This window comes from Aquarana catesbeiana, linkage group LG02 (genome assembly GCF_042186555.1).
Source record: "Aquarana catesbeiana isolate 2022-GZ linkage group LG02, ASM4218655v1, whole genome shotgun sequence".
NCBI classification, from domain to species: domain Eukaryota; kingdom Metazoa; phylum Chordata; class Amphibia; order Anura; family Ranidae; genus Aquarana; species Aquarana catesbeiana.
In genome coordinates, this window is record NC_133325.1 from 391,292,994 (window position 1) to 391,414,889 (window position 121,896).

General features: G+C 43.2%; 1 protein-coding gene across 1 annotated transcript; it reads right to left on the reverse strand.

Moving 5' to 3' along the window:
* Window positions 1–59,731: 59,731 nt before the first annotated feature.
* LOC141128116 (N-acyl-aromatic-L-amino acid amidohydrolase (carboxylate-forming)-like) lies at window positions 59,732–119,185 on the reverse strand. The gene is made up of 7 exons (XM_073615203.1): window positions 119,022–119,185; window positions 102,329–102,568; window positions 90,481–90,670; window positions 87,879–87,978; window positions 86,716–86,823; window positions 69,022–69,131; window positions 59,732–65,160 (listed from the first exon to the last, which is right to left on the reverse strand). Exons 2-7 carry the CDS (start codon window positions 102,559–102,561, stop codon window positions 64,966–64,968), a joined length of 936 nt encoding a protein of 311 aa, XP_073471304.1. The 5' UTR covers window positions 102,562–102,568; window positions 119,022–119,185; the 3' UTR covers window positions 59,732–64,965.
* Window positions 119,186–121,896: the final 2,711 nt, after the last annotated feature.

A 121,896-nucleotide genomic window follows, 5' to 3' on the forward strand; every position in this document is an offset into this window, starting at 1 on the left:
TTCACCAATGCATGGACTTCCTGAACTACCAGATAAATAAAGCAATACCAATACAATACATAGCAAAACAATTGGGCATCTAACTGTGACTATTTAAGTTCACTTAAAATAATAAGTAATTTAGCTAATGATCATTAGCTGGTTGTACTCTCAGTAGCTACTTGCAACAGTTTCCAATGTAACAAATTCCATTGTTATTCTGCACTAAATATTCAGTCTTAGGACCCATTCAAACTTCACAATAGGGTCATTAGCAATTACATGCAAGAGAGCAACCCAGCTAGCTAACTCTAAATAGATGCCCTTACATAAGTTTTGATTCTCCAGCACATTGAAATCAGCAGCTGCTGCCAGGGGCTAATCTAGCTTGAAATTATAACATTAAGCTCCCCCACCCCCACAATTTTGCTTTTCTAATCTTTTCTGGCTAATGATAGAGCTACTAATGGCTGAAGGTCAGCTCTCAGGTTGGTGGGCATGATGGTGACCATAGTGGACTATACTTGCATAATGTCTTAAATAGTCAGATTGAAAATAGACACAAGTTCCTCTAGTTCAACCAGTAGAAAAAGGAATACATAAAAAGCCTCCATATACTGAACCCTATACCCATAGTTGATCCAGAGAAAGGCAAAAAAAACCCTATAAAGCATGGATAAAAATTTCTTCCTGGAGCCCAAAGGTAATTGGACTTTCCCTGAATCAACTCTCTTTGGTGTTATTAATTATAAATGTTAATATCCAGTAGGGATGAGCTTCGTGTTCGAGTCGAACCCATGTTCGACTCGAACATCGGCTGTTCGCCCGTTCGCCGAATTGCGAACGATATGGGCCGTTCGCGCTAAATTCGTGTGGCGCGTCACGGCCCATAATTCACTGCGGCATCGCAGTGCATTGCTGGCTGATGATTGGCCAAGCATGCACTATGACCCGCATGCTTGGCCAATCACAGCGCCGTCAGTAGAGAGAGCTGTAATTGGCCAAAGCCAGGGTGGCTTTGGCCAATTATGGCTCAGGGGATTTAGTACACACTCCACACTATATAAGGCCGCCTGCACGGCGGCCCTGTGTAGTGTGTGTTCCGGTGTGCTGAGAGATAGAGAGAGAGAGAGACAGTGTCATTTGATTTGAGTTAGATAGATTAGGCAGAACAGTCAGTCAGTTAGCTGCACTTACAGTGTATTGTGTATATATATGCATCCCAGGTGTTGCATATATATATATACACTGTATTCAGTTTAGCTAGATCCGTTCCTGTTATCTTCTATCTAGACTATTTACATTTAATGCAGTGCGTCCTGCTCACAGTGTTCAGCTAGATCCGTTCCTGCTATTTACATTTAGTGCAGTGCGTCCTGCTCACAGTGTTCAGCTAGATCCGTTCCTGTTATCTTCTAGACTATTTACATTTAGTGCAGTGCGTCCTGCTCACAGTGTTCAGCTAGATCCGTTCCTGCAATTTACATTTAGTGCAGTGCGTCCTGCTCACAGTGTTCAGCTAGATCCGTTCCTGCTATTTACATTTAGTGCAGTGCGTCCTGCTCACAGTGTTCAGCTAGATCCGTTCCTGCTATTTACATTTAGTGCAGTGCGTCCTGCTCACAGTGTTCAGCTAGATCCGTTCCTGTTATTTACATTTAGTGCAGTGCGTCCTGCTCACAGTGTTCAGCTAGATCCGTTCCTGCTATTTACATTTAGTGCAGTGCGTCCTGCTCACAGTGTTCAGCTAGATCCGTTCCTGCTATTTACATTTAGTGCAGTGCGTCCTGCTCACAGTGTTCAGCTAGATCCGTTCCTGCTATTTACATTTAGTGCAGTGCGTCCTGCTCACAGTGTTCAGCTAGATACGTTCCTGTTATCTTCTAGACTATTTACATTTAGTGCAGTGCGTCCTGCTCACAGTGTTCAGCTAGATCCGTTCCTGTTATTTACATTTAGTGCAGTGCGTCCTGCTCACAGTGTTCAGCTAGATCCGTTCCTGCTATTTACATTTAGTGCAGTGCGTCCTGCTCACAGTGTTCAGCTAGAGCCGTTCCTGCTATTTACATTTAGTGCAGTGCGTCCTGCTCACAGTGTTCAGCTAGATCCGTTCCTGTTATCTTCTAGACTATTTAAATTTAGTGCAGTGCGTCCTGCTCACAGTGTTCAGCTAGATCTGTTCCTGCTATTTACATTTAGTGCAGTGCGTCCTGCTCACAGTGTTCAGCTAGATCCGTTCCTGTTATCTTCTAGACTATTTACATTTAGTGCAGTGCGTCCTGCTCACAGTGTTCAGCTAGATCCGTTCCTGTTATCTTCTAGAGTATTTACATTTAGTGCAGTGCGTCCTGCTCACAGTGTTCAGCTAGATCCGTTCCTGTTATCTTCTAGACTATTTACATTTAGTGCAGTGCGTCCTGCTCACAGTGTTCAGCTAGATCCGTTCCTGTTATCTTCTAGACTATTTACATTTAGTGCAGTGCGTCCTGCTCACAGTGTTCAGCTAGATCCGTTCCTGTTATCTTCCTACTGACAGGCAGGCTTGTCTGGTTACAGTATATAAAGCTACCTGAAGAAAATTACAGGTGTGAAAAAAGATGTATGGGGGGCAGGAGGCGGAGCCTAACGGAGCAGACATGCATTGTTAGAGCTCCACACCGCTGAGGAGAGAAGAGAAGGACAAAGCGGAGTCTGCAGGCTCAAAAGGTATCCATTTGAACCTTTTTGCCCCAGGGAACAAACTGAGAAAGTTTGGGCAGGAAATATGGTACTGGGAGGAAACCGTGGCAGAAATAAAAATCACCTCACAAAGAGCTCACAGGCACTCACTGCAGCTGAAGCAGCTCCAGTCACCTCACAAGATACAGCATCAGGGCGCTCTCACAGACAGAAAATGTCACAGCAAGACTCTCCATTTGAGTCAGATACAGAACAAATCCTCTCACAAACTTCTCCACAAGCCTCCTCAGTATCCCCAGTAATATTATTACAATTTGAAAAGATGCTTCATAAGGCTTTAAAACAAACCTCAGACCAAATAACAAAAAGCCTAACCAAAGAAATAAGAGAGCTGGGAAACCGCACCGCAGCCTTAGAAATAAAAATAGATGAAATTAAAATTACAACCCAAGAAAATATAACAGAATTGGAACAATTAAAAAAAGAGAATTGAATACTTCAAACTAAGCTCGAAGATTACGAAAATAGAGCCAGACGTTCAAACTTGCGCATAAGGGGAATACCTGAAACTGTGACAGACCTGCAATCTACTATTACTGCTCTATTACAAGAACTAAAGCCAGATATCCCTATTGAACGTTTAGAACTGGACAGAGTACACAGAGCCCTCACAGCCAAAAAGAAAGATGGACCCCCACGTGATATAATCACAAAATTTCATTATTACAGAACGAAAGAACAAATACTAATTGCTGCAAGAGAAAAAAAGGAACTTAATTTTCAAGGACACAATTATCAAATTTTTGCTGACCTATCCCAACTTACTATTACTAAAAGACGATCCATGAAACCCCAACTAATGGAACTGCAACGCCACAACATTATGTATCAATGGGGCTTCCCCTTTTCAGTCAGATTTAACTACCAAGGTACAATTTACAGAAGCAGATCAGCAGATGAACTACAACAAACCCTTTTAAAATTAAATCTGACAGAACCCACAAGCAGCAACTCTCCCACACGCAGAAGAATGGCGTCATCTTCACCTTCAGGCAGTACCCAGAAAATTTCAGAACAAAATGGGAATCATCATTCTCACAAAAGAGGCCGTTATGCCACATCATCCATGGACCAAGAAGATTCAATGGACTGACATCCTAATTCCTGATATCTCTTCATTTATTATACTAAGAGATGGTTCTCTATAAAAAAAATATATTTATAACTGAATGTAACTGCATTCTGATAGTCACACACTGTGTAGGATCATCTTACATTCCAGTTATATTTCTTATTACTTCTGATTCATATAGCCTTAGAATATATAAGTGAAATAAGGAAATTCTTGTTCAGTTATATATTATCAGGTAATAACAATAGATTTATTACTTTTTAGGACAAATATGTTCAATAATCCAGAAGTAATGGAAGCTTTTTCTTTCTTTTCTTAAAACAAATATATTATTACCTAACTAGTTCCTAGAATTATGTTTTTGTTTATTCTAATCTGAAGCAATACAACCTCAATTTTATGAGTTAACATATCTAAACAGTTACATATGAATAAAATATGTAATTGTTTACTCTAAAAGGGTTAAAATCCCAAAATAATTCAAACTATCTTCATCAATACCAAAGTTATTAACAGTACCTTTCTAACTGAATTATTTAGCCTAGGGCAAGACTAACCATATACAACCACCCTGGAATAAATAATTTCAACAAAAACTATATTCTGCACTCCAATTAATGAAACATCATTTTGATGTCTTTTGACATAGCACTTCTCTCCTGTAAGCGGAAGATCCGTGTACCCCCATTAGCCCTCCTCATTCTCCCAACCATATTATGTGGGAGTGTGACGAAGGCACTTATTCCCCTGAGAGAGATATTTATTCTCTTTCACGGGTAAATTGTGATTACTTGCAAAAAATAATTTATACAATGTATCATCTAATCTCATATGTTTTTTGTTTACTCTTTACTCCAGAATTCACTGGTTTCTTTTCTATCTATTCATCTCTTCAGTCCACACAGGTTGATCTGCGCAGTCAGCTCTGCATAACAAAAAGTAAGTCAAAACTATTTGATCTATTGCCATGGCACTACTGAATATACTTTCCCTGAATGTTCAGGGAATAAATGTCCCTCAAAAAAGGACCAAAGCCTTCCGTACTTTCCATAACAAGAAGGCTCACATAGTATGCCTCCAAGAAACACACTTCACCAAAGATTCTACTCCAAAATATATTTCTCCTTTTTATCAACAAATTTACACGGCTTCTGCCTGTACCAAGCAAAGGGGAACTCTAATTGCATTTCACCGATCCACACCATTCACCTTATCATCAGAAATTAAAGACCCAGAAGGTAGATACCTGATACTCATGGGTTATATAATGGATACAGCAATCACGGTGATTTCCTACTACGCTCCTAACAAACAACCTACACCATTCCTCTCACATATATTACAAGTGATTAATACACACAAAATAGGAACAGTAATAATGTGTGGGGATTCGAACCAGGTCCTCCTCCCATTTCTAGATAAATCACCTTTTACACCATCCAAAATAACCTCTAGATTACCTTTTTCTCAACTTCTTTCCAAATACAATCTGGTAGATTCATGGAGAGAAAGTAACCCAATGAAAAAGAAATTCACTTATTTCTTGCACCCTCATCAAACCTTCACCAGAATAGATCATATTTTTCTAACAATAGGAATGATACCAGAAATTATTGCATCAGATATAATTCCGATTCCGTGGTCTGACCATAATGCAGTATACACTACTATAGCCTCAGCCATACCAAAAGCGCATGACCCAACGTGGTACTTACCGGACATAATGCTCAAACACCCACTACATCAGATGGCCATTGAACAAGCTTTAACGGAATACATATCAATTAATAATACAACAGACATTTCCCCAATAACACTGTGGGAAGCTCATAAGCCTGTCTTGCGTGGTACAATACAAAGACAAATGGCACTATTTAAACGGGAACGCAAAAATCTAGCAAAAAAACTAGAACTCAGTTTTAATGCAGCCTACATATCATTTCAAGATAATCCATCTCAGAGTACAAAATCTCATCTGGAAAAATCTAGATTGGAATACGATCTATTTCTCACTGAGTCAGTTGATAAATCCCTCAAACGCTCCAAACACAATTTCTACATGAATACAAACAAACCAGGTACATATTTGGCTCGGGCATTAAATTCAACTAACAAATCTTTCAAACCAATACGTTTGAAATTATCAAAAAATGTTTACACTTGTAATCCAGTTAAAATAGTCCATAAATTTCACTCACATCTCGCAACTTTATACAAGACAAACAATGAATTTAATCCTACAGAGGCTGAATCCTTCTTCTCAAAAATAACCTTACCTGAGTTATCTCAGAATCAAAAAAGCAGTTTGGATGAGCCTATAACTATAGATGAAGTTGCTAACGCCATAAAAGACCTAAAACTTAACAAAAGACCAGGCCCAGACGGCTACTCGGCTTTGTACTATAAAACATTCTCAGAAATACTCTCTCCCATTCTCACTGAAACTTTTAACAAACTTCTAGATGGACATTCTTTTCGGCAAGAAACACTAATGGCAATTGTTTGTATGATCCCAAAACCCCTTTCTGATGATACTTCCTGTGTGAATTATCGGCCTATCTCTCTGTTAAACCTCGATATTAAATTATTAGCAAAAATAATAGCAAAACGCCTCAATAGCATTATAGGAAAATTAATACATAGAGATCAAGTAGGCTTCATGCCAAATAGACAGGCAGGCGATAATATACGCAGGGCAGTGTTATTGGCACATATTGCTAAAAAACGGAAAATCCCTTTATGTTTTCTATCTCTCGATATTAAGAGGGCATTTGACACAGTATCCTGGCAATATATGCAATATTCATTACAAAAATGGGGTTTTGGACCCCACTTTTTAACATGGATCAAAGCATTATATAATAAACCCAAAGCCTATATAAAATATGCTGGATACAAATCTGAAGCCTTTAATATCGAAAGAGGTACCCGACAGGGTTGCCCATTATCTCCCTTATTATTTGCCCTTATACTCGAACCCATGGCCCAATACATCAGAACAAACCAAACTATAACTGGCATTGAAGTAGGAGGTATTACACACAAATTATGTATATTTGCAGACGATATATTACTTTTTCTATCATCACCACAGGTCTCTGGTCCTAACTTAATACCAGCTCTTGATGGATTTGCAGCCCTATCCGGCCTTATGATTAATCCTAAGAAATGCCTAGTGCTTAATATTTCACTCACAAACATGGAATTGATCCCGGCTAGGGCTGCACTCCCATTCACATGGGCAGAAAAATCAATCCCATATCTTGGAATTCATTTAACAGCATCTCATTCTGACTTATTCTCAACCAATTATCCTCCTGTATTAAGACAGATCACAAATCTAATAAAACAATGGTCGCAACTTCCTTTATCCTGGATAGGGAAGATTAATGCAATCAAAATGACTATTCTACCCAAATTGCTTTATCTATTCAGAGTCCTCCCTATTCCAATTCCTTCCTATTTTTTGAGAATAGTACAAAAAAGAGCAACTTTGTTTATATGGGGCTCTTCTAAACCACGTATACCTATACACACACTACATCTTCCCAAAAATAAAGGAGGCCTGGGATACCCTAATTTTACTAACTACTACAGAGCAGCACATTTGGCCAGTCTGTCCAAATACCATGCAAAACAGGAAATCCCATTATGGGTATTTATAGAGGCTTCAGAAAATGACCCTCTATTAATATCAAATTTATTATGGCTTGATCCTAAAGACCGCTTTAAAATTCATAATCCCATAACTAAACACTTCTTATCTCTCTGGGATAAACTAAAAACCAAATATCAGTTACAATCTCCACACAATCCTCTCCTTTCTTTTATCAGAAATCCGGCCTTTTATCCGGCATGGATCTACCCAAATTCTTTTAAAGCTTGGACAACATCAGGCATTCAGACACTAAATGACTTCATAGCATCTAAATCATTCCTTTCATTCCCATCGCTTAGAGAAAAATACGATCTACCAAACTCTGAGATATTTAGATATCTCCAAATCAAAAATTTCTATACACTATTCCTAAAGGGGGATACACCATTATCCCAATTATCCATTTTTGAATCAATCTGTACAAAAGATCCATTTGCTAAAGGTACAATTTCATCACTTTATAATCAATTATATGGAGTAGCAAATCTTAATAGACCCTCTTACGTTCAGAGGTGGGAGGAGGACCTGGGACGAACTTTAGAAGACACGGACTGGTCTAACATATGGCTCACATCTAAGTCATCTTCACCCAACATCTTAGCACTGGAGACAAATTATCAAGTCCTAACTCGCTGGTACCGTGTACCCGCTAGAGTGGCAAAATATTCACCTAATACCTCAGCTCTTTGTTTTCGAGGATGCCCAGAAATAGGCACATATTTACACATATGGTGGACATGCCCAGTAATCCAAACCTTCTGGAAGGAAGTCTTCGTGATTGCATCTAAAATATTTAAAAAAATAATACAACCAGATCCATATTTAACTTTACTTAATCTAAAACCGGAATGGTTAACACTCTCTCAATTCAAACTTATGATCCAACTAATAACGGCTGCAAAACAAACAGTGGCCAAGGCATGGAAATCTCCTACATTGGTACTAGCAGAAACAATTCACAGAATGAATAATACAATGTCCCATGCTAAGATGGTAGCCATCGATCAAAATCAAATTCCAAAATTTGAAAAACTTTGGCATCCTTGGATAAAACAACAGTTCCTGTCAAACTTCAATGATTCTGTCCTGTTGCCATGGTAACAGATTAAATGACTTACAGAGACACCCATTCTAAGGCTTCAAAGAGAACTAAAAAGAATAATAAACTGACGAGCGGGACAACCTTGTGGACCATAACTCTACCTTTCAACCCTTTTTCTTCTTTCTCTTTCCTTTTCTCCACCTTACGATTAAAGCTCATTATCAGAATTTATTTGACCTATATACACTCTACTTGTAAACAATATGTATAGTAGGTATAAATCATTTAAATACCTACAAAAGTAACTAAGGAAATGATATATATCTTTAATTTAGGTTTACGTGAACCCAATGTTTAATATTTGAAATTTCATGATATTTACCTATATAAACCCTACTGTAAAACAATGAGCTTACTTTATAGATCCTTGTAAACTTACTTTATGTATCTTTATAACATTGTATACTCAATAAACTTCTTTTGACAAGGAAAATTACAGGTGTTCTATTTGATCCTATTAGTACCACGGTCAGGCAGCTAGACTATTTACATTTAGTACAGTGCGTCCTGCTCACAGTGTTCAGCTAGATCCGTTCCTGTTATCTTCCTACTGACAGGCAGGCTTGTCTGGTTACAGTATATAAAGCTACCTGAAGAAAATTACAGGTGTTCTATTTGATCCTATTAGTACCACGGTCAAGCAGCTAGACTATTTACATTTAGTACAGTGCGTCCTGCTCAGAGTGTACAGCTAGATCCGTTCCTGTTATCTTCCTACTGACAGGCAGGCTTGTCTGGTTACAGTATATAAAGCTACCTGAAGAAAATTACAGGTGTTCTATTTGATCCTATTAGTACCACGGTCAGGCAGCTAGACTATTTACATTTAGTACAGTGCGTCCTGCTCACAGTGTTCAGCTAGATCCGTTCCTGTTATCTTCCTACTGACAGGCAGGCTTGTCTGGTTACAGTATATAAAGCTACCTGAAGAAAATTACAGGTGTTCTATCCCAGCTTAGTGCAGCTACAGGCCATTAGTATGTCTGGAAGGCCAAGAAGGAGAGGCAGACAGTCACAAGCCAATAAGAGAGGGCAAGCAGGCTCTGTGTCTAGTGCTGGTCGTGGAGACGGTGCATCCTCATCAGCACGTGGCCATGGGACACGCTTGGCCTTTTTTTCGGCAGCTGGCCGTGTTGAGCCGCAACATGCGGAAGACTTGGTCGAGTGGATGACCAAGCCGTCCTCATCCTCCTCATCCTCTCTCACCCATGCCCAGGGTGCTTTGTCTGGCAAAGCAGCGGCCTCTTCCCTCAGCTCAATGTCATCAGTGACTCCTTCCCTAGCTCCACCATGTCCTCATGAGGATTCCCTCGAACTGTTTGACCACAGTGTTGGGTACATGCTCCAGGAGGATGCCCAGCGTTTGGAAGGCTCTGATGACGATACTGAGCTCGATGAAGGCAGTAACATGAGCACGGACAGAGGGGGTGCCCAAGAAGGACAGCAATCTGGCAGTCATGCTCCCCCTGCTGCAGCATACTGCCAGGTTTGCTCCAGTGATGAGGAGGGAGGGGATGATGAGGTCACTGACTCAACGTGGGTGCCTGATAGGAGAGAGGAGGAGGAGGAGGAGGAGGCGGCGGCACATCACCAACGAGGCAGGATGCCCTCCAGGGGCCAGCCTAAGGGCAGCACATTGACTGCATCACACCCCAAAGCTCCACATGTGCAGGGCGCTGCAGTCTCTGCGCGTTATTCAAAAAGTTCTTTGGTGTGGGCCTTTTTTGAGACGAGTGCATCAGATCGCACCGCTGCTATTTGCAACATATGTCTCAAGCGTATCTCGCGTGGCCAAAACATCTCCCGCTTGGGTACCACATGCTTGACCAGACATATGTTGACCTGCCATGCAGTTCGTTGGCAAGCGTATCTAAAAGACCCACACCAAAGAACAAAGAGGATCTCTCCTTGCTCCTCATCAGCTGAGATTTCCAACCCCACTAGACCTTCAGTCCTCTCTGAGACCTGCAGTGAGAGGAATGAAGGTGTAGAATTAGGTGTGTCACAGCCAAGTACTTGTGGGCAATCTGCTTTTGGTACACCGACGTCAGATTGTACCAGGCAAATTTCCCTGCCCCAGCTGCTGCACCGCCGAAAGAAGTTTGCTCCCAGCCATCCACATGCCCAGCGGTTGAATGCTAGCTTGGCAAAATTGCTAGCACTTCCACTGCTGCCTTTTCAGTTGGTAGACTCTGCCCCCTTCCGTGAGTTTGTGGAATGTGCGGTTCCTCAGTGGCAGGTACCCAAACGCCACTTTTTCTCACGGAAGGCGATTCCGGCTCTCTACCGGCATGTGGAAGGCAATGTCCATGCCTCGCTGGACAGGGCGGTCAGCGGTAAGGTGCATATTACCGCTGACTCATGGTCCAGCAGGCATGGACAGGGACGTTACCTAAGTTTCACGGCGCATTGGGTGACTCTGCTGGCAGCTGGGAAGGATGCAGGACAAGGTGCAGTAGTGTTGGAGGTTGTTCCGCCACCACGCCTCCAAAATGCTGATTGTGACACACCTCTCTCCTCCACCCCCTCCTCTTCTTCTTCCTCCATGGCCTCTTCCTCGGAACCAGCGGTGCTCCGTAGGCGTTCAAGGGGCTACGCAAGTACGCAGGCCAAAAGATGCCATGCGGTGCTTGAGCTGGTGTGCTTGGGGGACAGGAGCCACACTGGGGCAGAGGTTCTGTCAGCTCTGCAGGGGCAGGTTCAGAGGTGGTTGACGCCACGCCAACTTAAGGCAGGAATGGTGGTTTGCGACAATGGCACCAACCTCCTCTCTGCCCTCCGACAGGGACAAATGACCCATGTGCCCTGTTTGGCTCACGTCCTTAACTTGGTGGTGCAGCGGTTCTTGGGCAGGTACCCGGGCTTACAGGATGTCCTGAGGCAGGCCAGGAAAGTCTGTGTGCATTTCCGCCGGTCATATAATGCCAGTGCTCGGCTGACGGACCTCCAAAAGGAGTTTAACCTGCCCAAGAACCGCCTAATCTGTGACATGCCCACCAGGTGGAACTCAACGTTGGCCATGCTGCAGCGGCTGCACACGCAGCAGAGGGCCATCAATGAGTACCTGTGCGACTATGGCACCAGGACAGGGTCAGGGGAGCTTGGTTTTTTTTCCCCACGCCAGTGGGCCATGATCAGGGATGCATGCACTGTCCTGTCACCATTCGAGGAGGCCACGAGGATGGTGAGCAGTGACAGTGCATGCATCAGTGACACTGTCCCCCTTGTCCACCTGTTGGAGCACACGCTGCGTGGAATAATGGACAGGGCACTTGAGGCAGAACAGAGGCAGGAAGAGGAGGACTTCCTTAGCTCTCAAGGCCCCCTTTATCCAGACAGTGTTCCTGCGTGCCCGCTGATCACACAGGAAGAGGACGAGGAGGAAGAGGAGGAGGAGGAAGATTGTGTCAGTATGGAGGTGGAGCCTGGCACTCAGCATCAGCAGCAGTCTTTAAGGGATCAGTCCCAAGAAACACATGGACTTATACGTGGCTGGGAGGAGGTGGCTGCGGACCATGTCGTTCTTAGTGACCCAGAGGACTCCGGACCGAATGCCTCAGCAAACCTACGCTGCATGGCCTCCCTGATCCTGCAAAGCCTGCGTAAGGATCCTCGTATTCGTGGTATCAAGGAGAAGGACCAATACTGGCTGGCAACCCTCCTTGATCCACGTTACAAGGGTAAGGTTGCGGACCTTATCTTGCCATCGCAGAGGGAGCAGAGGATGAAACATCTTCGGGAGGCCTTGCAGAAAGGTCTGTGCAACGCGTTCCCAGAGACTGGGAGGTCACAAACTCCTGTTTCTGGACAACGTGTTGCTGAGGCTTCGGTCAGTCAAAGAAGGAGCGGTGGAGAAGGTGGCCGTCTGACCGATGCGTTCAGACAATTTTTTGGTCCGCAGCCCCAAGGTATGATCGGTTCCAGCAACCATCGCCAGCGTCTGTTTTACATGGTGCATACAACAGAAAAAGGGGTGACCAACCAATTTTAGGAGAAAGGGCCGTGCCACGTCCAATAATTTCTAGAAACAAAACAAAGGGGTTCCCCTGGGTGGACTTTCCTGGCACTTGCAAAAGTAAAGACTAATAAGGTGTGTAGAGAATAGAGGGCATTTATAAAAAAGGTATAAATTTTATTCGTATTCACAGGTACATTTTGATAAAAACAAGCAGTAAATATTTAGACTAACATAGTGAAGACTACATGATAGCCATGATAAGCAAACAAACAAAACAATTAGTGATGAAAAAGCTCTTCTCAAGCCCGACGCGTTTCGGGGTACTTAGTTTCTGTACAATCCTTCTTCAGGGGCATAATCTGAGAGAGAGGAGTTCATCTAGGCTGATTGAGAGAGAAGTAAGAGAGAGAAAGAAAATAAGGTAATGGATAAATCTCTAAATAGTATGCAAAAGGGGGGTTGGGGTGATGAATACATCACCTACCTGAAAATATATAATTATTTGCTTATAAAAATTTGTATCCTAAAAGCAAGGAGAGCCATGGAGGAAGGGCAGAGTATGGCAGAAAATATACGTGTTATAGCTGGTGTAAACCAGAATACTTAGACGGTGAGAGATGCAGGTTGGTGGGCTGCAGTCACCATGGGGGGAGTTTTGGCAATACTCCCATCCCGCCCGACCCGGGCGCGTACAAACCAGAGCGGCGTGCTGAGGTCACAGGAAGGCGTCCCTAAAAAATAAAAGAATGTAGAAGGGACCTTAAGATAGGGTCCATAGTAGATAGATAGAAAGAAGTAACTAAATGTATGAAATAATGGTAGAGTAGGAATAAGGTTCATAATGGAGAGCATGTAAAGGATGGTATATATATATTTTATATTTTAAAATGCATCAAAATTGGGTCGCATCAAGGAGAGCAACAACGGGAAAATCCCGCTCATCTTGAACCCTAGTGGCAACATACAAATATGTGTATATATGAATTTAAATTTAAAGTTTAAACAAAATATAAAGTAAATACATAATAGCACGCTCAGCGGGTAAATATGCTAAACATGTATGTTGGGGGTATCCATAATGCATATTCTGTAGCAGATAGATTGAAAATATTAAAAGCAATATCATAATATATGGAGTTTTAAAAGGACAAGTATATTGGTGCACAGCCTATATGAAAATACTTTAAACAACTTGCAGGGACCAGGGTGCGAGCTAGCTCATAACTGGTAGTGTATAGTTGGTATCGCTAAGCAGAGGGGTGTTAAAAGTATCTAGAAACAAAAATGCTGGAGTGAGGGAAGGTAAAGAAAAATGAATGAAAAAGTCATACCTTAGAAAGTATATGGTAACAACCTCACAGCCAAGCGTCCGGTATGTGTAGCGTCTTGGTATGCCGTAAGTGAGGCTGATTTAAATAGCATGGCTGCCACAATCAGCTGGCGTCAGAAATGAGGCACAGCTGTACCGTGAGCAGCGTCAGCTGGGACGCATAATACTGACCCCCCGAGGCGAGCGTGCGCGGCGCCGCCCCAACCGCGCGTGCGCGAACGTCACGGCGTTTGGAGCAGCGTCACGCACACCCGCCCCACCGGCACGGAAGTGACACTCCGGCGAGAGCGCATGCTCGCCTGGAGTGCCAACATGGAGGCAGTGGGCGTGAGTTGGAAAAGCGCCCTAATACCTCACTAGGCGCCGCCCAAGAAATTCCTGTGGAATTCCACAGGAATTTCTTGGGCGGCGCCTAGTGAGGTATTAGGGCGCTTTTCCAACTCACGCCCACTGCCTCCATGTTGGCACTCCAGGCGAGCATGCGCTCTCGCCGGAGTGTCACTTCCGTGCCGGTGGGGCGGGTGTGCGTGACGCTGCTCCAAACGCCGTGACGTTCGCGCACGCGCGGTTGGGGCGGCGCCGCGCACGCTCGCCTCGGGGGGTCAGTATTATGCGTCCCAGCTGACGCTGCTCACGGTACAGCTGTGCCTCATTTCTGACGCCAGCTGATTGTGGCAGCCATGCTATTTAAATCAGCCTCACTTACGGCATACCAAGACGCTACACATACCGGACGCTTGGCTGTGAGGTTGTTACCATATACTTTCTAAGGTATGACTTTTTCATTCATTTTTCTTTACCTTCCCTCACTCCAGCATTTTTGTTTCTAGATACTTTTAACACCCCTCTGCTTAGCGATACCAACTATACACTACCAGTTATGAGCTAGCTCGCACCCTGGTCCCTGCAAGTTGTTTAAAGTATTTTCATATAGGCTGTGCACCAATATACTTGTCCTTTTAAAACTCCATATATTATGATATTGCTTTTAATATTTTCAATCTATCTGCTACAGAATATGCATTATGGATACCCCCAACATACATGTTTAGCATATTTACCCGCTGAGCGTGCTATTATGTATTTACTTTATATTTTGTTTAAACTTTAAATTTAAATTCATATATACACATATTTGTATGTTGCCACTAGGGTTCAAGATGAGCGGGATTTTCCCGTTGTTGCTCTCCTTGATGCGACCCAATTTTGATGCATTTTAAAATATAAAATATATATATACCATCCTTTACATGCTCTCCATTATGAACCTTATTCCTACTCTACCATTATTTCATACATTTAGTTACTTCTTTCTATCTATCTACTATGGACCCTATCTTAAGGTCCCTTCTACATTCTTTTATTTTTTAGGGACGCCTTCCTGTGACCTCAGCACGCCGCTCTGGTTTGTACGCGCCCGGGTCGGGCGGGACGGGAGTATTGCCAAAACTCCCCCCATGGTGACTGCAGCCCACCAACCTGCATCTCTCACCGTCTAAGTATTCTGGTTTACACCAGCTATAACACGTATATTTTCTGCCATACTCTGCCCTTCCTCCATGGCTCTCCTTGCTTTTAGGATACAAATTTTTATAAGCAAATAATTATATATTTTCAGGTAGGTGATGTATTCATCACCCCAACCCCCCTTTTGCATACTATTTAGAGATTTATCCATTACCTTATTTTCTTTCTCTCTCTTACTTCTCTCTCAATCAGCCTAGATGAACTCCTCTCTCTCAGATTATGCCCCTGAAGAAGGATTGTACAGAAACTAAGTACCCCGAAACGCGTCGGGCTTGAGAAGAGCTTTTTCATCACTAATTGTTTTGTTTGTTTGCTTATCATGGCTATCATGTAGTCTTCACTATGTTAGTCTAAATATTTACTGCTTGTTTTTATCAAAATGTACCTGTGAATACGAATAAAATTTATACCTTTTTTATAAATGCCCTCTATTCTCTACACACCTTATTAGTCTTTACTTTTGCAAGTGCCAGGAAAGTCCACCCAGGGGAACCCCTTTGTTTTGTTTTACATGGTGCAGGAATACCTAGGGGCAAGATCAGACTTGGACACCTTTCCCACCGAAAATCCTCTGGGTTACTGGGTCTTGAGGATGGATCACTGGCCAGAGCTTGCACAGTATGCAATTGAGCTACTGGCCTGTCCTGCATCCAGCGTTCTTTCGGAACGCACATTCAGTGCTGCTGGAGGCGTGGTAACCGATCACAGGGTGCGTCTGTCCACCGACTCGGTCGATCGGCTGACCTTCATAAAAATGAATGAGTCTTGGATCACCACCAGCTACCAAGCACCTGATGCTGATGTAACCGAATAATTTTTTTTGAAATCTCAGATCCCTTCAAAGACTGCCTATGCTGATGCTGAGTGACTATCCCTGAGTAATTATCCTCTTCCTCCTCAATCATCACGCTGATAGCTTGTAAGAACATTTTTGGTTCTGGGCGCCACCACCAGTGCCTAAGGCACAATTTTTCAGCCCCTGTTTAACAGGGGCATGTAATTACAATTTTTGATGTAATACTTTGCAGCAGGGCTCGTTCCTGCATTCCAACTAGAGTGTCTGTGAGGGGTTGCAGTGTTGTGGCACCAGCACCAGTGCCTAAGGCCCAATTTTTCTGCCCCTGTCTAACAGGGGCGTGTAATTACAATTTTTGATGCAATACTTTGCAGCAGGGCTCGTTCCTGCGTTCCAACTAGAGTGTCTGTGAGGGGTTGCAGTGTTGTGGCACCAGCACCAGTGCCTAAGGCCCAATTTTTCTGCCCCTGTCTAACAGGGGCGTGTAATTACAATTTTTGATGCAATACTTTGCAGCAGGGCTCGTTCCTGCGTTCCAACTAGAGTGTCTGTGAGGGGTTGCAGTGTTGTGGCACCAGCACCAGTGCCTAAGGCCCAATTTTTCTGCCCCTGTCTAACAGGGGCGTGTAATTACAATTTTTGAAGCAATACTTTGCAGCAGGGCTCGTTCCTGCGTTCCAACTAGAGTGTCTGTGAGGGGTTGCAGTGTTGTGGCACCAGCACCAGTGCCTAAGGCCTAATTTTTCAGCTCCTGTTCAACAGGGGCATGTAATTACAATTTTTGATCTAATATTTCACAGCAGGGCCCTGTGAGGGCTTACAGTGTTGTGGCCACAGCAACACCTAAGGCCCAAATTTCTGCTGAGTATATAGGGCAGGACCCTACTTTCAAACATCTAACTTACAAACGACTCCTACTTGCAAACGGAAGGAGACAACAGGAAGTGAGATGAAATCTACCCCTAGGAAGGGAAATTCTCTCCTGTAAGAGTTAATATGGGAAAACAATTTCTCCTTTCCACTGATGCTTTCCAATCCTTGTTCCACAAAAAAACCCAAATTTTCAAAAAACATTTTTCATTGGGACAAAAAAGTGAGGTGAAATCTTCTGAAGAGGAGGAAAGACAGCAAAACAAATGTCACAGGGGTGATAACCCTTCCCTATGTTTTCCAAAAAGCTTAGAAAAGATTTTTTGGCTGGAGCTAAACACGTTAAAAATGTTCAAAATTACAAACAGATTCTACTTAACAACAAACCTACAGTCCCTGTCTTGTTTGCACCGCCTGTATACTGCTGTTCAGAGTATATAGGGCCTGGTGGCCCCACACCTTTCCTTATTTTAATTTGGGTGCGGGGTTCCCCTTAATATCCATACAAGACCCAAAGGGCCTGGTAATGGACTGGGGGGTACCCATGCCGTTTGTCTCACTGATTTTCATCCATATTGCCATGACCCGACATGACATTAAACCCGCAAGCAGTTTTAAATGAGATTTTTTCCTTTAAAAATGACATTTGGTGCAGGGACTGTTCTAAACATGGGAAACACGCGTCACTTTACAGGCATACTATAGACACCCCCCAGGTACGATATTTAAAGGAATATTTCACTTTTTTTTTTTTACTTTAAGCATCATTAAAATCACTGCTCCCAAAAAAACGGCCGTTTTTAAAAGTTTTTTTTGCATTGATACATGTCCCCTGGGGTAGGACCCGGGTCCCCAAACCCTTTTTAGGACAATACCATGCAAATTAGCCTTTAAAATGAGCACTTTTGATTTCGAACGTTCGAGTCCCATAGACGTCAATGGGGTTCTAACGTTCGTGCGAACTTTCGGTCCGTTCGCGGGTTCTGGTGCGAACCGAACCGGGGGGTGTTCGGCTCATCCCTAATATCCAGTTATATTTTGTACATTTAGGAATGCATCCATCCCTTTTTTAAAGAATCAACTGAGCTGGCCAGAGCTAGTTCCTGAAGGAATCTAGAACAGATTTTCACAGCTCTTACTCTGAAGAAGCTTTTCTGTATGTGGAGGCTTTTTTATTCTAGAAAAACAGTGAATAACTGCACCACTTTTACTATATGGACCCTTCTTGTATTTATTAAGACAATCACTGGTAGACTCCATCGGAAGCTTAAGGTAACCATGCAGAAGCGCAACTCGGAAACAGAGACTGACCACTTTCATCCTATCACAAGAAGTGCCTGAAAACAAACCTTCACGGCACAACCACAAGTTGTTATTTTAATGAAATCTGCAAACCCAGTGATAGCAGAAGTCATCTGGGTCCAGTGCTGAGTGGCGGCTCTTCTGCATAGTAACACTCGGAACTGCCACCATTTACAGAACACCTTGTATTTTTTCAATTATTAAAAGACATTCACTGATTGAAGAAGGTAGAAATGTGAGACTCTGATGTCACTGTCGCCACCTTGTCCACACAGAAATTGCCTTGTATTCATTGAAAAAGATACAAGGCCTTTTATAAATGGCAGCAGTCCTGAGCAAATGAACCCCTCTGCTTACAGTGCAGCTAGGTAGCCACTCGGCGCTGTACCCCAAAAGATCGCTGCTCTCTAAATTAGCCCTAGTATGTATAAATATGAATGTGAGTTAGGGACCTTAAACTGTAAGCACCTTAGATATATATCTATATATATATGTAAATCGCTGCATAAATTGATTGCGCTATATAAGTACCTAAAATAAAAATAAATTATATTACCCCATCCATTTCTCAGCTTTAGTCCCTGAGACCAGAAAATACCTAGTTCATATAACCTCAACTCATTCCAGACCATTGTTCCCTAGCTCTTACTTCATTATCGGTATTCACCTTAGCAAGAGCTCCTTGCTGTCACGGCAGATCTCTAACATTTCCTTTAAGTTCACTCGATAGTAGGTCCACTAAGGAACTTGCCATTTATAATGTCTCACATCTAGAAGAACTAGGGTTTGCACACCATGTCTCATAGTATTTTTACACTAAGCCAGACACAAAAGCTGAAAACACGAACATGCCAAAATAGAAAGAAGTCAGCTGAAAAAAAAAATGATAGATTGGACTAGGAACAAGAAAATTTGTTGACTTAATGTTTTGCTATTGCTTCATGCCATATTGTATATATCTTTATATTTGCATATATATTTACTGTTTATTGATCAAGTCTTAGATAGTATGTGACACAAAATGCTTTTTCACCATATTCATTACAGCGGAGTATACATGCTGTGAGTTATTGTGCAGATATTTTAAATATGATTACTGAACCATGGATTTACAATGTGCAAAATGTCATAATCTTACAAATTTCATGACAACATTTGTAATGATGGTTTATTAAATTATAATTTACCACATAAGGACCAAAGATTTAATAGATACTTAAAGCCTAAATGAAGCCAAAAGAAAAAAGAAAAATCAGTACAAGAGATATTTCCTATAGTCGGTAAGACATATCCCTTGTGCTGATGCCTCTTCTCTTAGTAGAAATCCTCCTCTGTCCATGGGGGTTTATAGAAATAAGGGGTTAGGGGATGTCACAGGATTTTATCAAGAGAGCCTGATTAATAAATCAGGCTTTTTTTATGCCCACCCATTCTGCAGAGCTTTTCCATTCATAGAAGCTGTAACTACATCTTCTATGCATGAAATGTGATCTATGAATGGAGAACAGATAGCTGATTGATAGCTCTGTCCCTCTATTCATAGATCCTGTTTTATTCATTGAAGCTGTAGTATAGCTTCTATGAATGGAGCAGCTGGGTAGAAAGGAAAAGCATAGTCGGGCTCACTTGATGAGAGTATGTGACAGTCCTTAAATTTTATAAAGAAGGATGATGATGTCAAAGACATCACAAAGTCAGACAGATTTACTGATAGACAGCACACACTGTGTCCTTCCACCAGGGGCAGATCCAGAGTCTAGTCTCGGGAAGGGCACTGCCAGAAAATATCTTTTTTTTTTTTGCGGGCAATTTATAAGGGAAATGGCTGGTGTTTGGCACCATGGTTGTTATGGTGTCAGGATGATTGAAGCACATCATTTATATTATTACATTGTAATATAACATGAAATGGTTCAACTCACCATAATGCAGAATCAGTGGGAGCCTGAGTGTGTCACTTGCCACCGTTGCCTGCCACCAGATGTGGATTGTCACTTGCCACGTCACCTGCCACAAGTTGTGGATTGTCACTTGCCACGTCACCTGCCATAAGTTGGGGATTGTCACTTGCCATATCACCTGCCACACGATGCAGGTTGTCGCTTACCACGTCACCTGCCACACGTTGCGGATTGTCACTTGCCACATCACCTGCCACACATTGCGGATTGTCACTTGCCTGCCACCAGATGCGGATTTTGGGCAGTGAGAGATGGTGTCATCTCTCTGCTCCACCGCCCGCCGGCTCACTGATTGGCAGCCGCCCGCTCACACACCGAGCCGCTCAGCTGCCCGCCTGCTCTCTCACCCACCACTGAGCCGCTCGCCCGTTCACACACCAAGCCACCCGGCAGCCCGGCCCGTCTGCTCTCTCACCTGCCCACTCACACACGAGCAACCCAGCCCGCCCACTGAGCTGCCTGCTCTCTCACCCACCCAGCTGCCTGCCTGCAACTAATTTCTCGGGGGCAATTGCCCTGTTGCCCCCCCGGATCTACCCCTGCCTTCCACACTAAGTCTGCCTAGGGTGGACCTAGGGGGGAAAGTATGCAGTGTGTGCTGTCTATCAATAAATCTGTGTGAGTTTTGTGATGGCATTCTGTGGCCTCTTTCTTTACAGTGGCGTGTCTTAGACAGGGTGGTAATGGACACCTTGGGTTCTGCACCCAGCTGACTGCTAAGCGAAAGAACAAACTGGGCAGGTTTGATGCAATGAGGTTTTAGGAGCCCCTCAGTTGTATTACCCCCTGCCACACCAAAAGATTAGGGTGGCAGGGGAGGGGGGCATGGATTATTTCTACAAACAAAAGAGGCATTAGGACAACCTCAGCTGTAGGATACTGATTTTTCTATTTTCTTTTTTGTTTTGGCTACACTTTTTATTGGGCCTCCACCCCTACTGGGTGGCCTCCCATGAGTGTACCTGCCAAGAGGTTGTGATCTTCATGCAGGAGATACTGATGCTGGCTGAACTATGGCTTTTGAGTGATCAATATAGCAGCTGGTTACACAGCCCATTTAAAGTGATAATACAACAATTTTGTTACATTGTATTTAGTTGCTGCTGTTAGTAGTTAAGATGATATTAAACCCCATGGTTCATTAATCACCTGTTGAGTATGTAGCTTCTTTATCTTTTAATTCTTGCCTATGTTCCTGTTTAAGCTAGTGCCATAATTGCTGCTCCAGATTTCAAGGTTTCAAGGTGGCCCCTTTCTTTTGCAGTGTACTATGGAGCCACCTTTGCATTTAGGGATTAGGGTTGTGTTTCCCTACACTATGTGCATCAATATGTAGCATCCTGGTGTTTAGGTAGGGTTGCTAACAAATTTAGTCTGCCAGGTAGTAAGTGGCTAATTTTTAGAAGATCCACTGATTTTTCCCTCCCTAAATTTGTGTTTGCTGCCCTTCTCTTTTCTGTCACTGGGTAGCACTGTTGCCGGTGATATTGGATTGACAAGAGCCTAGCAAAGTCAGACCAGTGGATGGGTTGTCTCGGCCAATTGGCAGGGGTTTCTTTAGCCCCTTGGCCTGCAATGAGAGGTTATTTATTTGGGCGGGGTCAGTTGATCGCTGTTCTGTGCCACCTAGATGGCTGTCTGGGTGGACGTGTGTTGAAATACTCCGGGTTGCTAGGCCAGAATCCTGAGGCCTATCCCGAGAGTATCTGACTGCTAGGCTGCCTGAGGCCTATTCAGGAGTAGGACAAGCTAGCCAGAGACGGTGAAGAAGTGGGAAAGCTTCAGCACGTGCCAGGCCAGGGACCCAGCGGGTTAGCGGGGGTGACGCTTGAGGAGTATACAGCGGGTTTTCTGTGGAAGAGCTTAGAGGATCAAGTGACGACTGGGATCTTGAAGTCTAGTGAGAGACTGGGAGCTCAATGAGTGAAGATTTACAGTGGGATACTGTGAGATGTAAGAAAAGACCTATACCAAGTTACTGTGAGTTACATGTAAGGATTACTATTGACTGTTGCAAGTTCATTTGCCTTAGGAAACAGCAGTTCTACAAATACAGTGACCATATCTGGCTGAAAAGCCCTTAACCTGTATAGCTGTCTGCCTATTTTGTCTCTGAGTCTGCCAATTACCATTGTACCTGCCTAAGGGTGTCCTGGCCCTAACCCTCTCTCTAAATGGACTAAGACAAACTCGTGCTAAGGTTATGAAATTGTGAAAAGTGTAAGAAAAACTGCAGCAGCTGTTGCAAGGGTGCTACAACCTCAAATAATAAAATACATGTAAAAAAACAGCGCTTGCAAAAAATCTCAAATATAAATCAATATCTTAACATCTTATACTGTGATAATCAAAAAATACATCAATATATGAACATACAGTAAGTGGACACAGTCTATAAATGTGCTGAGCGTTCATAACAATACATATAATAAAGTGCAGCCATGCTCCTAATTTGTTACAGTATCGTGTGCCACTAGGGATGAGCCGAACACCCCCTGGTTTGGTTCGCACCAGAACCTGCGAACAGACCGAAAATTTGTGCGAACTTTAGAACCCCGTTGAAGTCTATGGGACTCGAACGTTCGAAATCACAAGTGCTAATTTTAAAGGCTAATTTGCATGGTATTGTCCTAAAAAGGGTTTGGGGACCCGGGTCCTGCCCCAGGGGACATGTATCAATGCAAAAAAAGTTTTAAAAACGTCCATTTTTTTTCGGGAGCAGTGATTTTAATGATGCTTAAAGTGAAAAAAAAAGTGAAATATTCCTTTAAATATCATACCTGGGGGGTGTCTATAGTATGCCTGTAAAGTGGCACGTGTTTCCTGTGCTTAGAACAGTCCCTGCTCAAAATGACATTTTTAAAGGAATAAAAGTCATTTAAAACTGCTTGCGGCTTTAATGTAATGTTGGGTCCCGGCAATATTGATGAAAATCAGTGAGACAAATGGCATGGGTACCCCCCAACCCCCAGTCCATTAGCAGGCCCTTTGTATGGATATTAAGGGGAACCCCTCACCCAAATTAAAAAAAGGAAAGGTCCCAGGCCCAGGCCCTATATACTCTGAACAGCAGTATACAGGCAGTGCAAACAAGACAGGGACTGTAGGTTTGTTCTTAAGTAGAATCTGTTCGTAATTTTAAACTGGTACATTTTTAAAGTGTAGCTCCAGCCAAAAAATCTATTTTAAGCTTTTTGGAAAACATAGGGAAGGGTTATCACCCCTGTGACATTTGTTTTGCTGTCTGTGCACCTCTTCAGAAGACTTCACCTCACTTTCTATCCCAATGACAAATGTTTTTTGACAATTTGGGGTTTTTAGTGAAACAAGGATTGGTGATAAAGCATCAGTGGAGAGGAGACACGTTTTTCCCATATTAACTCTTACAGGAGAGAATTTCCCTTCCTAGGGGTAGATTTTATCTCATTTCCTGTTGTCTCCTTCCGTTTGCAAGTGGGAGTCGTTTGTAAGTTGGATGTTTGAAAGTAGAGGCCTGCCTTATATACTCTGCAGAAATTGGGGCCTTAGGTGTTGGTGTTACCACAACACTGTAAGCCCTCACAGTTACTCTTGGTGAGCGCAGGAACGGGCCCTGCTGTGAAATATTAGATCAAGAATTGTAATTACATGTCCCTGTTGAACAGGGTCAGAAAAATTGGGCTTTTGGTGGTGGTGGTGGTGGTGCTGGTGCCACAACAATGTAAGTCCTCACAGTTACTCTTGGTGGGCGCAGAAACGGGCCCTGCTGTGAAATATTAAATCAAGAATTGTAATTACACGCCCCTGTTAAACAGGGACTGAAAAATTGGGCCTTAGGCACTGGTGCTGGTGCCACAACACTGCAACCTCTCACAGATACTCTAGTTGGAGCGCAGGAACGAGCCCTGCTGCAAAGTATTGCTTCAAAAATTGTAATTACACACCCATGTTAAACGGGCTGAAAAATTGGGCCTTAGGCACTGGTGCTGGTACCACAACACTGCAACCCCTCACAGATACTCTAGTTGGAGCACAGGAATGAGCCCTGCTGCAAAGTATTGCATAAAAAATTGTAATTACACGACCCTTGAAATCTGACATTTCAAAAAAAATTCTTCGGTTACATCAGCATCAGGTACTTGGTATCTGGTGGTGATCCAAGACTGATTCATTTTTATGAAGGTCAGTCGATCGACCGAGTCGGTGAACAGGCGCACCCTGTGATCGGTTAAAAAGCCTCCAGCAGCACTGAATGTGCGTTCCGAAAGAACGCTGGATGCAGGACAGGTCAGTAGCTCAACTGCATACTGTGCAAGCTCTGGCCAGTGATCCATCCTCAAGACCCAGTAACCCAGAGGATTTTCGGTGGGAAAGGTGTCCAAGTCAGATCTTGCCCCTAGGTATTCCTGCACCATGTAAAACAGACGCTGGCGGTGGTTGCTGGAACTGATCATACCTTGGGGCTGCAGACTAAAAAATTGTCTGAACGCATCGGTCAGACGGCCACCTTCTCCACCGCTCCTTCCTTGACTGACCGAAGTCTCAGCAACACGTTGTCCAGGAACAGGAGTTTGTAATCCCCCAGTCGCTGGGAACACGTTGCATAGACCTTTCTGCAAGGCCCCCTGAAGATGTTTCATCCTCTGCTCCCTCTGCGACAGCAAGATAAGGTCCGCAATCTTACCCTTGTGACATGGATCAAGGAGGGTTGCCAGCCAATAACGATCCCTCTCCTTGATACCACAAATACGAGGATCCTTCCGCAGGCTTTGCAGGATCAAGGAGGCCATGCAGCGTAGGTTTGCTGAGGCATTTGGGTCACTAAGGACGACATGATCCACAGCCACCTCCTCCCAGCCATGTACAAGTCCATGGGTTTCTTGGGACTGTAAATGATCCCTTAGAGACTGCTGCTGATGCTGAGTGCCAGGCTCCACCTCCATGCTGACACAATCCTCCTCCTCCTCTTCCTGTGTGATCGGCGGGCACGCAGGAACACTGTCTGGATAAAGGGGGCCTTGAGAGCTAAGGAAGTCCTCCTCTTCCTGCCTCTGTTCTGCCTCAAGTGCCCTGTCCATTATTCCACGCAGTGTGTGCTCCAACAGGTGGACAAGGGGGACAGTGTCACTGATGCATGCACTGTTACTGCTCACCATCCTCGTCGCCTCCTCAAATGGTGACAGGACCGTGCATGCATCCCTGATCATGGCCCACTGGCGTGGGGAAAAAAAAATCAAGCTCCCCTGACCCTGTCCTGGTGCCATAGTCGCACAGGTACTCATTGATGGCCCTCTGCTGCGTGTGCAGCCACTGCAGCATAGTCAACGTTAAGTTCCACCTGGTGGGCAGGCGATTAGGCGATTCTTGGGCAGGTTAAATTCCTTTTGGAGGTCAGCCAGCCGAGCACTGGCATTATACGACCGGCGGAAATGCACACAGACTTTCCTGGCCTGCCTCAGGACATCCTGCAAGCCCGGGTACCTGCCCAAGAACCACTGCACCGCCAAGTTAAGGACATGAGCCAAACAGGGCACATGGGTCAGTTGTCCCTGTCAGAGGGCGAAGAGGAGGTTGGTGCCATTGTCGCAAACCACCATTCCTGACTTAAGCTGGCGTGGCGTCAACCACCTCTGAACCTGCCCCTGCAGAGCTGACAGAATCTCTGGCCCAGTGTGGCTCCTGTCCCCCAAGTACACCAGCTCAAGCACCGCATGGTATCTTTTGGCCTGCGTACTTGCATAGCCCCTTGAACGCCTATGGAGCACCGCTGGTTCCGAGGACAAAGCAAAGGAAGAGGCCACAGAGGAAGAAGAAGAGGAGGGGGTGGAGGAGAGAGGTGTATCAGAATCACCAGTAGTAGCATTTTGGAGGCGTGGTGGCGGAACAACCTCCAACACTACTGCACTTTGTCCTGCATCCTTCCCAGCTACCAGCAGAGTCACCCAATGCGCTGTGAAACTTAGGTAACGTTAGTCTTGGAAGAATTCTGCCATCGTCTTACCAAACTTTATTCCCCCCCAAATCACTCCTCAATACAGGGCCTGAACGCTTTCTTAAAAGAGTTATCTCTACCTACCCTATCCAAATCCCACATCTCCCTAATGGACCGAGATATACAGGTCTCTGAGGTTCTTCAATGCATTAAGGAACTGAAAGTGGGCAAAAGACCAGGCCCAGATGGTTTCACCGTTTTGTATTATCGAAAATTTGCTGAGGTTCTGGCCCCACACCTAGTGGCTATGTATAACTCGGTCAAAGGAGGTTACACATTTACACCAGATTTGCTCACTGCCAACATAGTAATGATCCCTAAGCCAGATAAAGACCATTCTTCCTGGGCAAATTTTCGGCCAATCTCTTTAATAAATATTGATATGAAGATATTGACGAAAATTCTGGCCAATCGCCTGAACTCCTTTCTACCTCGCCTGATAAAAAAGGACCAGGTGGGATTCGTCCCTAGTAGGCAAGCGGGAGACGCCATTAGACGACTCCTCCAAATCCAACATATAGCCCACGAAAGATCCATAGAGACAATGTTTCTTTCTTTAGATATCAATAAAGCCTTCGATACTTTATCATGGCCCTATTTGACACAGGTCCTCACTCATTTCGGTTTTGGCACCTCCTTTTTGAGTTGGGTCTCAGCCATATATCGCTCCCCCCAGGCTAAAGTGCGTTATTATGGATATGAATCGCCTATTCTCCCTATTAAGAGGGGAACACATCAGGGATGCCCGCTCTCCCCACTTTTATTCATACTAGCACTTGAACCCCTAGCAGAAGCCATACGCTCTCATCCAGATATATCAGGAGTAGAAGTAGCAGGCACCGCGCACAAATTGTCAATGTTCGCGGACAACATTTTATTAACCATTACTAAACCTAGAATCTCCCTCCCCAATTTATTCTCCCTCTTAGACTCCTTTGCCTCATTCTCAGGCCTTTCGGCAAAATCTAGAGCGATGTCTATCAACCTTCGGACCCTGGAATTAGAATCCCTACAATCGGCATTCTCATTCCAGTGGTTAACCTCACTACCCTATTTAGGTATTAAACTTACTCCGAGATACTCGGGATTGTATCAAGCCAATTTTCCCCCACTTTTCCGAAAGCTGGAGGCTATGCTTGCCTCTTGGTCCACACTCCCGATTTCTTGGTTCGGCAGAATAGCGACAGTACGCATGACATACCTCCCTAAACTACTCTATTATTTTAGAGTTCTGCCAATCCATGTGCCCCCCCATATCATTCGAATACATCAACGTAAAATTATGCAGTTTATATGGGGCCCTAAGAAACCCGGGATCAAGAGGCAAGTACTCTACGCGCGCAAAATCAATGGTGGCCTTTCAGTTCCTAATTTACGAGCATATTACACGGCTGCGGGTATTGCCCCAATATCTCACCTCCATGAGAAGCAACAAATGCCACTATGGGCCACCATGGATTTAGTCGACGCACACCCAACACCTCTAGCTTCTCTTCCGTGGCTTCCTAAAGCACATCGCCCCTCTACCATAGGTCCCTGTCTAGCTCACTCTCTTAAACTGTGGGATGAGGTTAAGTACTCAGCAGGCCTAATTTCTCCTCATCTCCCATTACTTTGCCTCCTCCATTGCCCTTTATTTCAACCAGGTTGTGATAATCCACTGCAGTTTAAATGGTGGTCTGATAACGGCTTTACAGATATCCATTCGTTATTCACCCCAACCAAGATCATCCCTTTCCCTGCTTTACGCTCCTCACATGATACCCCCCTTAAGGAACATTATAGCTACCTGCAAATTAGGCATTTTCTCCAACAGCTTACAAAATCCCAATCGGCCCCCTTTACCATGACCCCTTTTGAAAGTCTTTGTAGATCGCGCCCCCAATCCTCGGGTCTGATCTCCCTCATATATATTGCTATAATTAATTCCAAGATGCCACCACTGAGACCTTATCATCTTCAGTGGGAGGCCGAACTCGGAAAACAATTAGACCCAGAGGATTGGCAAGGTATGACTATTATGTTATCCAAATGCTCTAAGAATGTTCTCTTCTTGGCAATGGCGACCCTAGGGGGGGGCCAGAGGGGGCCCTGAGCCCCCCAACATTATGCTGTGCCCCACCATGTGCCGCCCCCAAAAAAAAAAAATTTTTTTTTTTTTTACAAAAAATCAATGTCTAAGAGGGAGATAGTCCCCAGTCAGCTCCTGCGGGTGATTCCTCCCCCCTCCCCTGCTCGCTGACACTGCATAATGCGAGCGTTCACACAACCACGGCCGCCTGATCTGCTCCTTCACCTGCATCCTCATTGGCAGGGAGAAGAGCGAGTTGCAGGAAGGACTCCACCAGGACTTTCAGTTACTGAAAAAACAGACTGATTTCTCCCGTCCTTAGGACAGGAGGACCAGCCTGTAAATTCCAAGAGATGCCAGACCAGCGCTGTCAATAGCAGGGGCAGGACAGCAAGAGGAGGCTGGGGAACCCCACAGTGGCAGAACACCAGGGCCCGGAGGCAAGACAACCTTTGCAACCCTGATAGTTCTCCCACTGCTTTGGATACTTATATTTTCTTGATATGCTGGTGACATATATCTCTTGTTTTCTGCCACCCTGGGGGACCCCAATACAGTAGGAAGGGAGCTCACTGCAGAACATGTGAAAGGGCCCGTTGTGGGGTCGTAGTAAAGGGCCCCAGGATATATATATATATATATATATATATAGAAAAAAAAGACGTGGACCGATGCTTGATGCAAAAAAAGTCATTTACTGAAGATATTTCAATTAGTACATGCAAGCCACTGTACAGTTCCGAGCGCACATCGCTCTTCGTCAGGCTATTCTGGCTGTGTGTGAAAAGCCAAAACACAGATTTCCTCTTATCCACACCCAGTCTACCTCACACATGTGTATCAACTTAATTACTAAAAGACAAATAAACAACCACCTATAAAGAGAATTAACCCTGATTGTTTCAACAAAACAAGTGAAAAAATCTCCTAACCTTCAAATATACATTCTACTATATACATTAGTCATACTAATATACACATTTCTCTCTCATTTTAAGTGGCAAGTAAGCTCTTTTAAAAATACATCTCATACAATATATTAGTAATGACACCACTGCTTCTTGGAGAACGCCTATAAAGTCTTTTATAGATGGCACTATACCCCGGCTAGATTAGCAAGCTTCGTCCCATCTTATTCCCCCCTTTGTTTTCGTGGGTGTTCACAGGAGGGCACGATGGCCCATATCTGGTGGACCTGCCCCAGGGTTTGCAGATTATGGGTCAGAGTTTACGCACTACTACGCAATCTTTTTAATACCACTATAGAGCGGGACCCTTTCGAGGCCCTCTTATGGAAACCAATTGCAGAACTTCTTCGTCCTGAACGCCAACTAGCAGCACATATTTTTACCGCAACCAAATTGACCATAGCTAGGGCCTGGAAAACTCCGAACCTAAGTTTTGAGGCAGTTAAAAACTGTGTGAATAATATCATGGTAAACGAGAAACTTACGGCCATATTATTGGACACGCATGATAAATTCCTCAGGATATGGCAACCCTGGGTGACCCATAATCACCCATCAAGATTTGACCTAACGCTTCTCTCTCTATAATGAGGCTCCGTCCCCCACCCCACCCCAGGGTCCCCCCCCCCCCTTTTTCCCACCCCCCTCTCTCCCACTTTCAATTCTTCTTTCCTTTTTCTTATTTAGGCCCTTGGGCTTAAATCTTCAGAGAATGGATACTTAAGGTAGCGAAGAGGAGGAAAAAAAGGGAAAAAAAAAACCAAAAAAAAACACTACTTTATACAAAGCTACGTTAGCTTTTTTGAGGTTAACCAATTTAACTTGAATTTGTTTCTGTTTTTTTTTTATCTTTTCCTTTATTACCTATGCAATGTTATGTCTTCCAAATATCATCTCACAAGACATCCTTTAAATGTTCAAGAGTGTTTGCTAACATAATACTCTATGTTTACAGTTTACCACTAGGCTAGTAAGCCGAGATGAAGACTCTCCTTAATATGTCGCCAGGCCTCGGCTTTGAGTGGCCTGAGACATGGCTTAAATCTTTGAATGTCAGTATTACCCAGCCGGATACCGGCATTTTATACCTGTTAATTCTAGTTGTATCCATTACTATTTTGTACTATTTTGTTGATATACATTTTCAATAAAACTCTTTGTACAAGAAACTTAGGTAACGTCCCTGTCCATGCCTGCTGGACCATGAGTCAGCGGTAATATGCACCTTACCGCTGACCGCCCTGTCCAGCAAGGCCAAGACATTGCCTTCCACATGCCGGTAGAGAGCCGGAATCGCATTCCATGAGAAAAAGTGGCATTTGGGAACCTGCCACTAAGAAACCGTACATTCCACAAACTCACGGAAGGGGGCAAAGTCTACCAATTGAAAAGGTAGCAGTTGAAGTGCTAGCAATTTTGCCAAGCTAGCATACAACCGCTGGGCATGTGGATGGCTGGGAGCAAACTTCTTTCTGCGGTGCAGTAGCTGGGGCAGGGAAATTTGCCTGGTAAAATCTGACGTCAGTGTACCAATAGCAGATTGCCCGCAAGTACTTGGCTGTGACACACCTAATTCTACACCTTCATTCCTCTCAGTGCAGGTCTTAGAGAGGACTGAAGGTATAGTGGGGTTAGAGATTCCTGCTGACGAGGAGCAAGGAGAGGTCCTCTTCATTCTTTGGTGTGGGTCTTTTAGGTACGCTTGCCAACAAACTGCATGGCAGGTCAACATATGTCTGGTCAAGCATGTGGTGCCCAAGTGGGAGATGTTTTGGTCACGCGAGATACGCTTGAGACATATGATACAAATAGCAGCGGTGCGATCTGATGCACTCATCTCAAAAAAGGTCCACATCAAAGAACTTTTGAAATAGCGCGCAGAGACAGCAGCGCCCTGCACATGGGGAGCTCTGCGGTGTGATGCAGTCAGTGTGCTGCCCTTAAGCTGGCCCCTGGAGGGCATCCTGCCTCGTTGTTGATGTGCTCCTCCTCCTCCTCTCTCCTATCAGGCACCCACGTGGAGTCAGTGACCTCATCATCCCCTCCCTCCTCATCACTGGAGCAAACCTAGCAATATGCTGCAGCAGGGGGAACATGACTACCAGATTGCCTTCAAAACGCTGGGCATCCTCCTGGAGCATCTACCTAACACTGTGGTCAAACAGTTCGGGGGACTTTTTAGGAGAACATGGTGGGGCTAGGGAAGGAGTGACTGATGCCGTTGAGCCGAGGGAAGAGGCTGCGTTGGCAGCTGCTTTGCCAGACACCTGAGCCTGGGTGAGAGAGGATGAGGAGGATGAGAACGGCTTGGTCATCCACTCGACCAAATCTTCCGCATGTTGCGGCTCAACACAGCCAGCTGCCAAAAAAAAGGCCAAGCGTGTCCCACGGCCACATGCTGATGAGGATGCACCATGTCCATGACCAGTACTGTTGCCTCTAGACACAGAGCCTGCTTGCCCTCTTTTATTGGCTTGTGACTATCTGCCTCTCCTTGTTGGCCTTCCAGACATACTAATGGCCTGCAGTGAGATGTAGCTACACAAAACTGGGATGTATATATATATATATATATATATATATATATATATATATATATATATATATATATATACCAATTATACTGCAGCTAGCAGAATCAACTGCCTGCCTGTAGTATTATTAGTATGAGAACACCTGCACTTGTCTTCAGGTACCTATACTGTAGGTGCAACTGTGCAGGGTACACAGTACACTAACTCACTAACTGGAAATACTTCAAGAGCCTGCCTGTGCTGTTAATAGGATCAGAAGAAGCACACAATTACTTGGCTTCAGGTAGCTATACTGTAGGTGCAACTGTGCAGGGTACACAGTACACTAACTGGAAATACTTCAAGAGCCTGCCTGTGCTATTAATAGGATCAGAAGAAGCACACAAGCACTTGGCTTCAGGTAGCTATACTGTAGGTGCAACTGTGCAGGGTTACACGGTACACTAACTGTAAATACTTCAAGAGCCTGCCTGTGCTATTACTAGGATCAGAAGAAGCACACGAACACTTGGCTTCAGGTAGCTATACTGTAGGTGCAACTGTGCAGGGTACCCAGTACACTAACTGGAAATACTTCAAGAGCCTGCCTGTGCTATTAATAGGATCAGAAGAAGCACACAAGCACCTGGCTTCAGGTAGCTATACTGTAAGTGCAAATGTGCAGGGTACACAGTACACTAACTGGAAATACTTCAAAAGCCTGCCTGTGCTATTAATAGGATCAGAAGAAGCACACAAGCACCTGGCTTCAGGTAGCTATACAGTAGGTGCAACTGTGTAGGGTTACACAGTACACTAACTGGAAATACTGTAAAAACACCTGCCTGCCTGTCAGTATATTAGGAAGAGAATAACAGGAATGGATCTAGCTAAACTGAATACAGTGTATATATATATATATATATATATATATACATACACACAACACCTGGGATATATATATATATATATATATATATATATATATATATATATATATATACACACAATACACTGTAAGTGCAGCTAACTGACTTGACCTGCCTACTCTATCTAACTTAAATCAAATGACACTGTCTCTCTGTCTATCTAACTCTCTCTGCCGCAACACACTACACAAGGCCGCCACGCAGACGGCCTTATATAGTGTGGGCGTGTTCTAAACCCCCTGAGCCATAATTGGCCAAAGCCTCCCTGGCTTTGGCCAATTACAGCTCTCTGTGCAGACGGTGTTGTGATTGGCCAAGCATGCGGGTCATAGTTTATGCTTGGCCAATCATCAGCCAGCAATGCACTGCAATGCCGCAGTGAATTATGGGTCGTGGCGTGCTACTCGAATTTGGCGCGAATGGCCCATAACGTTCGTAATTCGACGAACGACCGAACACACGATGTTCGAGTCGAACATGCGTTCGACTTGAACACGAAGCTCACCCCTACTCATCTGTCCATAGGATGTTGTTCCAGAACTGTGAAGGCTTTTTTAGATGTTGTTTGGCAAATGCTAATCTAGCCTTTCTGTTTTTGGGGCTCACCAATGGTTTACATCTTGTGGTGAACCCTCTGTATTCACTCTGGTGAAGTCTTCTCTTGATTGTTGACTTTGACCCACATACACCTACCTCCTGGAAAGTGTTTTTGATCTGGCCAACTGTTGTGAAGGGTGTTTTCTTCACCAGGGAAAGAATTCTTCGGTCATGCACCACAGTTGTTTTTCATGGTCTTCCGGGTCTTTTGGTGTTGCTGAGCTCACTGGTGCGTTCTTTCTTTTTAAGGATGTTCCAAACAGTTGATTTGGCCACACCTAATGTTTTTGCTATCTGTCTGATGGGTTTGTTTTGTTTTTCAGCCTGATTTGGAAATAACCTCAAATAAAAGCTGAAAGTCTGCATTAAAGCACATCTTGTTTGTTTCATTTCAAATCCATTGTGGTGGTGTATAGAGCCAAAAAGATTAGAATTGCGTTGCTGTCCCAATATTTATGGACCTGACTGTATATACACAATACACTGTAAGTGCAGCTAACTGACTTGCCTGCCTACTCTATCTAACTTAAATCAAATGACACTGTCTCTCTCTCTGTCTAATTCTCTCCACCGCTACAACACACTACACAAGGCCGCCACGCAGGTGGCCATATATAGTGTGGGGCGTGTACTAAACCCCCTGAGCCATAATTGGCCAAAGCCACCCTGGCTTTGGCCAATTACGGCTCTCTGTGCAGATGGCGCTGTGATTGGCCAAGCATGCGGGTCATAGTGCATGCTTGGCCAATCATCAGCCAGCAATGCACTGCGATGCCGCAGTGAATTATAGGCCGTGACGTGCCACACTAATTTGGCGCAAACGGCCCACAACGCTTGCAATTCGGCAAACGGTCGAACATACGATGTTCGAGTCGAACATGGGTTCGACTCGAACTCGAAGCTCATCCCTATGTGCCATGCTCCCATTTGGTGACCCCACTCACCAAAGTACTGGACCCTCAGCTTTGCAGTCTGGGGTCAGAAAAAGCTGTGATCTAATGATCTGGAGTGTGAGGAATCGATTCTCAGAGACTTCTCCAGAAAGGTATTCTTATATCAGAGTGGATCGACCATGCTTGATACATGGGAAACCAAAGAAGGAACTCATAGTAAAATATCATTAAACTAGGTGAAATGCGCAAACTAGGTGCCACTTACGAGATAGCTGAATAAAACAGGCATCAGTGTATGAACATCCGAGTCCGCCGCTAGTCGACGTTCGTTAAAACCATTGACGCAACGTCCGTCTTCCGTGGAATGCACGCCGACCAGCGGTGGACTCGGATGTTCATACACTGATCCCTGTTTTGTTCAGCTATCTCATAAGTGGCGCCTAGTTTGCACAATTCACCTAGTTTAATAGTATTTCACTATGAGTTCCTTCTTTGTTCTCCCATTTATCGAGCATGGTCGATCCACTCTGATATAAGAATACCTTTCTGGAGAAGTCCTTGAGAATCGATTCCTCACACACCAGATCATTAGATCACAGCTTTTTCTGACCCCAGACTGCAAAGCTGAGCGTCCAGTACTTTTGGTGAGTGAGATCACCAAAGCGGAGTGTGGCACACGACACTATAACAAGTTTGGAGCACCACGGCACTTTAATATATATTTTTATGAGCACTCAGCACTTTAATAGACTGCGTCCACTTATATGTTCATGTATTGAGGTATTATTTGATTATTACAGTATAAGATGTTAAGATATTGATTTATAGTTGTGATTTTCTGCAAGCACTGTTTTTCACATGCATTTTAATAAATCTCTTCTGTTTGCATCCAAAAAGTGACTGGCGCCCGATTATTCCATCTTGCATTACACCCACAATGCCTAGTAACCCACTCTACAAGGAAGGATGTCAGCTCTCCCTGAATCTGGAGGTCACTATTAGGCTTCTAGAGGTCAAAGCCAGCGCTACAAATAGAAAAACACAGCTCTGTAGCCTAGGATGGCAAGGCAGTCCCCTGCTCCTCCCTCTTCCCCAAGCTAACAGACTGTCTAGGAACTGCACTGTCCACTATAAACACTTTCCCGCGAAGACTGAAAGTTGAGGGAGTGAGCAGTAGCCAGGAGAAAGTGTAAAAAAGAAGGTTGTAAACTGCGAGTGCTGGAATAAAATTTCATAGTTTACAAACAATAGTTTACTAGAGAATATTTATTTTATTTTCCTCAGGGTGATACACTAAAAACTCCTGAGGGTTTAATATCACTTTAATGATGGGCTTGCCCTGTAATCTGCTGTTTCTTTCAGCTGCAGCAGACCTGTTAAGTGGAAAAAGTTCTTTTTTGTTACATAAAATCTCTTTTTAATCTCTTTTCTCTATTTACGCTCACAATTTTTTTTTTTTACATTCTAGTTTGTTTATTTCTAGGCTAGCCAAACTGTTAAAATTGCTTTAGTCTATAAGGGGAAAAGAGGTACAAGAGTTGGCATGGTTAAATGTTGGGCTTGCAGAAGCAATTCTATGATAGAAAATGTAAGCCTTATCAACAGACTGAGCTGTGTATTTGTACTAATTCATCATTCTAAAATTATTTTATTTCTACACGTTACAGAAAATAAATAGAATATACAAGGAAGTTCATGAAAAATGAAGTCCCTCTGTAAGGATATATGCTGTACTTCTATTTTACCCACAACAGCACCTCTGTGTAATCTACTGAATAACATCTTGACTATTCTGAGCACAAGCCCCTAGGCTTTTGATAAACTCTTGCTTTTGTGCTTGCTGCACATTTGTATTACATGCCCAATCTCGGGAGTTCCCATTGCACACAGAAAATGGGAGCTTCAACAAAAACACTGGAAGAATGATGTATTTGCTGCAGTCAATAAGCCATTCAGAGCACTACACATCATTGCATACCTAGCATGGAGAGTGCTTCGAAGAAGTCACTTTCTATCATACCTACTCAAACTGCGTAAACCCAAGAATTGAAGATGCTTAAATAGGTGATGGAGTGGCTGGGAGTACAAGAGAACATTCTGATCAGACAAGGTACCAGACAGCAGGCATGATGAGAAGTCACCAAACTAGAAGAGCCATCACCGATAGGCTGGTGGGGCTTGTGGAACCAGATCAGTAGCAAGACTGGCCTAAATTCATCAGCACCGGTCAGCAGGAAATAGCACCAAGTGAGTAGGTAAGGATTGACAGGATCAAGCTAAAGATCAGCAGGAGTTGGTTAAAGCTGAAAGCAGAACTCCAGCCTCACCATTTTTCATGTCCCATCTGTTTCTATTGTTGGTGCTCACTAAAAAACTAAGTTACATGTGTTTGCAGCATTTACCACACTGTGCAGTAAAACACAGTATTATGAGCAACACGTCAACTGCTGTAGAGAAATTCCTGAGTCTCAGGATTCAGTATGCACAGGGAAGAGGTGGGCTCAACAAAAAGTATGAGGCACACAGTGGGGAGATGAGGGGGAGAAACTGATCTTAAAATTTAAAACCAAGCTAAAATAAAGGGAACACCAAAGAACATGGTCATATAACCATAAAAACCCCTTAGATTTATTTTTAAATGCAAGCAGTGTGAGAACCTACATTTGAGTTGGTATTAGGCTCTTGTAATCCCCTATACAGTAGATCTCTAACTGGAAGACGATGGGGCAGCACCAGGAGTCGATCAGATATGCTGCAGTGCACATCTAATGACAAAATGCATACTGATTAAAGGGGAAAGGAGTATGGGCTGACAATCGCGGTAAAAATGCGCTAATACAATCGAGGGATGCCTGTCACCCAAAAGAAGCTCCTGTATTTCTTTTGATCGACAGGCGTCCCACGATTCTGTTCGCACGTTTTCACCGCGATTGTCGCCCGATGAATCATGGGAAAATCACGATACATCTGGGGTGATATTAAAATCAACGGGCAACGCACCGTCAACGCACGGGTGTCCAGCGATTTGCCACTATTGGGAATCGCGGGCAGAATCGTGGCGACAATTGCGGTAAAAACGCCCAAACTGAATCGCGGGACATCTGCCGCTCCCAAAAGAAGTACATGAGCTTCTTTTAGGCGAGGGGCGTCTCGTGATTCTATTTGCACGATTTGACCGCGATTGTTGCCCCCATACGCCTAGATGTGAACGGAGCCTTAATCACGGATTGGGGGTCAACTGTATTTCATTAGTGCAGTAGGAAAAAATCTATTTACAAGCCTAGCTCCACTGTCTGGAAGGGCTGTGTAAATGTAGGAATTGGTAAGACGGCTCCCATATATGCATTTTAACTGTGTATTTAACTGTTTACCAGGTGTTGAGTTGTTAAAAAAAGTGTGGCATACACACAAATTACAGTAAACAACTGATCAGGTAACAGTTATGTGCCTTTGCTGCATAGTCACGAGAATGATCTTTCTTTGTCTCCTTCTTTTTGCAGAACAAAGGGAGAGGAGCAGGGGTTGCTGCAGTCTCACTTAAGCCTGTTAACCACTGGGTTTGAACAAAAAAAACTGACAGATCACTATGCCAATACAAGCAATGTTGGTGCGGCATGCTCCACCACTGTGCTATTATATTCTGACAGGGGGACTGACCACCCCACTTCTCCCGCCACCAGAATACACTGATCAGCACTTGCAGCCATTCGCTGCGAGCTCTGATTGGATTGCTGGTATTCCAGCATAGCATATCCCTTCGACAAAAAACGTTCGTTAGACCAGCTTTTGTCGGACAGACTGCTGTACACACTGATTGACAGTTGGCTGGTTCCTGCTGAACCGACTGATTTTTGGGCAGTGTGTGCCCAGCATAAGTCCCCTATCCCCCTGTTCTTGATGAGCATGCAAGATATCCTATTCGGATTCCCCTTGTTCAGTGGTATTTATACAAAAAAATTTTGATACAAGTAGAAATGGTACATCCTCAAACAGTCATATTGTAAATGTGCAACATAGATTTTCGTAACAAGATCCATTAAGAATACAGACAGAGCACCTATGCCCATAAACCATAAATTGACTCAATTTTCTGTATGAGTTCTGGCAAGATAGTAAGCAAACTAAATACAGACCTTTAGGCTATATACAGTATGTAATAAGTATTGCATGGAAAGACCGATGCATATATATTCCCATATGGTATATATAAATTAAAGCAAAACAGGAATTCATAAGACCAAAGGCGAGTACCAGAATTATCATATCTTGGAGCAGTCCAGAAAATTTGTAAAAGAGAACTATGAATAAATGGGGAAAAAAAAGAGAGAATAAAGTTGAAGAGGAAAAGAAAACCAGGAAAAGGAAACAGAGAAACAAAGTGAGGGATCGATTAGGAGCTGATTGAGAGATGTAATAATTTGGGCTAACATGATGTGTCTGATCTGAGAGATACAGTACATCCAAGTAGAAGTCCTTCCTTACCAGAACAAAGGGGATTAGTAAAGATCTATCCATAAATGAGACACCTGAGTGATTGGGTTTCCCTATGTGATGTTTAATCACCCCTGCCGGTGTGACTCATTGCCGTAAGTTATTTGGGTCCACAATCTCTGGTAAGCGCACTATCATCATCCACGGAGGGATTGTCACGTTGGTGGTCGTTTTCATATATGGATTATCACTCCAAGCACTGTTGTGGATTTTGATTCTACATGGACACATTATTGATGGCCCTTTGTGGACTTTTTTTTTTTTTGCACTTAGTGTTGTGATTCCTATATATCTTATCACTTTTATTGTGACATATGCTTTTACGTATTTACTTCATGTACTTTTTAGTGCTGCACTTCTGAGTTTTTAAAATTAGTATTAAACCCTCAGGTTTTTTTTTACACATATTGCACTAAAAAATAAATATTCTCTGTTAAACTGTTAAAATTCTTACCCCAGAACTTGAAGTTTACAACTTTCAATACTGCTGGATACTGCTCTCTTAATGCTGTTTCCCTGAACTTCCAGTCTTTACAGAAAATAATTAACAGAGGACAGTGCAGTCTTCAGTCTGTTAGGTTGGAGAAGGAGGAGGGAGGAGCAAGGAAGTGTCCTGCCATTCTAGTCTATGTGTTTCTATTGATTCATACGGTGAAGGAAAACACCACTCTAGTCTGTGCATGCAAGGGTGGCTCCATAGGATGCTAGAAGATAAAGGAGCCACCCTGAAACATGAAACATTACAAGTAATTAGAACATAACAGGACCTTCTTCTTTTAGGGCTCTTTCACACACACTTTGAAAAGCGATCCACTGCACACAGGATAGGTGGTGAGGAAGCAATATGTCACTTCTTGACCGCCTGTTTTAAACCTGAAAATGCAGCAGCACCACATTGCAACCATGTGCATTGCAGGCAGTTGCACAGCAGCCCTATTCACTTGGATGGGTCATGTTCAGCAGCACCACCGCTGGCCATTTAGTTTTTGTTGCAGCTGTGGCATGTGTTCATGTGTACAGCCCTGAGTGGCTGCATGCCCTTGTTCAGGTGGGTGGTCAGGAGGGGTAGTAAAACTGCTTCTCAACCATCTGATTTTATTTCCCCCTGACAAATTGTGTAAACAAGTCCTTGCTACATTATGTCTTCAAGGGGGGGCATGGTTGTATCCTGACATAATTTTGCCCTAGGCATGGTGGAATGAAGATGTCCTTTTTTTACAAGCTCCACAATTGTGCTACATGATTAGTAAAAACTCATGTTAGAATGCACCGTCAGAAAGCTGCTGCTTTAAATGCTACCTTACAACTGTACTGACAACAGAATTGATGCTGCCTCTTCTAAATACTGCCCTAGGCACTGGCACATGACTATCTTAAGACCCATTCACACCATATGCATAGGCTTGCACAGGGCAGACTTGCCCAACAGTCCCAATGTATAGACAAGGTAATTCATTCTTATGTCCTATTGGCTGTTGAAAGCTGGAAAAAGTAGGACTTGCTGCATTTTTACGTAGTGCAGCATGTTGCGATGCACTACGCCACATCCCAACATGCAGCAGTTCATAAACATTAATGAAATGTCATTTTGTGACATTTCAATAAAGAAAAAAAAGAGGTAAACAGTGTGATGTATTGTAACCGCACCGCCCCATCACAGCGCACATCAGCTGGCACGCTATATTTAGTACATAGTGCGCACTCGCTGGTATAAATGGGCCATATAGCAAATAGAGCCCTGGACTGGGGCACTGCAATTCTTTCAGCCTGTAGAGAAGACTATCATTTCTATTAAACTGTTCCAAATCCTTCCACTTTCAGCACTGCAGAACTGTTCCAGATCCAGAACTATTCCACTATAAGTATTCTTCTTCAGCAAAACCTGTATATTTTCCACAGTAGTGTTATTTTTCTACAAAGTAGACCCCCCTACGTTATTCTCGCACAAATTTGTCTGTATTTCCTCTTTTGGCAGACTTTAACTGCAGCAATAAAAGTAATTTATTTTTTGGTGTTTTCAAAAAATGCTCAAAGCAGCAAAACTAAAAGGGTCCCTAAATAAACAGTTTTAGTTCTTCAAAGCATAAAAAGACTAATCATAAAATACTGAGTTCTAATATGTATACAGAACATGCAGAGACTGTTCTCTGTGAAATACTTTCTAAAAGACAATTATGCCCCCTAGTGGTTGCTGCATAAAACTGCAAATCCTGATAGTTTTTGGGCAACTATATAATTGCAAAAGTAAGAAAAAGATCTAGTGAACATCCAAGGCCCTATGTTTTACCTTAATTTGCAAAAGCTAACAGCAGTTTTAGCAAGAAAGCTGTTAACAAGTTTTTTTGAATCTCTTGAAAGACTGCAATGTGTAAAAATGTTATATTCTGATAACCGTGCGGTTGGTATTTGTCATGAGAGAATTCAGTATGCTAGTTTGCATTGCTTTATTTGTATTTTTATCCACATTTTCATGATAATATTGGTACCAGCTAAAGTCTGTGACTGCTGAATAAATATCTTAAAATGTAACAAAAAAAAATATTGCTGGCAAATAATCTTTTACTGTACAATGCATAAGAAGACTGCACTTAAGTTGATGAAAACTTCAAGTAGATTTATTTATTGATAACCCATTAAAACCCAAACATCATAAATATCATAGCTCCACAGGCAGGAAACAGAGTTGATGCGTTTCACACAGACATGAGTTGTTCATATTAAGTCTTTACTGCTGTAAAAGCATCTGCCTTACCTGGCAGCATGCACAGCTCACTGTACATTCTTGGCATACCTTTGATGGTGGCATGAAGTAAACTGCTTGTGTATGTATTGGATTTATGTGATCCTGGCCTTAATCAAGGTGCCCAAAAATGTGAAGATGTCAGCAGGGGTGACAGATTTTATATATATATATATATATATATATATATATATATATATATATATATATATATACAGTCAGGTCCATAAATATTGGGACATCGACACAATTCTAATCTGTTTGGCTCTATACACCACCACAATTGATTTGAAATGAAACAAACAAGAGGGTATTTACATCCAAATCAGCTGAACGGTGTAGGAATTACAACAGTTTGTATATGTGCCTCCCACCTTTTAAGGGACCAAAAGTAATGGGACAGGTTAACAATCATCCATCAAACTCTTTAATACTTGGTTGCAAATCCTTTGCAGTCAATTACAGCCTGAAGTATGGAACGCATAGACATCACCAGACGCTGGGTTTCATCCTTGGTGATGCTCTGCCAGGTCTCTACTGCAACTGTCTTCAGTTCCTGCTTATTCTTGGGGCATTTTCCCTTCAGTTTTGTCTTCAGCAAGTGAAATGCATGCTCAATCAGATTCAGGTCAGGTGATTGACTTGGCCATTGCATAACAACTTCTTTCCCTTAAAAAACTCATTGGTTGCTTTCGCAGTATGCTTCGGGTCATTGTCCATCTGCACTGTGAAGCGCCGTCTAATGAGTTCTGAAGCATTTTGATGAATATGAGCAGATAATATTGCCCGAAACACTTCAGAATTCATCCTGCTGCTTTTGTCAGCAGTCACATCATCAATAAATACAAGAGAACCAGTTCCATTGGCAGCCAAACATGCCCACGCCATGACACTACCACCACCATGCTTCACTGATGAGGTGGTATGCTTTGGATCATGAGCAGTTCCTTTCCTTCTCCATACTCTTCTCTTCCCATCACTCTGGTACAAGTTGATCTTGGTCTCATCTGTCTATAGGATGTTGTTCCAGAACTGTGAAGGCTTTTTTAGATGTTGTTTGGCAAACTCTAATCTGGCCTTCCTGTTTTTGAGGCTCACCAATGTTTTACATCTTGTGGTGAACTCTCTGTATTCACTCTGGTGAAGTCTTCTCTTGATTGTTGACTTTGACACACATACACCTACCTCCTGGAGAGTGTTCTTGATCTGGTTGTGAAGGGTGCTTTCTTCACCGGGGAAAGAATTCTTCGGTCATCCACCACAGTTGTTTTCCGTGGTCTTCCGGGTCTTTTGGTGTTGCTGAGCTCACCGGTACATTCTTTCTTTTTAAGGATGTTCCAAACAGTTGATTTGGCCACACCTAATGTTTTTGCTATCTCTCTGACAGGTTTGTTTTGTTTTTTCAGCTTAATGATGGCTTGCTTCACTGATAGTGACAGCTCTTTGGATCTCTATTGAGAGTTGACAGCAACAGATTCCAAATGCAAATAACACACTTGAAATGAACTCTGGACCTTTTATCTGCTCCTTGTAAATGGGATAATGAGGGAATAACACACACCCGGCCATGGAACAGCTGAGCAGCCAAATGTCCCATTACTTTTGTTCCCTTAAAAAGTGGGAGGCACATATACAAACTGTTGTAATTCCTACACCGTTCACCTGGTTTGGATGTAAATACTCTTAAATTAAAGCTGAAAGTCTGCAGTTAAAGCACATCTTGTTTGTTTCATTTCAAATCCATTGTGGTGGTGTATAGAGCCAAAAAGATTAGAATTGTGTCGATGTCCCAATATTTATGGACCTGACTGTATAGTACTGTATCTCATAAAAGTGAGTATACCCTTCACATTTTCGTAAATATTTTATTATATCTTTTCATGTGGCAATACTGACAACACTGAAAAAATGACACTTTTCTACAATATAAAGTAGTGAGTGTACAGCTTGTATAACAGTGTAAATTTGCTGTACCCTCAAAATAACTCAACACATAGCCATTAATGTCTAAACTGCTGGCAACAAAAGTGAGTACACCCCTAAGTGAAAATGTCCAAATTGGCCCCAATTAGCCATTTTTCCTCCCCGATGTCATGTGACTCCTTAGTTGAGTTGAGTTGAGTGCACGTGCTCAACATCATATCCAGAGGTTGTCTTTGGAAAATAGTATGTGAAGTGCTGCCAGCATTGCTGCAGAGGTTGAAGGGGGGGGGGGGGGGTCAGCCTGTCAGTGCTCAGATCATACGCTGCACACTGCATCAAATTGGTCTGCATGGCTGTCGTCCCAGAAGGAAGCCTCTTCTAAAGATGATGCACAAGAAAGCCCGCAAACAGTTTGCTGAAGACAAGCAGACTAAGGACATGGATTACTGGAACCATGTCCTGTGGTCTGATGAGACCAAGATAAACTTATTTGGTTCAGATGGTGTCAAGCGTGTGTGGCGGCAACCAGATGAGAAGTACAAAGACAAGTGTGTCTTGCCTACAGTCAAGCATGGTGGTGAGAGTGTCATGGTCAGGGGCTGCATGAGTGCTGGGGAGCTACAGTTCATTGAGGGAACTCACTTTTGTTTCCAGCGGTTTAGACATTAATGGCTGTGTGTTGAGTTATTTTGAGGGGACAACAAATTTACACTGTTATACAAGCTGTACACTCACTACTTTACATTGTAGCAAAGTGTCATTTCTTCAGTGTTGTCACATGAAAAGATATAATAAAATATTTACAAAAATGTGAGGGGTGTACTCACTTTTGTGAGATACTGTATATGTATATCATAAATCCATCTTCAAATTGTGCAACTAGTGTCCGAAAAATGAAAAAATCCCAGATACAGGATATTTAGATACAGGATACTTTATTAATCCCAAAGGGAGTTTATTAATTCCAACGCTCTGAGCTAAATCTCCACTATCATTTTTGTATATTTATGCACTATTTTTATGTTATAATGTGCAACGTTGTGCATACTTGCACATTATAGCAAAACTCCTGCATAACGTCAATGCAGTTTCATTCCACTTTATTGGTGATGATTATAACTTTACAAAGTTTTTAGCAAGCAGACGTTTCAACCAAGGCTGAATCTTGCTAAAGCTTGCTGATGCCTGGTTAAAGCTTGTATTGCAGAATGGAACCTCCCACTTTCTGCTTTCTCCCTATGAAGCAAGCCCTTAGGTCCACTATCCTATCCGCCTGGCTGTATGCTGCTTCCAGGCGACTGACTATCTTGTCCAGGAAATCTTGATCCTCTGCCAGAAGGTGCAGCATGAACCTCCTTGCTTCCCCTGTAAGAGAAATTATAACCAGTTCTGCCTGCTGAGTATAAGGAATCCCATTACATTGGGTCAGGCCCCGCAATCTCCTGATCCAGTCATCCAAGTCCTAAACTGGTTCTGCATACTTGGGTAGCTCCTGTGGCAAGAATCCTACCATGAACAAGGTATTTGTAGTGGCATATATAGTTGTCAGGAACGTGTGCACCCCTGCTCCATCATAGCTGCTGGTTCCAGCATCCTGGGTTTAGTTGTGGCATTTTCCTTGACTGTCTGTCAACCTGCAAGGTGATTAATGTGGCCAGTGTCTGGGTGGAGACCAAACCTGTTATAAGGTAGCCAAGCCTTTAGTCTCATGCTTGTGATAGAGTGTGATTGTGTGTGTAATACCTGACCAAGTTGCCTGTTTGTCTGTCCTGCTCTGCTAGATTGGATTTTCCTGTGTATGACCTTGGATATTCACTATTCTCTGAAATCTGCCTGCCTTTTACCTGGACTGTCATTAAACCACTTTGCCTGTCTGCCAACCTGTTTGCTTTGCTCAGTTCACGCATGCCCTGGCGTGGTATATACGTTGGCAGAATGGTGCTAGTAGGCACAAAAGGGCATACAGATAAGTCCCCTTTAAGAAGCGGTGTGGTGGGCGCGCCGCGATCCCTGTGACTGTGACCGCGGGTCCCGCAAGCTCGATGCCTGCCAGGTGCATGCAATCGTGTCACGGTAGAAAGAACGGGGAAATGTAAACAAAGCATTTCCCCGTTCTGCCTAGTGACAGGACAGAGATCACAGCTCTCTGTCATCAAGAGCAGTGATCACTGTCCTGTGTGTTAAAACTCAGACCCCTAACAGTTAGAATCACTCCCTAGGAGACACACTTAACCCCTTCACTGCCCCCTAGTGGTTAACCCCTTCACTTCCAGTGTCATTTACACTGTAATCAATGCATTTTTATAGCATCGATCTCTGTATAAATGACAATGGTCCCAAAATAGTGTAAAAAATGTCCGATGTGTCCGCCATAATGTCGCAGTCCCAGTAAAAATCGCAGATGGCTGCCATTACTAATAAAATAAAAAAAATTAAAAATTAAAATGCCATAAAAGTATCCCCTATTTTGTAGACACTATAAATTTTGCACAGACCAATCAATATATGCTTATTGTGATTTTTTTTACCAAAAATATGTAGAATACATATCGGCCAAAACTGAGGAAAACATTTTTTTTTTAATATTTTTTTGGGGGGATATTTATTATAGCAAAAAGTAAAAAATATTGTCTTTTTTTCCAAAATTGGCCCTCTTTTTTTGTTTATAGAGCAAAAAATAAAAACCGCAGAGGCGATCAAATACCACCAAAAGGAAGCTCTATTTGTGGGAAAAAAAGGACGTCAATTTTGTTTGGGTACAACGTCGCACGACTGCGCAATTGTCAGTTAAAGCGACGCAGTGCCGAATCGCAAAAAGTGCTCTGGTCAGGAAGGGGGCAAAATCCTCCGGGGATGAAGTGATTAATTCTTCACAAAGCACAATTTACTGTTATTTGTTGTTTTTTAGAAATTGTCCAGTAAAAACTCCAGAAATCTTTATAGCAATCATCTAACACAATAAATGTGTATCAGCCAGCAAACCCATTAAATTAAGAATCCCTTATTAATACACAAATGTAAATACCCAGCTAAATCACACAGCATTTTGTTACGGAACACAGAGTCCGCTTTAGAATAATACTGTGAAGGACAAAATCTAATGGGCCCACAGCAAATGTAATTTACAATATCTGCACTGAGTTTAAATCATTTTTTCATGTGGCGCACGCTAATAATTATATTGGTGGTAATATTTCAATTGAGCTATGGAGTGCTAATGCTTTTAAATGAATGTTTGTAGTTGTTTTTATAGGCAGCTTATATCATACTGCGTTATGTTATGGAGTCCAGAGTCTGCTTTAGATTTAAATTGCGATGGACAAAGTGCACATCCTTTAGTGTTTTTTTTTTTTTTTTTAAACCAAATGTTTATAATATCCAGAGTGAGTTCCATCAGTTGTTTAGTGTGATGCATGCTGGTAAATTATATTTCAATGATGATAACTTGGCTGAGCTATGTACCGTTTAATGCTTTTAAATAAAAGCTTGCCGTTTTTGTAATAGACCAAGTATAAATACAGAATTCATTTTTAATAAACTGTGGCAAATTAAATTGAATATTGCATATATTATTATATTAATTTTAATAGCCACATGTGAGGAGTCTGTACAGGTCTCTTGAGACATTACAAGAAAAGGTAAAACAAAGTGCACAAGGTAGTGCAGATATAACACCATTTGATGAATAAAAGGATAAAACTGAACTTACAATAAAGTGACTTGATCAAGACATATTCTCCTGTTCAGCTAAGTGGACCTCAGATGTACAGAGCTTGCAGGCATGGGCAGCCTCCTTGCCTAGCTGCCAGTGAACAGTAGTGCGTTTGGGGACTTTATCTTGTGACATGCCCGCAGGCTCCAACAGTCTATTATAACAGACTTGGGAATATTAGAGGATTTCCTAGCAGTATCTTGAAACGGTCAAATATCCCATTACTAGAAAACAAGGGGAAAAAAACTATGGGAATTACAAATGCACAGTCTGTATTTATCATACTCAATGAAAATAAGCCACACCATTATTATATGCCTATTTAACCATTTCTGATAAGCTACACCCACTTTTTACTGCACTTTTATCTTATTGGTCAACTGAACATAGTTTCTTACCTTTATTTTTTCTAGTGGGTACTGTCACAAACACAGCATGAATTTCTAAACCAGCGATCTGCTGCATGTGTAGGATTTTAGAGAAGCTACAAATGAAGCAGCTTTGCAGTCATCATGCAACTAAAAATTGTTTGTGGGTTCTTTCATGAGCTGCAATTTTTAATGCTATACATATAGCTGTCACTTACAGTATCAGAGTGCATAGTTGCAAACATTGTCCAAAAATTTCTAGGGACATTTTTTTGTCTGTAGGTGGAGTCTTATTATAATTAGGGGGTGGGGCATTAGTTGTAGGCGTGACATAGCGGAGGGAAATGGGCGTAGTTTAAACTAAATAGTGGGCGTGGCTTAAAGGAGTGTGGTTAGGGCCTGAGATGAAAGAGGGATGGAGGGAAGAAGAGAGGGAGAGAGAAAGAAAAATGCAGTTTGCTACTTGTCACCAGAGATGCAGCGCTCACTTGTCACCAGAGATGCAGCACTCACTTGCCACCAGATGCAGCTTGTTACTTGTCACCAGTGATGAAGCGCTCACTTGTCACCAGAGATGCAGCAGTCACTTGTCATCAGATGCAGCTTACTTGTCACCAGAGATGCAGCTCACTTGCCACCAGAGAGGCAGCTTACTTGTCTCCAAAAATGCAGCTTACTTGTCTCCAGAGATGCAGCTTACTTGTCACCAGAGATACAGCTTACTTGTCTCCAGAGATGCAGCTTACTTGCCACCAGAGATGCAGCTTACCTGTCACCAGGGATGCAGCTTACTTGTCACCAAGATGCAGCTTGCCACTGGATTCTGAGACCTCCATGCTGCCGTATCGCCAGAGCCGCTGCTAGAGGTCCGGGGTCAGCACTGGTGATATTGTCTCTGCCACCATTTTTGCAAAGAGCAGCTCTCGTGGAGCCCAGGTGGCAATAAAAGCGGCTGCCAATAGTAATGGAGCTGCCGCCAACCCCCCTGTTCCACAGACTGGCCCACAACCCAGTCTCCGCCTCTTGTTTCTTCCATGCGTCGGCCTCAAGCAGAACTGCAAAAATGTGGGCCACCCCGGATCCCTAGCAGCGGCGACAAGCAATTCATCATGGACACCGGGACAAAGCCAATTTCCCATGAATTTTCCCAGGACACGTTAAGACCGGGATTTAGGTCTGAATACGGTGGATGTTCTGGGAAAATTGTGACTGTTGGCAAGTATGAGAGTGTTCCCAAACTTAATGTAACTTTAAGAGAAGCTTCCGTTATTTCTGTAAAAATTAAAAGTCAGCTGATACAAAAACTGTAGCTGGTGACTTTTAACATACACTCACCTGTCCAGGGATCCAGCGATGTCCTCACCCGAACTAGGTTTCTCTACCGGTCTGTGGGTCCTGGCATTGGTATGTTAACTGTGGGAAGCCACAGCCGGCTGCCCCATGCACATGAGTGAGCCGCGCTGCGCTGTGTAAATGGTCCTGCAGCCTTCTGAGACCTGTGACTTCCAAATTTTCATAAGGAATATCCAAGAAAGAAAGATCAGTGAAAAGTATATAAAGTATGAGTATTAGAAATTTTGAATGATGATATTACAGTGTATAGAGGCAATCTTTACCATTTGGATGTAGCCTCTGTTTACGGAATTAGTTTAGCCTGGCCTGTGTGGCAATGTACATAAAATAGGTTTTTCATATACAGACATCCCAAGTCTCCCTGACACTTGCAAGTGAAGGGCGATATCCCAGCTGCAGGGCCGATCCCGGGCGGGAGTGGCGTATCATCCATGTGTGCAGGGTGTTCACTGAGACCCACACTGCACACATGGCTGGTCCACTGGCTCACAGCCGAGAATGATCGGTGCTGCAGGAGGGACAGCTGTGAGCACCAATCTCCCTGCATAGCTTTTCAGCTGACAGCTGCATCTCCTCCTCTCTCTCCCACGGCTGTCGGCTAAAAAGCTATACAGGGAGATCGGTGCTCACGGCTATCCCTCACGCTGCACCAGTCATTCCCGGCTGTTTGCTGTGGGAGGAAACAGCTCCTCTGGCCCCCTGTGTGCTCCTCCGGCCCCTTTCCTCCTTCTCCAACCCGCTGTGTGCTCCTACAGCCGCTCCTCCGGCCCCCCTCCGTGTCCTCCTCTGCTCCAGCCCCCTGCCCTCCTCCTCTGCCCCCCCCTCGCCCCCCCACAGCTGGCTTCCCTCCTCTCCTCTTGCTGGGGGGTTGTTTCAGGATGGAGAGCGGAGGAAGGGACTGGCAAATATGTCATTTACCGGGCCCTTCCTTTTTTAAATTGGACACAGTAAGCTAATGCTCGCTCCTGTGTCCTGTGAAAACTGAGCAGAGTAAACTAGGTTTACTCTGCTTCAGTTTATTATTGGACAGGAGCCTCTGTCTTCTGTCCATTCATCTTCAATGCTGAGAAAGGGACTAGGGAATCTCTGTCCTCAGTCCCTTTCTCTGTCTCAGGGGGCAGATGTCAGGGGCATGGGTGTCTGCAGAATTTTTTCGGGGGGGGGGGGCATCATTTTAAGGTCACCCATGCTCCACCCCTTTTTGACAATGTCATGAAGGGGAGGGCTTAGTCATCATATAAAGCGCAAGCATGGAAAGGTTTGAGAAACCTGATGCAAAACCTTAATAGAAGGATCAAGCTGCCATTGTCTGATTAGCAATTTCTAATCTGTTTTTGACCTCTACCCTGCCCCGCCCCTAAGTCCGCCCCTAAACACCCCCTCGCAAATTATCTCATGAAATTACACTGTTAAATGTTTTATGCAGAATTAAGTTCTCAAAATAAATATTAACATATTTTTAACAGAGGACGGAATATTGGTTAACAGAGGACGGAATTAAAATTAGACTTGAGAAACTTAACATTAATAAATCACCGGGACCAGATGGCTTGCATCCGAGGGTACTTAGGGAACTCAGTCAAGTGATTGCCAGACCGTTGTTCCTAATTTTTCCAGATAGTCTACTGACTGGAATGGTACCAGCTGATTGGAGAAAAGCCAATGTAGCACCTATATTTAAAAAGGGCCCAAAATACATCCCTGGGAATTACAGACCAGTTAGCCTAACATCGATAGTATGTAAACTCTTGGAGGGGATGATAAGGGACTATATACAGGATTTTAGTAATACGAACTATATCATTAGCAGTAATCAGCATGGATTCATGAAGAATCGTTCTTGCCAAACCAATCTATTAACCTTCTATGAGGAGGTGAGTTGCCATCTAGATAAAGGAAGGCCTGTAGACGTGGTGTATCTGGATTTTGCAAAAGCATTTGACACCGTTCCCCATAAACGTTTACTGTACAAAATAAGGTCCGTTGGCATGGACCATAGGGTGAGTACATGGATTAAAATCTGGCTACAAGGGCGAGTTCAGAGGGTGGGGATAAATGGGGAGTACTCAGAATGGTCAGGGGTGGGTAGTGGGGTTCCCCAGGGTTCTGTGCTGGGACCAATCCTATTTAATTTGTTCATACACGATCTGGAGGATGGGATAAACAGTTCAATCTCTGTATTTGCAGACGATACTAAGCTAAGCAGGGCAATAACTTCTCCGCAGGACGTGGAAACCTTGCAAAAAGACCTGAACAAATTAATGGGGTGGGCGACTACATGGCAAATGAGGTTCAATGTAGAAAAATGTAAAATAATGCATTTGGGTGGCAAAAATATGAATGCAATCTATACACTGGGGGGAGAACCTCTGGGGGAATCTAGGATGGAAAAGGACCTGGGGGTCCTAGTAGATGATAGGCTCAGCAATGGCAGGCAATGCCAAGCTGCTGCTAACAAAGCAAACAGAATATTGGCATGCATTAAAAGGGGGATCAACTCCAGAGAGAAAACGATAATTCTCCCGCTCTACAAGACTCTGGTCCGGCCGCACCTAGAGTATGCAGTCCAGTTCTGGGCACCAGTCCTCAGGAAGGATGTACTGGAAATGGAGCGAGTACAAAGAAGGGCAACAAAGCTAATAAAGGGTCTGGAGGATCTTAGTTATGAGGAAAGGTTGCGAGCACTGAACTTATTCTCTCTGGAGAAGAGACGCTTGAGAGGGGATATGATTTCAATTTACAAATACTGGACTGGTGACCCCACAATAGGGATAAAACTTTTTCGCAGAAGAGAGTTTCACGAGTCTTGGTAAACTCTCTTCTGCGAAAATTAGAAGAAAAGAGGTTTAACCTTAAACTACGTAGAGGGTTCTTTACTGTAAGAGCGGCAAGGATGTGGAATTCCCTTCCACAGGCGGTGGTCTCAGCGGGGAGCATTGATAGCTTCAAGAAACTATTAGATAAGCACCTGAATGACCACAACATACAGGGATATACAATGCAATACTGACACATAATCACACACATTGGTTGGACTTGATGGACTTGTGTCTTTTTTCAACCTCACCTACTATGTAACTATGTAACTATGTAACAATATTAACATAAAGCATATCAGTTCCCATCAGTGCAGCCTATTAGTGCCCATCAGTGCAGCCTCATCAGTGCAGCCGATCAGTGCCCATCAGTACAGTCCCACCAGTGCAGCCTATCAGTGACCATCAGTGCAGCCTCATCGGTCCCCATCAGCGCAGCTTATCAGTGCAGCCTCATCAGTGGCCATTAATGCAGCCTACCATTGCCCATCAGTGCAGCGTATCATTACCCATCAGTGCAGCGTATCAGTGCCCATCAGTACAGCGTATTATTGCCCATCAGTGCAGCGTATCATTGCCCATCAGTGCAGTCTATCAGTGCCCACCAGTGCAGCATATCAATGCCCATCAGTGCACCATATCATTGCCCATCAGTTCAGGGTATCATTGACCATCAGTGCAGCGTATCATTGCCCATCAATGCAGCACATCAGTGCCGCGTATCATTGCCCATCAGTACCACATATCATTGCCCATATGTGCAGCCTATCATTGCCCATATGTGCAGCCTATCATTGCCCATACGTGCAGCCTATCATTGCCCATACGTGCAGCCTATCATTGCCAGGAGGATCTGCCGGCTGGATGACACAGAGTGGGGATCTCCTGCTGAGACGTGGCTTGTATATGAATAGCCGCTACTATCAAAAGAAGTCCCGCCTCCTAGACCGGCTACTTTATTAGACAGCACGCTGGTCCAATGCCAGTCCAGTAGGCGGGACTTTGTTTGACAGCGGACGGCTATTCATATACAAACCACGTTTCAGCGGAAGATCCCCGCTCTGTGTAATCCGGTTGCTCGATCCATCTGACAGTTTCCTGGCTGACTGCTTCTGGCAGAAGCGGTGTGGCCTTCTGTACAGGACATCAGAGTGGCCCGGGGGAGGGAAGCCCCCCTCCGACCCGCTCTGATGGCCACACCGCTTCTACCAGAAGCGATCAGCCAGGAAACTATCGGAAGGATCGAGCAACTGGATTACACAGAGCGGGGATCTCCCGCTGAGACGTGGCTTGTATATGAATAGCTGGCTGCTGTCAAACAAAGTCCCGCCTACTGGACCGGCATTGGACCAGTGTGCTCTTGCCCCCCCATGCAGACACCCATGGTCAGGGGTCTGTTTAGACCCCTGATATCTCACCAAAGCCCACCAACAGGGCTGATAAAAAAAATGCAATAAATATTAAAAAGATTTAATTGTAAAAAAAATTATAAAAAAAAATAAATTGTAAAAAAATATGTAGCGCTGGTAGATTTTTTTATCTACCGCTGATAGGTAAATTTAGTGGGTCGCTTATTAGAGGAAGTTAGATTTGCCTCTGTTCCAGTTTGGCTGACGTTGCGTGTAGTTCCACATTGAGCCGGTGGGTGTCATTGTCACCTTCGGCCGGTGTTGGAAAAGCAACGTGTTGAAGCGGATGAGTGCTCCTCTGTCCCGGAGACAACTCGGTGGAGGTGGCCCTCCGAGTTGCATTCTGGGAGAGGGTATTTATGGGTCAGACGCCATATTTTGGGGTTCGTTTTCAGCCACCTGGTGGCCCTCCTGGCCGACAGGTATTCACTAGGAATACCACCTTGTGGTCCTCCGTCCTGGAGGCCCGTGTCGCTGCGGTGTGTGGGTGGGCCCAGAAGCCTGTCTGGGGCCTACCACAGCAGCAGAGGAATGGTCCTGAGTTGTCTATCCTGAGTGAACAAGCTGGACAACCGAGAAGATCCCAGGGGGAGGACCCGTCATGGAAGGATCATGCAGAGTGCTGGTCTGGAGAGGGGCCTGGTGACTCAGTTGGAGGACGCATTCCGAAGTAATCTTACAGTATAGTACTGCCGGGCTGGCTTAAAGGTTTAAGTACTATATCTGACGTTCACCACAAACCAATACGTCCTGTGGCAGAGGATCGTACGGGTTTTATTCCAAACAAGTCTGTGACAGAGACTTTTGTTCGTGCTACGTGCTGGCTGCTAGGCAAGTGAGAGATGTCTATCCAGGCGGGCAAAGATTAAATCCTACAAAAAGGGGAGACTATTCAATTACAAGTGTTCAATTGCAAAGAATGTTCTGAAGAATACTACAGAAAGGTATTTGAGCTTCCCTGCAGCTTTCCTTCTACCTCTTTCCTGCTATTTCCCTTGTTTGTTTATTAAAGCATTGGAAAACCTACTCAAGTATTTGGTGCTTATATCGTCCAGAGGTAAACTCAACGGAACCCTAGACCCGGTGCCGGTGAAACAGAGGTATCGAGAGTGAAGGTAACAGCCCGCTTTAAACCAGCATCTCCACCGAGAGTTATTGCTACAAATATATAAAATAAAAAACTACTGACACTCCCCCCTGCCCTACCAACACTGCCCACTGCCCCAAATGTCTCCTTCCAAAAAGCATTGTGAAAAAAATACTTAAACATAAAAAAATACTGACTTCATCCACTGCCTTACTGACATTGTCCACTGCCACATACCACCCACCGCAGTTTTTTTGGTAAGAGACTTTCCTTTACTCAGGTGTATCCTGTTTTAGGCAGGACTATCTAAAGAAACCCATAGACATGGGATCTACCCCCAGTGTGGCTGAAATACAGAAATCATCATCCAACATTTATGGATACAGTAATTGCTGGCTGTGATGTGAGAAGAAGGTTTGTTGTTCTGTGTCAAATGTTGCTTAATGCAAAAGAGATACCTTCTGAAATCCAGTCTGTATGTACAGTATGTCAACTTGCTGATTTGACAAGCTTCATAGGCAGTGTCAACTCACAGTAAGACCAAATGTAGTTTTTCCAGGCTAGTAGATTATAAACACACATTATAAAACACAGATGTGGGTTTATTTAGATAGCACTCACAATTTATACAGCAGTTTACACATTGTACATTCACATCAATCCCTGCCCTCAAGGAGCTTACAATAAGGTCCCTACCTCTCATGCATACATACTAGGGCTATTTTTTTTAGACAGAAGCCACTTAACCTACCAGCATGTCTTTTGAGAGGAAGAGAAACCTGTAGTACCCGGAGGAAACCAACACAAGCACAGGGAGATTATGCAAACTCCATGAAGGTAATGTTCTGGTGGGGATTCACCTAGTGCTGCAAGGCAGGATTGCTACCCACTAAGTCACTTTACTGTCCTCTCTTGTCTTTCTAGAGGTGATGAAGTATTTCAGGATAAAGATTTCTGCCTCTCTAAAGCAACCCCCCAACCATTTTGGTGTGTGGTGGCCCACTTACGAACAGTACACGGACCGGAACTGGTCCGCGGCCCAGGGGTTTGGGACCCCTGCACCAAAGACCCTCATAACACAGAGAAAAAAAAAACGAAATATAAGCATTAAAAGACTGGGAGTGTCCAACTAGGAAGTGTACTAACAGCAAACAAAAGGAGCATACCATGTAAAATAGATGGCAAATAATGAAAAAGACTGCTGTGGCAGCACACTTGTCTTGGCTTTATTACTTAGAAATTCATTGACTTGAAACAAATGTGTATATCAAAAGTGACAGGACACCTTCAGAAACTGGAGAGTAGTGGCAGCTCCTAATGTGTTATTTTTCAAGGTAAACTCCTAGCAAGCAGCTAAATACACAGCTGGAATACACAGACGTGAACTGCTTAGTTGGCAAAAGATTTGCAATTCGCTTAAACCAGTATTGTGATCCGGGCTCCTCTACCCTGCTACATAATCAAGTTGCACTATAACCACCCTTCTGATTGGACAATGAATGTGCATCACCACACTGATGAAGATATCATCTTGCTCTTACTGTGCTCTCTTCTTCTATCAGCAATCTGACGGTGTTAGACTGATACTGCAATACAGTAAAGCCTGCTGTGTCAAGGATTTCATTAAGCTATATATAGAGACTTTTGAAATCCGCACTAGCTAAAATAAATTTAAATGAATTGTGAGTATTTAACTGGAGCAAATAGTTGTGTTTCTATATCTGTCTAGAGTTCAGCTTTAGAGCCTGTCACCAAATTAAAAAAATGCAGGTAAAAGTATAGAAAAGGAAGTATTTTAAATTCTTACGTGCATAATTTTTCCTTTCCTTAAATTATTATTTTTTTTCAACTTGTAATGTGCTTCTGAACTTGCTAGCAAATTTGAATATTGCAGTAAGACTCAATTCTCTAGCACTAGTCTTCCTTCTTCAACATCATAGCCCTGTCTTTATCTGTGTCTCTAATAAGAGCCCTTTCACACTGGGGCATTGGAGGCGGCGGCGGTAAAGCGCCACTATTTTTAGTCGCACTTTTTGGTCGCTAGCAGGGAGCTTTTAACCCCCGCTAGTGGCCGAAAAAGGGTTAAAAGCGCCCGCAAAGTGCCTTTGATTTCAATGGGCAGGAGCGCTTTAGGAGCGGTGTACTGCTCCTAAAGCGCCACAAAAATGCAGCTTGCAGTACTTTTTTTAGCATCCTGCCAGTGCACCGCTCCAGTGTGAAAGCACTCGGGCTTTCACATTGGAGTGACAGGAGTGGTGCTTTACAGGTGCTATTTTTAGCGCTATAGCACCGGTAAAGCACCTCAGTGTGAAAGGGGTCTAAATGTCTGTGTTGGCCAAACTTCTACACCCCTCATCTCCCTAAATTTTTTTTATGTACCAGCCCAGGCTGAAGTAACAGTAAATTCTATAGATGGTCACTTGAGTGACAGCTCTGAATCTGCTGTGGATGCTGACCTCACATTGAAGATGGTGGCACCCACCAGTAATCTCAGGACTTTTAGCAAGAACCCAACATGCACGCAGCAGTAAGCCTGCACAATAGAATGATTTCAGATTAAATATTCAGACTACTGCAGGCCATAGATGGTGCAAAGATTTGCAAAATTCCCCCATCAACGCAGACAGTACTGACAGGGGAATCCCTCCTGCTCAGCAATTATCTTCTCCTGGCAGGGGGTGGGGGAAGTCGACCCCGCTGGGAGAAGACAGCAATTATTGCTAGCAGCTATAGCAGCTGCTAGCAATAATCGCAAGTGAATCCGGCAGGCTGGTTGTACCTAAGTTGCTCATTCGATCAACTTGGTACATTCAGCCTGCCCGCACACAGTTCGAATCCCAGCCGGTTCCTGCTAAACTGTCTATGGCTGGCCTAACTCGGGGTAAAGCAAGAGGTTCAGCATGACAACCAGGTGGCTAGCATTTTCCAAAAAATGCCAGCTTTCTCGTTTCTCTAATGGTAGGTTTACTTCAAATTGGATATAAACCCAAAATATATATTTTAGTATGTTCGTCATTATACATCACTGTGCAGTTTCATTTTTTTGTAAATCTGTTGAAAACTTTATTACCCGGAGACCCTGCTAATAACAGCACTCCCTTTTTCAGGTTGATAATACCACTGCTTCTCAATTAGCAGCAGTGTTGTCAGCCTGCCATGTAAGATCTTTCAGTTGGCAGTTGGGCTTTCAAACTGACGCTGCTGCAGGGAATGCTGAAATTCATGTGTGAGTATTGAGACAGTTTTGGGTTGGCTGCAGTCCAGAGTCTCCTGTGAGTTGCTCTGTTTCATTCTCTGCCATTTCTCCTTTTCTATGTTGATGATTTTGTTATAATGTACCAATTTCTTTCTGTAGGTGAATACTGGACCTGCTGGGACTCCAGCTGGGCCCTAGGCTTTTGGAAATCAAAGGAGTTAATTTGAGTCAACCCTAAAGGATGAAACCCAAAATTGGTATGTTGGGCTGGTGTGAAGTAAATTTCAGGATAACATAATGGCTTACATTTTCCAAAAATACCTGCAATAATAAATATCCGTATTTACCCCACAGCAGCCAGATTTACACAGTTAAAGAAGAATTCCAGGCATTGTATATTTTTACACAATTACAATGGTCCAATTTGGACCAATGTAACTAGGTATATACCATACCTGGCCATTGTCCCTGGCAGCTGGAAGTCACTGAAGTAGACAATGCTGCTTCAGTGATCTCCACTTGTTTCTGGTCCCATGCTGAGCTGCTTCTCTTCTGAATACAGGTCAGCCACTCTACGTGGGTGCCATTGACAGAATGCTTTGCATCTTCTGAATGAATGCTGATTGGACAAGGTGAAGAAGCAGGGCGGTGACATCAGATAATTGAGTCATGTAGTGTTCTACATTTCTCCTAAATAAAGGACATATTTTGATGCCTTTGTGCAGTCTCATGAGTTGGGAGAAAGTCTATAATATCTGGCAGTTGACAGCACTTCAACTTTCATGTTTAAGGGGATCCCAGACCCTTAAAGTATGAGGTTTAAATAACTAAGGGCTTGTGTAGGCTGTGAATCTGAACCACACATCAAATGCAGGCCATAGCTTTCTATTCGTTTTAATGATGTAGTGTGGATGACAATTCTCAGGCTGCATTGACCTGCTTCGTGTTACTTTGTTTAAACACATGAGGTCCTATTGAGATGTATTTTCTTTGCAGGCAAAGCAGGTTAAATACAGCCTTTTTCTGGGTTTCATGTTTGCATGCATGCATGCTTTTCAGCAGTACTGTTTGAATGCATAGGCAGAATTTGACAATGCCTGTCTACACAAGCCCTAAAGCAGGTAAATTTATATAAAGAGGGAAAATAAATGTGCTCCCACCACAGTTGCTGTCACCTAACCAAACGCTCCCAATCACTCCTTGCGATCAGGAGTTTGTGGATCAGGTGACCGCCTTGACAGCCAATCATGGCTGTCAAGTGATATTAAGCCCCGCCTCCTGGTGTCATAAACCTCTTAAAGGGCCGGGAGGTGCAGGCACTAAGAGGTTAAGTAAACTTTTTGGCACATATACAAATAGCTATATTGGCAAATATAAAAAAAAAATGAATGCAGTATCTTGAAACAGTTTTGCAACTCTGGGCATAATATGCACGTCTCAGACATTTAGAGCTGACTGACCCTGCCCAACTTCTGCAATTCCATATTGGCCATTGGGGCTGCATCTTTCTAATCAGAAGCTGGAAGCTCCAGGTAGGGACCAGTCAGATGTCAGCTTTTTTAGGAGGCAGAAAAGCTATGCAAGAGTATGCAAAGCTAACTCTGGAACCTACATTTCACTTATAATGCCAATTAGCTATCTTATGTACCACATTCACGTACTGAATGATTTACATTTTACAAATGTATTGTCTTAAGTTAATTGGAGACCTATTTTAAAAACCAAAAAGTATTCATATTCAATTTTTTAATACTGCCATTATTATACATAGTAATTACTGCTTTTCTGAAACAGCATGTTGCATTCTTAGGAATTATTTTAAAGTGTTGGCTATAAGACAAGAAATAGTAATACCGCAGGGGTCAATTCAATAAAGTGAAATGCATGCAGTGTTTTCATTACCATGCTTTATTTACTAATTTTCACTATTCAGTTCATTATATTTTCAATAAATTAAAAATGTTATCTTCAGTGAAATAGTTTAATCTACCAGATTACTTTTTTTTATCATTATAGATTTTTTTCAAATAAATGTTTTATTTCTTAGATGAGCAGAGGGATAAACAACTGTGTTGTGAACATATTTCTCTAGATTATTGATTTTTATATGTAAGTCAATTCACTGCTAAAAATACTGTTTCCTTCTGGCTGGCATTACCTGAAGTTATGTACAATGTACTAATGAGAAAAGCATAAAATCGAGACATTTAAGTTGGAAGTAAAATCCTAACCCATTAGAAGAAAAAGGCCTTTAATGTTTAAATAGCTGTTATTTCATGTGAAATTGATAATGCCACACCGTGCAATAAGTATAAGTTTTAAAGAGAGAATTATATTAACACAACATAAAGAAAACAGTTAAAATAACTCATGCTGCTTAGTGAATCGACCCTAATTAAGTAAGTTTAACAATTTGTTTTGTATTTATTTTATACTATTAATGAAATGCCTTTAATTTGATCTTATACATTGCCTTATATTCGTTTTTTCACACGCAGACCAGTTATTGTTCCTTTAATTTTATTCCATAACAGGGGATCCTTTAGGGATCAGTTACTCCAGCATCTATGAATTTCCTTACTATGCATGTCCCTGCTGCCTAGTTAAAAACTCTGTATGTAGAAATGGGTACTTTTACACAACATGCTCGACAACTCAACAGAATTTCTGCCAATGTTATTATTATATGCCACTGCAAGTTTCTCCCTGCCAGTACCAAACATCACAAGGTCAAGTGAACCCCAATGAGCTTTGCCATTTTGCTAGTGTGCAACAAACACAAGCAACAATGTCACCATGCAACGCCGAGCAATCTTCTGGTTTTCAAGATTCACATGCTGTCATTGATACAAAAAGCTTTTTTAATTGGGTTATCAGTGGTGAGGAAAGCAGTTCTTATGGAATTCGTTCTAAAGATATCATCAGGACGCAATGTTCTACTTTCAATGGTAACTTACTGGAGCACCTGGTGGATCCCAACAGACTTGAATCTTCAGAAAATGCATTAACACAACAGAGAGTGTTACAGTACAAAAGTATTTGTGACTTTTCCCCTGGTAACACAGAAGAAAATTTGGCAAAGTGTCATGAACAGGACTTAAGTTTTTCACTACAGTCTCTTCCATCAGATCTATTCTCATGTGACTATGAGAACACTGAAGTGGCTTCATTGGTTTCTAGCATGGACTATTTCTATAATACAAGCACATATGGAGTCATGCCTCTGGAGTGAAAACAGAATAAGAACACACCCAAAAGATTCCATCCACTCAGGAAACTAACAAATCTTCCCCTGGCATGATAGCAAGCACAGATGGACACATACCATAATCCATACATCACAAACGTTTTTGTGCATAAAGAGTCATTTTTTTTAATTCTTGTTAAATAAATTATTTATACATTTTTCCGTATCTTGTTTTAGCTATCAAAACATGTTTCTAATTTGTTTAATGTGACACTATACTCAATATATTTTTAACCTCCAGAGTCCAGACAGATATAAAAACATTGATTACAGTTATGTGATCTTTAAAAGTTTTTTCATATGCAGCCAATGAAAGTACCAAAATTTGTCCTGATATTAGCTTCTCTTTATCCCCTGTACAGAAAAAGACTGGGAAGGGTAGGTATCTTTAAGAGCCAATCAGGCATTCTGCATGCACATGTGTTGGTGGGAGGGAAGATCAAAGTAGATAAATGCATTAGTCTGCTGCCGCTCCTCCACTGTTCAAACACAAGCGGGGGGGGGGGGGGGGACCAGGCTGTCTTGCATAACTGCAGCAGAGAAAAGTTAGGTCACCAACTTGGCTTGACTTTCTGGCAGGGCAGTATAAATCTCAGGACTGGATGGACAGAAATGTACATTTTCTGGCAGATAAGACAGCTATTAAAATATGTATTTTAACGGTATACTTGTTTGCCTGGCGCTCAGCTTTAAATAACAATGGAAAGACAAAGAATAGAAAAACTGCTAGAAACTCATTACCACCTTAGTGGCATTATAATTCTTCCCACCAGAACCTCTTGTGTGTTTTTCACCTGCATAACCATTTGCTGACTACATACGTATATATACGTTGTGGTTTGCAAGTGGTTTACCAGGGTAATGACTGATGCTATTGGCCATAACTCAGGTTTTTTTTTTTTTTTTTTTTCAGCTGGTTACTGGCTTTCTCATGAAAGCAGTGCGAGTGGCTGATTAGCTGCTGGATGGCTTTTAGTAGCAACGGGAGGGGACGTTCCTCCCCCTCCATTACCATTTTTACCAGCATGCCCGAGAAATGAGCTGACGGTACAGGCGGCTGGTCACAGAGGCGAACAGAGAACCAGATCATCTCTAATCGCCTCTATGGCCTTGTAGGATCAGAGCGACATTGTGACGTTACTTCTAGTCTAGGGCGGAAGTACATTTTTTTTTATCTTTTGCTTTTTACAGATAAAGGAGGGATATAGGGCCATTTTGAGCCCAGGTCTCTCTATAAAGAGGACCTGTGATCCTTATTTCTAATACAATGGATGTTTACATTCCTTGTAATTGGAATAAAAGTGATAAAAACATTTTTTTTTAAACATTAAAGGACCAGTGTGAAAATAAAAAAAATAAAATGTAAAGCGCCCCCATCTATCCGTGCTCGTGCGCAGAAGCATACATAAGTCACATGTGCATATGTAAACATACCACACATGTTAGGTATCGCCATAAACATGAGAGTGAGAGCAATTCTAGTGCTAGACTTCCTCTGTTACTCTAAACAGGTAATCTGTAAAAAAATTTAAAGCGTTGCCTATGGAAATTTTAAATACCATAGTTTGTCGCCATTCCATCACCGTGCGCAGTTTTAAAGTGTGACACGTTAGGTATCTATTTACTTTGCATAACATCATATTTCATTAAAAAAAAAAAAAAAAAAGGGGGTACATATTATGTTTTTTTTTATGTTTTAATTCATTAAAAAAAAAAAAGTTTTTATTGCGTTAAAAAAAACGCTGCGCAAATACTGCGTGACAAAAAATTGCAATGATTATTATTATTATAATGATAATTTTCTAGCAAAAAATACAGATTTAGACATGTAAACAAAAAGTGCCAGAAAAGGCTTGGTCTTTAAGTGGATAAGATATGCATTGATCATGTAGTTTCATGGGTTTTTTTTCCCTGTATGCACAAACTATAGTAGAGTATATCTTCACATTCCGTTGTCACAAATTTATGCTTATTTAAAACATGAGGCCGGTGGCATGACACTGCACAGGTTAATACATTATCTCTGTCCGTAGTCTGAGAACTGACATTTTCTGGAAAAAAACTACACATCCCACAATCCCTGGGTCTCTCTGACTAGTGCACTGCAGGTGGGAGCTATTTACAGAGCTTACCATCCTGGATGTGATGTGTTTGTTTTCTGCTACCAAAAATGTTGGTGAATACAGATTATTACATACATGAACTACTCAGACAAGTACATATATGTCTTCATTATTTCTGTTGCTGGTTCCATGATTTTATCTAATTAGCCTGTTTATTTTTGTCTAGTGTATATAGTTAAAAGTGAACAGACAGAGGAATGGAGTTCCCCCTAATACAACGTGAGTGAGTGTAATATGCGTTTGGGTACAAATGGAGGAGTAACGCAGAGAAGGAAAAATAGAGAAAGAAACAAGGAAACTAGTGTAAAGGGTACTTATGCCTCGTTTCCACTGAGCGAATCGGTTTGGTTTGGTACGGTACGCTATTTTGAGTGTTTCCATTATGAAAGCGGCCCATACAACCGAACTGCACCATTCTGGGTCCTGCTTCAGATATGGGGCCATAGAAAATGGTACGGTATGGTTAGGGCGGAGCTACGATAAATTCCACTGATTGGTGGACGTGTGACACCATGCTAGGCATTTTTTTCTAAACCCACGTATGGCCCCTGGCGGTCCGACTTGCAGTGGAAACGCTCACCTTAATAGGCCGGACCATTCTAGGCCTTCCAAACTGTACCGACCCGAACCGATCCACTCAGTGGAAACGAGGCATATGTTTCAAAGTATCTGTCCAAAAAGTCAAATTGCAGGGGATGTCTAACTTGCATTTGTAGTCTGGGAAAAGAAGTGAGCCAAATACACAAGGCAGAATACCTCTAGTTGTTATGTGTATAAATAGTGTATAGGATGCATCCAGTTGCCATGCTTACAAAGAAGTGACACTTTTTCGTAGTTTATGTATATCTGGCTGCAAATTGAAAAACAAAGGTTATTTGTAAACAAAATTTCCAAAAAATAGCATGTACGTGTAGTATTTTTATGTGTTATATAAAATTTTAAGAAATGTGAAATTTACCAGTCCTAATAAGGATATGGACGATATATAGCTACCTTCTCCCCATTCAGAACTACAATCACAGGGGCTGATTTACTTAAGGCAAATAGACTGTTTGCTTTACAAATGATGCTGCACTGTGCAAGTGAATTTGCTCCAGAGCTTACTGAATGTGGTGCAATTACACTTTGCAAAGAGTACCCTATCATGTGCAAGGAAAATTTTTTAAAAAAGTATGTTGCTTGTACCTCTTTGAATAATGGTCCTCAGCAGGGCCTCACTAAGCTCTGGAGATAATCTCCTTGCAATTTGTAATGCTTTTAGTAAATCAACCCCACAGTGCCTAGAAGAGAGAAATCTTCCAGGACGAATTACTGTAGTGGTTCTGGGATGTCATGTGACTAAGTACCAAGGACTGCAAAGAAATATGATGCTGGACGATGTGAATCTGTAACCATTACGCAAAGGCTATTTGTCCACTTGTTTTTGCCCTCCAGGCCAAAGGTTCCCAGTGCTCCCTTGGCTAGAGTATACTACCCTGTTTTTGATCACAATAAAATCTATCCAAGTAGCTAGAAATAGCTGGACCATGCCGCATTACAAATTCCATCAAAAACAGAATTTCATCTCATGAATGGATGGGCAAAAGGGTTTGAAAATTGACTGCCATCTGAATCAAATTATTCTCTGGATAGATTAAGTAAAATTCTGTATACTACCTGGCTCTTAATAGTCTTCAGGAATATGGCTAGGAAATCTGCCCAAAAAAAAGTAAAACCATGACATATCCTACTGTAATCAGTGTTACCAAAGGGAATACATTGCCTTATATGGAATCCATTACATGGTGCTCTAATGGGTTATGGCCACTCACTGCATGAAGTGATCACTAATGGACAGGGCACAAACTGACTTGGCCTAAACATTTCAAACAATGCTGAAGTGCAGGCACCTTATAGTACCTGCCCTTTTTAGTCTTCAAATCAATCCCTATGTCTTTGGAGAGCTTTCTTGAATCCAATGCCCATGATGTACTTCCAAGCTAACGAATGTTTGGAAGTAATTAAAGATTAATCAAATACATTTTCATAATTAACATCAGCTATATCAGATATTTTATTGTTTATTACCTGTAAAGTAGCAAAAAATGCTAATATTTGTTTACTCTGAGAACTGTAACCTGGTTGATGCACATATTTTCTTACAGTTTTAGATCTTTTCCTTTAAGAGAAAAAAATTAATTAGTTTTATTTTAAACAACTTTGGTGCTGAAGCTCAGGCACAAAATGAATACTGGCAGTTGACATCAAGTCCACAGACATGCAGGTTACTGTTCTACTTTCAAAGCAGGGACTTTCCAGTTGACTTTTTCAGCTAATATGAAGGCCACTTTTTTCTCATAATATGCTGCCTCATTGATAAATGTAGGGTACAAGATTTTCTCATCCTCATAATACACATCTCTTCCACTCAAAGTCTTAAAGATCGGATCTCCAGGCTTCAAAGGAACATAGTCTTTGTCCTAAAAAGAAAATAGCATCAAGTTACCTACAAACACATTGAATTATATTAATAAACATCAGACAAACCAAGACATATTTAGCATCATTAGTTGGCCCTTTGCCTGTATCTACACTGAGGAGTCACGTTAGTTACAATTTGAAACTTATAGATGGAGAGACCGAGCGCCAAATATTGTAAATATGGGTTTTAGACTGAAATCTTCATTTGAAGGATATCGAACAATGAATGTTTATCATTAACAGCATATAAATATGTCCCTAGATTCTAACTTAAATTAGAATTTAACTTTACAATTAAAGGTTTGTGAGCTGACAGATTATTTTACATAGCAGAAGATACATATTAAGCTTCTTTTACAACATTAAGCCTCTTTTTATAACATTTGTACCTGCTTGTGTGAAAGCTTCTGTGGAATGTACACTGAGCTGGGCATGTGCAACTCAATGTACAATGTAAGCGTGCCTTGGTGGCAGTATTAAAGTGGAACTACACTCTCTCAATTAACATGGACTATTTTTAATCATTATGATGCTAGCATTAGTAAACAGATAGGAAAATATATTATTTTTACTTGTTTAAAACTTTTTTTTACATTTTTTTAGTTACTTCCTGGTTTCCAAGTATAGGCAAATGATGTCATATATCCCAGGAGTCTTCAGAAGGGGAGGGGGGTTTTCTTAGCTAAGCACACCCTGCTGCCTGCGTGTCTAAGCTAAGGGCAGTTGGATTCCAGGAAGTAAATGTTACATGAATCATTTGCCCTTACTCAAGATGTTCTCAGCCAGAAAAAGCAGGGGGGCGATTCCTCAGAAAAATAATGGGAGAGCTTGCTTTGAATATTAAAAATGAATTAAATAGCATTTTTGGTTTGTAGTGCTCAGATGCAGTGTAGTTTTGCTTTAATGAACTCCCACACACATGCACTTTATGCCATTCTGACCAATCAAAATGGTTAAAGATTCCTAACCCATAAAAAACAGAGAAGATGTCAGTGCCACCAAGAGAGAATTCAAATGTTGCATTGCTCGTGTGTAAGAATTCTTCTTTAAGGCTAATACTCCACATAAAAATAAGTTAAGGCAAAAGTTATTTTTTTACGGTTTACTTAACCCTAAATACATAACAGTAACAGTATAGTATATATTATTTTCATTAATGTAATTTAGTTTAGGAAATTACAAGCATAATGGCACTGCATTTTGTCTTCTGTCACATTTACAGTGTATTGTTATGCCCTGTACACACGGTCGGACATTGATCGGACATTCCGACAACAAAATCCTAGGATTTTTTCCAACGGATGTTGGCTCAAACTTGTCTTGCATACACACGGTCACACAAAGTTGTCGGAAAATCCGATCATTCTGAACGCGTTGACGTAAAACACGTACGTCGGGACTATAAACAGGGCAGTAGCCAGTAGCTTTCATCTCTTTGTTTATTCTGAGCATGCGTGGCACTTTGTGCGTCGGATTTGTGTACACACGATCGGAAATTCCGACAACGGATTTTGTTGTCGGAAAATTTTATAGCCTGCTCTCAAACTTTGTGTGTCGGAAAATCTGATGGAAAATGTGTGATGGAGCCCACACACGGTCGGAATTTCCGACAACAAGGTCCTATCACACATTTTCCGTGGGAAAATCCGACCGTGTGTATGGGGCATTAGAATAGAGAATGGTTAAAAAACCCTGTATTTTTTTCATCTATGTCCTGTTGGAGAGATTTCTATCCTTTCAAAATATTGGATTTTCCACCAATTTCTGCCTTAGTGACAAATAGTGGGGACACTGAAAGAAAAAAAAAAAAAAAAAAGTGAAAGATGTTACGATGGCAGCCTCCATATTCTCCCAGGACAGGTTTCTATTAGCATTGTAAAGTTTGCTACCTGTAAAGAAAAGCAGCTTCACTCCTGCACATTAAAAATACATTTAACACCCAGGCTGCACACTCGTTTACGCCCAGCAATGCTGAATAGTAGCTAGTACGGGTTGAGAATTTAAATAATGGGCAACAAGTTCAAAGCTGGCAGAATGGCTAAAAATTGGAAAGTGTAAGCAAATCCCCTGCATGTTTTTCTGAGATATTGAATTGTCACTGTATTTCAAAGAAAGATGGACATGGTTTAAAGCAATGATATATAAACTTTGAGAATGGCTCTTTCGTTCATGAGAAGATTCTTTTAATGGTAAACCATAATGTACTTTAAATGTAGCACCCCTAACCCCCAGAATCATGGTGGTATCTCCAGAGACAAGGGCGGGACAGCATTTCATCCCAGAGCTGAGTCCATGGCATAATCTGGGAACTAAAAGAACACTGGGTGCCAGTCACTTTCTGTATTTTTAGTAGTTATAATGGTCATCACACACAGGGAGTTGAGGGTTAGGGATCCCAGATACCAAGATCATTTACAGACCCCTCCAGATCCATGTCCAGCTCCAAAGTGTCAGGACCTTTAGGCCAACCCAGGAACATTTTAGGCAGCTGGTTCACAGGCTTTCCTCTCTCTTGCTGGTTCCAGAGCCCTCTGTACTGTTTCCTAGGCTTCATTGCATCCTCTCAAAGAGAATCACCAGGCTTTGCGAGAAACCTTCAAGAAGTCTTCAGCTTGGCTTTCTCCAGCTAAGTCCTTCCCTTTGGTCTTGATCTTGGTTAGCCTCCTTCGACAGACAAGACAGTTCGAGGGCCATTTGAGGCCTATCTCTACATCCAGAGCACATGGCAGGCCCCACTTAGGCTATGGGCCTAATAGACAGGTTAGTCCAGTAGCAGCTTCCAGGGCCGCAGCCTGGGGGAATTGAGAGATATCAAAAGGCCTGCCCCAAATTTTTAAAGCCTCCCCCAGTATGCACCAGTAGCCATGAACCCCCTACTGAGTTGGCTTGAGGAAATATAAATATTCATAACCCAGTCTTGTTGTGGAATCTCATACTATTGTCAGTGGTAACAGTGACACCTACTGGCAGCAGTGAGAAATCACAGCTCCACTGAGTTTAGGGAAAGACCAAGTGAAGAACTAAACTACAAATCAGTCTGGGTTGACTACCACCCAGCACAGGTAAATGTAAGTAGCAGTCCCTGTTTAAGACAGGGTGCTACATAAAGAAGACATATAATGTGAAACCCGTGCTCCAAAAAAGACAAGTGAACTTCTCAGGAGGAATTAGGCCAAAAGCTAGGCTTTCATATGTGTATGATTGTTTTTCATTTACAATAGAGTAGTTTTCCCTATAGTTTCTATCTTTATATTAGACAGAGCAGTAATTAACACAGCAACACACATACTTACACAAATATATAGTAAGATTTCATTTAAACGGAGTCCTTTCTCCTAAAAAATGTACTGGAAATAACCACCTAACAATTTACCCTTTACAATAAAAATCCTTTATCCTTTACTATACTTTGATAATATTACAGGATTCAACTCTTATGTATGCTCCTCCTCTTGTACCTTCCCCACCCAAATTATATCCAGAATTTTTTTTTTTAAACTGAGCAGGGGACTTTTGCAAACCAACACATAACTTTTTTTTTACAAGAAACCCCAACACATAACTTAATCAAAGAAATAGCTTCAAATCCCAACCCAGCAGAAGCTCAAGAGAAGCAATTGCTATAGACTAAGTATCCCACACCGTACATTAGGTACAGTATTTGCTACATTGTTTCCATCATCAGACACATACACCAAACAGGGAAAGATTATCTCCAAAACTTTTTTCAGCTGTTATTTTTTGAAATTTGATGATTATTATAAATATTGCTATTCTAGCAAAATACAGTGGTTCAACCGTTGGAGGAAAGATGAATATGGAAGAAAATTCTACTAAACTACTAAAATGTGTAAGTCTACCTGCAGCTCAGCATGGATGACAGCTGTGATTTCTCCTGTAGAGTCTCGAGGAAAATCCACCCTGGATACAAACTTGTATATATCAGTTTCAAAACTTGGAAACTCCTTACCTGCAAAAGAGACAGAAAACAGGATTATGATTTGCAAGAAAACAATGGGTAATTGTTGCTACAGCTTTAGATGCAAAAATATGTTATAATGCAAAAAGACACATACTTGTTTCTCTATATTGCAGTGGTTAGATGAAGCTAAATGGTGGCCCTTTATTAGTTATAATTTTGTAGGTACTTTTACCCATGCCAGTTGAGTACACATCGAAAAGCTATGTAGATATTTAACATCCCTATCCTTCACCAGTCTTTATTTCAAAGGGCAGGTAGTTGTAAACCTCACTGCAAATACATTTATTATAGAAATTATAAAATAAACACTCGCACTAGGCCTCCATAGAGCTGGGGGCTGCTGCACCAAATCGTGCCTAAATACAAGACCTCAAAAAAAAAATTATTATAAAAACAGGTCCACTTTAAGTAAGAACAGGTCACTTTAAGTAAAGAACCAAGTGATTCAATACAAATAATAATAAAAAATATAAAAAACGATTTAAGGCTCCATGCGCATTTTTTTAAGCTCCTAGAAGCTGTTATTAGCATTTTTTTGTCTGCTCCTAGAAGTTTTAGTTTTATTCTATGTGTCCATGCACACTACTTCAGGCTATTAGCATTTTTGAGCATCAGTGTCTAGGAGCAGAAAACAAATTGTTTTTGTAGTTTCCTGGAGCTTTTCCAGCAGAAACACTCCTAAACGCTACCAATAGCGTTTTTTGAGCTTTTTTTTCCTTTTACTGCAAAAATGCCAATAAAATGCAAATGCTCCTAAACACACTTAAATGCTCCCAAAATTGCTGTTAAAATGCTACTACAAAAAATTAACAGCATTTTTTATCCAGCGACTTTTCCAGCGTTTTTGTAACTTAAAAGAAAACACTAGTGTGCATGGAGCCTAAAAAAAATACAGCTAATATGACATTTCTCTACATGACCCTTTTTATCCATGTGACCCAATGGTATCCACATAGCAGCCATGATATCTTAAACTAAATCAATACTCACAATTGTGCACATACATATAAAATAATAAAGATTTAATACACGAAAAATAAATATCTAAAATAAGCAAAAATTCTGGTGGATGCATATGGAACTTTTTGTACTGTAAGCATCATACGAACTGTGGACTGGTATATATTTGTGCCACTAGCAATTATTTTTGCTTATTCACAATCGGGAGTATTGATTTAGAAGCTGTTGAGTTGTATGTGTCATGTGATGAAACAAGATGTACCGAAGATGGTCACTCCAAATGCTACAGAATACTTTTTCAAAGTTAAAGCGGAAGTAAAGACTGTTTTAGATTTAAAAAGTGCTTTTTGTTTAAGCCTCTCTTGTATAGATACTCCTACCTGCCTGTGGGGACCCTCTTCTGTTTGTGTACACTAAGATGCCCATGTACAGCTCAGTGTACAGTCTTGGCATGAAGTTATTCTTGTGCTCAGGTGTTGTAGATATGTGTATGCCAAGAGTGGTGATCAGGTCAGACATTAGAAGTGCACCACCAGCGATTTTTCTGGCTTGATTAAATTGTGCACATGCTCAGTGCACTCCCTCCTCTTTATCAGCAGTGGCTGAGCCACTGATGCTAGAAGGAGAGACAACACACTGTGCATGCACACAGTTTAAATGACCTAGAGCAGCCGCTAGATGCGCACTGCAAACATTTGTCCTGTTCTGCCGTTTAGGCAGGATGGAGGGGATTGCGCACTGAGGAATTTTTGCAGGCAATCCATGCACGACCTGCAACTTATGGATGAGAATCCACCATTTTTAGCAGCTGGGTAGAGGTATGTAATGTGCTGAGGATCCTAGAATGCAACCAATAACAATAATAATATCAGTATTCAAACTACCACCTTACAAGCTCTTAAAGGAATGTTACAGACCTTGCAACTGCAGAGAGAGATGAAGGAGAGGTCTTTACAACCTGAAGCCCTACACTCTATGGGAACCACCACTCATTTTTCTTAGATGAGAGGAATTATGTTTCATCTCTATTAAAATACAAAATTTTAGGAGCTTGGGAAATAAAAATTCTTATAGTACGCATTAGGAGGTACAAGACGACCATCCATCACAACCATCAGAAGCAACTTCTCCATATAACCTACGGCCACTTATGGAGGCAAGAACTCACAGCAGGTGAGATAACACTTCAAGAGATGATTGGCCAAGGGCTTGAGTACATCCAACATCCATACCTCTATTTATTGAGTAGCATGAAAAATTAACAAGGTATTTGTGTATTAAAAATACGGCATAAACAGCATTTACAAAATTTCGAGCATTCTCCCACCAACAGGATAAACCAATACTGCCTGAACTGGGAAACTCCAAAGTATGTAGGAATTGCCTAGCTACTTTACAACCCCGAGAGTGCATCAGTATGTATGTTCAGCTATCTAGATTTGGGTGAGTGGCCCTCCAGTGGTACCCATTGGTATTGCAGGCTGTAATAACTGTTTCACAACCTCAGTACCTCCCCAAAGGATGCTCTCTCCTCATTTATCCTCCACCAAACAAGGATCTTGCTTTGGTCAGTAAGTCACTATGGGTGGCTTCCCTGACACAGTGACTTTCAGTTTTACATGGCAAGAATGGCATTCAGCTTGACAAAGAACATGATTGTAAGAAACTGTTGTTTTACTAATAAAATGCGATGTGTAAATTTGCACAAAACAAATACGTTCGGAAATTAACTTATGTGTAATAAAATGGAATGACACAGGGAAAAAGTATTGAACACATGAAGAAATGGAGGTGCAAAAAAGGCATTGAAAGCCAAGACACCAGCTGAAATCTATCAGTAATTAGAAAGCAATCCTGAGTGAAAAGAATTATCAGAAGAGTTGTCCAAGAGCCAAGGACCACTTGTGGAGAGCTTTAGAGCTTTCTAAAGACCTAGAATTAGCGGGTATAATTGTTTCAAAGAACACTGTAGGTAGTGCACTCAACTGCCATGGTCTGTGTGCACGCTTACTACGCAAGACATTGCTGAAGAAAAAGCATGTTAAAGCTTGTTTAAAGTTTGCTGGCTAAACTAAAAGCCTGGGAGAACCTTCCTCTATCCTTATTAGGCTGCATTAACTTAATTAAAATGAAAATCATACCTAAATTTGCATACCTATTCCGTAATTTCCCACAATGGATACCTTGCTCATTTTTTACGAAATTGAACCGAATGTTCTCCTCCTTCCTCTGGGGCTCAAACCCTCCTAGATTTAAACTGTCCACACTGATGTGTCCAGTGTCTCGGGGGGGGGGGTTGGCGTTTCCGGACTGCCAGAAATATTTTCTGGCAGCTCAGCTGGTCACGGCAGTTTGGTGGCTAGTGCCGGACGCGTCCAACCCCGCGGCAGTCCTGGGGGCTGCGGTGCTCCATTCTGTGGAGGCCCTAACACATTTACCCCTTCGAGGTCCCAAGGCTCCATATGACTTGACCACCTCCATGCACACGACTCTAAAGGCCTGGAAGGCAGGACTGGGACTTGAAAAGTTCCCACGGAATGCAGTATCCCCACACGCCCCCCTATGGAACAACCCGACCTTACCCCAGCTTTACTCACTACCAGACCCCAAAATATGGGCCAAATGTGGCATTAAACTGATATCTGACCTCACCACCGGAACGGCAATACACCCCTTCAATCATCTAGTATGTCACAATAATGCTCCCCCCTCGCATTTATTTCGCTATATGCAACTGTCTCATGCGTTTAAAGCCCAAATATTACCCAATGACACGCAAATAGTGCAATTCGATCTGGAGAGGGTCACAAGATATGAATGCACCAGGAAACCGACTTCGGTCCTCTATGCACATCTCCTTAGAGTTTCCTCTCCAGATCTGTCAAAGCTCTGTCAGCGATGGACACAAGACATCCTGGGACTGGACTCCGAGGATTGGGAGGACATGTGGGACTTCCCCTTCAAAACCCTGGTCTCACTTAGTGACCGCCTCATACAATACAAAATACTACACCGGGCATATATTACCCCGTATAGAATGCATAAAATGAGAACCTCCCTGTCCTCGGAGTGTTGGAGGTGTACTGGGGATCCGGGCGACTTTATACACATCTTCTGGTCCTGCCCAGCAATTCAAAACTACTGGTCACAAGTAATATCTGTAATACAAGAAGTGGTGGGAATAGATATAGCCCCAACCCTGCAGATATGCCTTCTAGGCTTAGTAGAAGAATTAGCCCCCAGGATAGCGGAGAGGACTCTGATAGGACTCCTGTTTTTCTATGCCAGAAAAATGATCACTCTCTGCTGGAAAAAACATGCCCCGCCGTCAATATTGCTATGGAAAACACATGTCAATAAAGTACTACCACTCGGATACCTACCAAAATAGAGGATGCCCCAAAAAATACGGTAGAGTGTGGGCCAAATGGCTGGCGGAGGCCTCCACGGCAACCGCAGACTGATTGAGCATGTGCATAATACCACTCTACGGGTGGATGTGATTTTGATACTTTGGGTGACTTTTTTGTATTGTAATCTCGGATATGGGTTTATTTGATATCTATTATTGTCCCTTGGGTCTCGAATGATTAATCTGATCCTTAGATATTTCAACTGAGCAGGAGCCAATACAGCACTAGGTTGTTTGTTGTTCTTCTCTTGTAGACGTGCTACAGCTGTATGTCACTAATGATGGAAACAGCCCAATTGCTGGCTGGCACTGGCCCCTGCGTGGGTCTGGTCCCAATGCTGTAGCGGGTTTACTGTTGTTTTTCTGTTTGTATGTCTTATACTCAATAAAAAGATTTTCAAAAAAAAAAAAAAAAGTTTGCAGGCTGTTTTTCAGCATACGGTACTGGAAAACTTCCTTTCATTGGAAGGATGAATGTAAAAATGTACCAAGACATTCTTGATAAAAATCTGCTGCCATTTACCAGGATGATGAAGATGAAATGAGGGTGGACATTTCAGCAAGACAATAATCCCAAACACAAAGCCAAGGAAACTTTCAATTGGTTTCAAAGAAAGAAAATAAAGCTGCTAGAATGGTCCAGCCAATCATCTAAATCCAATAGAAAATCTATGGAAAGAACTTAAGATCAGAGTTCATAGAAGAGGACCAACGGAACCTTCAAGATTTGAAGACTGTTTGTGTGGAAGAATGGGCCAAAATCACACCTGAGCAATACATGTGACTAGTTGAGCTGTCATTACCAACAGAGGATTTTGTATGAAGTATTAAATACATTTCAGTTAGCGTGTTCAATACTTTTTCCCTGTGTCATTCCATTTTATTACACATAACTTCATTTCTGAACTTATTTGTTTTGGTTTCTTTGTGTGTGTGGACTGCATGGGTTGTTATCGACATGTGGTGAAAATTTCATGTCAATAGCACCTTAAGAAATATATTTACCTAGAAAAATGGTCACGTGCTCAATACTTATTTTACCTGCTGTATATACTGTGTATATAACATATTAAAGAATGCGTTGTCCATAAATCCATCAAAATGCTTGTTTACTTGTAAATCTAAATGCAAATTTACACATCGCACATTAGTAAAACAATGGTTTCTTACAATCAGGTTCTTTGTCAAGCTGAATGTCATTCTTGCCATGTGAAACTGAAAGTCCCTGTGTCAGGGAGGCCACCCATAGTGAGTTGCTGACCAAAGCAAGATCCTTGTTTGGTGGAGGAGAAATGAGGAGAGAGCATCCTTTGGGGAGGTAAAAAGGTTGTGAAACAGTTATTACAGCCTGCAATACCAATGGCCACCATGGGAGGACAACTCACCCAAATCTAGATAGCTGAACATAAAAACTGATGCACTCTAGGGGTTGTGAAGTAGCTAGGCAATTCCTACATACTTTGAAGTTTCGCTGTTCAGTCAGTATTGGTTTATCCTGTTGGTGGGAGAATGCTGGAAATTTCATAAATGCTGTTTATGCCATATTTTTAATACACAAATACCCTATTTTATATATACACATACATACACATATATACACACACGCACTATATACACTATATTGCCAAAAGTAATGGGATGCCTGCTTTTACACGCACATGAACTTTAATGGTATCCCAGTCTTATTCCTCTTTCACACGGGGCAGATCAGTCATGATCCGCCCCGTGAACACACGCTGGCTCAGCGGGGATCGCTCCGCCGATCCCCGCTGAGCAGGAAGATGACAGGTGCATCGCTGCACGCTGTGCAGCGACGGACCTGTCAGAGCGCCGCTCTCCCCTATGGGGGGATCGGATGATGACGGTCCGTAGTGTCCGTCGTCATCCGATCCGATCCGAAAACGGAGGGAAAAGTAGGTTTTTCCTCCGTTACACTTTTCGGATCGGAGCGGGGTCGGATGTCAGCGGACATGTCACCGCTGACATCCGACGCTCCATAGGGATGACTGTATGTCCGTTTTTCATCCGAAAACGGATGGATGAAAAACGGACATACGGATCATCCGTGTGAAAGAGGCCTCTGTAGGGTTTAATATTGAGTTGGCCCACCCTTTGCAGCTATAACAGCTTCAACTCTACTGGGAAGGCTGACCACAAGTTTTAGGAGTGTGTCTATGGGAATGTTTGACCATTCTTCCAGAAGCGCATTTGTGAGGTCAGGCACTGATGTTGGACAAGAAGGGAACTCTTAAGGCGTCAGCTACACCTACAAATATTAAACGCCAGATAGTGGACTCTTTATCTCACCTCTATCCACAATAAGTCCAATAGCGAGAATTCGGGTATAGTCTTAGATGTAGTTAAATACCTATAATACATTTATATGTAAGACTGACCTCCGTGCTACTATACTGAATACATCTGTGGAAGGTTGAATATTGCAAAACTGTAAAAGCTTACTGGTGGTCTATCATTTAGTAAGCTATATCCTGAATGTCATATCTCTTCTTATGTTCAATGTTTATTTGAGCACCCTTTGCTCATTCAAATAATGTTATGGTTGCACACACTATGTTTTAAGGTTTGATTTCCCCTGGGTGAATTTGCTCTCACAACCAACCAACTTGAGGTGTGATCTAAACTCTCCCCTCACACTGAGATTGTTGTTCCCATCCCACCTCACTTAGCCACTCCCACAAGGCTGTCGCCTTTCAGTTGTTGGCGGAACTGGCTGAGTGGGGGAGTTGCACCCTGGTAACAGTGAACACCCAGATATCCTGAAATAAGTATTTTATTGTATGTCAATTATGTGCCATGTGTCTCACCAGGTAAGCTGAAGCAAACTAGCGGACATACCTGCTACACAAACAAAACTTTCCTTAAAAAAAAACAAAAAAAAAACATGAGGGCCTACTAGATTGCTTTATCTACTACCTGTGCCAGGTCATTGTTTCCTAGGCCATCTCAAGCTTACCTGATGAGATATTGGACTCTTATAGGCAACTCTGTTCGAGCAGTGCAGCCAGCTCTGCCTATCCACCATAAGACAAACACCAGGGCAAAGTCTTGCCATAGCCTGCCACACCTACAAGAATGGTAATTTTAAGCCATAAAAGCTTACCATGATGGTAACGTCGCCTCTTTCTTTTCTTCGTATACTCCGTACACACGATAGGATTTTCCGATGGAAAATGTTCTATGGGAGCTTGTTGTCAGAAATTCCGACCATGTGTAGGCTCCATTGGACATTTTCCATTGGAATTTCGGACACACAAAATTTGAGATCCGGATCTCAAATTTTCCGACAACAAAATCCGTTGTAGTAAATTCCGACGCACAAAGTTCCACGCATGCTCGGAATCAAGCAGAAGAGCCGCACTGGCTATTGAACTTCATTTTTCTCGGCTCGTCGTACGTGTTGTACATCACCGCGTTCTTGACGTTCAGAATTTCCGACAAGATTTGTGTGACCGTGTGTATGCAAGACAAGTTTGAGCCAACATCCGTCGGAAAAAAAACATGGATTTTGTTGTCGGAAAATCCTATCGTGTGTACAGGGCATCAGTGAAAATATTTACATACCTGCATGTGCAATGGCTTAGATATGTATGACTCTTCTAACTTAAGCAAGAGTCACATTCTCTACACACCTCATGGATCCCATCAGTTCTATTTAGGTCCTACACCACCATACTCCATCAGACGCTTCTGACCTCACTAGTGTCAAGGATCCCCGAAACCCTTACATCAACCCTACATCATCTAGTTCAGAGCCACTCTATGCTACCACTAGGAGCACTCTGTCGAATCACGCCGACCCTTCCTGGAATTTTACCCAATCAGAGTAGGTAGCTGGTCTATCTCACTGCCGGGAATACTACAATTCTACACTATCTCCTAGAACTCAAACTCACCCCTCCCTTCCCCCCATTTCTTCCACCCCCTTTTTTTTTGTTCTAGCTGACACAGACAAAGCTTGCTTTTAAATAATGTCTTCCAACATAATAAAAAGTGCTGACGTCAAACTAAAAAATTGTCTCCATCAACGCGAAGGATTAAATCTCCCAGGGAAACGCTCACAGCTACTAGCACATGCACAAAGCCTAGGAGCGGATAGGAAAACAAAGAAAAAACTGTGCAGTTTTTTCTTTGTTTCCCTTAGCGCAGTTTTTTCTTTGTTTTCCCGTAGTGCAGTTTTTTCTTTGTTTTCCTATTAGCGCAGTTTTTTCTTTGTTTTCCTGTATTGTTGTGTATGTTGCACAGTGGAACTGCTGCTTTTTAGGGGGTTTCTTTGATAGCGCTGTGTTTTCCTGTTTTTCTCCTAGGAGCTGATATACTGTTTATACAAGAGACACATTTTTGTTCAGACTGCATTGCAAAACTATCAAACCTGAACTACCCAAATGCCCTACATGCAACTAACAAACACTCTAAGACTAAAGGAGTATCCATTTTCATTTCCAGGCGTCTGCCTTTGCAAATTTCCCTCATAGATGAGGATGTCCGAGGATGTCCGATATCTGTTTGTCAAAGGCTCCCTGTGGGGGAGAACCATCACTTTTGCCAATATCTATAGCCTTAATACAGTGCAGGTAGGGTTCTTTTGGGAAACCACACAAGCACTGGCTGCCTTCCAGTAGGGCATATTGATTTTGGGAGGTGACTTAAATGTCGCACTCAAGCCTTAAGAAGACATCTCGAGAGGAACCTCTTCGATACCTTTCCCAGCACTCAAACAAATTAAGCTACAATTACATGACCTCCTGCTGCACAATGCCTGGAGAACAGAATTTTTTTCCCCACCTCACAACAGATATTTCAGGATATACAACCTCCTTCTATCTCAAAGAGACCTTCCTTCCCTGCTCAATGCGTCAATTGAGCTGATGGTGGTGTCGGACCACCATCGAATAACACTGATCCTCCGATTCCCTGACCAAGTTCCCTTTACAAAGGCCCCGAAACTTGATCCATCTCTACTCACAGACGCTATGATTACTTTCCACATACGAGAATCCCTACAAAGCTTTTTTAAAGAGAATGACACCCCTGAAGTGACTCCGCTCACTCAATGGGAGACACACAAAACCACCAAGCTGGCCAGACTGGATACAGAAATTAGAACTATCAAAGATAAACTTAGCCCTAATAAAGAAAGTGACGAATATAGAAAAAGATCCCTTAATTTACTTAAAGTCCTTGAAAAAGAGGATAAGGAACAAAGGATAAAGAAAAAGAAAAAATACAATCGTGACTTGGCTGATTACCAGAACAGTGTTGTTTTTGAGTGGCAAAGAAAGTTACTAAATGATGCGATTGCCAATCAGAGCAACAATGCGATGGAAACATCCACCCAATCAGTTTTGGGCCCAGAGTCACATACATCTCAACCACCCAAACCCAATACTTTTAAAAAAGGTCCTCCTGTCTCCAAACCCTAAGGGGGGGTGGATCCCTTCCTTTCCAGTCCCCTTGTAGGGGCCCGGGGGCTAACCGACCACACCTTGCACCATATGGCCAGTCCCAATCCATGGGACCTCCAAGACCCAATTATCCAGCCGGTAGTGGGGCATACCGTCCAAAACCTCCCCCTTGGGCTAGAGGTCCCCCTCCTTTCCAAACAGTGAGGGGTTGCGGGTATCCTAATAATAGGGGCCGCATAAACAGCTCTGAATGGTGGAAATATAACCAGAGTGAAGTCCCTTATGAGCAATCATATCATGACTCTCGGGATAGTGGATGGGAGTATAATATACCCACCCACAATAATTTCTTTCCCCTGATTGATATGAATCCTTTTGGGGAGGATTATAGTCAAGATAGAACCCAGGATTATCAACAAAGGAATTTTCCTAGCATAGTACCTAATCAATCTTCAAGTAGGGGTACTTCGAACCAGAAATGTTTGGACCCCAATGGTCAGGGGAGCTGGGGTTTTACCAGACCCAATCAGGGTCTAAAAAGGCCCGTAGAAACAAACGAGGAGTTAGAGGGGGGGAGGCGCCTGCGAGCAATTAAAGAGACGAAAAATGTGACAGGGAGGGGTATTTTCAATCTGAGTGCTCAAACCCTTACAGAATCATAAAAATTAGTGTTGGATAAAGGTCTAAAATTCACCCTTCCGAGGCGTCTTGATAAATTTCAAACGTATATGGATGTGCATAAATTTGTACGCAGGTTAAGCATAAAAAGGTATATGTCCACCAGGACTATTGGGAATAATGGTTTAGCGCCCACTGATATCCTTCACTCTGGGTTGGCGAATGCATCCCTCTTTAACCCTCCTGGTATATTAGCACCAACATTGAAGGTTTTTAGGGATGTTATCTTAAGGGACCTCGAGACATTGGAAGTAAAGAAAGCAAGGAATTCAAAGATTTTACAGGAAGGCCTTGATTCATTATGCAAGAATAAGGATCTGGTCATCAGGCCCGCTGATAAGGGGGGTGGGATTGTGGTTCTTGACCGTAAGGATTACATATCCGAAATGGAGAGGATCCTTAGTGATGCCGACACCTACAATCCACTCCCCTCTGATCCCTTAAAAGGTTATCGGAAAGACCTAGAGAAAATCGTATCTAGGTGCTTTTCAGAGGGCATTCTCAACGAAAAAAGAAAAACTGTATTTGATACCTAGGGCACCTAGAACACCAACAATATATTACTTGCCAAAAATACATAAGAATCTTACCTGCCCCCGGGACGCCCCATCGTGAGTGGCATTGATTCAATCACATCCCGGGTGGGCAGGTATATTGATTTTTATCTACAGCCTTTGGTTCGAAAAATGCCGTCATTTTTAAAGGGACTCATGGCAGGTACTGAACCTCCTCTCAGGAATCCGTCTGAAACCAGGTATGTGGATGGTGGCGGCGGACGTCACCTCTCTTTACACCATAATTCCACATACACTGGGTCTGGATGCTGTGAGGAGTTACCTTGACAGCGACTCTGGACTTCTGACCCGACAAGTTTCTTTCATAATGGAGCTTCTAGAATATGCGGCCTCACACAACTACTTTTGGTTTTCTGGCCAATTTTATCGCCAAAGTCGTGGAGTAGCTATGGGGGCTAAGTATGCCCCCAGCTTGGCCAATTTATTTATGGCCAAGTGGGAGGAGGATGTCATCTATGCCCAAAGGAAACCCCAGGTGGTCCTTTGGGCTAGGTATATAGATGACATCCTCCTCCTATGGGATGGCGAGGGTCCTGAATTGCAGGAATTTATGTCCTCCTTGAATTGCAATGATCGGGGTATACATTTGAATTTTGAGGCGAGTCAGTCGCAAATTCACTTTTTGGACCTGACTTTGACAATTCAAGATGGTGTTTTGGTCACATCCATTTTTTTTTAAGACCACAGATCGCAACTCCTATATTTCTATGGACAGTTGCCATCACCGTCCTTGGCTGAGTTCAATACCAAAAAGCCAATTTATGCGACTGCGTAGGAACTGCTCTGATCCACACGTATTTCGTGCCCAGGCCAAAATTTTAACCGATAGATTTCTTGAGAAAGGATATTCTATAGAGAGTCTTCTATCTGTACTTAACGAGGTTGAGAATATGAACAGGGACTCATTGCTCCAAGACAAATTGCCTCAGGCTAATCCCAATTCCCACCCTTCCTCCAACATAGGGGTACCTTTCGTTACCACCTACTCGCTTCAGCATAGGAGTATCAAAAAGATAATCTCCAAACATTGGCATATTATTAATAGTGACAATGTTTTAAAGGATATTCTACCTAATAGGCCTCAAGTGGTCTTCAGAGGTGCTCCTTCACTCAGGAATAGAATTATTCCCAATATTCTCGATCCCCCGGTTAAAAAATTAACATTTTTCGATCAGTTAAAGGGGTTCTATCAGTGTAAAAAATGTCGGGTTTGTTCCTATAACACCTGTACCCATAGAGGAACTCGAAGTTTTGTATCTACGAGTACCCAGATCTAACACTCAATCGCTCCATTCATTACCTGTACCACCACTGGCGTTGTCTATTTGTTGCAGTGCCCGTGTGGCCTGCAATATATAGGACGCACGAAACGCCCCCTACAGGTCCGGCTCAATGAGCATATTACTAACATCATGTCTGGGTTTAAAAAACACTCAGTATCAAAACATTACCTTGTGGTACATTATAGGGACCCTTCATATACCTTATTTTTGGGGATTGATAGATTTAGTCCCAATTGGCGGGGGAGTTCCTTAGTGCGCGAAATATCAAAGCTGGAAATGTCATGGATCCATAGGGTTAAAACTTATGTGCCATATGGATTAAATGTAGATGTTGACATTAAAGGGGTTGTAAAGGTAAAAATTTTTTCACCTTAATGCATTCTATGCATTAAGGTGAAAAAACTTCTGACAGAACCGCCGCCCCCAGCCCCCCCGTTTTACTTACCTGACGCCTCGAAAGTCAGCTTCGCGTTCCCGACATCTGTTCCTCCGCTCACCCTGGCCGCTGATTGGCTGCAGTGGATGGATTGAAAGCAGCGCAGCCATTGGCTCGCGCTGCTGTCAATCACATCCGATGACGCGGCGCGCCGGGGGGCGGGGCCGAGTGATACAGCGAGCGGCTATAGCCGCCGGCTGTATCACGGGAGCGCGCCCGCAAGCACTCACCACCGTGCGAGGGAGCTTGCATTAAGGTGGTGAATGCTTGCGGGGAGGAGCTGAAACAGCCGCCGAGGGACCCCAGAAGACGAGGTTCGGGGCCACTCTGTGCAGAACGAGCTGCACAGTGAAGGTAAGTATAACATGTTTGTTATTTTAAAAAAAAAAAAAAAACACCTTTACAAACGCTTTAATGCTTTTATTGATAATTCTTAATTGTTTAATTGATTTTTTTAAATTTTTTTATTTAAGTTCAATCTGAGTCACGCGGATGAGTACATTGGCCTAATAACATTAAGGGTGTTATATAATTCAATTTCTAATTATATATAATTTTTAGTACAAACACTCACATTTGGACGCAATGCTTTGTGTCCTATAAGTATATCACGAATAATACTTTACAACACTTATTTTTCATTAATTTTTACACAGTTTCTTATTGCCATTTAATCCATCATATTTTTATTTTTAAAAGAATTTTTTAAATATAATTTTTGTATATATTTTTAAATATTTTTGTAATAATATTTTTTATATTATTTTTAGTATTAGTAAAATAATTTTTTTTTTCAGATTTTTTGGATGTTTAATGGTGATTTAATTTTACACATTACGGACACTTCACATTTATGCTTAATTAATATTGGTTTGTTTAGATGTTAGATTGACATCAACCTAATTGGCTGATTTTGATGTTAGATTTTCACTATACTGGATAAGTATGATTCAGTTAGTACATATTCTTATATTTAATATTTTTGTTTTTTTAAACAAATTTTTGATAATGTTTCTCCTTTTTTTGCTTTAATGATTATGTCTATTATCACTTATATTTCATAATAAGTCACTTATGTGGTCAATTTTATAAGCCGTTATGGCTTTCCAATACATGGGTATAGTTACTTGAGGTGTTTTCCCACACCTAAGATGGTGTTTTGTGGCTCCTTCCGCGGGTCTCAGAACGAGGCTTGGGTTATTTATATGGTGGTGGTTCAGCACGCACCCGATCCCCATTGACAACGTCGACCTGTGACGAAACGTGTCTGGAGGAGGATACGTGCTGACGTCACCACGCTGTTGTCCTACAAGGATGGGTATTTCTATTGTAGCCAGCCGGCTCTGTTTTTAACGCAATTACTCTGCAATTGGATGTAAGTGCAATACTCTTTATATATTAAACCTTGTGAAAGCAAGTTTACGCTATAGTTGCCTTTCTTTCATACTCTGAATACCCTGCCAATTACTGAGGTCTATGGGTCACCCACGCTGTGGAAGAAATTGGAGCACAGATCCAACCAGTGACTGCCCCTGTCCGGACGCTTCTGTTGGGGTATTAAAGGCCTTGGATGGGTTTTAGCCATCCGCTCCCTCTTGCTTACTATCTGGTAAGCAAATTTTTTATTAGGTGGTGGCACGGTTAAGGATTAGCTCACTTGGGTGTCATATGTTTTCAACTGTACTTCAGTGATCCGGAAGCACAACGCACCGCTGATCTGCATTTTTTATATAGCGCAGCTTTTCTCTTCCATCTACTATGTGCATCCTTTACTGTGTGCTGCTGCTTTTGTTTTTGGGACTTTTTACTTATTTGTGAATAATATCACCTAATTTCAATAAGACTGCTATTTACACTTGAGCGCAGTTTTTTTCCCCTTTTTATACACAAATGTGTAGCTTCCTTATTACAGACATTTAGCTATTCTATTTAGCTTCCTTATTACAGACATTGCAGAAAATAGAGGAGACTCGTAAACGTACGCTAACCCAACAGGTGTATGCGGAGTTACTTCAGGCTCTTGTCAGACTAGCAGAGGAACTGAACCGGAAAACTAAACATAAATTTGTGCTTTCTCAAAAACAAGAAAGCAAACAAAAGTGGCAAAATCCTATCCAGAGCATTGCAAGCTAGAAAGGCAGCTTCTATGATCCACCGCATACACACCCCTCAAGGCCAAACTGTGGTGACTTCCGCAGATATCGCAACAATTTGAGGTGTATTATTCTGGCTTATACAACCTACTTCCAGCCCAACGCCCAACCGATGACCCCAGACCCTGATCGGTAATCATCCAAGATTTCCTTGTGCAATATAGTCCCACGCCAATTCCCAGTGAGAAAGCTACCCAATTAAATGGTCTATTATACTATGAGGAACTCAAAACGTTAGTTAAACAACTGAAGTCAGGGAAAAGCCCAGACCTAGATGGATATACAGCAATTTATTCTAAAAACGTTCTTAGATGCCCTCGCCCATCCCTTTCTCTGGGCATTCAATTCTCTATCGAACCCAGGCATTAACATGTGCAACCTCTCTGATGCACTTATCTCAGTGATCCCAAAAGCAAGGAAAGACCCAAATCTAGTGACTAGCCACCGTCCAATTTCCTTGCTCAATGTAGACGTGAAAATATTTGCCAAAATCCTGGCTGATCGCTTCACGCCAATTATCAACACTCTGGTTACAAAAGATCAGGTAGGTTTCATCCCAGGTAGGGAGGCAAGGGATAATACCATCAAGGCAATTAATATAATCACTGGCTCACCACCTCCAAAAAAACAGGCTTCTTTCTTTCCCTTGATGCGGAGAAGGCATTCGACAGGCTGGCCTGGGACTCTCACAGCGGTTTTACAGAGGTTAGGCGTACAGACACACATGCTACATTTCATTATGGCTCTCTATGCAGCGCCTTCAGTTAAGGTCCGGGTCAATGGCCTCCTGTTGAACGCCTTCTCCATCCACAATGGAACAAGACACGGGTGCCCTCTCTCCCCATTATTATTCGTGCTTACACTTGAACCCTTTCTTAGACGCCTACTGGAGAATGAAAACATAAAATGGATAACAATTGCAAACCGTCAATTCAAAGTTGCAGCCTTAGCGGATGATGTCCTACTATTCCTCTCCGAGCCACATGTCACCCTGCCCAACCTCATACAAGATTTTCGCCTCTTTCAATTTGTTTCTAATTTAAAAATCAACTTTAGCAAATCCCATGCTAAATGTTACTTTACCAGCGCCACTAGAAGAACAGTGCATAAACCATTTCCCTTTCCATTGGCAATCAGAGGCAATCACATATTTAGGGATCCAATCACCAGCATGTTTAGCAGAGCTCTATGCTAGAAACCAGTGGCGGTGTGTCCATAAGGGTACACGGGCGCCGCCCCCTCTCTCCTGCCACCCCCTCTATCACCAATAGATAGAATCTATCTATCTATGGCCGGCGCTGCCACCCCCTATTCAGGCGCCCGGCCCCTTTTTGGGTGCAGGGTGCCTGAATTACAGCGCCGGGGGGTGTTTTTGAAGCACCTGATTAGAGCCATAGGCTCTAAGTTTGACCCTACACGTCCCAACCGATGTTGGAGATTTTAAACGGGAGGTAGGCACGCTTTTGCATACATGGTGTGAATGCCCACTCCTGCAACCCTTCTGGAATGCAGTACATTTAACCACCCTTCAGGTTACCACTGACATACTAGGGTACTCACCAGCACAGTACCTGCTGCATTACACCTCACTCCCTATTAAGATTTATCATGAATCACTAGCAATGCACATGATAAACGCGGCCAAGTCATGCATACTAGTACATTGGAACTCGCCATGTGTACCCTCTTTAAAGGAATGGTTCACACGCATGTTTCACTGTAATGTATGTATATATTACAGTGAAATTTGTTATGATAAAACAGGCTTAGCTGAATTGAACAGTCCTTTGAAGATAACACAAGCCTATAATTTTAAGTGCATCAGCCATTTTGACATATCTGAAATCCATTACATTTTTTTTCAGCAGAAAGCGCATGATTGATTAAAGAAGACATGCACTTTACTCTTTTACAAACAAAAGAACCTATTCACTTTAGAGAGGGGAAGGAGCATATATTTACCTTCATCTGTCTTCCAATTCACTTGTAGAATCAAAGTGTATCCTTCCCCCATCCCCACAATATAAATCATAGGCTTAGTAATTAACTGCTCAGGCATTCAATGCTGCATTGTTTGGGCCAGAGGAAGCCACATGTCCCTTCATACTTGGAAGTGCTGTGTTTTCTATAGCTCTGCCAGGTAAACAGTGAATACTTACCTGCTCTGTGCAATTGTTTTACACAGAACAGCCCTGAGCCTCCTCTTTTTAGGTCCCCTGTCCGTATTCCTGCCCCCCCCCCCTACTAGGTGCCCCCATAGCAAGCTGCTTCCTAAAGGGGCACTCCTGCGAGTTTGCTCCCGAGCTGTGTTCTGTGTGTCCATTGACACAAACAGTGAGGCTCGGCCCCGGCCCCACTCTATCCACACTGGGTGTGAATGACCATTGGCTCCTGCTGCTGCTTCTGAACCAGTAAGGAGAGAGTGAGAGAAGCAATGCTGATCTTGTGCACAGCGCTGGATCGACTTTGGACTCAGGTAAGTATAGGGGTGTCTGGGAGGAAGGGGTTCATGCAGAAGGTGTTTTTTTATGTTAATGCAAAGAATACATTAGGGTGATAAGCCTCCTGCCTTTAGAACCACTTAAAGTAGGCATTGTGTTAAATAAAAATTGGGGGAATATGCATTCAATGTCAAAATGGGGATTGACTTACCCCTATTGAAAAGATCGATGAAGTCCAAAGCTTGGTTTACAAGCTCTCTCATTCTGGAAAGCATGTCTGATCTGATCACTCCTTGAGGCTGTGGCCCAAGTTCTAAACCTAAAAGAAATTGCATTTAAACATCTCTATGACTTATATTACTTTAGAGAACAGATAAATGAAAATAAAGGATCTCCAGCTTACAAAAAATAATTACTTCTTCTGACCTCCACTAAGTAGCACAGATGGTCTCTTTCCCCATACTTCTTTTAAGCAACCCAATCTGCAGGTTAAATTTGGTGTTGTGACTTCTCAGATATTATCCAAAAGTAAAAGACCTCAGTCTGCCCAGCAGAACAAAAGTACATATATATACACAACTCTTCTGTCTGTGTTTTTACTCAGAGGTCAGAAACTGATATTACATATTCAATTTTTACTAGCCAGTAAATCATCTCTAAAAGGAAAGTCTAAAAGAAAACCACACTGAAAGTTTAAGTTTAACAAAATGCTACAAAAAAAGGACAACATTAAAGAAGTTCAATTAAAAAAAAAAAAAAAAAAAACTCTGAAAATCATTACCTACTTCTAATATGTTTTAGCAAATATCCGGCCAATGAGGATTGCTTGCCGTGTGTTAAACAGCTTCAGCTAATCGGTTGTAAAGCAAGACACACTGAAAGCAAAAGGAACCCGCAGTGTGCAAACCCAACCTACCCCTGTCTTTTACCACCACTCATACTTTATAAATATTTATGGAAGATAGCTGCGTTTAGAGCAGTCAATCTGAACCCGGGTTCCGTGGAACGCTAGGGTTTCTCCGGAGGTTACTAAGGGTTCCTTGAGCTGTGACTAATTGAATTCCTGTTCAATAGTGCCTGCTTCATTCCAGTGCCAAACTAGTGCCAAGACACCAATATTTTTTTTTCCCTTAAAGGGTACAATTTTGATCACCACTGTAATGGGTCAAGGGGCATATTTTTCACTTACTTCTAATAAAATGATTTTAGCAGGAGTTTCCCAAAGCGTAAAAATTTTAAGGGTTCCTCTGGGGTAAAAAAGTTTTAGAAAGGCTGGTTTAGCAAATAGACCATCCATCATTAGCAGCCTAATTTCAATAACCTAATGAGCTCGGATTTCTGATTGGATGTAAGGTGTAGTTGAAGAAGGCTTACACAGTGCATGCTTTGTTATATGTTGCAGGTATGCATTATCCTTCTCTGGTATGTCGATGAGGAAGTTGTAGCATGGCATGACCTGATCCTCACTGCTGCTCTAAAACAGACAATTGAACACACTTTGTATGCATTTTGCACAGAAGCACAGAATTTACTGTACAAGTTCAGTATTACATTAGTATTTTATTCATATAACTAGCTGTACAAAAGTGGCTGTTCCATAATGTAGACAGCTTCATAATTCCCTTCAAAAGTCCTGCATTTTTTAAAACTGTACTGGAGGGGGACTAAACAATAACCCCTCCCCAATTTGATCTCAGTATAAATACAGCTGCTCTGTAAAGCCAGAAGCTTAACCACTTCCAGCCCAAGCCAATTCTGGCACTCCTCTCCTAATTCTAAAAATCATAATTTTTTGCTAGATTACTCCATAACCCCCCTAATCATTATATATGGTTTTTTTTAGCAGAGACCCTAGGGAATAAAATGTCGATTGCTGCAACTTTTGTCACACGGTGTTTTGCGCAGCAATTTTTCAAACGTGATTTTTTTTTGGAATAAAAACATTTACAGGAATTAAACAAAACAGTAAAGTTAGCCCATTTTTTGTACAATGTGAAAAATGATGTTACACCAAGTAAATAGATACCCAACATGTCATGCTTTAAAATTACTCACATTTGTGGAATAGTGCCAAACTTCGGTAATTAAAAATCTCCAAAGGCGACACTTTAACTCTAAACAGGTAACCTGTAAAACTTTTGAAAGAGGATGTCTTGTGCTAGAATTATTGCTCTAGCTCTAACGTTCGCGGCGATACCTCACATGTGTGGTTTGAAAGGCGTTTACAAATGCAGACGCAACGTAAGTATGCTTCGCTTCTGCGTGCGAGTACGGGAACGCTTTAAATTATTATTATTTTTTATTGTTTATTTTATTTAGATTTTTACACTTTCCCTTTAATTTTTTTTTTTTTTTTTTTTTATTACTTTTATTCCTATTACAAGAAATGTAAACATCTCTTGTAATAGGAATAGGGCATGACAGGTCCTCTTTACAGGGAGATCTGGGGTCTTTAAGTCCCCAGATCTCTCCTCTAGGCTTGAAATCCTGAGAAAAAAAAAAAAGAAGCAATCTCAGCCTTTCCAGATAAAAATGATTTAATCTGCCGGCGCCAGATGTGACGTCATAACGTCACGCCCAGACTCTGAAGGTCATAGAGATGGCCATGGACCATTTGCTCCTCAGTCAGCTCTATGGTAAACAGCCGCTATGATTGTTTTTACATTGCAGGGAATCGCCTGCAGAAAAGAATATCTGGATGATGCCTGTAGCTGCAGGCATTATTCAGCTATCACCACTCAAAGCCACAGTTATACCTCAAAAAATATTTTTGCCAGAAGTTGTGTGAATTCAGTCCTATATATTCATTGTTGTAACAGTGGGTATTATTTATAGTAATGCCCCAGATGAAAATTAATTATTTTGCCCTTTAGCAACATAAATTGTTCAATGACAGCTTCAGAACACATTTGAATGTGATTGTCAGCTTATCGGCAATAATGGATAGACCGAAACACAAACAATGGCGACCATTCAATCTAAAATTGACAGGAGGATGGACACTAAAGCCTCATACACACTATCGGACTTTGACGTGGATTTTTGTACAAAGGGCGTTGGCCGTAAACTAATTAAGCATACACACAGCAGGACTTTTTCAGCCAACTTTCACCAAATCACTTCTGTATTGTTGTCTGATCTTTTGCATTGGTTCTGAGCATGCGTGTTTGGACTTTGGACTAAAGTTCTATGGACTTGTGTACACACGATAGGATTTTGCACCATAGGACTTTTGTTGCCGGAAAGTTTGTCTGTTTGCACAGCCAACATTTGTCCGATGAAAACCGAAAAAGTTTGTCCGATGGAGCATACACATGGTCAGATGTTGCCTTAAAACAGCTAATTTGCATGTTTGTTGTCAAAAAGTCCTATTGTGTGTATGAGTCTTTAGAGGTCCAACCCATTAAAAAGCCACACACAACAAAAAATTCCCCAACACTTAGCTGTACCTTTACCAAAGAAAACCTGTCTATTTGGCTATAGTTGCATAAATTTGCAAACATCTATGTGAACTGGACACCCTGTATAGTTACCGTAAAAAAACTGGGATATACAGTATATTACAAAAATACATACTGTAGATTGAGATCATGTTTACATGGGGAAAAAAACCCAAATCAACTGCAAGTTCATAGACAAGGAAAACCCAAAATGTGTAAAATGGAGCTGGAAGCCTCTAATGCATGTGCACCACCAAATACAGTAATAGAAAATGGCCAAATGTGACAGCTGAATAATTTGTACAAATAATCAGTTATTATTGAATAATAATAATAATATATGTATGTGCAGTTCTAAAGCTGTACCTGTTTCTTAAATGACTGTTATTTTCAGACACTATGCATGCTGGTAAAAATGTATGTTTTCTTTTTATGTTAACACCTAGTGATCAGGTACTGGTATTTCTGTCTACTTATACAAAAAAAAAAAAAAAAATTTTTAATTTTAATCAAACTTTACCATGTGTTGTACTCACCTGCAAATAGTTTGCCAAGTGCAGTGAGAAAAGATCATCCTTTGAGCAGCGAAGCAATGTGGCTCCCATGTTTGAAGTGGTGTTGTGTAGATCAAAAGCAAAATCAAATGCTGACACTCCAGATCCATATTGCTGATTAATTTCTCTTGCTCGTTTGACTTCATATGGATCACCTTCAGATTCCGGAGAGCTGAAACAAGAATAAACAAATTATTGACTGGGTAACGTCAGACAAGTGTGCGATGAGGAAGACTTCAGACGAAACGCGCTAACATTTCACAATGTTGCAACTGCTGTTGTGCTTTAATAAAATTGAATAACGAGCAGCATTTGTGTTGCCTACTCCTTAAGTTTAGGAATGTCAGACAAGTGGCCTTTGTTTAAGGTTACAGCCACCCCTAGAGCAGTCACAATTTTTTGGGGAAAACAGGTTTGTTTCCAATTTATGCACAATTTATTTTTGCAGTTCACTTATTTTGTGACCATTCATTTTTGTCCATACATCTACTACAGTAGTGGAACATTCAGGAACAAAGGCAGACAGACAAGAAGTGTCCTTTACTTTATCTCTGCACAAGACAAATCTGAGTTCCCAGGGTCAACACAGCGGGAAATAAAAGCTGGCATTTCACATTGTTGTACATTTTGACAATATTTTTCAATTTGATATTAGGCTGGGGATAGCTGTGTAACAAAAAGCTAGAAGAAGCTATGTAACACTCGTTATTTTTCCCCGTGTGGGAATATTATTGACAAAGTGTGTTGTGTAAAAATAAGAATTTGAGTCACACTGGTTGGATGAAATTTTACCTATTGTATGTCTCGGGAGATTAATAGGTATTTTTCTGTTTTTACAACCTTTTAAAAGAAATAAAAGTATGTATTGCAGTGATGTACTGCATATGTTTTTTTTTTTGTCCTACCATACACTTTAAGTATAATCATGAAAGTTAAATTTTAATGGTTCATGAATGTTACTATGCAGTTTATATTTGCCTGTTAAACAATGCTTGATTAGTTATGTCTGTGATGAACTTTAAGCTATTTTTTTAATTGCAGCCTTCATTGGCAAAATGAACATACACTACATTGTCAAAAGTATTGGTACGCCTGCCTTTACACGCACATGAATTTTTTTTTTTTTTTTAAACAAAGTTTATTTAGTAATTTCAAACAAACAGAATACAAAGCAAGTTACATTATCTCAAGACAGATATTGTACAATGACCGTTTATACCATAGCAAATCAACAAGTACAGTGCAGATAATATAGTTCAACCGCACAAATAATGGCAAAAATAGATTTGTAAAACTTCAAATCCAAGTTGCTATAAAAGCCCCCATGGGGGGGGAAGAGAATAGGGGGGGGGGGGGAGGCCCGGGTAGGAAGGCCCAGCAGGGGTCCTTCAAGCTTAGCTATACATCAACCGTGTATCGGGAAGGCCTTGCCCGGGGCCAAATTACTTAAATCATGGATGAGTGGACAGTCAAGAGTGTAACTCTTAGTACTTAGTTTATCTATGGAATAGTCAGGTGTTTGGCCTCCACCCAACCCGCCCAGACTCTATCAAATTTTTTTGGGCAGTTCCTTCCCATATATGTTAGTTTATACAGGGGCAGGGCTGCATTGATGAGAGAGAGCCATAGTTGTTTAGTAGGTGGTTGAGGCTGATTCCAGTTAAGAAGAATCGCCTTTCTGGCATACATCGCAGTGTAAAAAACAAATAATTTTTTCCTTTTGGGGGCCTCAAGAAAGTCACATATGCCCAGCAGGAGGGGGAGAGGACTATAGGGGACCCTGATTTTGCCCACCGAGTTAATATCGTCCAGGACTGTCTTCCAAAAAACCACTATCCGTGGACATGTCCACACAGTATGATAAAAATCTGCATCATCTGAGCCACATCTGGGACAGGTGGCTGTTCTATTTGTATAAATTTTTGCAAGGCGCGATGGGGAGTAATAAGCCCAGTGTAGAAATTTTAATTGGGTAAATCTATCCCTAGAGGAGATGGTCAAAGTTAGGTATTGCTGCACCCCCTCCTCCCAGTCATCATCAGTCAGGTCAGGGATGTCACGTTGCCAGGTTGTCAGCAGTTGTGAGACTCTAGACGTGTCCAACAGGGTAAGTTTGTTATAGATAGACGAGAGTAGTCTAGTGCCTTCAGGTGCACGAAGTTCAGTTTCCAAATCCGACATCCGTAAAATTATCGGGCTGGGAAACTGGGAGCGAAATGCATGTCGCACCTGGAGAAATCTAAAAAACATCTGGTTAGGGAGGCCCTTTCTACTTTTCAGATCATCAAACGTTATCAGTTGTCCCTGCGATACAATATCACCAAGGGCAACTATTCCGTGTCTAGCCCATATGACAGGATCTGGGATCGACTGAAAATGACTCAACCGCGGGTTACCACAGAGTGGTGTCACAGGGGACCACACATTTTGTTTCTCTAGTTTCGCATTCACCATATCCCACACCTTAATGGTGGTTTTTATGGGCACAGATATTTTGGGATTGGAGCGGGGCCCTCTATGTATGAGATTTCGTAGTTCCGAGTAGGAACCAAGCAGCGCGGCCTCCACATCAGATGCCAGATTGGATGGCTCCTCCGCGAGCCACCACTTCAGCGTCACCAGGACTGCTGCCCAATAATATTTTAAGAAACATGGGAGTGCCAGGCCTCCCAGCGTCACCGGTAATTGTAATGTTGTTTTTGCGATTCTAGGGGCCTTTCCATTCCATACAAAGGAGATGACCAAACTGTCCAACTTGGCAAAGAAGGAAAGAGGTATGGGTACAGGAGTTTGTCTGAACAAATAGGTAAATTTGGGCAGGATGGACATCTTGACCAAATTTACTCGGCCCACTGGACTAAGGGGAAGAGATTTCCATGATGAAAATTGGAGGGTCACCCGAGACATCACCGGGGTCAGATTCAGGCCAATAAACTGACGGAGGTCTCTGTATCTCTACGCCAAGGTATCTGAACTGTGATACCCGGCAGAGCTGTGTGTCCAAATGTGAAGGAGCTACCCCAGAGTGCAATGGAAACGATATTGATTTTCCCCAGTTAATACATATTCCTGAATATCGCCCACACCTATCTATGACCTGAAGCGCTTGTGTCAATGATTGTCCGTCATCTTTAAGATATAACAAGGTGTCATCTGCATACAATGACACCTTTTCGTGTAGTGGACCTATAGTAATACCCTGTATTTGTGGGGTGGACCTAATAAGGATAGCCATGGGCTCTATCGCCAGCGCAAAGAGCCCCGGGGATAATGGGCATCCCTGTCTCATTCCCCTACGTAGGGGAAAAGACGGAGAGAGGACCGCTCCAGTACGTACCCTGGCCGTCGGGGATCTGTACACTGCCTCAACCCAGGAGATGAAGACGGGACCAAATCCAAATCTGCGGAAGACCTCCCACAGATATTTCCATTCCACGGAATCGAAAGCTTTTTCTGCATCTAGGGAGGCCACTACCGCTTGGTCAACGTCTCCAATCCCCGAGGCCAAGACCACATACAGTCTCCGGAGGTTAATGTCTGTGCCCTTGCCCGGCATGAACCCCGATTGATCTTCGTGCACTAATGACAGTATTACCTCATTGAGACGTCTGGCAAGTATTTTAGTTAAAATTTTTGCATCAGAATTCAACAGGGAAATGGGCCTATAAGATGAACATAGTTGGGGATCCTTCCCTGGTTTGGGCACTACGACTATTATTGCTTGTGCCATAGAAGGGGGGAGGACTCCCCCCTTTAGCGTCCTTACAAGCATGCTGTGTATTCTTGGAGCCATTTCTTCAGCATATTGCTGATAAAACTCAGGAGGGAATCCATCCGCCCCAGGAGTTTTACCCGGTTGTAGAGAGCCCAAGGCTATTTGGACCTCTTCTAATGTGACTGGACTATCCAGGGACTGCCTTGCCTCCGGATTTAGAGTAGGAAATTCCACTTCATCCAAGAACCCAGATAGCTCTTCTTCAGAGTATCCCGCTCTTGATGAATACAGAGTAGAATTCCATAAAGCTTGTGTTTATATCTGATGGGTCTGTCTTTATCGTTCCGTCAGTCGCCTCAATTCTCGCTATAGTGGGGGTCGTGGATTGTTCTTTAGCAAGCCAGGCTAACAGTCTCCCCGTCTTTTCCCCCTGTTCAAATATTTTTTGTGATTGAACTAACTGTCTTACTGACTTTGGCCACCCTAAGAAGCAGAACCTCCCTATACGCTGCTTTCATGTCCTGCCCTGTGATGGGGTTAGCCGTGAGGGCAAAGTCAGATTCAAGAGTCTGAGCCTTGGCCTCCGCCTCCTCAAGTAGCAGCTGATTATTTTTGCGTTCTGTGGCTATAGAAGACATATAGCATCCTCTGATATAGGCCTTAAATGCATCCCAGTCATTACCCGGTGATGTTGAGTTAGCATTTATCAACCAGTATTGTCTAATCAAGGTGGCCATCTCAAACTCTATAGTCGGGTGGTTTATCCAAAATCTAGAAAGACGCCAGATTCTGTCAGCAGGGGGTGTCGCCGCTTGTGTAACACAGAGCATCGGTGAATGATCCGATATTCCTCTGGGGAGGATCTTGATCTCTCTAATCTTAGGCAAAAGGCTGCCACTTGCATAGATGAGATCAATACGGGAAAGCGTATTGTGTGAAAGGGAGCAGCATGTGTATGAGCGTTCCTTAGGGTATTTCCATCTCCACACGTCCTCAAAACCAAATATGCCTGCCCATCTGGATAGGGAAGAGTCTGTGGCTGGGTCGGGTGTGAGTCTATCCTGGGACGGATCTGTCGCTATATTGAAATCCCCTGCCAGAAGGACATTATCTGTGGGATATTGAGCTAGAAGGGGGATAAGGTTATGGATTAGGGAAATGTCAGCCGGGGGTGGTAAGTAGATGCCCACCACTATCATCTCAACCGTATCAATAATGGCATGAAGTAGTACGTACCTACCCCCAGGGTCCAGCTTAACATCCAGCAACTCAAATTGAAGGGACTTATGAGTCAAAATACTGACTCCACGTGAGTAGCCAGAGTGGGTGGCATGAATATGCCGCCCCACCCAGGGGCGTTTGAGACTCATTATCTTACTCCCCACTAGGTGTGTTTCTTGCAATATGCAGATGTGGGCAGGGCCGTCTTTACTATTGATTGGGCCCTGGGCAAAAAAAATTCTTGGGCCCCCCCCTCCCATGCAAATTGTCTCTCCACCCCAACATTCTAAAAAACAAAACACACACGTAAACTTATGTATTGTATTGTAACTGTACTGTCTGCCCTCATGTTGTAAAGTGCTGCACAAACTGTTGACACCATATAAATCCTGTATAATAATAATAATAATAATGATGGGGGGAAGAGATAGAGAAGTCCAGGATTATGGGTGGGGGGGGGAGATACGGGAGTCCAGGATGATTGGGGGGGAGAGATGGGGGAGTTCAAGATGATGGCGGGAAGGGGGAGATAGGAGTCCAGGATGACACACGGGGATTGGGGGTGTGTACTTTGAGGTGTTTGTATCATGCAGGGCACAGAAAAAAATCAGCACAAGGGGCAGTACTTGCATATCCTCCTCCCTCCCGCAAAGTTACCATCTATTGGTCACCTCTGTACCCCCTCATGTCCACCTCTGTACCCCCTCATGTCCACCTCTGTTCCCCCGTCCACCTGTGTTCACCTCTGTACCCCCCATGTTCACCTTTGTACCCCTTCCACCTCTGTACCCCCATGTTCATCTCTGTACCCCCCCCATGTCCACCTCTGTACCCCTTCCACCTCTGTACCCCCCATGTCCATCTCTGTACCCCTTCCACCTCTGTACCCCTTCCATCTCTGTACCCCCCCATGTCCACCTCTGTACCCCTTCCACCTCTGTACCCCCCATGTCCATCTCTGTACCCCTTCCACCTCTGTACCCCCCCCCCCCGTCCACCTCTGTACATCCCCATGTCCACCTTTGTACTCCCGTCCACCTCTGGGTTCATCTCTGTATCCCCCCCATGTCCACCTCTGTACCCCCCATGTCCACCTCTGTACCCCCCATGTCCATCTTAGTACCCCCGTCCACCTATGTTCACCTCTGTACCCCCTCATGTCCACCTCTGTACCCCCCCACCACCTCTGTTCCCCCATCCACCTGTGTTCACCTCTGTACCCCCCATGTCCACCTCTGTACCCCTTCCACCTCTGTACCCCTTCCACCTCTGTACCCCCCATGTCCATCTCTGTACCCCTTCCACCTCTGTACTCCCCATGTCCATCTCTGTACCCCTTCCATCTCTGTACCCCCCCCATGTCCACCTCTGTACCCCTTCCACCTCTGTACCCCCCATGTCCATCTCTGTACCCCTTCCACCTCTGTACCCCCCATGTCCATCTCTGTACCCCTTCCATCTCTGTACCCCCCATGTCCACCTCTGTACCCCCCATTACCATCTATGTACCCCCCATGTCCACCCCTCACTTCTGTACCCCCCCCCCCCATGTCCACCTCTGTGCCAGCAATTCTCTGCAGTCTGCACATATGGATCCCCTGCCCCTTCTCTCCACGTTGTTCTTTCTTACCTGGTCACACGGCGGTGCAACACAGTCTCCACCTATCAGACCCAGCACACAGCCAGAAAACTTCACTCGGCTGTGTGCTACACAGGTCTGCCAGGCGGGAGTGGGGGCGGGAGGAACACAGAGTGCCGCTCTCGCTCTGTCATTGACTCTGGTGCGCAGCTCCTGACAGAGGGAGAAGCGGGACGAGCGGGCTCAAACACATGAAGCCCGCAGCTGTCCCGCTCTCCTGTATAATTAATTTAGCCGCTTGGGAGAGCAGGGGGGATCGGCTCCCCCGCTACTCCGCAAAAACTGCGGGCAGCGCAGGGCTTAAGTGGCAGCTGCTTTGGGCCCCACAGCAATGACAGGGCCCAGGGCAACTGCCCCTTTTGCCCTGCGTTAAAGACGGCCCTGGATGTGGGGGTTGTATTTCCTATTATAATCAAACACTAGGGAGCGCTTTATTTTATCGCCCAGTCCCCGGACATTCCAGGAAAGAATTCTCAGGGGGGCCATAGCATGGGAGGATATAAATATGCAAGGATTAAGTTACGGTCAGCTGGACCCTGGGAGGCCGGCACAATCATCAACACACTGTGCCCATGGGTCTGCCATGGATCCGGGCAGAGCATTGGCAGGGCCCAAATCCATAGCACCCCTGCATAATATACATTGTTACTCATCTGTCTTATATAGTAAAGATTAGCACTATAAAACAAAAAAACAAAAAATCCAAGGCCCTCCCACCCCGCACAACCGTTGTGGAACTCGGCGTGCCTAGACCCAAAACAGAACCCATCAAGTTCTAGGAAAGTTTCTCACAAGGCAGAGAGACAACCCCCAGAACGACACCAAACACAGGGGCGGTCAGAGTTCGGTGCAGTCCAGAGAGATATCTGTCCGTATCCTAAGGATAAAAGAAGTGTAATAGGAATCCAAATAACTGGTAAACTAGAAGAGTAAACGTGATAATAAAAAATTTTGAAAAGAGAAACACCTAGCCTCAGCTAGGGGCACACACTTTTGGTCAGACCTGTAACTTAAAACCCTCATAGACCTTTCAATGAGGCCTTCAGGAATAATGCTCTCCTCCATCGGTCTCCGTTCCCCTCAGGCAGCAGAATATGGTGTGTCTGTGCTGCCATAGTGTCCACTTATATGTAGATAATTGAGGATAAAGCCGTCATGTAGAGCACCATGGTGGAGTAAGCGGGAAAAACAGCAAGGGAGCCATCCACCACCCCAGCCCCTCCCTCCCCAACAGGCACCTTTCGGTGAATCAGAACCAATAACAAAGGGGGGGAGAGGGGCGGCAATAAAGCTGTGTGAGCAACGGTAGGCACAAAAACCGTTATCCAGGTAAATGTTTAAGGTGACCGGCATAATTTACCAAGAAAGTTACTTCTATGGCACTAGGGCACAACACTGGAGATTTACACAAGCATTTCTGTACGGGCTACTCTTGTCCTCTTCGATCTTGGGGTAGGGTGTCCAACCAACGGGAAGCCTCCTCCGGCGAGGTGAAGTATCTAGAGGATTCTCCATCAATCACTCTAAGGCGAGCCGGGAACAACATGTGATACTTTAGCCCTTTCAGGCGTAGCTGTGCCTTGACGTGGTCGAAGGTTCTGCTGAGCCACTGGGTGTCGACAGAGTAGTCTGGGAACATCATAATCTTGGTGTTTTCGAAGCAAAGCTCCGGAATCTTCCGGGCCTCCCGAAGAGCCAAGTCTCTGTCACGAAAATTCAGCAACCGAAAGATGAAGGTACGCGGTGGGGCCCCAGGTGGGCCCCGCACAGGAGGCATCCTGTGCGCTCGCTCTACCACGAAATGCGGGGAGAATGGGGCTTGTGGGAGTAGGGTGCGGAGCAAGGTCTCTGTGAAAGCCATAGGATCCCGACCTTCAGCGCCCTCCGGAAGGCCCACCAGCCGCAAATTGTTTCTGCGACTACGGTTCTCACTGTCCTCTGCCCGCGATTCCAGGAACTTAACCTTGGCTTGTAGGGTATGGATAGAGGTCCGGTTGTCTCGAACGGCATCCTCCGAGTCACCGATACGTCGCTCTGCTTCAGTCATGCGGTCCCGCATCTTGTCCATATCTCTGTGCATGAGCCCAAATTCCATTTGCAGAGTGTCAATTTTGGCCGTTAAGGTGTTCTGGCAGCCAGAAATGGCCAGCATAAGAGCCTGGAAGCGGTCCTCCTCCGAACCCGGATCCGCAGGGACGTCTGGGACGCCATGTTCGTGTATCTGGTCAAGTCCACTGGGGCCTGTGACTTCCGCTGTGAGGAAGCTTTAGGGGTATGCCCACCTGTCTTCGCGGAGCTAGACCTGCCTCTTCTCATGCCCAGGTGCCCTCCACTGCTGGATGGGATAAACTATAGTGTTGGGCAGCACACAGCAGGGGTTCAGGCCGGTGAATCTGCAGCTATACAACCCCCCCACAGTCCAATACCTTATTGCATATATAGTAGGCTGTGCTTTAGGCCGCAGGCAGGTTGTAGACCTCCGCTGCGACTCCTTCAATGATCTTCAGGTGTAGTCCCTTCTTAGACTCTCCCCCTCTGCAGACTATGGCCCCTGAGCCCAGGGATAGATACTTTAGTTAAAGGCCTCAAGATGGCGGCCGACGGCATATATGTAGAGCCAGCCTAGCTTCTCTATAGGGTATTTTGTGTCTCTACTGGTCTCCCCCGCGGCACCTGAGGCCGGGGATCGCGGAGGCTCCGCAGGCCGCAAGATGGCGGATCCCCTCCGAGGTGTGGAGCCAGCCAGAGGCCTCCTATGTGCCGTTGACGTCTCCGCCTGTCTCCTTCGGATCGCTCCCCGTCCTACAGCCGGACGGCTTCACTACTTGGCTGATCGCGGCCCTCCTTCCGCCGATCGCGGCACCCGAGGCCGGGGATCGCGAGGGCTGCGTAGGCCGCAAGATGGCGGATCGCCTCTAGAATGTGGAGCCAGCCGAGGGCCTGTAGCAGCTCCATCAGGCGGTCGGTCTTCACAATAATCCCTGGCTCTGCTGCTGATGGTGCCTGTTTAGAGAAAGCAGGGAGTTTTGAGGCCGGATTCCTACAGATTTAATTAGGACCGGCAGAGCTCCTCTGAAACACGTCTGCTTCTCTCTACATCCGGACACGCCCCCCCACGCACATGAATTTGAATGGCATCCCAGTCTTAGTCCGTAGGATTCAATATTGAGTTGGCCCACCCTTTGCAGCTTTATAAGCTTCAACTCTTCTGGGAAGGCTGTCCACAAGGTTTAGGAGTGTGTCGTTGGGAATGTTTGACCATTCTTCCCGAAGTAAATTTGTGAGGTCAGGCACTGATGTTGGATGAAAAGGCCGGGCTCGCAGTCTCCGTTCTAATTTATCCCAAAGGTGTTCTATCGGGTTGAGGTCAGGTCATTCAAGTTACCCCACCCCAAACTTGCTCATCCATGTCTTTATGGACCTTGCTTTGTGCACTGGTCCAAATCATTTGGTGGAGGGGGATTATGTTGTGGGGTTGTTTTTTTCAGGGGTTGGGCTTGGCCCCTTCGTTTCATTGAAGGGAGCTCTTAAGGCGTCAGCATACCAAGACATTTTGGACAATTTCATGCTCCCAACTTTGTGGGAACAGTTTGGGGATGGCCCCTTTCTGTTCAACCATGACTGTGCACCAGTGCACAAAGCAAGGTCCATAAAGATATGGATGAGCGAGTTTTGGGTGGAGGAACTTGACTGGCCTGCAAAGAGTCCTGACCTAAACCCAATAGAACACCTTTGGGATGAATTAGAGCGGAGACTGCAAGCCAGGCCTTCTCGTCCACATCAGTGCCTGACCGCTGCAAAGGGTGGGCCAACTCAATATTGAACCCTATGGACTAAGACTGGGATACCATTAAAGTTCATGTGCATGTAAAGGCAGGAGTCCCAATACTTTTGGCAATATATTGTATCTCAATGCAAGTTAGTGTCATAAAATTGCTCATGTGCACAGTACCAAATTGCTCATGTGCACAGTACCATAGGATAGTAGAGCAGCAGCTCATTAGTCTGCCCCAATTAAATACATGACCACTCAGAAAAGCTACTCCTTTGCAAGTATCAAACACATGTGGATTTTTAGGTTTTATTTAAATCCAACTCCAGCTCAAACTTTTTGGTTTTGGATAGAGCAGGGAACAATTACAGCCTCGGACAGGATTTTTTTTTTTTTGCTGCCTACTGCCTGTGAAATGTCTGTATTTGAAGATTTCCTCCAATCTTCTGGAAGTGATGAGTAATCTGCTTAATGGGGACAAGGACAAAACATGTTTTAGTAGATCAGGAACAAGTTAGAGCATCATGACTACAAAAATGTGAGATCATTTAACTAATAACCAGAGAGAAGCAGAGTAAATGGGCTAAATTGTTAATTTTCGATCACTAAACTGTTTAGGTGAAATTTGCTTTGAAAATAATATTCTATTCTTTTCTTCTTTATTAGAGGGTGTATATAGAGTAGTTTCTTTTTTTCTTTCTGTAAAAAATAAAATAAATTATGGGTAATCAAGGCCATTTTATGAACAAGTCCAGAATAGTTAAATGGAGCTTCCGCAATGTTCAGAAGCCTTATAAAGCACATTTCACCCTTAAAAATACCAATAAGCATCTTGATTTCACCTTACACATAGACTCAAGTTCATGCTTCCAAAATTGTGAAAGTTAACAGAAACTTTACAATTTAAAGCGGTGTTCCACCCAAAAAAAAAAAAAAAATTAAAAGCCAGCAGCTACACATACTGCAGCTGCTGGCTTTTAACAATAGGACACTTACCAGTGCTGGAGTCCGGCGATGTTGGCAATGCAGCTGATGTTTCCATCAGCTGTCGGGTGCTGCCGCCGCCATTGTGTGTAAGGTTACCTGGCAGTGTAGCCTTACGGCTTCATGCTGGGAACCTTACTGCACATGCGCGAGGCCCCGCTACTGGCCCGGCGACAGGGAGGAGGAGGGAGCCCCATGGTGATGTCACGGGCCGCAGCCCGGACTCCCAGAAGTGGAAACAGGATACCTGTCAAAGACACGTATCCTGTCCCCCCCCCCCCCCCAAACCCCCAAAAGGTGCCAATTGTGGCACCGGAGGGGAAGAGGAGACAAATGAGCAGAAGTTCCAATTTTGGGTGGAACTCCGCTTAAGTAAATTATTTCACTCACAGAACTCAGGAACTGATTACAGCCATTATATTACCCAGCAGGAGTACAGCTGAAATGTTCAGTAAATAATACCCTATTCATGTAAAAAAAAGGTAATGAAATACATTACCTTAGTATTTCATTTGAAAAACAGCGATTGAGGTCTTGGTCTAAGTATCGGACACATTTCTCCACAGCTAGTGGATTGGCTATGCAGGACTGCGCTGTAAATGTCTGTCTCTGTATCTCTGAAGGGTCTTTTAGCCAGTGTTTAGCAAGTGTGACTCCAGACATCTCATTTCCATGAGTACCTCCAAAAACCACCACTCTTGAAATAGGTGCATTGTGGACAAATGAGCTCATGATTTCACTGAAATTCACAAACATGAAAATGCACGTTATAATGCAGCATGCATGATAATTTCTTTCATTATACACAGAACATTGTAAAAGTAAATGAATTTAATGGGATTATAACATGTGGTCAGCTTTAGGATGGATCTAGTGAACTAAGATTTCCTAAATTATTTAGGATATTACATAATAAGCCTATTATTTAAAAAAAAAAAAATCCTGTATGTAATAGTTATAGATAATTGCCTATAATCAGAACTTGAAAAGATTCACAGCATACCTGAAAATCATCACAAAATATGTTGTAAACTATAGTAGATATACTGGAAAAGCAAGAGACCTGTCATATTTATGAAAGCAGGCACAACTTTTCTGGTCGACCCAGATACTACAAATGATGAATCGGTTCCAGTGGCAATTTATGAAGGTTCATGGTCCATTCAAACTGTTGTATTGTGTGGACATACAAAGTCATATTGTACAACAGATCTAATGCTAACTGTCCCTTTAACAAGAGGTCATCTAAGCATTCCTCAATGGGAATGTCACATGAGTGCAGTAGGGGTAATACTAGGGATGGAGAGGTGCAAATGAGAGGTAAAAGGGTAGAGCCACAATTGGCAATGTAGGGAAAGTACAGGAAATGCTGATACACTGGAAAAATGAGGACATGTAGGTATGTGTCCTTAATGTCGACAAAAACAAAGTCTCCCTGGCGCAGGGAGGCGAAGACAGACCTGGTGTATCCTCTTTAGTAATTTTTGAACTCAAAAGAGGACATTCACTCTTTTGAGATTTAATATGGGGTGGTTGCCCCTTTTTAATATTGGAATGAGAAATAGATTAGAAAAGAGATTGCCCAAATAAGATCTGCTAAAATGTATGCTGACAAAGACAGGATGGAAGAACTGAGAAGGCAGGAGCATAACTCCAGTCAGTAGCCCTTGGAACCCATTTCCTGAACATAAGCTGCAATATGTGCATGCAACCATAAAAGGTTAATAAACTCCCTCGACCCTGGAAAGTGGGGGCACACCTTCATGCAGAGGAAAGCTGGTTTGAAATTTTTTTCCAGAGTAAGCACCAAGGCCTGCAGGTGGACAGGGAACCAGCCAAGGAGGATCACAATGAGAATGCAGAGGGAGTGAACAAAAAGGAACATTTCTTAACAATCAGAGAATTGGATTAGTGATGAGTCAACTGAACAAACAATGTTTGTCAAACCCAGTAGGAAATCAGAAAGCCCTGAACATAGCAGTGAACCCCACTGAAGTCCATAGAAGCCGAAAGTTGTTATTTTTTCCTTGACTTTAAGGCCAATTTTCAAGCTTTTGTTAAAAAACACATGGGTAACTGGGCCCTTCCATAAGGGACATGTATGAATGCAAAATGTAAAAAAAAAAAAAAAAAAAAAAAAAAAAAAACACAGAGTTAGGTACCTGGTAACTCTTTTTCTAGGAAGTCTTCCAGGGCAGCATCCGAGAGATAGGCTCCTCCTTCCTAAAACAGGAAACACATTAGTCCACCATTATAAATTTCACAGTCTTACCTGCGTATCTCAGTTGTATTAAACCATCAAAGGAATTCCCAATAAGTTCAAAAGCTCCCCAGCTGTACCTGGTATTTGTCATTTCAAGGGTGGGGAACAAGTGCTGTCCTGGAAGACTTCTTAGAAAAAGAGTTACCAGGTACCTAACTCTGTTTTTTCGAATCGTCTTCCAGGGCAGCATCCGAGAGGATGTATCAAGCAATACTTACTAGGGTGGGGATAGAGACTGGAGCACCTTGCGACCAAATGCCTGGTCTTGGTCAGACAGCTGGTTTATACGGTAGTGCTTTGCGAAGGTACTGAAGCTCGACCATGTCGCTGCCCTGCAGATCTACTCCGGAGTTGCCCCTGCTTTCTCTGCGACCGAGGTTGCCCAGGCTCTGGTTGCGTCTGCTCTGATTCCGCTTGGTGGAGTGAGGTCCTGTGCCTCATAGGTCGTTTGTATGGCCATTCTTATCCATCTGCTGATGGTATTCTTGGAAGCCTGTTTCCCTTTGTTGACTCCTGCATAAAAGGACCCAAAGGGAGGTAGTTCTTCGCCAATCCTTTGTTCTTTCGAGATATGTTATGAGCGTGTTTCTTACATCTAGTTTGTTGTAAGTGTCTCCTTTTCTGCTATTCATAGTTTTTGGAAGTGAAGGTATGATGATATTTTGGGTTCTATGGAACATTGAAGAGACCTTGGGTAGAAATTATTTTGTCTAAATGTATTAGGTAGTATGGTTCCATTATAGACAGAGCTTGGATTTCACTCACTCTTCTGGCGGATATCAGGGCCAGAAGGAGTGTAGTCTTTAAAGTGAGGTTTTTGTCTGAGCTTTTTTCCATCGGTTCAAATGGAGGGGAAAGAAAGCCCTTAAGTACTGTGGACATGTCCTAAGTTGGAGTTCTATACATTTTGGCTGGTCTAGCTCTTTTAAGCAATATTAGGAATCGCTTTATCAGCGGATCCTCTGTTAGGGCCGGTTCACACAGGGGCGACTTGTCAGGCGACCTAGTCGCCTGACAAGTCGCCTCACGTTCTGTGCTACGGAACCGTTCTAATAGGAGCGACGCAAGTCGCTCCGACTTAGAAAAAGGTTCCTGTACTACTTTGGGGGCGACTTGCATAGACTTCTATGCAGAAGTCGTTTTGCAAGTCGCCTCGGAAGTCGTTTGCAGGTCGCCTCGCTGAGGCGACCTGCAAGTCGTGCCGCCCCTGTGTGAACCGGGGCTTAGTCTGGTGTCCATGACCGAGGAGAGTGCTGCAACTTGTACCTTCAATGTGCCTGGAGAGATATTTTTGTCTGCACCATCTTGTAGGGAATCCAAAATTGTTGGGATTATCCCTCTGTTGGAGATCGGTTTGTTTCTGTTCCAGGAGACAAACTTTTTCCTTACTTTCTCATAGATAGCCCTAGTTATAGGCTTCCTGCTGTTTAAGATGGTATTGATCACTTTGTCTGACAGCCCTTTGTTCTGAAGTCTTACCCTTTCAGTAACCAAGCCGAAAGCTTCAGGATTCTGTGATTCGGGTGGTTGACTGGGCCCTGTGACAGGAGATCCGGCCGGTCCGTCAGTGTCAGCTGAGGTTGTATGCTGAGGTTTTTCAAGTGGCTGAAGCATGCTCTCTGGGGCCAGTGTGGTGCTATTAGTATCACTGTTGTTTTCTCTGCCTTTATTTCTTTAATCACCTTTGGAATTATGGCAGTTGGAGGGAATGCATAACACAGTTGCCATCCCCAGCTTTGGTTGAAAGCATCTACTCCACTGTTGCCATCTGTGGGGTCCAGGGAGAAGAATATTGGTGATTTTGCATTTGCTTTGGAAGCAAATAGATCTACCTCGGGTACGCCCCATTTTTGAGTGATTTGTGCGAAGGTTGTTCGGTTCAGTAACCATTCTGTCTGTCTTATGGTCTTCCGGCTCAGGAAGTCTGTCAGCGTATTGTCTGTACCTTTCAGATGAATGCCTGATATTGACTTTATGTTCGATTCTGCCCATAGTAGGATTGTCTCCGTCAGCCTCATCAAGTTTCGGGACTTTGTACCACCTTGCCTGTTTAGATATGCCACAGTCGTGGCGTTGTCTGATTGCACCTTTACGTTTCTCCCCTGTAATGCTGGTTTGAACGCTTTTAATGCTTCCGCCACAGCTTTTAGCTCTCTCAAGTTTGAGGAGGCTTGGGACCATTTGGATGTCCATTTCCCTTGTGAGCAGAGCCCCTCCATGTGGGTCCCCCAGCCTAGGGCGCTGGCATCGGTGGTGATCCTGATTGGATCGGATTGAGTCAATCTGCGCCCTTCGATGTATCGAAGTGGATTGAGCCACCATTGGAGTGTTTGCTTGACTGTGGTTGGGGCAGGAATGGACTTGTCTAGGGATAAGTGCTTGCCATCCCACTGAGACAGAATGTAGTTCTGTAGAGGTCTCATGTGAATCTGTGCCCAGGTGATGGCTGGAATGGAAGACGTCATCAGTCCTAGTATGGTTATTCCTTGTCTTATTGTTATGGTATTGGTCCCTATAAGGGAGGTTATTGCCTGTGTGATTTTTTCATTCTTTTCTTCTGTTAGAAAAGTTTTTGATAGTCTGGGGTCCAGCACATATCCCAAATATACCACACTCTGGCTTGGGGTCATTTGAGATTTTTCTGCATTCACTATCCATCCCAGGTTTTGCAGGTAGGACATACTTGTGCTCAGATTGTTCTCTAGGATTTCTGCCGAGTCCACAAAGAAAAGTAGGTCGTCTAAGTATGGTATTATTCCAATACCTTGCTGTCTTAGACCTTTTAATGCATCCACCATTATCTTTGAGCAGATTCTTGGTGCCGAAGAGATGCCACAAGGGAGAGCTGCGTATTTTAGGTGTAAAGTAGTTGCTGGCCCTTGTATTGCGAACTTCAGGAATTTTTGATGATCTTCCCTTATGGGGACATGTAGGTAGGCATCCTGTAGAGGTCTAGTGTCGCCAAGAATGTCTCCTGTGGTAGGATGTTCCTGATCGAGTAAATAGACTTCATTCTGAATTTCTTGTATTTTATCCCTCGGTTGAGTGGTTTGAGGTTCAGTATAAGTCTTAGCTTGCCTGACGTTTTCCTTTTTGCGAAGATATGGGAGTAGAAGCCTCTTTGTACCTCTTCTTGAGGTACATGGCATATCACCTTCTGATCCAGTAGGTTCTGCAGGGATTCTAAAAAGGCCTTTACTCGATCGTTGTCCATTGGCAGCATGATTGCTAGGTACTTGGTTGGGGGGCGGGTGGAGAATTCTATTGCGTAGCCGTCCGCTATGGTGCGCAAGATGAACTTGTTTTTTGTTGCCTTCTCCCATTGGCGGGAAAAGGCCGCAAGTCTGCCCCCCACCTGCTGACAGTCATTGTTTTTTGTTCTTTTGGTTAGGAGGCTTGAGGATGAATTCACCCTTGCTTTTTTGTTTTGCTGTCCCCAGCGCTTTTTTGCCCCTGGCTTGTTGAATTTTTTGAATTGCCGAAAGGGCGCCTTCCCTTGCTTCTTTTTGGTTTGGGGAAAACCCTTATTCTTTGCTGCGGTCCTGTCTAGGACTGTTTCTAGTTCAGGCCCGAAAAGTAGGTCTCCAGTGAATGGAATCCCGCATAATCTGTTCTTGGAAGAGATGTCCCCTCCCCAAGACTTCAACCACAGGGCTCTTCGGGCTGAGTTGAGTAGTGCTGTGGCCCTTGAAGATATCCTGACAGTTTCAGCTGAGGCATCAGCTAGAAAAGCTGCCGCTCTGGTTAGTGTAGGGATGGTTTTTATTAATTCTTCCCTGGGTGTGTCATTCTCCAGCAGTTCTTGAAGCTGGGTTAACCAGATTAGTAAAGTCTGGGCTGTGCAGGTGGAAGCTATTGCCGGATTCAGGTTTGCGGCCCCTGCTTCCCAGGCCCTCTTTAGGAGGGCTTCTATTATTTTTTTATCCAGGGGGTTGCTTAGGGTACCTGCGTCGTCAAAGGCAAAGTCAGATTTATTTGTGACTTTTGCCAGAGAGGCATCCAGCCCAGGTTTTGGTGCCTGTCTCTGCAAACAGGTATCTGCGTTTGACTGTGGCTGGTAAGTTTTTTCTCTGGGTCTTCCCATTCTTTTTTGACTAGGTCTTTGAGGGTTTGGTGTACAGGGAATGTTCTGGGTTTTCTGGGTTGTAGCCCTTTGTACATCTTGTCATGTATTGTGAGCGATTTTATGTTCTTTGATGCCTAGCGTTCTTTGATGCCTAGCGTGTCAGCTATGGCTTTAAGAAGACTATCCGTATCCTCTGAGGTAAATAGGTTGCCCTCTGCAGTGTCATCTTCCTCATCAGAGTCTGAGCAAATTCTATCCTCTGATTCAGATTGTTCAGATTCATCTGAATCCTCTTCTTGCTCTGCCTGTTCCCTGTTACCTGCAGGAACGCATGTTCCACTGGTAGATGGGATATTGGTCTGACCGATACTTGATGGTGCTTCCAATTTTTAAATAACTGAGCGTAGTGGCGCCATGGTGCTCTGAATTTCTTTCTTGAAAGAGTTGAGCAGATCTTTCAAATACCCCTGCGATTCTTTGGCCACCATTTTGTCTATACATTTCTGACATAGGGGTTTTTTCTATTCGGGGAAAGCCGGTGGCTGCATGAAGCACATGTTTTGCCTTTCGCTTTCATTTCCTCCGGGGGCTTTGCCTAAAATCAAGCATAGTAAAAAAGGTATGCGTGAGGTAGGCAGTCAAAAACTGCCTGTAAGTAGGCAGTTTTATAGTAAGGTTAAGACAGAAATGCCTTTTTAACGGCTTCCTGCTTAAGCTCCGGCCCCGCCCCTAACTGACCCCATGCAGGTTGGTGGATATACCTGCACATGCCGTTGCTATTCTCCTTCCCAGGTGTACAAGACTAATAGGGGGGGGGAGACACTCTGAATGTAAATAATATTATAACATTTTTTTTTTCTTTTTAAATACATATACATTTTTTTTTTAAATTCCCGCCCCCGGAAGTCCCAAGTGTCCCGCTCTGCATCTTCCCAGAGATAGGCTTCGGGAAAATGGCCACCACCCGGAACCGGAAATGCATCACTCGGCGCCATCTTGGTACACCCCGCAGAGCCTTCATGAGGAGAGGCTGAGGTGTGCTGAGGACGCCATCTGCGGCGAGTACAGCGGAAAGCGGGCGGGCGCGGACACACCCAAAAGGGGAAGAAAAAATGAAAGTAAAGATGACCTACCCGACTGGCGCGGCGGCGGACTGTGGCGGGGGGGTAAGGTACCATCCCCCTCCCTACACTTAGAGGCTGGAGGAGATTCCCAGACTTGACAAAAAAAAAAAGTGCGGCAGGCCCTAGTGCAGCGGCATGGGGGAGATGACAGTGCCTTCTTGCAGCCTGTGGGGACGATTGCACCTCAGTAGGGGTAAAATCTCAGGCAGAGCAATAGTGCTCCTCCTGCTCGCCCTCCCAAGGCCCGTCGGGCTGTATGGGATGCTGGCAGGGGGTCTCCTGCAATAAGCACAGAGACAGAAGTAAAAATAACAAACGTTTCTTGCAGCTCCTGTGGGTCCAGAGGAAACACAAACAACTGAGACACGCAGGTAAGACTGTGAAATTTATAATGGTGGACTAATGTGTTTCCTGTTTTAGGGAGGAGGAGCCTCTCTCTCAGATGCTGCCCTGGAAGACGATTCGAGAAAAATACTGTTTAGTGGGAGCGAGCATTTAAAGGATACAGAAAACTTTAAATAGCATGCCTGGGGTGGCTTAAAGTTGTTGTAAACCCCCTACATATACCCAGGGAATTGAATAGCCTGAGGTGATACACAGAGGTGAAACAAATCCTCCTACATAGGTTGTACCTGTTGCAGCCCTCTCTTCTCTACAGCCTTCTAAAACACACATTTTACACAGCATCTCTCAGCATTAGAAAGCATGGGGTGGGGATGTGATGTCACATACACTGCAGAGTTTGAGTACCCTGATATCTGATAGCTGAGTGGAGTGAAGGGACACACCCCCTGTAAACATACAGAGCTAGGGATATGAATTATGAATCACCTGCTGTGTGCTGGAGGAGGGTGGACGTCTCCTGGGAGGCTGTTGTGTCCGCTTTTCAGCAACACATGCAGATAGCAGAGTGGTCAGGGAAGAATCACACTTTGGATTCAGGGTAGTAAACACTATAGAAGGATGTGCTTAGTTAATTTTTAATCTATGGGGTTTACAACTACTTTAAACCTGTGCATGAAGTTGTGCACCAATAGGATGTACTCCTGCAAAAGGGACATTTAGCAAAAAAATAAATAAAACTGCTAAATGATAGTTCTCAACCTGTTTCAATCTATTTGCAAACAAAGGGGCCGGGGGGGATCCTGGGTGACATTGGCTAAATATGGTTACGGACACATTTGGCCAATGGCCTCCCCCAAGATCCCCAGCTGCTCCGTGTACATTACCTCAGATGCTGACAAGCTGTTATTTAGCAATGAGAATCAGTGTTTTAATAAACGTGTCTTTTTTTTTACCATTTGCATTTTTTTGGTGAATGAGTAACAAGGGGTACTCGGGTCTCCTTTATCCACTTTCCAACCAGCGACATACCCATACGTCTCTGGAATTTTGGTGGTTATATCGAGATGATGCCAGCAGCTGCAGGCATCACCCCAGTACTGTTTTTTTAGAACCGACGGTCATCTCTCTTGTAAAAGCAATCCCTCCTGCTTCCTTTCGCAGCTTGATCAGGCTTTCCCATCCCACCGGGACAGCCAAACAAAGCCGGGATCGGCTCTGATCAGCTGTTTGCTATAATAACCTAAAAACAATGACATCACATCCAGTTTACCTGGAAGTCAACACCGCCATTTAAAAAAAAAAAAAATATCAGAAGTACTGAAAAACATCAATCTTGGTGTTTTGAATGCTTTTAAGCAGAGGAGGGTTTGGGGAGTTATAGACTCCAGGTCTTTCCATAAAGAGTACTTGTCACAAGCCTATTGCTGTCAAAAGGATGTTTGTATTCCTTATAACAGTGTAAAAAATTAAAAAATAAACTAAATGAATAACAATTTAAAAAAAAGTGAAAGCGCCCCTCGTCCCTGCACACAAAGGAGAACATGAACACCGGTCCCATATGCACGCAGAGATCGTCCCATACATGTGAGGTATCACCGCAAATGTCAGATCATGGACTGTAATTCTAGCACTAGACCTCCTCTGTAAATCTAAAGTGGTAACCTGTAAAGGCTTTTAAAGAGTTGCCCATGGATAGTAAAATGTATGTGGTTTGTCGCCGTTGCACAGGCGTGCACAATTTTAAAGCTGACATGTTTGGTATCTATTTACTCAGCGTAACATTATCTTTTATATTTTATAAAAAATTGGGTTATGTATTCTGTTTTTATGCATTAAAATTCTAAAAAGTGTAAAAAAAAAAAAGTGAAAAAAAAAAAAGTGAAATATTTTTTGCAATTTATTATCTAGGGCCTCTGCTTTAAAAAAATATACAGTCAAGTCCATAAATATTGGGACATCGACACAATTCTAATCTTTTTGGTTCTATACACCACCACAATGGATTTGAAATGAAACGAACAAGATGTGCTTTAATTGCAGACTTTCAGCTTTAATTTGAGGGTATTTACATCCAAATCAGGTGAACGGTGTAGGAATTACAACAGTTTGTATATGTGCTTCCCACTTTTTAAGGGACCAAAAGTAATGGGACAATTGGCTGCTCAGCTGTTCCATGGCCAAGTGTGTATTATTCCCTCATGATCCCATTTACAAGGAGCAGATAAAAGGTCCAGAGTTCATTTCAAGTGTGCTATTTGCATTTGGAATCTGTTGCTGTCAACTCTCAATATGAGATCCAAAAGAACTGTCACTATCAGTGAAGCAAGCCATCATTAGGCTTAAAAAAAACAAAACAAACCCATCAGAGAGATAGCAAAAACATTAGGTGTGGCCAAATCAACTGTTTGGAACATCCTTAAAAAGAAAGAATGCACCGGTGAAGTCAGCAACACCAAAAGACCCGGAAGACCATGGAAAACAACTGTGGTGGACGAAGAATTATTTCCCTGGAGAAGAAATCACCCTTCACAACAGTTGGCCAGATCAAGAACACTCTCCATGAGGTAGGTGTATGTGTGTCAAAGTCAACAATCAAGAGAAGACTTCACCAGAGTGAATACAGAGGGTTCACCACAAGATGTAAACCATTGGTGAGCCTCAAAAACAGGAAGGCCAGATTAGAGTTTGCCAAACAACATCTAAAAAAGCCTTCACAGTTCTGGAACAACATCCTATGGACAGATGAAACCAAGATCAACTTGTACCAGAGTGATGGGAAGAGAAGAGTATGGAGAAGGAAAGGAGCTGCTCCTGATCCAAAGCATACCAAAGAGTGTCATGGCGTGGGCATGCATGTATGGCTGCCAATGGAACTGGTTCTCTTGTATTTATTGATGATGTGACTGCTGACAAAAGTAGCAGGATGAATTCTGAATGTTTCGGGCATTATCTGCTCATATTCAGCAAAATGCTTCAGAACTCATTGGACGGCGCTTCACAGTGCAGATGGACAATAACCCGAAGCATACTGCGAAAGCAGCCAAAGAGTTTAAGTGAAAGAGTTTTGTAAGGGAAAGAAGTGGAATGTTATGCAATGGCCAAGTCAATCACCTGACCTGAATCCGATTGAGCATGCATTTCACTTGCTGAAGATAAAATTGAAGGGAAAATGCCCCAAAAACAAGCAGGAACTGAAGACAGTTGCAGTAGAGGCCTGGCAGAGCATCACCAGGGATGAAACCCAGCGTTTGATGATGTCTATGCGTTCCAGACTTCAGGCTGTAATTGACTGCAAAGGATTTGCAACAAAGTATTAAAAAGTGAAAGTTTGATGGATGATTGTTAATCTGTCCCATTAATTTTGGTCCCTTAAAAAGTGGGAGGCACATATACAAACTGTTGTAATTCCTACACCGTTCACCCGATTTGGATGTAAATACCCTCAAATTAAAGCTGCAAGTCTGCAGTTAAAGCACCTCTTGTTCGTTTCATTTCAAATTCACTGTGGTGGTGTATAGAGCCAAAAAGATTAGAATTGTGTCGATGTCCCAATATTTATGGACCTGACTGTATATAATGTTTGAGCGTTCTAAGTAATTTTCTACCAAAAAATTGATTGTTACAAAAGGTGCCAGAAAAGGCCCGATCTGGAAGTGGTTATTTATTCATGTTGGGGGGGAGTGACAAATATCTGGGAGGCCCTGTATTTTAATGGGGACTATACTTGGTCAATAATGTCACCCTGGATCTCTGCCGGTTTGTTTGAAGCAAGCCAATGAGAATCTGTTAATTAGTGGCAATTAGTGAAATCCCTGGTGTAACTGTCAGTCCCTCTGATTTCCTATTAAAACCTGACTACGCTAAGCAGGAGAGCACATTGTGGTCAGTTCTCTAGCTGTGCTGAAAACTCCTCCAGTGATCAGACGTGTCCTGACAAGCCACCGCTGCACAGCCATTCACTGGGAAGCTCAGTGTGCTGCTGCTTTACTCCCCCCTAGCTCTTATGCAGCTGAGAACAGAGGGGATGTGATCACTTATAAAAGGGGGGGGGAGATATTTATAATTTATTTTTTTATCTATACAAAAATGTTTTGCCTTTCATTTCTATTTTAAACTGAACGGGTTGTTTTACAAGTTTTAGTTTAATGAAGTCCAGCTGCATCAGCCAGATTTTCGGGCCGGCAAACTGGCCAAGTTGTTTGTCTGTTTACAGAAATACAGGCATATGGGTGGAAGTCATGGCCGACCTAAACCCGTAGCATATCCCTAAATCGGTGACTGTCATAGTCTACATTATAAGCAACTTCCCCTGGGAAAAAAGTGCTTTTACCACTAGTAGCATCCTAGTTAAATATCTAGAAATGATCCAAAGAGATATTGTCCCTCAAGGATCATGCAGAATAATATACAATAATTCATCAGCCAAGCACCTTAAAAACAATGGTGTCTACACATGTGCAACTGACACAAAAGACACGCATGATCTAATTTTGAATGCCTTTAAACAGACCATCACAGCTGAAATGGAAATCTGTAGCCATTGCTGCAATAAGGAATAATTAACGAAAATCACTGTAATCGAGGATAAAACAACTTCTCTGAATTGGGAGTAATAATCGCTGAAATAAATCTGAAATTGATCAGATTAATGTTCCCTTCAGAGAGGGTGTAAAAACCACATCTGAACTGCTGAGGGCACCTGACTTAATCAGAGTACTGTAGCATGTCAATGGAAGGGTTTCAGAGAACAGAAGAGCAGAAGAAAACATGTCTGGAGGACACAAGCAAAAAAAAGTTTGTGGGTGAAGTTATTTCTGCTGGCTAATAGTTCTTTTGTTTTCAATGTCCATTTCCAAAAAAAACCCACCACATCTAAGGAATCGTAAGTTGCAATATTTAACTTTTCTGTTCTTGGTTTTTGAGCTTAACACCTGTTAAAAAATAAATTGTCCAGCTTGTAGGCAGGTGCAGTGCAGCCTCCCTGCAAGGGTGGTGCTATGTGGCAGGTGCCGTGCAGAGGACAAGCCTGAACCAGGTTCCTCTGAGGCCTCTGGAGGTCTCTTCAGGGAAGTAGCTTTCCAATTGGATGTTGCTGCCCCGATTGACCTGGTAGCCATCTTTAAGGTGGGCATTGCTTATAAAAAGCACTGTCCCCTTGTGGTTGGGACAGATTGAGCGTGTGGGCAGGTTAGGGACAGATCTCCCGCTAGTTAGGGACAGTCGGAGTAGCACAGGGTCAGGTTTCTGTGGAGGGGGACAGAAGTCAATCCTGTGTTGGGCCCAGTTTTCGGTCTCCCTTCCAGCCACCTCCCATGTCAGATGCTGTCAGCTGTCTCTAGTACACTCTGTCTAGTTCATTGTAAGTGTTCTGGTCTGGTCTGGCCTGGCCATTTCTGCAGGGTTCACTGTCCTTGCTCGACATTAATCTTCGTGCGAGTTTCCTTCCCCTGTGGGCAGTGAGCCTGAGCCACACCTACAAGCTCTCACCGGAATACTTCTCTCCAGTGCTGTCCTCACAGGTCTAGCACTGGTCCTCTTATAGGATGAATGATGCTCACCTTTAAACCACTTAGGGCTCATTCATGTGCAGTGACCTGAGTTTTTCTGCACTGGATCAACACAGGTCACTGAGAAGGCATATAAAAAAAATGGTTTTCTTTGTGCCTCATTCACACCTCAATGTTCTATACATATGCGGTGCAGTGATTTGCAGGAACCTGTCACTTCACAATGGTTAACAAGAAAATGCAGTGTATACAAACGTAATATAATGCAATAAGCACAATAGTGCATCTTAAATGTGCATCAAGGTACATTCAGTTTTTATGTGTTTCAGTGAGTTTATATGTGCACTATGGTGTGGTATGGTGCCCAGTTCCTCCCTATACCTTTAAGGAGGGGTGGACTCCCTCCAGGCATCCCTGCCCTTAATCTATCCAATATTATATATATATATATATATATATATATATATATATATATATATATATATATATATATATATATATATATATACTCCAACTTTGGAGCCTCTCAAAATTATAGATTTAGGACTGCAATACACTGGAGTGATGTGGCCGCTGCAGCTTACATATATATGCAACAGTGTGCAAACTAAACCCCGTTTTTAAAACGAACTGTTAGACAGTGTCAATTCAATTGGTTGCAGGCTGGCAAGTGAGCTGGGAATTTGTTTGTTTTTTGACATACGTCGCTCTTCCATGTGCTCCATGCTAGTTATAGGTCGGGGTGGTTGCCATTTGTTTGTACGGTTATGGTGTGAAAGGATCCCCACTGTGAGTCCAGGACATTATGGACCGTCCCAAACCCCCTGCTTCATATACATAACACTGCATTATCCTTAGCTGTAAATGCAGGTTGCACGCACAGGGAAATGTGTGCCTTCATATAAATAGAAGCTCCTGCAGTGCTGAGCAGGGATAAGTACAGTGCCTTGCAAAAGTATTCACCCCCCTTGGCATTTTTCGTGTTTTGTTGCCTCACAACCTGGAATTAACATGGATTGTTTGAGGATTTGCATCATTTAATTTTGCAGTATTGATAATGGAACTGGTTTTAGGGACTTTAAATGAAGGCATGACCTGGTAAGGTCAGTTCTTCCATCCCTTGGGACTTTAATTGAAATTGTGGCCTATTAAGGTCACACATTTCCATCCCTGTAATGATCATTTAAAGTCCCACCTCCTTGCTCTCTCCCCTTCTTGATTTAATTTTGCAGAACATGCCCACAACTTTTTTTTTTTTTTTATTGTGAAGCAAACAACAAATAGGACAAAATAACAGAAAAAGTCAATGTGCATAACTATTCACCCCCCCTAAAGTTATTACTTTGTAGAGCCACCTTTTGCGGCTATCACAGCTCCAAGTCGCTTTGGATAAGTCTCTATGAGCTTGCCACGTCTTACCATTGGGATTTTTGCCCATTCCTCCTTGCAAAACTGCTCCAGCTCCTTCAAGTTGGATGGTTTGCACTTGTGAACAGCAATCTTTAATTCTGACCACAGATTTTCTATTGGATTGAGGTCTGGGCTTTGACTAGGCCATTTCAACACATTTACATGTTTCCCCTTAAACCACTCAAGTGTTGCTTTAGCAGTGTGTTTGGGGTCATGCCGGTGGTAAGCAATTGTTCGCGGCCACTGGCTGGTGTTGGTGCTCAAATCATCATGGCACCATGGTTGATATGGTGTCAGGGTGATTGAAGCGCACTGTTTTTTATATTGTTGCCTTCTAATTTAGAATGAAGTGGTTCAATTCACCATAATGCAGAATCAGTGGGAGCCCTGGGCATGTCACTTGCCACATCTCCTGCCACCAGATGCAGCTTGTTACTTGCCACCAGATGTGGATTGTCACTTGCCACTGTCACCAGATGTGGATTGTCACTTGCCACATCACCTGACACTATTTGCAGATTGCCAGGTCATCTGCCACCATTTGCAGAATGTCACTTGCCATGTCACCTGCCACCTGATGTGGATTTTCACTTGCCACGTTACCTGCCACCTGATGCGGCTTGTCACTTGCCACGTCACCTGCCACCAGATGTGGATTATCACTTGCCATTCCAGCCAGTGCCACCAAATGTTTATTGTCACTGCATTGGTGGCAGGCTGGCAGCACTGGTCCATTTAGTGAGGGCAGGAAAGCGGTGATGCGGGGCGGGCAGTGAGAGTTGATGTCATCTTGCTGCTCCCCGCCGCACCTCCGACATTGAAGAGGCCCGCGCTGTGAGGACAAAAGAGCACTGATGTGTGGCGGGCAGTGAGAGATGATGTCATCTCTCTGCTCCCTGTCGCACCTCGCTCCTACATTAAAGAGGCCCGGCTGTGAGGGCGGAAGAGCGGTGATGTGGAGTGGGCGGAGAGAGATGATGTCATCTCTACTCGTCCGCCTGCTCGCTTCTCTCCTCTCATCCGCCTCTCTCATGCAGCCCATTTGCCCCCTGCAACCGCAGCCTGCTGGTTAGGCAGGGACCCTGCGGCAAGAGATTCTGGGCTATGGGCCCAGATTCAGGGCTATAGCCCCAATAGCCACCCCCTAGCGACGCCACTGCCCTCAACTCTGACCAGTTTCCCAGTCCCGACTGCTGAAAAACATCCCCACAGCATGATGCTGCCACCGCGTTTCACTATGGGGATAGTGTTCTTTGGATAATGTGATGTGTTGGGTTTGCACCTTTCTTTGATGGCCAAAAAGTTCAATTTTAGCCTCCCTCCATACATTTTGGGAGTCTTCCACACACCTTTTCGCAAACTCAAAATGTGCCATTTTGTTTTTTGCAGGTTTTTTTTAATGGCTTTCTACTGGCCATAAAGCCCAACTCTATGGAGCGCATGACTTATTGTCGTCCTATGTACAGATACTCCAGTCTCTTCTGTGGAACTCTGCAGCTCCTCCAGGGTTACCTTAGGTTTCTGTGCTGCCTCTCTGATTAATGCCCTCCTTGCCCAGTCTGAGTTTTGGTGTGTGGCCGTCTCTTGGCAGGTTTGTGTCATGTTCTTTCCATTTGGTTATGATAGATTTGATGGTGCTCCTAGGGATCATCAAAGGTTTGGATTTTTTTTTTTTTTTTTTAATAACCTAACCCCCCACTTGTACTTCTCAACAACATTGTCCCTTACTTGTTTGGAGAGTTCCTTGGTCTTCATGGCAGTGTTTGGTTGGTGGTGCCTCTTGCTTAGGTGTTACAGCCTCTGGGGCCTTTCAAAAAGGTGTGCATATGTAATGACAGATCATGTGACACTTAGATTGCACACAGGTGGACATCACTTCACTAATTATGTGACTTCTAATTGGTTGCACCAGAGCTTCCTAACAAAGGGGGTGAATACATAAGCACACGCCAATTATCAGCTTTTTACTTCTGAAAAATAATTTGATGTATATATTTTTCTAATTTTACTTTACCAACTTGTGTTCTGATCCATCACATATAATTCAGATAAAAAAAAAAAAAACAAAACATTGAACTAAAGTCTGTAATGTAACAAAATAGGTAAAAAGCCAAGGGGGTGAATACTTTTGCAAGACACTGTACATTGAAGCTGCTACACATACTAAAACACACCTGCATTTACCTCTATAACAAGCCTGTGTGTAAACTACTTAAATGTTATTTTCTAAAAGTTACATTTGCTTATTGTAATCATTGCAAAATTGTCAAGCCCAAAAAAAATCAACTATATACTTATGCCAGGGTACAAATGTACATTATTTGTGGTTTACACAGCTCCTTAGCAATATAACCTTTGAGCCAATGTGCTTTAGGCTGTAAACCTCGCAGGCAGTTTCATTTGCAGCCACAAATGATTTTGCAATGTTGCATTGACAAAGTATTTTAGCGTGATCCTATAGTATGTATTTCACTTACCTAATACTTTACAGGTCCTCACAAAGATTACAATTCAGCCGGCATTTTCTTTGCTTTTTTTTTTTAGAGCTAGTAAGTCTTTCCGTCTTTATGAAGCAACACAGCTCATTAGCTCAAGAACACAGCTTCCTGCTTTAGCCGTCCTCATCCCACCCCTTTAAACCTTGGCCACATTTCATATAAGCTGAAACATGCTGAATCAGTGCTGCAGTTTATGTAATGCATATACACTTACTGCAAGAAGAGTAATGAGTTCCTCCAAGTGCAGCCTGCTGCCAGCAGGTTAGTATGTGAATGCGAAAACTCATCAATGATCAGCTATGGCCTTATACCAGTAACATTAATTCTAAGTGTCTAAAAAACAAGCACTTTATTTTAAAATAAGGAATTGTTTAAACCACTAAATGTAAAGATGAAACATTTTAAAGCAGCCTTCCTGATGTACAATGTATATATACTAGTGTTTTGTCTCGGAAAATGCTACTTCAGTCCCCAGGTGAGTAGAAAAAATGGTTCTTCCAGTTAAAGCTGCTCACAAAACATTGTAAAAAGCAATGCATAGGTGAAGGCCTGTCCACAAGCAATGACCCTGATGCGGACCACGGTTCAGGTTTGGGAAAATGTTACTGCTGCAGTTAAGGCTGACAGCACTATTTCACCCCACTACGAGGCAACCCCAAACTTTCACACTTTAGATCCATCCCGGATCCCAGTCTCTGGGCTAGATCTGGGGTGGTGAAGTTGCAACAGATTATGCCCAATGGGGTGCTACTCCCCTTCCCGTAACTGAGGGAGACATTTCAGCTTCCCTCATGGAGGCTATTTCGTTACGTAGAGCCGGTTCACACAGGGGCGACTTGTCAGGCGACCTAGTCGCCTGACAATTCGCCTCCCGTTCTGTACAATGGAACCATTCTAATAGGAGCGACGCAAGTCGCTCCGACTTAGAAAAAGGTTCCTGTACTTCTTTTGGGGTGACTTGAGGCGACTTGCATAGACTTCTATACAGAAGTCGTTTTGCAAGTCGCCGTGAATGTCGTGTGCAGGTCGCCTCGGTGAGGCGACCTGCAAGTCGTGCTGCCCCTAGTGTGAATCGAGCCTTACAGTTGAAGCATGCTTCACAGGCGCAATTTCCCGCTCCATTCTCTGTAATGCCACATGTTATAGAGAGATTTTTCACCTCCAGGGGCATAGATAGAATCCTGTCCTCTCTGTACCTATGTCTTACATGAGGGGAGTCCGAGGGACCGTCTCCTCTGTTCCACATATGGAAGACAGACATCCCTTCCCTGTCAGAAGAAGATTGGGACCTGGCCCCACAACAAAATATTGCAACAGTGATTTCAGCCAGAGACCGCTTTATACAACTAAAATTCATACATAGAGCTTACTATGCTCCCCAGAAGCTAGCCAGAATATACTCTACACAATCTGAGATGTGCCCTAAGTGTCAACAGGTGATTTGGACATACTATCATGTCATTTGGGACTGCCCAATCATTCAGGCCTTCTGCCAACAGGTGGTCTCAGATATCAATGCTGCTACCGGCCTCTCAGTATCAGTGGATCCAAAGATACTTCTTAGCATAACTGAATCGGTGACACACTCTACACATACCAGACTACTACTATTTTATCTGTGTTTTTATGCCAGGAAGGTACTCCTCCAGGACTGGAAATTGTTATCTCCCCCTACAGCAGCCCAATGGTATACACTAGTAGACTCTGTGTTACCCCTATATAAGCTTACATACATGAGTCGCAAATGCCCTCAAAAATTTGATAAGGTGTGGGATCCATGGGTGAGGGCCAGGTCGCTCAGCCTATAGTCCCTGAGGTCAATGATGGAGAGACCGATAGCGCTCCATCTCGGGAATAACTTGTGTTCCGCATCCCTCTCACTGGTACAGGTCACACTGAATGGGATTCCTTTGCATAGACCCTTGCCAAATGTAATCACTCCTTTGATGCAAGACAGCAACATATTTCCTTCCAACTCAACCCCTTCCCCTCTCTTCTCCACCCCCCCCGCCCCTCCTCCTGCCCTCTTCTACAACATCACCTGGACTCTGATCCCTGGGGGTGGAGGGCCCATCTGTTGACGCCCGATAAACCAGGAGAGGTCTTGGCACCTCTCTGATCCCTGCAAAGCCTCCTTCTCTCCCTCTTGGATTAGATCTCCACTTTAGAATTTACCGTCTATTTCAGAGTTAGAACTTGTTCCACCCCAACGACACACAATTGTCCTCTTTATGTCCAGCATTACACCATTACCTGTATACGCTTATATCTTGTTACTGTCTTACTTGCCTCATTAATGTATGCTTAAGCTGTCCTCATGTTTCTTATATAAATAAAAACTTTTCTGTTAAAAAAAAAAAAAAAGAAGAAGAAAAGAAATGCATGCTAGTACTTTTCCAATCCAAACCAGACTAAATCACCAATATGTACAGTTGATCCCACTTTAAACTTTATAGCACTAAAAGAATGACTAACAAGGCAACTTCATCCAACCAGTTCACCTGCCAGACTTTACTGTAGGCTGTTTCAGGGAAGGGGGTCACTTTTAGTCTAGTCTAGTCTTTTCGTTCTCTTTAAACACACTGTATATAGCTGGGTGCTAAGGAGAGGGCTGGGAAGCCGGCCGTCGTGTCCTTAGCAACCAATAAGTCATCAGCTGTCAGCGGGTTTTGCAGAAAGCAAAAACCTGAACCATACCAGGCCGCATGCCCTCAACATGGGGGGGGGGGGGTTCTTTGTGCACCTTGCCCCCATGTTGATGATGGGAAGAGACGACGGGAAGGAGAACACAGCGGGAAGAGACAGCTAGAGAAGACAGAGCTATAAACTGCTACCTGACCAGCTACCGCAGTTA

Excerpts from the sequence above, each read along its gene's own strand:
- LOC141128116 (XM_073615203.1), bottom strand. The coding sequence starts at position 102,561 with ATGAGCTCATTTGTCCACAATGCACCTATTTCAAGAGTGGTGGTTTTT. Across the intron at positions 90,671-102,328 it reads TTTTCAAATGAAATACTAAG|CTCTCCGGAATCTGAAGGTG; the intron begins GTAATGTATTTC and ends TTCTTGTTTCAG. Across the intron at positions 65,161-69,021 it reads TCATCCATGCTGAGCTGCAG|GACAAAGACTATGTTCCTTT; the intron begins GTAGACTTACAC and ends TTTTCTTTTTAG.